Source organism: Oryctolagus cuniculus, chromosome 8 (assembly GCF_964237555.1).
Source record: "Oryctolagus cuniculus chromosome 8, mOryCun1.1, whole genome shotgun sequence".
Classification (NCBI taxonomy): Eukaryota; Metazoa; Chordata; class Mammalia; order Lagomorpha; family Leporidae; genus Oryctolagus; species Oryctolagus cuniculus.
This window is the reverse complement of record NC_091439.1, coordinates 8,508,310-8,652,488: the sequence shown is the minus strand read 5'-3', so window position 1 is coordinate 8,652,488 and position 144,179 is coordinate 8,508,310. Positions and strand designations below refer to the sequence as shown.

Here is a 144,179-nt window from a genome sequence, read left to right as displayed (position 1 = left end):
TTCCAGGCCAACTCTCTGCTGTGGCCAGGGAGTGCAGTGGAGGATGGCCCAAATCCTTGGGCCCTGCACCCCATGGGAGAAGCACCTGGCTCCTGCCATCGGATCAGTGCGGTGTGCCGGCCTCAGCGCACTGGCCGCGGCAGCCATTGGAGGGAGAACCAACGGCAAAAGGAAGACCTTTCTCTCTGTCTCTCTCTCTCACTGTCCACTCTGTCAAAAAAAAAAAAAAAAGAAAAGAAAAAGAAAAAAAAAGAAAAAAAAGAAAGACAGTCACACCCACACACACACACAGAGAGGGAGAGACGGAGAAAAGAGTGATCTCCCATCCACTGGTTCATTCCCCAAATGCCTGCAGCACTCAGGCCTGGACTAGGCAGAAGCTTGGAGCCAAGACCTCCATTCAGGTCTCCCATGTGGGTAACAGGAATTCAAGTACTTGAGTGTCCATTCTCTGCCTCTCAGGCACATTGGCAGGAAGTTCGATTGAAAGCAGAGAAGCTGGAACTCAGATTAACACTCTGATAAGGGATGCAGGCTTTAAAAGTGGTTGCTTAGCACAGTCCATCAAATCATCCACCCTCTTTTTTCTTTTTCTAATGTGGTATCAGCTTACAGGTTTTTAATAGCATCACTTCTCCATTTTTGTTCTCTAAAATTATTCTTGCATAAGCTTTTCTGTTTAAAAGTTAGATGTTTATGCTGGCGCCAATGCTCACTAGGCTAATCATCCGCCTTATGGCGCCGGCGCACCAGGTTCTAGTCCCGGTTGGGGCGCCAGATTCTGTCCCGGTTGCCCCTCTTCCAGGCCAGCTCTCTGCTGTGGCCAGGGAGTGCAGTGGAGGATGGCCCAAGTGCTTGGGCCCTGCACCCCATGGGAGACCAGGAGAAGCACCTGGCTCCTGCCATCGGATCAGCGCGGTGCGCCAGCCGCAGTGCACTGGCCACGGCAGCCATTGGAGGGTGAACAAAACGGCAAAAGGAAGACCTTTCTCTCTGTCTCTCTCTCTCACTGCCCACTCTGCCTGTCAAAAAAAAAAAAAAAGAATAAAAGTTAGATGTTTATGACTTGTTCATATTACTAAATCTGACAGTAAAAGGAGAAAATCAAATGTTTAATAATACGGAAGTAATTGTTATTTACAAAGAAAAAGAGAGTTTCAGTCAGTATCCAAAATTTTAGTCAGTGTGCATTCAAGATCATACAGCATTCAAGATCAACATTTACCTTTGCTTAATAAACCATTTGTTGAACCAAGCTTTCCCATGGGGTGACCAACTTTCCTCAATCTTTGTTTCAGGAACTTCCCCTTTGGGATTTTTCATAAGGAAGTGGTAGAAATAAGTTGGGCATTCCAAGCCCCTAAGAGGTGTCAGTTCCTAATAAACAGTGTACTGGTACATCACCCCCACAGCGGGTGTTAAATGATAGTTCTTAACAATGGCAGGAAGGGAATCAAGTTGGCCCCAACAGAATGTCAAATCTTACATGAGTGAAGAAAATGCGCATTGCTCTGTAATGTGGAAAAGAAGATAATGTTAACAACACACTTTCCAGCTTGGATGGGAAATGAGATGTTGTAGCAAACAGAGATAAGCATTCTTTGCATTTATACTTTCCAATCAGCTTGAGCAAAATAATTACTTAAAAATACTTCTTAAAATCCAGATTGCTCCACTCTCCCTTAGAACCACTGAATCAAAATTCCCAGGGAAGATTTCAGTTTTAAAAAATTCCCCCCCCTCCAGGCAATTCTAATGATACAGAAAATTTGCACAGCACGGAAACACTTTATATGGATTTGCTTCCTCTCTAAAATATTAAATTCCCACAAATAATGTGGTCCTAAAGTTGTATTGAATGAAGTAGTAAACTAGTGATTTAGATATAACATTTGAGAACCTTATTGGATCCTAAGAGCAGTTTTAAGAACATGTTCCGGAAATTGTTGGAAGGATGGATTTTATGTTATGCATCTTTTTTTCTAATAATAATAAATACACATCATGATTCAATTAATTATAATTTAATTATACAAGTTAAGAAATAGAGTGCCTGATTAACAGGTGTTTCTTTCATAGATGTTTCATGTACATTTGCTGTTCAGGTCATTTCAAGATGTTCTAGAGCATTTACACTCAGCTTACGTTGATTAGCAAAACACAATTGTTATCAAACACCATTATCTTCTATAGATTATTTGCAGCAGTTATGTGAGTCGTGTATTTCGCTTCCCCATCTCAGTAAGTAGTGATATTTCTCATAGAATAACTTGTTTCTGTCCTGCCAACCTGGACCAAAACTCACTAAGGGAAAAGGCAGTTTCTCGACCACCTGAGAAAACTCTTCAAGGGCTTTCAATCATCAGATTTACCAAAAGATGAGGTCAATGAGAGATAAATGCAAATAGGATCCACCCATTTATTGAAGAGAAAAGGAACAGAAATACTTGCAGGCAGCAGGGTGAGACAGATGCCTGCACAATTGTAAACAAGCACACATTAAACAAGAACCTGGAGGGAGAAAGTCTCTCTTCTGAGAAACTGGTCTTCCTCTAGGTTCTCAAGTGGTGGCTTGGGAATCCTGTGCACTGGCATCCATAAATCTTGGCCAGCTCGTTGCTATTTGCCTGGTTACTAACAACTCAGGCAAGTGTGGTTATCACAGATTGCAACTCACTACCCTTCCTGTTTGTGTCTTTTTTTTTCAAGGTTTCTTTCTTTCTTTCTTTTTTTTTTTTTTTTTTTTTGCCATGTGATTGCCTTGCCCATTCTTAACATTTTAATCCTTTCTTAAGATTGTTTCCCATTCCAGTCTCTTAAAATAATTAGGTAGGTTAATCTGTGAAATATTAGTAACTAAGTCAACATCTACTAAATTTTACTTGTATTTATCTTTGCGTGCATTTGGCCTCATATTATAAAGAAAGAACACAGCTTGGGAAACTGATTTTTCTTCCAGTAAGGCAGTTGCAGTGTGGAGAAGAGCATCCCTGGGGCATCAGGGCAGAAAGCAGGCTACATAATGCAAAACTGGTTTCCAAATTAGGGGCACATATTTGGAGTATCTACACATTCTACTTCCCTTCCTTTAATCAGTAAATGGACTACAAGCAAACTGTGTATATCTCCCTTGACATAAAGTACGTGCTTTGAAATAGTGCAAAAGAACAAGGGAGAAAAAACATTATCTGTCATTTCTTTCATGAGATCATGCTATTCTCCTCTTTTCATGAATTATAAAATATTCATTCTGTTCTTGGTTTTGGAGACTAAAACAAGAAAAATTTTGTTGCTACTACCCCTGATTCATCTCTGTCCCTCAGCTAGCCATTTCCATCATTTGTTCCTTTTGTGTTGTTGACTCATTAAGCTCAATAGCTTTAATGACATCAGTATCTGTTTTATGTGTGTGCTACATTGGTACACAGTACATTGATGTGTAGCCTGTGTGTCTATACATGGCAATTCTCTCCCATTACTTTGTGGCTAATATTAGCTTATGTTAAAATCTTCAGAGAATTATTATCTCATCAGGCATAAAACTTAAATCCTAATTTAGTATTGTGACAAATATGTTTTCTATGAGGAAAGGATTGGATAGGCAACTAATCCATTATCTCTACAAAACTATTCTGGGATGACATGCATCATAAATCACATCAGTAAGTAACCATCAAGTTCAAATGAAACCACAAAATTGAGCCAACTCGGTCTCTAGTGTGCTTTATGGAAGTGTGACTTATGCCAGAAATGGACCGTGAGTAAGGAGAGAGGGATGGTGACAAGCTCAGATGACAGTGAAATATGGGAGGATTACTAGTTATCAATCCACTTTTGTGAAAGATCACCATGCTCTCATTTACTAAGGAAAAAAATAGGAAGATTTTCATTATTTTCTCGCAGATACATTGCTAAGGCTAGGTGATGTCAAAGGATGGATCAAGTCCTACAAATACTATGAAAGCAGTGTTTGGAACACAAATCTGCTTGCAAATCACTTGCTCATTTTACTAAGTCACCCTCAAGAAATATCTTTTTATCAATGTCACTATTATTAATATATAATATTATATTATCTAATATATTATTAGATATTATCTAATATCTCTTCAGTATACATTCTAAAGCAGTGCTGTTGCCATTCAATGCTTAAGGAAATAATAACTGTTTGAGGAGATAGACATGTTTGTCCTGATTCAGACATCACATGATGTATACATGCATCACATTGGACTCCTTAAATATGTACAATTTCTATGCATTAGTTAACAATAAAAATAAAACCTAAAAATACATTGAATAAATTAATAAAGACTGAATTACTAAGCTTAAAAATCAACATTCATTAATTTACATATTATGAACATCAGTTACAGATTTAAAAGTGGAAGTTGGATTTGGAATCTGCAGAGTAAGTGTCAATGTTGTCTGGCAGTTTTCAAATAAAAAATTAATGATATCGATATATTCATTTCTGTGTACAAAACCTGAATTGTTACTAATGTACCTTTAGATATTCAATGACATGGTAAAATTTAATTATATTTTGAACTTTGTGACTTATCTTGAAGTTTGTTTTGTAATTAATTTTTATTAGGAAACTTTACTCACCAAAAGCATCCTAGTTTAAAAAAAAGGAAACAAAATGGATAGAATAGGGCATAACTATGATTTTCTTTTTTATACAAGATTTTATTTATTTATTTGAGAGGTAGAGTTATAGACAGAAAGAGGGAGAGACGGAGATAGTGGTCTTCTATCCTCTGGTTAACTCCCCAACTATGCCAATCCGAAGCCAGGAGCCAGGAACTTCTTCCAGGTCTCCCATGTGGGTGCAGGGGTCCAAGCACTTGGGCCATCTTCTACTGCTTTCCCAGGCCTCAAGCAGGGAGCTGGATCAAAAGAGGAGCTGTCTGCACATGAACTGGCGTCCATATGGGATACCGCCCCTGCATGCAGAGGCTTAGCCTACTATGCCACAGTGCCGCCCCATGATTTTCTTAAATGAGCTTGCCTTAGATTAAAGATGAGGGTAAACTTGGAATTTAAATCTTTGAAAAATCATTCCAAGCAACATGTATCCTGGTACTATTTCTGGATATGCAGCTTGTGAGCTTTTCCTCTAGATTTAAAGAAGCAATCCCTGCCTTGCCTCACAACACCATGAACTGCTGGAGAAGACTCTCATCCGTAGCCGTCTTGGCCCATTACGACATTGGTTTATAAGAGAAATATTATCCGACCTCCAACCAGTTCTCAACACTCATCTCATACCACTCTCTGCATTGTTTTATACATATCTAGTTGTTCCAGATTTGAGTGTTCACAGATGTTCAAGTTTTCAAGAACCCAGACATGACTCAGTCAATGTTAAGCTGATGAAAGAATGAAGGGTGGAGACCAAGATGTGTGAGAATGTCCCTTCCTTGTGAAAAATCAGTGTTGTTTGTAATCAATGGAATTGCCAGGTCCTGGAAGAAAACGCATTTTCATAAGTATTAATTATGTTTATGTAAATGTGTTATGTGTCATAATCACAAATGAAACAGAATAAATGCACTTGGTACAAATGGGTTTGCAGAATCCTGTCATTCAATGCTTGTCTTGATAAAATAGACTAAGTGACCTGGACTGCATTCTATGTTTTTCCTTGACATCTGTCCTTGTGCTTTTTTTTTCAGTTGGTGGTGAGTAGACCTGTAGCTAATGGATAATTAAAGGGGTTTTGGATGATTAAAGAGGAGCCCCTAGGGCAAAGGTGTCCAGTCCCCAGGTCCTGTCAGAGCAGCGGGACACAGACTCCAGAGAGGACAAGTGGAAAAGGACCCTTTGGCCTCACTCACTGCTAAGTGGAGCTGAGGGATGAGAGCCGTAAACTTGCCATTCTCAAATGCTTATTTCACTACATTTTATGTTAGGAGCTTTTAAACGCATTTATCCTCACAATAACTCTGAGAAGTGGAAAATCCAGGGCTTGAGTCACAAGCCCCAAATCCCACAGCTTAGAAGATCTGACCTAGTGGTGTCTAGCCCTTGCCTTTTCCTCCATCGAATAGTGCCCTTCAAGAAATGGCCATGAATGGGTGTTAAAATCTTTGTGTACTCACTGCCAATTATAACATGGGCTCGATTAAGCAATTATTAGAGGAATGAAGTGAGGGGAGAGAGAATGGGAGGAAAGAAGAAAATAGGGAGGTGGAGACAGAATGTTCAATGAAGAGAATGCAGGAAACAGCAGAAAACCCGTTAGGGCATCCACAACCAAAAGAACCACACAAGTGTCCAAATGGGTTACAGCTGCTTCTCTCTTGATGAGCATCTCTTGTGGCCTAAGTTTCACAGATGACTGTTGTCTGTGCCATTTATTTCATTGTAAGTTGTAAACCTTGATTTTCTGAGAATCTCATCCCTTTCACATTCATTAGAATACCTGGTGAGGGGGGGGGCAGTGTTCTATCATTAACTAGCACTATTCGATTATCCTGAAAAGCTTTCAGAAGTGACAAGTTTAGAATGATCATGCTTTGCAGGTGACTGGGTGTAGAACAGTTGGTGCCTTTCCAGGCCTTATGAATAAATAGACCAGCATGACCGCTATCGTGCCAAGGAAGTGGCCACATCCCAACAGTACTAGGAACTTAGGTCTGACTGTAAAACTTCTCTGTTCTTGGAGCACAAACCACAGAAACTTGGGCATTTCCTAAATTTGTCTTAGGTTTTGAATCCCTGCCAGATATGATAAAATATTTAATGCAATTCATAGAGAGTATGTAATTACGAATTTGGCAAAGGCTCGCAGGAGCGTAAGTGAACATCGAGGACTCACTTCTTGATCATGAGCAGTCTCACATTCTGCAGCAGATTTATCCAGAGGAGCTCCACGCTTTGGTACCTGCTCAGCAGGATTCAGCTACCCATTCAGACATTTTAGCCTTTTTCATTTAAGCTTGAATGCTACAAATTGGTGTAAGTAGTCAGAAGCGATTTCTGCATCTCAGTCCTCCTTTCAGCCCCATGGGACTCTCTGTTCCAGGGAGAGTAACTGGAATATGTTCTGGAGAGGAGAGCCACTGAAGAGGCATTTCTGATTTCTTATCAATGCTGTGTACTCACACGCCTTGTCACACTGTTTCCCTTAATCAGTGCTTCCATTTACAGCAAAAGATCAGTGTCAGTGCATTGCCAACAGAGACATAATTTTGAATTATTTACTAAGGATTGCTTGATTACAGCAGAGTCAGTGTGCCCTATGAAAATATATGTTCTAGAAACCAATTTTGTTGTGGAGATTTAGTCGAGTTGCTGTTTGTGTGTGGTTCTTAGTTTTCTTACTGGAAGACAATCACAATATTTGAAATACCCATGTTAATTCTAAGACAACACTTAAACTTTCAACTTTATGTATATAAGAATTCAGTAGAGTATCCACTTGGACACTTGTATCCACAGTCACATATTTTGTTAATATTTTCTCTTGTACTTACTTCTCATGTGGGATCTGTCCTTAGTGTGTTATCCAATGTGAAGTAATGCTATAACTAGTACTGAAACAGTATTTTATACTTTGTGTTTCTGTGTGGGTGCAAACTGATGAAATCTTTACTTAATATATACTGAATTGATCTTCTGTATATAAAGATAATTGAAAATGAATCTTGATGTGAATGGAATGGGAGAGGGAGCGGGAGATGGGAGGGGTGTGAGTGGGAGGGAATTTATGGGGGGGGGAAGCCATTGTAATCCATTAACTGTCCTTTAAAAATTTATATTTACTAAATAAAAAACATAAAAAAATATTTTCTTTTGAGCATCTGGTAGTGTAAAATATGCCAATTAATCAATAAATTCTGTATGTGTATGCATTAAAATCATTATAATGTATTATTTCAACAGGGACCAAACTAACTTTATTTACATTTTTATTTTCCTGATCTGTTAGGGCATAAATCACTACTTCAATGAGTTAAAATACATGATGTGTGTGGACATTTGTCTTAGCAGATAGGACTCTGATTAAGACACCTGTATCCAACATCCCAGTGCTTACACTCAATACCTTGTTTTGCTCCTCAATCCAGCTTCCTGCTAGTGCAGACCTAAAGGCAACAGGAGGAGGCTGAAATGATTGGATTCCTGCCATGCATGTCAGATACTTAGACTAATTCCTGGCTCCCAGCTGCAGCCTCCATGGATCATCATGGGCCTTTGTGGAGCGAATCAGCAGATAGGAGTGTTTCTCTCGCTCTCTCTCAAATAAAAGTCTTTAAAAAAATACATAATGAGAGATGTTTTGTTTTACAAGTATTAAAACAGAGATATTTACAGGCGTGAAATATCTAGAAGTTTCCTATTAAAGCTATGATATATTCATGGGATAGAATAACATTCAGTCTTAGTAATGGTTGTTCATAAACATAGCCTTTATTATGGACCATATATTGTAACATGTGATTTACATAGTTAATTATTTACTCATCCCTTATCTTTTGAAGTGAGAACACTGAGATATTAACTTTCCTAGAGTCAAAAAATCAATAAATCCCACATTGGAACTTGAGCCTAGATAGTTCAGCTCCAAATTCTAGGTGGTTCAATGCTGTTCCCTGTGACTTTCCATTTGAAATCACGTGCATACAAGTGAGGAGCATTATTAATATATCCATGGTCTATTGTTAAGGGAACAGAGAATTTATAGACCAATATTAGATCAATTATAATGGGCCCAGCGCTGTGGTGCAGTAAGTTAATCCTCCGCCTGTGGCGCTGGCATTCCACATAGGCGCCGGTTCTATTCCCAGCTGCTCCTCTTCTAATCCAGCTCTCTGCTATGCCCTGGAAAAACAGTGGAAGATGGCCCAAGTCCCTGGGATCCTGCACCCATACAGGAGACCTGGAAGAAGCTCCTGGCTCCTGGCTTCGGATCAGTGCAGCTCCAGCCTTTGCGGCCATCTGGGGAGTGAATCAATGGAAGGAAGACCTTTCTCTCTGTCTCTCCCTCTCACTGTCTGTATCTCTTCTTCTCAAATAAATAAATAAAAGCTTTTAAAAAAAATCAAATATAGTAAGTAGATAAATATGTTTGTAAAATGTTATCTGTAGATCTATATATATATATATATAGAAGTATCCTATTAAATATATGACATATATGTCAGTTCTTCTGACATTTATGACAGTTCTTCTAAAAGTTCACAGAAACTGTGTATTAAGAAAAACTATGAAAGAATTTTAAAGTTTTTTTGCACCAAAAATAAATGGTTTTTTAATTCCATTGTCCACAATTTTTTAAAAATAGGCTGGTATGTGTACACACATGCATATATCCAAATAAATACAAACACATAAATATAGACATAAAAAATGGAAGCTCATTCTATACACAAAGACTCTGAAAGAAATTTACTCTTGGTGATGAGATTACCAGTGACTATTTTCTTTTTTTAGGATAGTCTCTATTTTCCAGAACATTTTGAAAACACATGCTACTATTTTTGTTATTTTTAAAAATACTCTTTAAAACCTCCACCAAGGACCTGTATACTGTTTTCTTTTTTGGTATTTTAGATGTTTGACCATGTGTTATTAATATAATAAAATAATATACACATGGTAGCCCCAAAAGTTGTTCATTTCCCTTCCAAACTCCTCTTAACTTGGTAACTAACGGGTAGTAAGCAATGCATGGAGACAATATGGAGTTATTCTTTTCTTCCCAACTTTCATCATGCACCTGGGAGTTGTCATTTCTTCCATCCAGCAGAGTAAGACTATCACCACCTTTTGTTTCACATCCCTTTATCCAGCAGTTAGCAGCACTTCAAACTCATGATACATCAAAGGAGACACCACAGTATCAAAAATTATAGTATTCAATATGTTAGTCCCTAACCATACAAACATCCTTAAATATAAATTACGTAGCATCAAATAAAGATTGACTTCCTCAGTCACATTGCACACACTTCGAATGCTCCATAGTGACAGGTTCCTAGCAGCTGCCATCCCAGACAGAACAGACACAGGACATTTCATCATTACTGGAGAGTCTATGAGTGTTGCTCTAGAGGTACAGAGAGTCATGACTATTCTCTTCCCCCACCATTTATGATGCCAGGTTGGGAAAGTAAATTTTGAAATCCTAGAACTTGCTAGCTTGCTCTTGAAGCCACAGATTGCCTTTTTCCATTTCTGCTTTGCTGAGTCTTGCCAAAGCATCTAGGAATAGCAGAGCTCTTCCACTGCGAAGGTTATTCTGCTGCCAATAGTCTATATTGGTTCTACAAATGAGGTCTACACTCTCGGCAAACATAACTCTTGGCATTTATGTGAAAAACACCATATGTCTCCTCCTCAGTTTCGAATCACACCACAGAGCGTTATTCACTTAAAACTCAAAAGAACCATGCCAATCAGGATAAGAAGTCATGCCCATCTTTCTGACTTAAGCAGCTGTAAAGAGAATGTTTCTGAAAGTGAAGTGTTTTGGAATGTCAAAGATAAGATATCCAGAAATTTACGGTGCATTCTGGAGTTATCATTTGGCACCCATTAGCTTACAGTTGGTAACAGAGGCTGTTATAATGAACATGACCACATCTGCCTCTCATGATTGCTGTAGACAAGAAGAGAGGTGTGTGCTGTGGTGTAGCGGGTTAAGGCACTACTTGGGACATTCATTATCAGAGTGCCAGTTGGAGTCTACTTCAGATCCAACTTTCTGGTGATGTGCCTGGGAGGCAGCAGGTGGTGGGCCAAGTAACTTGACTCTGGCCACCCATGTGAGAGACAAGAGGAAGTTTCTGGCTCTTGGCTTTGGCCTGGCCCAGTCCTGGATGCTGTAACCTTTTTGGGGGTGGGTTATAGATGGATAATCTCTTATTTCTTTCTCTCTCTCTCTCTCTCTCTCTCTCACTCTCTTTCACACACACTCTCTCTCTCCCTTTCAAATATCAAATACCAGGAATGAGAAATGTCTCACCCATGGGCTGTATAAGGCCCCCAAATCATGTGGTAAGGCCCTACCAAGGCAACCACAAGGCAAGACTCAAAATTCGATAAATCTATAGCAGACTAATTTTTAAGCTCATAATTTTGAATGGGCCATGAATCGTGCTATAAATATCCAAAATGCCTTTGACAGAAAAGTTTCCTTACCTATGAATGGATAAAAAGATATTTTTTAAAAAAAGAAATGAGGGGCCGGCGCCGTGGCTCACTTGGTTAATCCTCCATCTTCAGCGCCGGCATCCCATATGGGCACTGGGTTCTAGTCCCAGCTACTCCTCTTCTAGTCCAGCTCTCTGCTGTGGCCCGGGAGGGCAGTGGAGGATGGCCCAAGTGCTTGGACCCCTGCACCCGCATGGGAGACCAGGATAAGTACCTGGCTCCTGGCTTCAGATCGGCGCAGCACGGCCATAGCGGCCATTTGGGGGTTAAACCAATGGAAGGAAGACCTTTTTCTCTGTCTCTCTCTCTCTCTCTCTGTCTATAACTCTACCTTTAAAAAAAAAAAAAAAGAAAGAAATGAGATAATGCATGTAATTTTATGTCAAATGCATATTCTAAAATGTGGCTTAAAAGTTTATTCTCCAAATAAGTAAAGAATTGTGTTCAGTGGCTAATGACAGATTAGAAAGTACAGAGGCTAATGCAAATTAAACATATATTTTCTGTTGTAATAGGAAGGCCAGAAATAGGCGTTCTGAGGTTGGTTCAGCGTGTCTGTGAAATCCCCAGGGACCTACTTTTTGCTCTCCTCATCAAGCATATCATAGTAGTTAGACCTTAAAGCGACACATCATACTTCCTGTGTTCTGGTATTCAACCCTTGTGCAGTGTCCTCCCATTGAATGTTTACAAGACCTGTGACTTGCTCCTAACCACAGTGTATGTCAAGCATTAAGGGATGCCACTGCTGTAATTACTTTACATTGTGAAACACCCTATCTGCTAACAGACTGGCTCTACAGCCTTCCCCCAACTTGAAGAAGCAAGCAGCATGAAGTAAGCAACCCTGTTGGAGAAGCCTATGTGGCAGGGAACTGTGGGTAACTTCCAGGAGCTGCAGGTGGCCTCCTGCAAGAAGCCAAAGCCCTGAGTCCTCAGTTGCAAAGTCCTGAGTCCTACAGCTGAGAGGTCTTGGAAGAAGATCCTTCCTCTAATGGCCTCTAGTGAAACTGCAGTTCCAGCCAGTACTTTGCCCCACGCCTTGACAGTGAGAACCACATATTCTGTGTCTGGACTTCTCACCCACAGTGAAATAACTGGTGTGCCTTGTGTTAAACCAGCAACTTTGTGATAATTTGTTATGCACCCAAAAGAACTAATGTATTCATGTTCCAGAAAGAGAAAATACCAAGGAAATTAGCCATAAGAGGCAAGCACTAGACACCTTCACCAATTTTGAAGAGCTTTTCTGGATGTCCCATTGACCATCATTTTTCTTTTTGTCTCATCGGCCATAATTAATTGCGTATGTATCTATCTATCTGTCTAATCTGTATATATCTATCTCTGTATCATCTAATGCCTATTTATCTATTATTTAATCTGTCATTGGAAGTGATAAACTAAATCTTACTAAGACACCATACCCTGGTGAGTAAATTCAGGATTCTGTCACCAAAGAAGAGAGAGAAATATATGTTGGTGCTCAAATTTTCAATTATGTCATAGTCTCCATTTATTACTTAAATAATCCCTTCCTGCAGCCATTAACTTTGTACTGCGACCCCCCTGTCACCCCTAGCAATCTAGCTCACTAACCCTTAATAACCTGTACTACTTAAATTTCTTTTTTTGTCTATGGTAAACAGTGTTTTCCAAAGATAATTTGTACTTTTGTTTTGCATATGACCTTGACATAATCCAATCTGTTAACAGTCTATTTCTCTACTGTCTCTACTCTCAGTTTGTTTAAGGCGCTTTGCCTGCTTTTTTTAAATTTAATTTTTTTATTATTTTCTTTATAAATTGTATTTAAGCTATATGCGTCATGTATATATATGCAGATTTAAGAACATAGTGATACTTCGCATCCTATCCTCCCTCCCACCTGCATTCCAACCATTCTTCCTCCTTCCTCTCCTATTCCCACTCTTAATTTTTACAATAATCTATTTTCAGTTAACTTTATACTCATAAGGTTAACCTTACACTAAGTAAAGAGTTCAACAAATAATGTGAAGAAAAAAACACTGTTCCAAAACAGTAGAGACAAGGACTGTAAACAATCATCAAATATCAAAATGTCAATTTCACTCCAATACATCACATTTTAGGTACTCTATTAGTTACCCCAGATGAGGGAAAACATGGTATCTGTCTTTTTGGGATTGTCTTATTTCACTTGATTCGATCAAATACGGTAACAGAATCACAGTGCTGTGTCTAGACATGGCCTTTATTAGAGTTGGCACTCTGTTTCCAGCTGATTAGAAGCTAGGCACTATGAACAATGTACTTGGGAAAGTGAAAGCTGAAGCACTTTGGTCACCCAGGATGGAGTTCCTGGCTCCTGTCCTCAGCCTAGCCCAGATCTGGCTATTGTAGCAACACGGGGAATGAACCAGTGGATGAAAGATCTGTCTTTCCTTCTCTCTCTCCCTATCTCTTTCTCTGTTGGTATCTTTTAAATAAATAAATAGAATCAATCTCTTTCAAAATAAAAAGCAGAAACCTGGATATCAATGAGCAGTATATTTGGATATTCTAAAAATATATTCATTATAATATATTGATTCCATGCATCCTGTACTTCTATTAATAAAATTAAATTTAGAAAATTCATTCATCGGGGCAGGCACCATGGCTCACTTGGTTAATCCTCCGCCCGTGGTGCCGGCATCCCATATGGGCGCCAGATTCTAGTCCCGGCTGCTCCTCTTCCAGTCCAGCTCTCTGCTGTGGCCTGGGAGGGCAGTGGAGGATGGCCCAGGTGCTTGGGCCCCTGAACCCACATGGGAGACCAGGAAGAAGCACCTGGCTCCTGGCTTCGGACCCGCACAGCGCTGGCCATGGCGGCCATTTTGGGGGTTGAACCAACAGAAGGAAGACCTTTCTCTCTGTCTCTCCCTCTCACTGTCTGTAACTCTACCTGTCTAATAAAAAAAAAAAAAGAAAGAAAGAAAGAAAGAAAAAGAAAAAAAGAAAATTCATTCATCAAGTTAGAGTAGCATATGCACTCCTGGAGCTGGAATGAAAGTTCAGTGGTTTGATGCAAAGGTCTGGTACACATTAGAATGTACCAGAAATGAGACTTCTCAAAAGATTATACTGGCATACATTTTTTTTATTTAACAGTACATCTGAATTTTATTAATTGTGTGGAAAATTCGAGAACGAATCTAAATTTATGAAAAAATTGCGATTCACAGTTCAAATTATTTAAGGTTTTTAGCTCTCAGTTTCCTCAATTGTACAATGAAAATGAGAATCTAGGAGTGAGCATTTGGCGCAATGGTTGAAACGCCTCTTTGATGCCTCTCATATCAGAATGCTGGTTTGAGTCCTAGCTCCTCTGCTTCCAATCTATTTTCCTAATAATAAATATCCCAGGAAATATAAACTGATCCCTGTCACCCACATGGGAGAACCAGATGGAGTTCCTGGCTCATGGTTTTGGCCTGGTCCAGCCTTGGCTGTTGTGAGAATTTGGGGAAGATGGAAGATCTCTCTCCAGATGGAAGATCTCTCTCCAGATAGAGGATCTCTCTCCATTTATTTCTGTCTTGCTATCATTCAAAGAAAGTGAAAATAAATAAATATTTTTAAATGAGCCTCTATATAATTTTTTAAAACAGTGAGTGTTCAATTAGTCTGATTTTCAGAAAGGATTATCAGAACTTGCCTTTTGCATTTGCTTTTATAACCAAACTTTACTTTTTAATATTTTTTAGATAACATGTTTTTAATTTACATACAGTTAAAAGCTTATTGACTCCACTATATAAAGCAAGACATCAACAAATAAAAGATCACAGTCCAGCAGAAAATCAGCCTCTTGTATTTGGACTTGAATGACTACCACGCAAAGAGATGTCGGATGTCCATGTACAGAGTCACAGGGTCTGTACTCAAGATGAACAGTAAAGACTGAAGGTGGCACAAGCTGACTTCATTAGTTAAACATTTACATTTTACCTTACTTCTCCATGCCTGTGATTTATATGCAGGAGATGGTCTAATTCCAAAAGTCAATTTTAAGTGATGGGGTTGCTTGGAAGGACAGGAAGGCAAATAAAAATTTGTCATCAAATAAAAATTTGAAAGGGAATGATTTTAGGAAGATTTGCAAAGCCAAACAAACATAAAAAAACTTAGCAGACAAAAAATTTATTCTAATCTGAATTATCTATGGGATACAGAAAGTTGCATTTAGGTCGGGTAGAATTCACCGTCTCTGAAATTTTAATGCTAGCACAGGCCAATTTCAACAGCTACTGTCATACACCAGCTCTTACTTTTCTTTCTTCTTTTCAAATATTTGTGTGTTTTTTGTTTAGGAGACAGAGAGACAGACTGGCAGAAAGCTCCAATCTGCTGATTCATTCCCCCAATTGTCTCCCATGAAGTGTTGGGCCAGGCTGAAGCCAGGTACTGGGAATTAAATGCAGATCTCTCACGTAGCTGGCAAGGATTGAATTACTTGAGTCATCACTGTTACTTCCTAGAGTCTACATTAGCAGGAAGCTCAAGTCAGGAACCGATCCAGAAATTGAACCTTGGCACTCCAATGTCAGACACAGACATTTGAATTGGAATCTTCACCACTAGACCAAATGTCCACCCTGCATTTCTTTCTTTTTAAATATAGGAAGGTGCTTCCAATATGGAAGTCAAAGGGAAGTATATTTTGGTGCAATAAATTTTGAAATCTATGCATAGGTTTTTCATATGCATTTCCATGAATTTTTGAAGACACTGCATGTGCATACCCCCATAAATGTTTAAGCTTTTAAGAAGTTACTTGCTTTGTATTTAGTAATTAAAAAATCAGTATGATGACTAAATTTAATGCCATTATTCTCTTTTTCCATAATAAAAAACTAATTAGTGTGAGAAGACATTTGTTAATATTTATCAGTAAATCAGACTAGAACAAAAGGCCACTTTCTTTATGCCAATGCTAAAATTCTTGATCGTAGATAAAGGACAACTGCTGTTTTTATGACAGAGTTTGAAATATTCTGGTTTTTGTTTTGTTTGCTTTGTTTTTGGCTAAGCCTGATTAAGATCAAGCCCTTCGTAAATAATGAAAGAAACTTGCCAATACTGATGACTTGGGTTCTAATTAGAATGTTGTCCTAAATTTTGAGAGACTTTTCATAGACATTGCAATGCCTGTAGCATGCCTCCATAGTGTAGAAAGTATAGACATAAAGAACTGTTTCACATTGTTCACTGGGAGGGTGAATGTTTGACTCAGTGGTTAATCTACTGCTTGCCATGCCCACATGGGTTTGAGTTACAGTTCCACTCCCCAAACCCGCTTCCTGCAAGTGTGCAACCTGGAAGGCAGCAGCTGATAGCTAAAGTCATGGAGTTCCTGTCACTCACATGAGAAGATTGGGTTTGGGATTCTAGCTTTGGCCTGATCTAGTCCTGGCTATTAGGGGCATTTGGGGATTGAACTAGTAGATGAGACATCTCTCTTTCTCTCTCTCTCTCTCTACCTTTCTCCCTGTCTCTTTGCTTTTCAAACCATTATATTTTTAAAGTACAATTTTAAAAAATATTTGTTGATAAGTTATGTAAGGATACTTATAAATAATACTAAGTCACAGTAAAAAAAAAAATCAAAGCTGTGCTAGCTGCCTTTGCTGCCTCTGCTGCTTATTCGCAATTGCCTGCTCTCCACTTCTTTTCAAGATGGGATGCCTGTATGTATTAGGGTGAATCAGAGGGCTCAGAGCTCAGCCATTGGGAGAATTGTGTCTCCACACTGAGCAAGGGCCCTAGCAACTGAACTGTCTTGTTTTTCATAGTGCTGTTCGGTTTAGAAACAAGCTGGTTAGGTAAATTCCTCAACACACAGTACCTAGACACTCAGGAAGCCTGTCCAGTTGCTGGCATGCAGACACAGTGACATGTCTCAGCCCTTCTTGCCCTGTTATAACAGATTACCTGAGACTGCGTAATTTGTAAGGGACAGAAATGTATGTCCTTACAGTTCTGGGAGTTGGGAAGTCCAATAAAAGATGCTGGCATCTTCTTAGGGTTTTCTTGGCTGCTTCATCACATAAAAGGTGTTGCATGGCAAAGGGGAAACAAGAGGGAGATAAATGGGGGCCCAAACTCACCCTTTTATAACAGCATTCATCCCCCCTAGTAGGGCAGAGCACTCACAACCTAGTCAGTTCTTTTTCTTTTTTTTTTTTTCCAAGATTTATTTATTCATTTGGAAGTTAAAGTTACAGAGAGAGAGGGAAAGAAAGAGACAAGAGATCTTACATCCCCTAGTTCACTCCCCAGATGATTGCATTGGCCAGGCTGAAGCCAGGAGCCAGGAGCTTCTTCCAGGACTCCCACATGGGTACAGGGGTGCAAACACTTGGGCCATCTTTTGCTGCTTTTCCCAGGCACATTAGCAGGGAGCTGGATGGGAAGTGGAGCAGCCAAGATATGAATCAGTGCCCATATGGGATGCTGGTGTATCAGGAAGCAGCCTTACTTGTTATGCCAAAATGCCAGGTGCCCTAATCAGATTAGCTCAGAGACCCCCCACCCCCGCACCCTGCTCCAGCCCTTGATGCTGTTACAATGGCTGCTGAATTTTAAGATGAGTCTTGGAGGGGACAGGCATGGAAGCCATAGCAGGCTCTTAAGCTTTCCCCTCTGCTGTCTTTAAGTCACAAACCCTGGCACACACACCTCACGCCCCTGTCCTGGAAAAGGAGTACAGTTTTGGTCTTCAGCAGAAACTTCAACAACAAAAACCAAACACCTGCTGATGATCTTTGCCTCTTTGTCCTTTCTCTTTCTCTTTTCTCTGCTTTCACTTTCTCTTGTTTGCTGCCTTCGTTACTTTTCCCGGTCCTCACTATCACATCTTACTACCCTCACCTTTCTTCTCCTACTCCTCCTGCTCTCCATCTTTTGTTTTTTCTTTTCTACTTCCCACCATCACTCTTACTTTCCTTCTCTTTTCACTTTGGCCACTCCACTAAAGCACGTATCATACAAAAGACTTAAGATCCCATCCTGGCTCGCGTGGCTGGCGCCGCGGCTCACTAGGCTAATCCTTCGCCTTGCGGTGCCGGCACACTGGGTTCTAGTCCCGGTCGCCGGTTGCCCCTCTTCCAGGCCAGCTCTCTGCTGTGGCCAGGGAGTGCAGTGGAGAATAGCCCAAGTGCTTGGGCCCTGCACCCCATGGGAGACCAGGAAAAGCACCTGGCTCCTGCCATCGGATCAGTGCGGTGCGCTAGCCACAGCGCGCCAGCCGCGGCGGCCATTGGAGGGTGAACCAACGGCAAAGGAAGACCTTTCTCTCTGTCTCTCTCTCTCACTGTCCACTCTGCCTGTCAAAAAAAAAAAAAAAAAAGGAAAAAAAAAAAAAAAAAAGATCCCATCCTGCACAGAAATTCCGGACAAATGTGTTCAGAGATAGAGCCGTCTAACTTTATTTTTTCAGTAGTTGTTTCTAATTGAAGTTGTGTCTTCCATTCCTCTTAGCTGAAGCTAACAGTTTTATCTCAGAAACATCTCAATTTATATCAGAGTCAATAAATCAGTCCTGAAAATCCTGACAATGAGTTATTTCAATGAGACTAACACATGTGACAAAAAATGGCTGTTTATCCCTGTCCAGACTGCAGCTAACCAGAACATGTTAAAGGAAGACTTAAGAAATCTTGAGAGGCATTCACATAGAGAGAGAGAGAGAGAGAGAGAGAGAGAGAGAGGGAGAGAGTTAGAGCACAGAGAGAGGGAGAGAGAGAGCGAGCATTTCCATCTGGTGGTTCACTCCCTAAATGGCCACAACAGCCATGACTGGACCAGGCTGAAGCTGTCAGCCAGGAGCTGCATCCAGGCCTCCCACATGGGTGTCAGGGACCTAAGTCTTGAGTCAGCACAGTTATCTTTCAGCATATGCATTAGCAGGAAAACTGGAATCAAAAGCAGATCTGAGACTACCCCAGGTAATAGCTATGTTAATCACACACTCCTGAAGGAAAATTGTTTTAGTAAAGAAATATGTCTGACCTCCTCATACCCATTAAATTGTAGACCTAGAGTCTACTCTTCATTCCACCTTCATAAGCATTTCTGTTTGCCTGCTGTCAGAGGTCAAATAACTTCACTCTCTGCTTAGCCAAGAAAACAATGAAGTCCGATCCTTTCTAGAAACGTTCTAGACTTTCTAATGTGAGATGAATGAGTTATAGGAGGAATTATTAGCTCTTGATCAGAAGAACAATTAATTCAAAACAGATTTAAATCAAGGCAGCCATAGGGCATTAGGATGGGAGAGAAAAAGCAAAGCAAAAAATGGCTTTGTGTTTAAGTAGATAAATTTAGGGAATTTCTTTCAAGCCTAAAAATCACAACCAAAAGACACATAATGCTTAAATGCAAATAATAAAACTATATGATTCTTGGAAAAGATACAGTATCCTTTTTAAATAAGATAATCAGTGCATATAAGGCATCAACTGTAATGCTATAATATTTATGAGATAAATGTAGAATAACATAGGGCAGTGTATCTATATTGGATCAAAGTTGTGCTAAACACAACACAAGGTTGACCTGAGAAGTGAGCATCCATTCATAACAACAAAAATAATGTCATCCAACTGGTCCTTGAATGAAACAGGAGCAATATTTGTTATACGCTGATGTCAGTAATTTACATAATTAAGTGAATCTATTTTTTCAGTCTTGTAATAATATATGAGAATGTCAAGTAAATGTGACTCCATATTTCAACTAAGAAAATAGGTCTTAAGAATCTTCTCTAAACTTCATGGAGCTATGATATTTATACATGTACAAAAATATTTTAGAGGCTAGTTGTTACAATGGACATGTTGCATTTCTTATGTTTTATAAGAAATGTGCTGTCTATAAAGGCATAAAGTCATCTATATCAAAATATATTACAATGCTAACTTTTTATTTACTTTGTAAATGTCTAAATCATTTGTAAGAAACAATAAACTGCTTCCTTTGGGTTTTGATAACAATCTATATCAGAATTCCCAAATTAATGGAACAAAATAAGAGAAAGTACTTGAAACCATAAGTTATATTTAGGTATTTGTCAAGATGCCAGATTCCATTGGTTTTGTATATCTGACCCTTTGGCATCTTCCCACATAATCAACCCTTTAACCCAGACTTGGAGTAAAGGGAATAACAGTATTTTTTCCCTTCTCTGTTTAACTTGGCTTAACTTTCTGTAGAAACTCCTCTTTCCCACAGCCGAACTCCAAACAAATTGTGATGTTAACAATACCCTCATCACAGTTAATTCAGTCATTTTGCCAGTTAACATGATGAAAGGCCAACAATTAGACATCATTTCCTTTTTAGGCGAGAAAGTAATTAGGAATTTCAACCTAATTTTGACTTGTATTCTTGTTAGTGAATTTCCTTCCTTCTCTTCCTCCTCCCCCTTTTCCACTGCACTTGAACAAAAATTCCCAGTCATGGGGAGGTCCCAACAAAAAGCCATGAGGGAAATAATATCAAATGATCTAGAAAAATTCCTTCTTTCTTCCTAAGTCCCCAGTAAGTACTAGAATGTTAAGAAATGGGCTGCAAATCCTTAAAATTGTAATTTTTTCAAGGGAGAAATCAGAAAGTGTTGAATGACTTGTTGCTTCTTCGTAGACCTCAAAAATGAAAACATAAGAGTTTGAGAAATCATTTCATTTCCTACATCTGGAGAGAACCAGTGAAAGACCTTCTCTGAATTTGAATAGCAAAGAGAGGAAAGATGGGAATTGAAGAAGCCAGGCTGGCTAAACCTGCGTAAGGAAAGGAACATGACAGTTTCAGGAGATGAAGTACTTCAGCCTTGTTCTAGGCTTGCTTAGCTCATTTGACAAAACAGCAGTAACCAGCAAATGCCTCACAAGTCATCCGTAATGGAGCATGGGAGGTCTGGGATTGTGGATCTGCTGCAAGCAACCCTGGGCAATGCGGCCAGCCAGCCTCAACGTCAGCATTTTACATGGTGGGTTCAATGGAAGATTAAAGTTCCATAAGATATCTAGGTGGTGTCCACAGCAGCGGAGGTAAGGAGTTGTTATATGATAAATCGTGATTCAGTGTTATGTGATAAAACATGATTTAGGAAAGCTATTGATCTATTAATAGTTTTCAAATGAACTCTTAAGCAAATGCTTTAAATTTTGCTTCATCCAACATTTCTCAAATAAACTTCCCAAGCAAAAGATTTTTCTCTCTTCCCCTGATTATAAACTCACACACTTCCCCCATAAACCTTAAGAATAATGGAACAGAAGTGTCCTGCAAAAAATACATTTTGGTAAATGCCTTTTGTCTGAAAAAATGATTGAGTAGGTTGAAAAGAAAAGAGAAAATACTAAGGAGGGAAGTCCTAGGATTTATTCAGCGACCTAACATTATTGATGAAGATTGAGGAAAATCTAAAATGTTATTTCACTAAGCACCTAACAATGAATCCCATGGGAGCTTAACATTCAATCATTTACAGCACCCTATGCTGCCTGACACAAAAAAATTTCTTCTGTCTTTCTCTGTATCCAAAGCAGATATCTGACATTTTTAGTCAAGCCTCAGTAATCATAAGGATCTATATTTAAAGCCTTTTCTTCCCTTCTTTTTTCTACTTAATTAACTTTCAGATGTCCTCTAGGGCATTAGATATTTTCTATTACTGTGGGTCTTCCTAGTTCCCATAGAAAATTAATTTTCCCAACTTTAGTTGGGAATCCCCAGAGCAAAACATGACCCAGAATTCAGTTAGGAATCTTCTTTGCAAATGTTTTTAATTAAATTGCTTTTATTATTATTATGAGAGAGAGAGAGAAAAAAAAAAAAAAGAAGAGAGAAAGAGCACTTCCATCTGCTGAACTGCATTCCAAAAGCTTGCAAAGGAGACAGGAATTCAACCCAGGTCTCCCGTGTGGGTGTGAGGGACCCAACTACTTGAACCATCAACACTGCTTCCCAGGATGCAAATTCACAGGAAGCTGAAACCAGGAACCAGAGCAGGGACTAGAACCAAGGTAGCCCAATATGGATGTGGACATATTAACCAGTAGGCCAAAAGCCCTACTCCACATATATTCATAAATACAATTAATGAAAATGGAATTCTGTTTAATATAGTATATAAAGTGGAAGACCAGACATTTTTTTTTTTTGATAAACTGTGCATCTTACTGGTCAACTACAGGATGAAATAAATTTCTGGGAAGGGCAGAACTGGGAGGGTATTGTGGAGAAAGGTATAAACATGAAGTCTTTTGAAAGTCTTCTCTGACTCGGAAGTGAAGTATTTTATTCTTCACTTCTGTGTATTCCAATTTAGTAATACAATAGCCCAACTGCAAGCCACTCTTTTTGGTCATTTTATTTTCTATGACAACCCTATAGTCTAAAGATCTACGCTGTGACTGGAAAGTGGGCAACCCTGACACAAGCAATTTGACAGAAATACAGTACCGAAAATACAAAAGTATTCTCTTTATTGCAGCAGGAGATGGCCTGGAAAGCTATCTGTAAATACTGTTATTCTTCACTTAGCATCATACGTGAATAGAGCAGTCATTGCATGCTTCTTATTTTCTGATGTAGTTTTGTGGGACGTTTGTCATCATGAACTGGATTTTGAAAAAAAAAAATAGATTACTTTATTTCTTTGCAATAGTATTACATCATAGTTCTTCCACAGTTTTAGAACCATGCTAAGAGGCATTTTTTTCCTTCTTGTCCTCACCAAATCTCCCTAACTTAGTTTTGTCAAATAATACATAATTTTTTATTATTATTTATTTGACAGATAGAATTAGACAGTGAGAGAGAGAGAGACAGAGAGAAAGGTCTTCCTTCCATTGGTTCACTCCCCAAATGGCCGCTACGGCCAGCACTATGCCGATCCGAAGCTAGGAGCCAGGCACTTCCTCCTGGTCTCCCATGTGGGTGTAGGGGCCCAAGCACTCAGGCCACCCTCCACTGCCTTCCCTGGGCCACATCAGAGAGCTAGACTGGAAGAGGAGCAGCCAGGACTAGAACCTGGTGCCCATATGGGATGCTGGCGCCTCAGTGGAGGACCAACCAAGTGAGCCATGGCACCAGCCCCAAATAATACATAATTTAAAAAAAAATCACTCAATTACCAAAAAATTTTTTTTAATTTATTTTTAAAAGGCATTTATTTATTTGAAAGTTAGAGTTACACAGAGAGAGAAGGAGATGCAGAGAGAGAGAGAGAGAGAGAGAGAGAGGGAAAGGTCATCCATCCATTGGCTCACTCCCCAATTGGATCCAATGGCCAGAGCTGCACCAATCTGAAGCCAGGAGCCAGAAACTTCCTCCGAGTCTCCCACTTGGGTGCAGGGGCCCAAGGACTTGGGCCATTCACCACCTTCCCAGGCTACAACAGAGAGCTGGATAGGAAGCATAACAGCCAGGACTGGAACTGGCACCCACATGGGATGCCGGCTCCACAGGCAGCAGCTTCACCCACTACGCAACAGCACCGCCCCCTCCCCCCCCAAAAAAAGCTTTTTTTAAAGATTTATTTATTTATTTGAAAGTCAGTTGCACAGTGAGAGGAAGAGATGAAGAGATAAACACAGTGATCTTCCATCCACTGGTTCACTCCCCAAATGACCTCAACTGCAGGGGCTGCGCTAGGCCGAAGCCAGGAACCAGTAGCTTCTTCCGAGTCTCCCACAGGGGTACAGCATCCCAACTGCATGGGCCATTCTCTGCTGTTTTCCAAGGCACCTTAGCAGGGAACTGTATCAGAAGTGGGGCAGCTGGAACTCGAACCCATGTCCGTATGGGATACCTTCATTACAGGTGTCAGCTTTTATCTACTACATCACAACACTGGTCCCCCAAAAAAGCTTTTAAATAAAGTAAAGAAATTATTTGTTTAGTCTCAAAGATCTTCAGACTTGTCCCTATATATACAGAGTCCTGAGTAATTAAATGATGACCGCCATATTCCAAAAGCAATTTGCTAATACAGAAGTAAGACTATTCCTTAGCTATCAAAAAATAAATGAAAGACAGATTCATTTTATTAACTTTTTATATCCAGGATACTTACAAGTGCCTTAAATAATGTCTTAAATAAGTTTCTTTATCTTCAAATATATATACCCATACATACATATATACACACATACTCTAATTAAAATCATCCTACATAAAGGTTGGCATTTTGTGCTAGATGCAGAGATTTTCATTGTTAGTCTGTTTGGGAAACTTCAAATTTCACAGTTCTATAGATGCAAAGAGATTTCTACTTATTCCACCTTGGAATTTTTATAAAGTAAGTTGACATGAAATTACTGACATAGAAATAATACAATCAAGGTATTTTCTATAGATAATATTCATCCATTTACTCATTCACTTGCTCTCCAATATTCATTTAGTACCTACAATATGCCAGGCACAATATCAAGAGTTAAGAAGGAAATGGTGACTCTAACAGACTAGGAGCTCTACGAAGCCATGGAGCCTACCCTATGTATACAGCCACTAAGTTCAAGTTTTCTGTCAAGTAATTAACTGATAGCATGTTATATTTTAGTGGTTGTTTTATTTTAGAATTTATAGTTTGATTTTTTGTCATCTTTAGAATTTAGAGTTAAAATTCAAATTAATTCAAAATGTACATGGAACAAAATCAAGCAAGAATCTTATGGAATCAATAAGAGCAACATTTTATGAAATTATTGACAACTGTGAAATAATAATTTGCTAACCATCCCCCATAAGTATGATCAATCCATCTGTAGTAATAGTAAAGGCAAAAAAACACATTAAAACTGTTCTATATTTAGTCAAGCAGCCTCTAAAGGCCTTTATAACAGAAATATGTTTCCTGATGGAAAAATTAATGAGATCTGCTAAAATATGTCAAGTAAACTGATGTATTGCAAATGGCTTTCAGACACTGGCTAGCCATGTTTTCTTAATATTTATAAAGAGTTTTCAAATGCTAAAGTTATTTCCCTGTTCAAGTGTTGGGAAGAATTGAGGGAAATGCCCTCTTAATAATCATCATCTTAGTTTTGCTCATGCTTTTTAAATTTCAAAAAAGTGATGCTAAATATAATCCCTTCAAGCAGGTAATGGCAGTGTTTCGGTTGTTTTTTCCTGGTGTAACAGTTTATCTCAATGTGATAGTGGTACAAATGAAGAGGATGCTAATGAAAACCCATTATACTGTCACGTAATGTGTAGACATCAGTACTACTCATTTCAGAAGCTGTCATGATTTCCTACTCCTTTCCCATCAGTCCACGTTGTTACAGAATTCCCCCCAAGGACGCTATTTTGTTTCCTAAATTTCTCCCCATGATGTTTGTGTCCCATGTCTCATACACGAGCATCCTTTAACCAAGTTTGAAGATCCTTAATACTTTCCAGCTGCTCAAACTTAGCCATATTTGTAGGCCCCTCTACTCCACCAACCTCTCATTTCCAGATCTGCTACGGGGTAACATCTTACTTTTCACAGTCTCCTCTGAGATCACCAAAGATAGCTTCATCGTGACAGAACAGCTCCTCTCCCGCCCTTACTACCCCTAGTACTGAGGCTGCTTGCAGAAACTGACAGCTCTCAAGACTACCAGAAAAAGGATGCCGTCTCACTTTGTATTAGATAAGGTGCTTGGTTGCAAGCAACAGAGACTGGCATTGGCCATTATAATCAAGAAAAATAAAATCTAGCTATAAAAGGGAACTCATTGTCAATGGAAAGTTGAAGACCTGGCCAGCAAAACTGACAAGAACAAAGGGATCCTGGTAGCAACAGCACCGGTGGCCGAATTCCTGTGGCCGAAACAGTCTCATACTCCAGATGCTGTGTTCAACCTCCAAACTTCTCTAGGTAGGAGTCAAGTCCTATTCTTCAGGCAAGAGTCAAAATCCAATGACAGCATATGATTGGAAGCCATCCTACATTGCCACACTCCCTTCCACTTCCAGGCCTGGTTGTTCCAGGCCCAGCACTCCTGGAAACTGTGCCACTGCTATTCGGAGAAAAACAGCTCCAACTGTGCCTTCTCTGCTCCCTTCCTTTGCTAGAAGTGTTAATTGTGCACACAGGCTTCCCTCTCTCACCCAGCTCCATCCTTTCTCTGCAAGGTCGCACTCACTGCTTCAAGGGTTTCTTATCCTGTCTACCCACAGCTTTCATCAGCTCTGAGGAAACTACTTGAGAAATAGTCACTGAATAACAGAAAGAAAGGGAAAGGGAGAGGTAATGAATTGGAGAGGAAGAGACGATGGAGAGAAGGAAGGAAAATAGCATGGTCTAAATAAAAGAGCACACAACAAGAATTTAAGAGACCTGGATTGTACTCCCATACTTCCCACTAACGTATTCTAGGTCTAGGAGACCATTAAAAGCATCTGCTTTAAGCGTCTTCCTCTAAGAAATAAAGCATTAGTCTGTATGGCATAAAAGCAGTTCCAATCTTAACTTTTTATGATTTTATTCAGAAGCCTCTGTTTTCCAGACTGTGACATTTTAACTAAATTATCAGAATCCCTTAGATTCAAGTGAGGTTCTCAACAAGAAGCAACAGCTGTTCATGGTGCGGGAGTGGAGAAGGACATGTGATTCTCCAAGTTTCCTTCCTAATAAATCAGAGCCAGAAATGCTGAGCCAGAATCAGGGCACAGCATCTCAGAGTCTGGGTCACTTATGTGATAGGCCGTCTCTCTCACAAGAAGTACATTGTGTGGCATAGAGAGATAATCAAAGACATCCTTTCAGGAGGAATGGGAATCAAGAGTGAAGTAAACCACCGAGACAAATTGTCAATCGTAAATGGGTTAGGCAAATAGGGAGAAAATGTCTAAGGTGCTCCTGTGTGCTTTTCTGTAAACCAGTGACGAACGTCCACCAGTAGGAGACACAGGGAAGGCCCAAGTGAACAGTTTGTTACCCTCACCTGTGCTAGAGAAGGAGTCACTGCAGGCCCCTGCCACACAGAGTCACAAGGGAAGTATCAAGTTTAGGTCAGGACACAGGAAGTGTGAGCTGGGAGCAAGCACAAGGGCAGAGCCTTGACTGGGATTTCCAACTGGTAAGAAAAGGCAAAGCAGAAGAAGAAGTATGGAATTGGTTGGCTTGAATAATTTCAGCAGTCTCTGGGCCAGAGATGGTCCCTAGTTGTGTGGTTCTGGGACCAGGGATCATGAAGGCAGACAAACAATGCCTGCTGGAGTGCACAGTCTACACGGAGGAGTGTTTGCTCTGGACTGGTTAGCCAGCATGTCAGAGGCGTGCTCCTGGATGAGTCCTCTGTTATCTCCAAGAATGGACCAGCCCCTGGGAAGGCCATCCTCAGGAGGGACATCTTTGGATTCTAAGATATCAAAAGAACATCATAGACAGAGGATCACAAGATATTTGCACAATATAGAGGCAGGTAGTCTAGGAAATTTCCCTCAATAGAATATTGTCAGAGGATTTTCATGACCTCAGCCTGAAATTTTTGTCTTGGCTTTATGTGTGTGTGCGTGGAGTATCAAAGATGAAAACTAAGAAATCTTAGAAAGTGGGAGTTTAAATCTATGTTATTCCTTGAATGTTTTCAAGACATTTAATGGGGGGAAAGCATAAGTACTAGCAAGAAAAAGGTATAGATTGGAAACAAATATATATTAAAAACCTATTGCATAAATGATGCTAGAGTTGGAAACAGATAATACACAGATGGACTTAAATGTATGCTGTGATTTTAATGTAAAACCAAAATTATCACCAGGGTACCTCAAGAAGTTTGTGGAATAATAAAATTAACAATAAGCTAGTTTGGTATAAAATAATTGAAATCTATGCATGTCATAACAGACATTTTGATGAGATTTTAAAGATTCCTCCTAAGCATGGTTTTCAAAATTTTTTTCACCAAAATAAGCTTATCTTTCACTTCATTTCCCAGGTTTTTGAAATATCCACATACTTCCTAGTGTCTCTGATGAAACCACCCGTTAAGAAGAGAACAGGTGAATAAACCAGATTAAGGGAGATTTTTATTTACCAATCTTCCACATAAGCACTTTTGTAGTTCTGCCTTAAACAGAATGTCCTCTTTTTTTAAGGTGTTTATTTAATGAATACAAATTTTCATGTTTACAGCTTTTAGGGACATAGTGTTTCTTCCCCCCATACCTGCCCTCCCACGTGCACTCCCATCCCACCTGCCACTCCCTCTCCCACTCCATTTTTCATTAAGATTCGTTTTTAGGCCTGGAAGAGAGGCAACCGGGACAGAATCCGGCGCCCCCACCAGGACTAGAACCCGGTGTGCCGGCGCTGCAAGGCGGAGGATTAGCCTAGTGAGCCGCCGTGCCGGCAAAAGATTTATTTTTTAATTGACTTTATATGCAGAAGACCAACTCTATACTAAGTAGAGATTTCAACTATTTGCGCCCACACAGACACACTAAGTATAAAGTTGAATGACCTCTTTTTAATGCTTATGAATTTATTTTCATCTACTGGAAAAGCAAAGTGACAGAGAGAGGAAGGAGGGAGAGGGAGAGAGACACACACCCAGAGAGATCTTCCATCTGCTAGTTCACCCCCAACTACCCACAATACTTATAGCTGAACTAGGTTGAAGCCAGGAAACTGGAACTGCATCAAATCTCCCTGTGGTTACAAGGACCCATATATTTGAGTCATTATCTCTTGCTTCCCAGGATGCATTAATAAGAATTTGGATCATAAACAGAGTAGCTGGGACTTGAATCAGTATTTCAGTCTGGGATACATGCACTCTCATATGGGATGCAAGAATCACAGGTGGTAGTTTAGCCTATTGGTCACAATGTCCCCTTTACTTTCTCACATTTTTGTTCCCAGTATAAATTGTGCTTTATGGTTAGTGGATTTGTTACTGGGCATGACCACAAGAATGAAATTGAACACATTCAAGTAACTCATGGAACAAAAATGTAATCTAGGCTACAATTTATGATTAAAACTGTTCCCAGAGCTCTGTGAATGTTTGCAAGTGCGTGATACCGGAAAGTTGGAGGCCAGTGGTAACAAGTTTTTCTTGCAGCGTTCCATCTGTCACCAAAGCAAGGAAAGTTCTCAAAGAGAGCTGTTCTTCACACAGCTCTGAAGCTGAAAATCTTTCCCAGCATTTGGGGATGTGTAAATTGATTTCTATTAATTACTTTCCTTCATTTTAAAACAAATCATTCATACATACAACATAGATATGGCATGACATTTATGTCTTGGTTACTAAAAGAAAGGAGTAAGACCATAAGAAATAAATGGGCTATGTCCTTAAAGAGTTGACCATCTAATAGGAGACACAAGCAGTAACTGAGGAAATACAATGCAGAGCCATCACCATTATTCAGGAATCTACAGAGCACCCAGGCAAGGAGTTAGAGAGACAATTTACAGTGTTAAGAGAATGAAATCTCAGCTGAGACAAGAAGACGTGAGTTAGCTGTGCAAAGAGAGAGAAGAGGATCCTTCTAGGTAAATGTGTCAGTAAAAATAGGCTAAATCATGCTGAGATAACAGAAGATCTCCAAGTCTCAGTGGCCTAGAGTAACATTGATTTTGCATTGATTCCATGTGTCCATCTTGCTTTGGCTCCAGCTGTGTTCCATATCATCTTCTCTCCCAGATACAGGTAGACGAATTTTCTTCCATCTATACCTGCTGTGCCATAGAGTGAAGAAACATGGTGAAGAAGCATGTTCTCAGAGCTGTCATCCAAAAGTGGCACGTGCCATTCCTGCTTACATTTCATGAAGCTCCGTTCAAGAGCAAGGAAACTATTTGAGCTTGGATAGTGAAACAGAAAGTGGTCAGCCTTGAAGTTAGGTAAGCAGCCATCAGCCAGGTCAGATTGCATCTACTGACCACATTAGAGTTAAAACTTTATCATAATGCTTTGGGTAGCGATTGATAACTGACTGTTGTGTGGAAAGGGGGTTCACATAAAAATCAAATTACAGGAAAGGCAACCAGTTAGAAAGCAGTGATCTTAAACTAGGTGAAAATTATGAGGGACTGATAATAAGACAATAAGAATGGAAAAGGCCGATAGAATTTAAGAGGTATTTGGGAAATTGAATTGGCTGAAGTTGGAGAATGCCTGGATATGAGGGATTGACAGGGAAGGGATAAGGATGTGTTTCAAGTTTTGGTTTGTTTGTAAAGTGGGTATTAATCCCAATACAGAAAACAAGAGAAGCCAGTATGGGGACACTATGGACACAATGGTAAACTACATTTGGAACACTTTTAGTTTGAATTCACCCAGTAGAGGTATCCAATAGGCAGATATACTTTCAGGTCTGAAGCTATGATAGAAGGGAAATCTGAGCTAGAGATAGAAATATGCGTGTCATCAGAGTTCAGATTAAAACAATGCTATGGAGATACTGATGTCATCCACAGGGAAGGTACAAAAAGAGGAAAAAGGGAAGAATACAAAGGTAGGTAGTATAATAAAATCTTTCTCATGGAGAGATTATCTGTGGCCTTATTTAAAAGCACATCGCCCTACACCTTCACTACTCTCAGTGGAGGAACGGCATCCATCCTTGAAGAGTCAGAGGTTGCACTCCTGGGGACCTCCCACAGCACTCAAAGTGGTCGGAAGAACAGTTTAGCAGTGAGTCAGACACTTGGGTTTCACTCCCCAGTTTTGCCTCACAGCAACCTGTGTCCTTGGAAAACCCGATAACCAGCTGTGCCTTAATTTTCTCCTTTGTAAAACAAGGATTCTAACACCTCAACTGCATAGTGCAGGAGGTTTTTAGGACTAGCAAAGCTGTGTAATACAGGAGAAAGCTCTTTGGAAATGGAAAAGCACTCTGTGAATCCACATTAGTACTGTGTTTACTCTAGTAGGGGGAGGGGGATTCCTAAATCTATTTTGAGATCTCATAAAGTATGAAGAAAATAGAAAGCCTTTTGCCAAATCTCATAAAATCAAAACTGACAACATTTCTGACATGACTCATTCTTCCTTTGAAAATCAGCTATTAGATACGGTTCAACTCATTTTAAATAGAAGCTTAAGAAAAATAAAACTTTAAAAAGTCTTTGCAAGTGAATCTGGTCTTTATCCTGTTACTCATTTTGGAGTTGTCTATTAGTTATATATGAGTAACCTTAATCTTTGGATTGTTCCCTTCAGGTGAATAATTTATATGGTGGTAAAAATGGTTCAAACTTTCAGTTATGTCACCAAATTGTCCATGATTTTTCTAATGTAGCTGTCAGTAATATCTAAATCTTAGAACATCGTTATACTTACAAAAGAAATTCTCTAAGACTTATCAAGGTATAAGATACTAGGGGTTGGGGTTTACAGTATCAACGGCCCAGTGAATGTGTTTTCTATAAATTACATTTTCAAAGCAGAATCATGATTTTGTTTTCAACAGTTTTTACCAATTTCGGGTTATAGTCAACCTTCTTGTCATTGTTTACAGCTCTAGTAAACTGTAATTTTAAAACTGTCTAATACCCAATCTCTAGGCACTTCATTGTGGTGGAATGAGAAGGCCATGCCAAGATGGCTGCTGGCAAGTGAGTATCAGTTACTCAGGAGTGGCTTTGGAACCCACCTGGCAGAGAAGCCTGCCTGGCAACAGGCTATGATTGGTTAGGGCATAAAATGCCCCTTGACCGGATTGGCTGCCTTGGCTATATAAGCTGCTGTACCAATTGAAATAAACTAATCTGCGAGCTGCTCGCGTCTAGCCTGCTTTCACCCGACTCCCGGGGTCTGTGTGGTGACTCCGCGCCTCTTGCCCCCACCACGCTCCTCCTCTCAGAATGAATCAATAGCAACACTTCATATGATATTTTAGACTCTTGTTTGCATATTAAATATTTTTACATAAACTTTCCTCAGGGTAAGACTTACGCTTCCCGGTAACTATGATTTCTTGGTTTTATTTTCACAATCAAAATGTACCTCAAAAATGAAAACATTAAGATTCCATGTTTCTCAGAAAGTACTAGCTATGGTTTAAAGTGAGAAAAAGAAAGAACACTTCCACAATACACTTAGTAGAATTTATTTAGATGATATTGGGAGATAAAGTGTTTAATATACATTCAGGATGTACCAATAATAGAATTGGTTTTGTATTTTCAGTGAATTTCTAAGCTATGTTAGATTTAGGGGTAGTAAATGTTAAGTATATGGGCCATCACTGATCACCTTCACCCCTAAATGTTTGTATTCTAGTATTATGCACTTTCTTGATGAGCTCCCACAGTACTTTTGAACACCAGACAATGACTTTCAATCAGAGTTATAACAGAAGATGAAACTTTTTTTGCCACCCTGAAGCCAAGTGTATGGATTGGTGATACATACTACAAATCAAAAATATTTCACCTTACTTTATGTATGGTAGATACATCTTTTTGGTATTACTTTATTAAAAAATTCTTTCTGACATGATTTATGCTACAAGTACTTAAGCATATAGGTAACTGGTTTGTTTTAGAAGTATTAACGATTAAGTAAAAGAGATCAGCACTGTGGTGCAGCAGGTTAAAGCCCCAACCTGCAGTGCGAGCATCCCATATGACCACCAGTTTGAGTCCTGGCTGCTCCACTTTCTATTCAGCTCTCTAATATGGCCTGAAAAGCAGCAGTGGATGGTCCAAGTTCTTGGGTCCCTGTACCCATGTGGGAGACCCAGCTGAAGCTCCAGGCTCCTGATTGGCTCAGCTCCAGCCATCATGGCCATTTGGGGGAATGAACCAAAAGATGGAAAACCTTTCTTTCCATCTCTAACTCTCTGTAACTCTGTCTTTCAAATAAATAATAATAAATATTAAAAATAGACTAACTATAAGTTACAAGCTGCAAGTTGCAATAAAGTTACAAAAATCTTATCAGTACTATTTCTGTAACTCTTTTCCACCATCCCCAAATAATGAATTGTTTGCCAATTGTTAATTAGTAAAAACGTATTTAGTGATTTGCACTGCAATAATGTCAAACTGTTCATTTTGGAGGGTGACAATATATTGATCTAAATCTCAAGCAAAGTTTGCTTTATCACTTCCATGATTATGGTTGATTTTTTTCACATTCCTGCTAATCTTTTTCATTATTGTTTGTAAAGCAATAACCAGATGAACATTTATCAAACACTAATGTGGAAAGTTCTCATTATTCTTGAAGAATACATCCATTTGTCTCTTATTGAAAGGCATTTTCCTCTTTTTTTATATTCTTTTGCAACTCTTCAAATGAAATTCCACTAATTGCCTTGTAAAATCACACTGTGCAGACTTTGAGAACGTGCAGATGTGTGTTGACAAAATAGCTATTTCCAACATGGTGAATGGCCTTGAAAAAAGCCTTTTAATGACTAGGAGAGGACATTTGTTAAAGAAAACAAGTTGACAGTAAGCAGCTGTTTCTCTTTTAAACATTCCATCTGTTGGACTACATTTTATACCTGTCCCTTTTGCAAGGCGAACCTTCAACAGATTCATCGTAGTCATTATTCACTTTATACTGAACATCTGGTAGGGTATAATTTGATGGTTGTAACTAGCTGGTTGGTGGGCATCATATATTGTATAATACTCCTGGCTGGGGACCTATGGAAACTTTAATGGAATACACAGTTTTTATCTGATAGCATAAAATGGGTTTTCAGTCACTATGGAAAAATATGATAATATCTCATTTTCTATAGCACTGTGAGACTTCAAATATGCAGTTCCTGTAAACACACAAGGGAAATGTTGGTATCAAAAGTGTTTATTACAACATACAATATGTCTCTTTGTAGAGAGTCCATCTTTCACACTCACTTGGAATTAATACAATGAATTTTGGCTATGGAAAGTTTTCATGGCTACTTAGAAAAAGCCCCTTATATTAGCGATAATGAACATTAATGTTCAGCCTATTAAAACTTATTATAAAAAGGATTCATTAATCTATTTAATTCTTCTGTTGACAAAATTAATTGAACAAATTAACCTGCTGTAAAGCAATTGAATACAGAGAGCCTTATAGGTCCTATGATAGAAAATTTACAGCCAGCCCTAGAAGGGTTCACAATTCCTGGACTGGATCACAGCACTTTTCATTCCTCCTGAGTAACTGTATGTCTCCTATGAGAATTAAAATGACTTATATGCTAGTAGTTTAGCCTAGAGGTAAAGATGTTAGCTAAACTACTCATATCCCATATCAGAGTACCTGGATTCTATCCCTGGCTCCAGTTCCAGACTCTTGCTTGCTGCCAAGGCAGACCCTGACAGACAGTAGTGACACTTCAACTATTTATTTTGGTATCTTCACCCATGTGAAAAACCTGGATGGAGTTTCTAGCTCCTGACTTTGGCTACCCCAACCTTGCTGTTATGGGTATATGGATATGGCAGCATCAAATTTGAGACCTTTCTTTATCTATTGCTCTCTCTCTCTCTCCCCTCCTCTCAAGTAAAAAAAAAAAAAGTTTTAATCATGTGGAGTTGATAGACACCAAAGAGTTTAAGAAGTCCAATTTCCATGGATCTACCATATTGATTGGGAAGAAGTATATTCCTTTTCTCAGAACTTGAAATCATTGACTTGGTATTTTCTAGATAGGACATTTATTTAAGATCTTACTGGATAATAATAAAATTGATAAAATGTCAGCACAGAGCAGCCATTCAAACATGCTCACAGATTACTAAATGGACAATTTGATTTCTCAAATAGTAGTCTCATCAAGAAAACACAGAAAAATGATCTAATTAATGAATTCAGAGTGATCCGGATTCCAATATTGATAAATCAATGATCGATAACTTAATACTGACATATTACATAGCACTCCAGGAAGGCCTTCAGAACACCTATAAACAAGTATAAGATTAAACTCCATACAAGTAAACAGCACATGTTACAGATACTCCTGGTTTTGTGTAGTACATAACCTACACACCAATGTGTGGCAGCTCTGGGAGGCCTGTAAGTGCTGTGAAATTAATGTGTTGGTTAATAGTTTTGATGATAGAAATGCAATAGTATAATCATGAACTAATCCTCACTTTTGTGTCCAGATTTGTCTTAAAATGGAATGTGTCTGTTTGCTGAGAGAAGACTTACTGTTCCTCATGTCATCCCCACTCCACATAACTATAGTAAAAGTTCAAAGTTTTGGTTTGTTAAGATCAGTTGTGAGATCTAATCTAGCAACATGTAACTAATTATAGTGAAACACAGGAGAATGTGCAAGATTTGCTTGACAAATAAATTGGCGTGGATTTAAGGATGTAACTAGAACAGCATCACTCTCATTAGCATTTCAAATTGTTTTATTGAGTGGCAGAGGAGTAATAGCATCATAAAATACCGACAGGACTCCATCTAACCTGCATTCTCATCTTCACTTCACTCTCATTTTCACAGTCCTAAACAGAGGAGGGAACATGGGATTGTGTGGCTTGGTTTACATCTTTTCCTGTGTGCTAGGATAGAGCCATTTCACTTGGAAGAATACACTGAACTCTCAAATGCAGAATACCCAAAGGAAGTTCATATTTTCATATGAGAATGGGAAAGTGAAAAAAAATTAAAATCTTGAGACCCAAGGTCACAAACCACATATGTGGCATAACAGATGTTTTTGGCCTGTTTAAGTCCCCACCCCCTCCCCCCATGGCTACTTTTCAGTGATGCCTGCAAGAGGAGACCATCTGCTAACAGTGCCATTCACTTCAGGTAAAGCCCAAAGGGAATGAACTCAATATCAAAGTTTCAACTCTTGAGTGATGATATGAGCTTTATGTTACTTACCCACTGAAAACATATTTATTCATCACTGATATATAAGACATGGCACTTATCAGCAAAAAGCTCACAGTCAAGTAACACAGATGGATGCAAATAGAATATTGCCATACAGAATCCTTAGTCTTTAAATACTAAAATGCTAAATACTAAAATGAGCAAACCAGAAAAGAAATATTATTCACTTTTGTTCAGGGTTCTGGCATGGAAAGGGATGTCCTTATAACTGAGAGGCAGTTATAGTAGGCAGGGGGTGGGGTGAGATCCATTCTTGGCCTCCCTAATCTCTGTAGTATGAGATGATGTATGTCATCTTCATAGAAGGGTCTGCAAGGTCTGGGGCTTTCACAACATAGCCAATTCTAACTGTCTCCTCAAGGCCACAGTGCCTTCTAGGAAGAAGTATGGACTTGTAAGCAGGGATCCAGAGTGCGTATAGAGATACTGGAATGTGATCTCCTATTCCTCTCTGGACTGCTGTGATTTATTTATTTATTTATTTCCCCAAAGAAACTTTTTATTTAATGAGCACAAATTTCCTAAATACAAGTTTAGGAATATAGTGATTCTTCCCACCATACCTGCCCCCCCCCCACACTTCCTCCTCGCTCTCTCATTCCCAGTCCCATTCTCCATTAAAATCCATTTTCAATTAACTTTATACACAGAAGATCAACTATATACTAAGTAAAGATTTCAACAATTTGTACACACACACAACTGTTTGAGAACAAGTTTTACAGTTAATTCTCATAATACAACTCATTGAGGACAGAAATCCTGCATGGGAAGTAAGTGCACAGTGACTCCTGTTGTTAATTTAACAATTAGAACTCTTATGCATGACATCAGTGATCACCTGAGGCTCTTGACATGAGCTGCCAAGGCTATGGTAGCCTTTTGACTCAACAATCTCTGTCAGTATTTTGACAAGACAATAAGCGAAGCAGAAGTTCTTTCCTCCCTTCAGAGAAAAATACATCCTTCTCTGATGACCACTTCTTTCTACTGGGGTCTCTCTCACAGAAATCCTTCATATAGGGCATCTTTTTTTGCCACAGTGTCTTGGATTTCCATGCCTGAAATGCTCTCATGGGCTTTTCAGCCAGACCAGAATGCCTTAAGGGCTGATTTTGAGGTCAGAGTGCTATGTAAAATCGTTGTCATTCTATGATTCTGCTCTGTGGCCTGCTTCCCATGTTGGAACATTCTCTCCTTTATAATTCTATCTATTATTATTATCAGACACTTGATCTTATTTATATGATACCTTTAACAGTTAATATTATCTATATGATTACTTTAATACTTAAGATGGCATTTTTACCACCCAGTTTTATGTCATTAGGGGTCCAACTACTTGGGCCATCACTGCTGGAATCAGACCCAGGACATAAACCAGGACATAAACCCTGGAACTCTGACATGGGACATGGACTTCCTATCCAGCAGCTTAACTACCAGGCCAAACACTTGTGGTGGGTGTTTTCAATCAGATATTTGCCTATTGTTTCCCTTCGTACTAACTGTTGAGCAGGGCCGGCGCCACGGCTCACTAGGCTAATCCTCCACCTAGCGGTGCCGGCACACCGGGTTCTAGTCCCAGTCAGGGCGCCGGATTCTGTCCCGGTTGCCCCTCTTCCAGGCCAGCCCTCTGCTGTGGCCCGGGAGTGCAGTGGAGGATGGCCCAGGTGCTTGGGCCCTGCACCCCATGGGAGACCAGGAAAAGCACCTGGCTCCTGGCTCCTGCCATCGGATCAGCACGGTGCGCCGGCCGCAGCGCGCTGGCTGCGGCGGCCATTGGAGGGTGAACCAACGGCAAAGGAAGACCTTTCTCTCTGTCTCTCTCTCTCACTGTCCACTCTGCCTGTCAAAAAAATAAAAAAAATTAAAAATAAATAAATAAATAAATAACTGTTGAGCAGTGGCCTAACTGTGAAACTATTTTGCCTACCATTGTATTTCTACAACCTGGTAATGAACTAAGACCGTGGTATATTTTCAAAATGTGTTGTTAAGCAAAACAGTGGTTAAGCCTTCATTCACACTGCAGCGGAAATGAAGAAAAAAGGGAGAAATTATTCTTTAAGATGATTGTTATATTTCCTTAATCCTCTTTCAGCTAATTGTGTACAGTGACTGAAAATTTGATTGATTTTGAATAAACTTTTAAATTTACAAGTCTAAAATTTACAGAAAATTTGCAGACAGTTACAGTTTTCATGTATCCTATACCCAATTTCCTCTTTTATGAACATCTCATATTATCATGATATATTTTTCACAATTAATGAGCCAAAACTGTTATAGCTCTGTTAGCCAGAGTCCATATTTTAGAATGTCCTCAGTTTTTAACTAATGCCTTTGTGCTGTTCCAGAATCCTATCCAGACACCACATTATATTTAGCTGTCATGTCTCCTTAGGCTCCTCTTAACCATGATGGACTTCTCTTGTTCTAGCTGACCTAAACAATTTTGAGACATCTGAGACAGATATTTTATAGACTGACCTACAATTTGCATTTTCTGACGATATTCTCACGGTTAAACAGGAATTACCGGTTTGGGGGTGGAGGGTCTCAAAGGAAAAGTGTCATTCCTCTCACATCAGTCATCTCTGATGCCCTTGATCACCTGCCTGAGCAGTGCTTGTTAGGTTTCTCTACACTTAAGGAGCAGGAAAATATGGGACAGTGTTTACACCAATTATTTAAAATTCTTCTATGTTGGGCATTTGTCTATCCTTGCCCTCTTATTTATTTATTCAGTCAATTACAGAAGTTATTATGGCCTCATGGATATTTATTTAATACTTTGGGTTATAATGCAATAATCCTTTAAAAATTTTCTGCTCAAATTGTCTATATATGACCATCATAAACTCAATCGGATGACTACTTTGTCCCTTTGTAAAGACAAGTTACTGTGTCTTTCATGCTTTCTTTCTTGATTTTATTTATTTATTTATTTATTTTGAGTGCTTTCTTACTTTCTGGCAATCCATGATGCTCCGGTCTTACCTTGCATGTTTCTTGCCCTGGTCCTAGAACCAGCCATGGGCCTCTAATTCATTTTATTGGGTAAGAGAATTAGAAACCTAAATTTGGGCACTGGTGATTTTTTTTATTTTAAAAATAAGTAGCTTTAATTTCAAATTTGTCAAAACTTGTTTATATTGTTCAGTCAACACTGTATAGATGTCTCCCTAATGTTGAAATAACATTGAGATGTTTTGTTAATGCATATTTAGTTCTAAAGATAAAATAATGAAGGAAAAATACATGGTAAACTTGTTTGAAATCTTTGACATACAAATTTCCTGTGTCTACTTCTATAAAATCTTTCATTTTTGAATCTCAAATGCAATATTCCATATCAAATGCGGGAGTTTTTTTCCATTGCACCCTACAGTCTATAATCTCTTAACACCATAAAGCAAATAATCTTTGTTTTTAAAGACAGAATTGAGAGGAAAAAAATCTTCAATATCCAGTTTATCATCTTTGCTGTACTTTTCAATTTATCTAACTTGGCAGTTATTAAAAAAAGTTTCTTCTGAGACATAAAAGCTCTTTGAAATACAGGCTCTCCTGATGTGGGGCATGGGAAATTTCTGTTATAAACAAAGGAAGTCAGATGTTTCCTTTTCACTAACTTCCAAGAAAATTATTATTGCTAACATCTACTCCCACCTAGAAATAAAAGTAATTTAATATAAATCAAAAAATTTCCTCACCACAGAAATTGATTTGCTTTCTCTAGAGAAACATATATTACATAATACTGTCATGAACTTGATGTGGATATTTATTGTTTGTACATAATATAGATAGGTATACCTTCATCAGTGGAGTCCATATTATTTACTTACTTCTTTAGAAAAGGTTTATTTATTTGAATGGCAGAGAGAGAGATAAATCTCCTGTTTGCTGATTCACTGCTCAAACAGGCACAACAGTAGGACTGGATCGGGCTGAAAAGCATGAGCCAGGAACTCCATCTGGGTGGCAGTGGCCCAAATACTTGTCATCTTCTACTGCTTCTCAGGCATGTTAGTAGGAAACCAGATAAAAAGTGAAGCAGTGGGACTCAAACTGGCACTCTAATGTTGGATGTGGTGTCACAAGCAGTGGTTTAACCTGCTACATCATGACACTGGCCCATACACTGTTGACTTCTAATGAGAGAACGAAATTGTACTTTTAGAACATATTTAAATTTTGCTATGTTAACTAGACAGCTTTTGGTCCTTATAAATGGATGAGAATATATTCAAGTCAAATAGTTGCACAGGGCTTTATAACTGTAGGTTCTTGAGTTTTCCCATATAATTTACAGCCAAAATTGAACAATTTTGAGAGAGCAAAGGTCTACTAAATGTAACCTAAATTGTAAAAATTTTGCTGTTTATTTCTTCCTATGATGTTGCTTTATAATATTGTATATAAATATATTTCTATTAAAATGTTTTCAAGAAACATTTTGTGAATTAAAAGTAATATGTAAAAAAAATACAGGAAGGGGCCGGCACTGTGACACAGCTGGTTAAAGGCCTGGTCTGAGCGCAGGCATCCCATATGGATGCTGATTCTAGTCCTGGCTGTTCCTCTTCTGATCCAGCTCTCTGCTAAGGCCTAAGATAGCAGTGGAAGATGGCCCAAGTCCTTGGGCCCCTGCACCCATCTGGGAGACCCGGAAGAAGATTCTGGCTCCTGGCTTCAGATCAGCGCAGCTCTGGCCGTTGCGGCCATCTAGGGAATGAACCAGCAGATGGAAGACCTCTCTCTCTGTCTCTACCTGTCTCTAAATCTGTCTTTCAAATAAATAAAATAAATCTTTAAAAAAATACAGGAAAATAGTATTTTAATCTATTTTGGATTATCTTGAATATAATAAAAGTAGGAATTCTAGTTTCAGCTCCTATTATAAAGGGCTTAGAAATTGTGACTCTTATTGTATAAGAAAACAAGGCTGAGCAAATTGAAAATCAACTACTTCAGGGCCAGCGCTGTGGTGTAGCTGCTAAGGCTGCTGCCTGTAGTGCTGGCATCCCATATGGGCGCCGGTTCAAGTCCTGGCTGCTCCACTTCCAATTCAGCTCTCTGTTGTGGCCTGGGAAAGTAGTAGAAGATGACCCAAGTCCTTGGGCCCCTGCACCCTTTCTGCACCTACGTGGGAGACCTGGAGGAGGCTTCTGGCTCCTGGCTTCAGATCAGTGCAGCCCCATCAACTGGGAAGTGAACCAACGGATGAAAGACCTCTCTCTCTGCCTCTCCTCTCTATCTGTAACTCTGACTTTCAAGTAAATAAGTAAATCTAAAAAAAAAAAAAATCAACTACTTCTTTTTCTTAAGTGTATTTAGTTAGTTCCATTTTATTTGAAAGCAAGAGTAGTATTCCATAACGTATATACAGCACAATTTCTTAATCCGGTCATCAGGTGCTGGACAACTGCATTATTCCATATCATAGCTATTGTGAGTTGAGCTGCTGTAAACATGGGAATATAGGCCAGCGCCCTGGCTCAATAGGCTAATCCTCCACCTGCGGCACCGGCACACCGGGTTCTAGTCCCGGTCGGGGCGCCGGATTCTGTCCTGGTTGCCCCTCTTCCAGGCCAGCTCTCTGCTGTGGCCTGGGAGTGCAGTGGAGGATGGGCCCAGGTGCTTGGGCCCTGCACCCACATGGGAGACCAGGAGAAGCACCTGGCTCCTGGCTTCGGATCAGTGTGGTGTGCCGGCCGCAGCGAGCCAACCACGGCAGCCACTGGAGGGTGAACCAAGGGCAAAAAGGAAGACCTTTCTCTCTGTTTCTCTCTCTCACTGTCCACTCTGCCTGTCAAAAAAAAAAAAAAAAAAAAAAAAAAAAACAAACCATGGGAGTCTAGACAACCCTTTCAAATGCTGATTTCACTACCTTTGGATAAATTCCCAGGAGTGGAATGGCTGGGTCATATGGTAGATATATTTTCAGATTCCTGAGGAAGCTCCATACTGTCTTCCACAATGGCTGTACTCACTTACATTCCCATCAACAGTGTATTAGGGCACTTTTTCCCATGTCTTCACTGGTATTTGTTGTTTTTTGATTTTCGGGTGATAGTCATCCTAACTGGGGTGAGGTGAAACCTTGTGGTGGTTTTCATTTGCATTTCCCTGATGGCTAGTGATCCTGAGCATTTTTATGTGTCTGTTGGCCATTTGTATTTATCCTTTGAAAAATGCCTGCTTATATCCCTAGCCCATTTCTTAACTGTATTACTTCTTTTGTTGCTTTTCAATTTTTTCAGCTTTTTATATATATCTTGGATATTAATCTTTTATCAGTTGCATAGTTGACAAATATTTTTTCCCATTCTGTTGGTTGATTCTTTAGTTTGTTGTGTGTTTCTTTTGTTGTGCAGACATTTTTTGCTTGATGTAAGCCCATCTATCTGTTTTTGCCTATGCTACGCCCATGTCTTGAAGTGTTTCCCCTATGTCTTCCTATAGTAATTTGATGGCTCCAGGTCTTAGATTTAGATACTTGTTTCATTGTGAGTTGCTTTTTGTATAGGGTGCAAAGTAGGGGTCTGGCTTCCTGCTTTCACTTGGTTTCCTTTTTTCTCTATTTTTTTAAAAGAGTTATTTATTTATTTGAAAGTCAGAGTTACACAGAGAGAGGAGAGGCAGAGAGAGAGAGAGAGAGAGAGAGAGAGAGAGAGAGAGAGGTCTTCCATCCACTGTTTCATTCCCCAGTTGGCTGCAATGGCCAGAGCTGCCTGAGCCAAAGCCAAGAGCCAGGAGCCAGGAGTAATGTCTTCTGTGAGGGTGCAGGGGCCCAAGGACTTGGGCCACCTTGTACTGCTTTCCCATGCCATAGCAGAGAGCTGGATCGCAAGTGGAGCAGCCGGGTATTGAACTGGCGCCCATATGGGATGCTGGCACTTCAGGCCAGGGCGTTAACCTGCTGCGTCACAGCGCCAGCCCCTCACTTGGTTTTCATTGTGAAGATCCAAGAAAAAGAAAATTCCCTCCTGACTCTAGTAAGCAAAGAGGGAAATCATTGTGACACAATCACCATTCTCCAGGAAAAATGATCCCCAGGACTTTCTCCTATTTGGAAAAAGGACATTCTTCCCATACCAACTGTCCTGCTGCCCCTCAGGGAGGAACAGAGGCCCTGCCACAGGGCAGACACTTGAGGAAAGCATGGCCTGCAGCCACAGGCATAGGACAAAGGCAATGATGCAGGGCAGAATCTTGCATTTATGAAAGTAAAGGGCAAGTTGGAGGAAAAACAAGTAAAGGCATTTTTTGTCTTTTTCTTTCTTGATTTTAATTGATCTGAAAGATAAGAATGAGATAGAGGAATTGGCAACATTGCATTATAAGTTATACTCCATGTTCAGTGATATATTATTATGTGAAAGCAAAGTCATATTAGTTTAAAATGTATATTGGAAACTCTAGAGCAACTACTATAAAAATTTTCAAACCAGTGTAGGCAGAAAACAAGAGTAGAATGAATATGATGAATAGCAAACAGTTGAGAACATGGTAGATATGAATCCAACTACATCAATAAGCAGCTTGATTACAAATTGTATGAACACATTAATTAAAGACAAATATTGTTGAAGTGGGTTTAAAAATAAAAACCTAATTATGCTGTCAACAAGAAATCCACTTTGAACATAAAGACAATGGTAGGTTCAAGGTGGGGAGGAGGAAGGGGGAGGGAAGGAGGAAAGGAGTATCATTATATCCTTAGAATTGCATCTATAATCTACTGAATCTGTTAAAAACCAAGTAAAAATTAAAATAAAGAAATGAAGCAAAGCACTGGAGAATGATATACTGTGTTAACACTAGTAAAAGAAAGGTGTGATACTGTGTTAATCTCATACCAAGCAGACTTCAACACAAAGAAAATGATCAAGGATATAAAATGGCTTTACCTAATGATAACAGATTCAATTCTTCATAAAAATGTTACATTTCTAAAGGTGACTGAATAAACAATAGAGCATCAAAATAGATAAGGCAAAAAAAAAGGAACTAAAAGATTAACTGGACAAGTCCACTAGTGTTGAAAATTTAAACATCTCTATTTTAGTAATTAATCTATTAAGCAGACAGAAAATCAATCAGGATTGGGTAGCCTGAATAGCACTATTAATACTTCAATCTTATTGGCATTTATATAATAATCTCTCCAACAATAAGTATGCATTCTTTTTAAGCCCATGTGGACTTTACACCAAGATAAAACACATTCTTGGCCACAAAACATATGTCCTAACATATTTTTTAAAGAGTTTATTTATTTATTTGAAAGGCAGAGTTAGAGAGAGGGAGAGACAATGGCTGGGGCTGCTGGGCCAGGCTGAAGCCAGGAGCCCAGAGCTTCTTCCAGGTATCTCAGATGGGTACAGGGCCCAAGCAATTGAGTCATCCTCCACTGCTTTCTCAGGCATATTAGCAGGGAGCTGGATTGGAAGTGGAGCAGCCGGGACATGAACCCATATGGGATGCCAGCACTGCAGACGGAGATTTAACCTACTACTCTACCCTAACACAATTTAAAGAACATAAGTCATACATCTTAAATCACTGAACAAAAATAAAATTTAACTAAACATCCAAAACAGGAAGATAGCTAGAAATTCCCCTAAATACTTGGAAATTAAACAGCTTGTCATCTAAATATGATGAGTGAATGTTTATCAATAGACGGAAATGAGTTATCAAATAAAAGAAAGAATGACCCTTAAGTGTTGGCACAATCTTACAACATGAGGTTCTAGCATATTTTATTAAACAAAATAAGAAAGTACTCAAAAAAACAAGATTGTGAGTTGCAAAAAAAAAAATCAGGTAACATTGGATTATAACCCCAAGTATAAAATAAATACCCATGAGGCTATGTTTATTGAAACAATTGAATAAATGAAAAGATAAATGGGAGTGACAAGACAAATATCTGTTACAGAATTTGAATTGTTGTAGATACTCCATCCAGCCTCATGGAGGTGCAGTGTGGTTCCATCCCATTCCTTAGCTGTGGGCTGAACGTTGGGATGCTCTTCCAGATTAAACAGTATGGAAAAAGAGGGAGAAGAGCAACATCTCAATGGAGGAACCCAGCAGACACTATCTTAGCCAGGTGGTTATGGTTAACATCCTCAGGGCTAAGACATGTAGACAACATGTGCCCTTGTAAGAATGTCATGCAAACATCAGTCCCTTCTGTCATGTCCTTCCAGAGACATATAATTCTGCATTTAATCATAAATAGCACATCAGACAAGTCCCAGTGGAGGAACATTGTACAAAATACATGGCAAGTATTTTGCAAAACTGTCAAAGTCATTTAAAAAAAAGGAAATTTTGAACAATCATAACAACCAAAAGAAAACTAGGGGGAAATGACTGATAACGTAACCTTGCATCCTGGAACAGAAAAAAAGACAATTAAACAGCTCAGAAAATCCTAGTAATGTATAAGCCTTAGTTAATAAAAATGTATTAGTATTATCTCATTAGTTATACCTAATATTTCACATTTATGTAAGATATAAATTACAGGAGAAATTTGGTGTGAAATATAGCAGAACTCTATACTTCCTTTGCTAATTTTCTGTGAATCTATAATTGTTCTGAAATTAAAGTTTTCTAACAATTGCATAAACAATATTACCTGTATACTTTTATAGGCTTTGGTCAACTTCTTAGCTATTTAGATACTTCTGAAGCATTCACTTTTATAGTATACTATTAGTTTGGTTTTTTTTTAAAAGGTTTATTTATCTGAAAGAGTTATAGCAGAGAGGGAGAGGGAGAGAGAACGTTCCATCTGCTGATTCACTCCCCAAATGGCCACAACAGCCTGAGCTGGGCCAGGCCAAACCAGGAGTTTGGAACTCCATCCAGTTCTACTGTTATGGGCTAGGTTTGGGCCTAAATTAAGTTTCCAGGTTTTTGCCTTTACTTAGAGAAGAATTCTAAATACAGGCCCAGACATGGCATGCAGTGTGGTAAATTTTGTTTACAAAGTCAAAAATACACAGGCTCATTAGGGCTTTATTAAGGGAGAATGGGGCCAAAGAAAGGGAATTATCAAACCTTGCTCTGCTTGTCCTGCGTCCACGTGCAGAAGTGCACTTCCGTTTTTCCTAGCTTTTTATGCACTTGGAAAAGTGAAAGTGTTTATGTGGTACCACCCCCACACCCCAGGTAATTGGATGTACTTCCTGGGGAGGGGTCCCCTGATTGACAGATAGATGAGCATGACAACACAAAGTGAAGGAGGTGGGCTTCCAGCTCATGAGCTTAAGATTATCTCTCTGATCTTAACACATCACTACCACAAAGGTGCAGGAGCCCAGGCACTTACTTGGTCCATCTGCTGCTGCCTTCCCAGGTACATTAGCAAGAAACTGGATGGGAAGTTCACTAGCCAGGGTTTGTATGGTATGGCGGCCTCAAGGACAGTGGCTGAACCTGCTGCACCACAATGCAGGCCCCAGTGTGCTATTATATTTAATTCTTTATCAAATGTCCTACAATCTACTTCAAAATGACAATTTAGCAGGACAGCTGTTGGGTGCAGTGGTGAAGCTGCCACTTAAGAGGCCCACAGCCCAGATCAAGCTGTCTGGATTGGAGTCCCAGATGCACTTTCAATTGCAGCTTCCTGCTAAAGCACACTCTGAGAGGCGAAGGTGATGGCTCAAATAGTTGAGTCCTTGCCACTCACATGGGAGACCCAGGTTGAGTTCGGGGCTCCTGCTTTCAGCCTGGCCCTGTCCCAGCTACCTCAGGCATTTGGAGAGTGAACCAGGCGATGGGAGCCCGGATTCTGGAACTCCATCCACGCCTATGGGATAGGTGGCAGGAATTCAAGTACTTGGGCCATTTCCACTGCCTACAAACAGATTAGCAGGAAGCTGAATGGAAAGAGAACCAGCTCAGACTGGCACTCCAATACGAGATGCAGGTGGCCCTAGAGAAGGTTTAACCACTGTACCACAACGGCAGCCCCATAATCTGCATTTTTAAAAGTGAGAAGTCTAGGCTAATGCTAATCCAGGTATCACAATGGATAGCAGGTATAAATAAGAACTGGCACAGGTAAAATGGGACATTCCTGGATGCACCTGTACTTGTCATCCCCCTACTTTTTTTTTTAACTAGCATAATGAGTGCTAGAAATGTGTTCTCACTGGCAAAGACAATAATATTCAGGGTGTGTAAACTGGCTCAAATATTAAAGGGACACTCTCTACCTTTGCCTGTGTGAACCTTACACTCTCCAAAGTGAGAAAAACTTAACCACTAAATGACTTGCTCCCCAGTGTTGAATAGGAGGATTCTACTTGCCTGATGCTGACTAAAAGGTAATAAGAAATCTCTCTTTCCAGACTATTTTTTACATCTGCCTCTACTGAAACTCTTATGCAAGGTGCAGTTACGTTTTCTGGAGCGGAAAGGAGTTTTAACTTTATCCAGTTTACATAGCAATTTATGAGAACTGGTTTTTGTGCTTGTTTGCTAGTAAACATGTGATAATAAACTTATGCTATGTGACAGAATTTGGATTAGATTTCATTTCATTGTAACCTGTGTTACAGTTGTGGGAAAACGGCTAGCCCCCAGCATCTCAAAGGAAAAGAGAGCCTGGAGCAGGGTGGACTAGATCACCCAGCAGCTTAAGTTGCTGCTTCTGATGCCCATGTCACATATCAGAGTATCTGGATCAAGTCCCCACAGCTCTGCTTCTGACACAGCTTCCTGCTACTGGGACTGGGAGACAGCAGATGATGACTTAAGCACTTGAGACTTTGCCACTCACATGGGCTGCAAGGATGGAGTTTTTATCTCTTTACTTTGGCCTGCCCCAGCCCCAGCTCTTGTGAAAATTTAAGCAGGAAACCAGCAGATGGAAGATCTCTTTCTTTCTCTCCTTTCTTTCTGTCACTCTTTTGAATAAATAAATAAGTAAATAAATAAATACTTTTTTAAAAGAACCAGTAAGATATGTAGAACTAAAAAGAAGTATTGCAACTAATGACTTTAATAACTAAATACTATATTAGTATATCTAATTATGAGATTTGTAAAGATCATACTGTTAAAATATTCAGCTATCTCCAACAGGTGAAATAAGAGCATCATTTGATACAATATTATTTAGTTATAATGTAGTACCTCAAATTTTATGCATATCTAAGCCCAGTGAAGCATCCATGATCTAATTTCAATATTATGTAGTTCATTTTTTGTGTTAACTGTAGTGGGATATATTTGGATATTCTTATATCTTTGTCTAGAGTTGTTATGGAGCAGTTTTCAGATATATATCCCATATCTAGACAGGAAAATGTTTTGCTCAAAAGGATATAGAATTTCAAATGCTTAAAATTTCAATTTTTCCTTGCTTTAAGAATCTTTTATTGCACTTTCAACAATGTTTCTTCTTATTCTTATTCTTATTCTTATTCTTATTCTTATTCTTACTCTTATTATTTTATTTATTTGAAAGACAGAGTTACAGAGCAAAGTAGAGCCAGATAGAGAAAAAGTCTTCCATCTGCTGGTTCACTCCCCAAATGACTGCAATGGCCAGAATTGAGCTGATCCAAAGCCAGGAGCTGTTGCTGCTGCTGCTGCTGCTGCTTCTTCTTCTTCTTCTTCTTCTTCTTTAAAAAAAGACAGGCAGAGTGGACAGTGAGAGAGACAGGGAGAAAGGTCTTCCTTTACCGTTGGTTTACCCTCCAATGGCCGCTGCAGCCAGCCCACCGCACTGATCCGAAGCCAGGAGCCAGGTGCTTCTCCTGGTCTCCCATGCGAGTGCAGGGCCCAAGCACTTGGGCCATCCTCCACTGCACTCCCGGGCCATAGCAGAAGCTTGGACTGGAAGAGGGGCAACCGAGACAGAATCCGGCACCCTGACTGGGACTAGAACCCGGTGTGCCGGCGCCACAGACAGAGGATTAGCTTGTTGAGCTGCAGCGCCGGCCAAAAGCCAGGAGCTTCTTCTGGGTCTCCCATGTGGGTACAGGGGCCCAACGACTTGGGCCATCTTCTACTGCTTTCCCAGGCAATAGGAGAGAGCTGTATTGGAAATGGAACAGCCAAGACTCGAACTGGCACCCATATGGGATGCTGGTGCTGTGGGCAGGGGCTTTAACCCACTGCATCACAGCGCCGCCGGCTCAACAGTGTCTCTTGAAACAGAGGTCTTTTGTCAAATAAAAGAGAGGTAGAAGATCTCTTTGAAGCAACTAATTAATAAATGACCCATCATGTTCAAGTTCAAAAATATGAAAGTGTTCACAAAAGATCAACAGATGGGGCCAGTGCCGTGGTACACTAGGTTAATCCTCTGCAGGCAGCACCAACATCCCATATGGATGCCGGTTCTAGTCCCGATTGCTCCTCTTCTAGTCCAGCTCTCTGCTGTGGCCTGGGAAAGCAGTGGAGGATGACCCAAGTGCTTGGGCCCCAGCACCTGCATGAGAGACCGGGAGGAAGCACCTGGCTCCTGGCTTCGTTTGGCGCAGCTCCGGCCATTGTGGCCACTTGGGGAGTGAACCGACGGAGGGAAGACCTTTCTCTCTGTCTCTCTCTCTCACTGTCTGTAACTCTGCCTGTCAAATAAATGAAAATAAATCTTTAAAAAAAATAAAGATCAACAGATAGCCAAACCAGTACAAATGAGATAATGTTGGTAAGCATAGAGGCCTCTTTGTACACAAGTTCAATCAGCATGAAATGTATGTGATGAAGGCATTCATTACTCTGAAAACCAAATTATTTATGTAGACATGTTTTGGATATAATGATATTTATATATCTGAAGATAGGTCATTGGCATAGTGATGTTTCTTTGATATTCAGAATGCTAGTTTTCATGTACGAATATGTCTACCAGTTCTTCGATTTATCATAGATCTATGAACAATTCTTCCAGTAAACTGGATTGTTTAAACCATCTGAAGGCAACTGTGTGGAGCAATGTTTATTTTAGGGAAAATAAGTACTTTATTCATCCTCTTTGTTTCTATTCAAAATGAACGGTTTTGAGTCTCCTAGGAAGTACTATATTTTAATGGTAAAGATTATTTATACTCAGTTATACAATGACAGTTTAGCAAATCAGTGAGGAAATGTGGGCTGATGTTTAGCCAGACAACAAAAAGTTAACTCATTCTCATTTCATAAAGAGGTCCCCCCATGGGGCTATTTTCTTTTATATCCTTTATTATAGTTTCAAAGTTCATAGAACTGATGCTACAAACATCTGTTTGCTTTTACCCCTATCACGGTCTCCATGATATGTATGGGTAAACAAAAGCTCCAGTGATGATGGGGAAACCCTTTCAGCCCATTGCCCTCTGCACCACATTCACCAAGTTCCAATGGCTAATCTACATTGTACGGTGGCTTCTTAGATCTGGGACAAACGAGACATCTTCCCAGACCCTCTGCAATCCATGTCTCCTGGGCTGGGGAAGGGACAGTTGTAGGCACAAGCCATTGTTCAAGCAGGAACAACCACAGTTCCCTCTACCTCAGCAGGCCACGCCGTTGGAGTTGGCTCATGCCTGCACCCTGACACCTGCAGTGTAGCTCATAGAGCAACCAATCTCTAGTAGGTGGCCATCCCTTTTCCATAGCTGATTCCTGTGTGCTAGACCTGGAGGCAGCAGAGACTTTCTCTATCAATGCTTCCTGAGAGATTTAAGCCTTATAAATTATTATTTGAGTAACTATTTTCTCAAGTTCTGTTTCCAAAGTCCCCTCTTGCAAAGCTCAGCATCCTTGACAGAGGGTGGGCCAGCATTGGTAGTTGCTGCTGGTGTTAAACTCTGCAAGCTCTATGATCTTAGATAATGATCCTGAATTATGAATTACTGTATAAGACATTTATTACTACAGTAGGAATCACTTCATATAAGGAGGATCTTGAAAATTAATTATCCCAATAAAATGTACATAACATTTTTTGAAATGCTTTCATATAGGCCAAAAGATGTTAAATTAATCAGAATCAGATTTAGTTGCCTACTGTTGGATTTTTCATGAATTTTAATTACTCTGTTTGCTTCATTGGCCTACAGACTGCTTTATATTGAAAAGAGTTGATATAGCTTCTTAAAAGTTGGATAGTGGAGAGTTCAAAAATTCACTTTAATAGAAATGATCAATTTCTATAACTCTGACTACAAAATCCACCGTTTGGTCATGATTGCTACTTAAAATGCAGAAGAAATGCTGCTAGACCAAAAGAAAACTAGGTAAAGAAGTAAAGCATTGATGTGCTGCCTTGTAATGCATTGAGAGAATATGCTATGTTACAGAGAGAGAGAAACAGAAAGAGAGAGAAACAGAGAGAGAGAGATATCTTCTATCCGCTGGTTTACTCCCTAACTGCAGCAATGGCTGGGCCTAGGTTAAGCCAAACCAGGAGCCTGGCACTCCACCAGAGTCTCTCACACTTGATCTTAGCCAAAAGGCTGAGAAGCGATCACCAGAGTCTCTCATATGGGGGCAGGGGCCCAAGCAGTTGGACCACCTTTTGCTGCCTTCCCAGACACACTCTGAGGGAGCTGAATAGGAAGGGGAGCTGCAGAGACTTCAACTGAAGCTCATATGGCATCCCAGGCCCCTAGAAACATGCTTTAAAATGTAGTTGACTGAAGACCAAACAGAGCTTTGGTCAACTTAATATTTTATGTGAGGATGTGCTAATTAAACAGACACACATAAGCACATACATATATAGCTACATACATACATATAATATAGAAAGGATTGTATATTTCTATGTATTGAATTATCTCTATTATGTAATATGGTATGTATATATGAATGTATGTGTATGTAATTTATATATTTGTTTATTTGAAGAGAGGAATTGAGGCCAGCGCAATGGCCTAGTGGGTAAAGCCTGCAGTCTGGCACCCCATATGGGCACCAGTTTGAGTCCCGGCTACTCCACTTCCGATCCAGGTCTCTACTATGGCCTGGGAAAGCAGTAGAAGATGGCCCAAGACCTTGGGACCTTACACCCTCGTGGGAACCCAGAAGAAGTTCCTGGCTCCTGGCTCCTGGCTTCAGATCGGCCCAGCTCTGCTGTTGCGGCCATTTGGGGTGTGAACCATCGGATGGAAGACATCTCTATTTCTATATCTCTGCCTCTACCTCTCTGTAACTCTGCCTTTCAAATAAATAAATCTGTAAAAAAAAAAAAAAAAGAAATTATGTGGGTCAAGCAAGGTTTTATTTTATTTTATTTATTTATTTATTTATTTTATTTTTTGACAGGCAGAGTGGACAGTGTGAGAGAGAGAGAGACAGAGAGAAAGATCTTACTTTTGCTGTTGGTTCACCCTCCAATGGCCGCCGCGGCCGGAGTGCTGCAGCCGGCACACCTCACTGATCCGATGGCAGGAGCCAGGTGCTTCTCCTGGTCTCCCATGGGGTGCAGGGCCCAAGCACTTGGGCCATCCTCCACTGCACTCCCTGGCCACAGCAGAGAGCTGGCCTGGAAGAGGGGCAACCGGGACAGAATCTGGCGCCCCAACCGGGACTAGAACCTGGTGTGCCGGCGCCGCAAGGCGGAGGATTAGCCTAGTGAGCCGCAGCGCTGGCCTCAAGCAAGGTTTTATAATACAAGCTTTGTACACCAAATATTGATTAGACTGTACAAAACCTTGTACCGTTAATAAATTCATCTATAGCCTAATTATCAGCAAATATAAGTGCAGGTACACACACAAATGCATAAGAAGGTACTTCAAAAGTTCATAGAAAGTGGAGTTGTGGTTTTTTTGGCACAAAAAATTTTGAAACACATGTAGTTTTTTTTTCATGGACAATGCATATTATGAAGAAACTATGCATGAATTTTCAATATTTTGTGCAAAATAAACTCACTTTTCATTGCTGTGAATGTTTTGAACTGCCCTCATACATATCTATCTCAAAGTGTGGAGGAAAATACCAGTGGGAGTATAGGAATAAATCAAACTTTGCAATAGGTAAATATTTTTACCAAGATTCCCTTTCTTCATTTTCACTAATTAGAATTTCAGATATTCTGAAAATTAGATCATTTCACCTAAAAGACAAAAATAAGGAAGTTATTTATTTTTAAAGAACACAAAAACCAAGAAAAGTAGAAAAATAAAGCTCAGAGCCAAGTTTGACATCATCATGAATTTTATTAAAACCACTTTAAAAAGTTATTATCCATTTACACTTTGAATATTTACTTTTTACGAGAAATATATTTTTGTATCATTTTTTCAATATATTCAGTGGTTTTTTCTATAATGCTTTGTATTAATCAGATCAAGTGGGATTTTTTAGATATAGGTAAGAGGAGACTTATTGAAGGAATTGGCTAACATAGTTTTGAAGGCCAAGAAATCCTATAAGCTCACATCTGCAAGCTGCGGAACCAGGAAAACAAGTGGTGTAACTGAGACCAAGTCCTATATCCTTAGAATGGACAAGGTTGTAGGAAAAGGCAGCATGTAAGCCCCAATGAGAGTCTGAAGGCCTGAGAACCGGGAGTTTTTGTTTGTTTTTTAAGATTTATTTATTTATTTGAAAGGCAGAGTTACAGAGAGGCAGGGGCAGAGAGAAAGAGAAAGGGGGAGAGAGAGAGAACGAGAGAATTAGAAAGAGAGAAAGAGAGGTAGAGGTCTTCCACCCACTGGCTCATTCCCCAGTGGTTGCAACAGCTGGAGCTGCGCTGATCCAAAGCCAGGAGCCTGAAGCTTCTTCCAGGTCTCCGACAGAGGTGCAAGGGCCCAAAGACTTAGACCATCTTCTACTGCTTTCCCAGGCCATAGCAGGGAGCTGGATGGAAAGAGGAGCAGCTGGGACTTGAACTGGTGACCCCATGGAATGCCAGCACTGTGGACGGTGGCTTTACACACTACACCACAGCGCCAGGAGCTTTGATGACTCAGGGCGAGAGAATATGGATGTCCCAGCTCAAGCAGACAAGGACAGAACCCACCCTTCCTTTACCTGTTCATTTTTTACAAACCCTAACCAATTGAATAATGTCCAGCCACACAGGTGAGCGAGATTTACTCATGCTGCAAATAAAAGGCTCATCTTTTCTGGAAACACAAATATATCTGGAAATAATGTTTTCCCAGCTATACAGGTTAGGCCAGTCAAGTTTACACAATAACCATCACATTCTTATGAAGCCAATGAATTTCTTTAAGTTTGTGATATTGTGTGAGACTCGACTTCCTGGGAAGAAATTGACCTTTTCAATAAAAAGGCAAACAAAGTTCATAGGAAAGGAAAAGATAAAAGAATAGTTTATTTTTCCCATTTTTTCTATATAGCATATGATGAAGGGATAATTTTACAAGACCACAAATATTGTAAATGACATAATGGCTAAGAATTTTATGACAAGAGAGTCCTAAAAACCTTCCCCAAAATTTCTTACAAAAGAGAATTTACACATATATTATTTATTAGTTGATAACTATGGTGTAGTGTGTTGAATTGTGGCTACCCCAAATTCTATCCATCAGGAATCTCAGAATATGACATTATCTGGAGTAAGGATATTTTCAGATATAACTTTTTAAAAGATTTGTTTATTTATTTGAAAGAGTTAGAGAGCTATAGTCCATCAGCTGGTTTGCTCCCCAAATGGCCACAATGTCTGGGACTGGGCCAGATCAAAGCCAGGAGCCAGAGCCAGAAGCCAGGAGCTTCTTCCAGGTCTCCCACATGAGTGCAGGAACCCAAGGACTTGGGGCATCTTCCTGTGCTTTCCCAGGAACAATAGGAGAGATCTAGATTGGAATTGGAGCAGCTGGGACTTGAGCTGGTGCCCATATGGGGAGCCAGCACCACAGACAGTGGCTTAACTCACTGCACTGCAGCGCTGGCCTCCTTCAGATGTAATTAAGTAAGGATCTGGAGATGAATCATCTTGGATTCCTGTGGTCCCTAAATCCAGTGATGATTATTATTAAAAAAAAAAAAAAACAAAAGGAGAGTATATGGAGACATATAAGGGAAGACCATGAGGAGACGGAAGCAGAACTACCAGTGAAGCCAAGGAAAAGCCAAGGGACACCAAGCATTGCCTACAGCTACCAGAGCTATAAGAGAAGCATGAAGGGCTTCTCCCTCAGAGACTCCTGAAGGGAGACAGACACCTTGGTTTTAGGCTTGTAGCAATTTGTCGTGAAAGCTGTAGGAAATGAATTTATGTGAGTATGATCCTTCTCATTAGATGGGTGAACAGATTGCCTGTACATTTAAAATTCACTAGCACCTATCTTTAATTAGCACAGGACATGAGTGAAGTCAAATACTCATTGTCTAAGAAAAGGCTCATGGACATTAATCTTGTTTTCTTATTAAATGTTTGAAACAAGAGGCTGTTCTAAGGGAGATTTCCAGTTATCTCGAGGCTAATGCTTGTTTGATTAAATTTAGTTGACAAAGATGAATGTTGGGTATCCAGTTGAGTCAGTTTTGCTATCTGTACAGTCTAAACATTGGACATCTCCCATTTTATGTTGCGATGAGTAAACTTTGCCTTGTGTGCTGAGACTTGTGTCTTATAACTTAAAATGTCACAATATTATAATTGTTTTATCACCACTAAAATATGCATAGTACATTTAGGAAAAAGTCTCATAGTACTCATGGGCATTAGTAAAGTTTCCTGCATATCTTCACCATGAATTTATGACTACGGTAGGGAAAGCATGCAGCAAATCTGAAATCAGGAAGATAAGACTCCAGAAGATAATTAGGGCCCTCTCAAAATTAGCAGCAGGCTTTCTATCTTTCTTATGGTATAGAAAACATTAAGTAGAATACGACTTTTAAGAGTCTGTAGGACTATTCAATTTACTTGAAAATTTAAATAATCCTTAAAAGAAACTTACCACAAGAAGATTTAAGGATTTAGAAGGGTTGATTCCACTTAGTCATGAAATGAAATTAGGGTTAAATTAAGCTACCTCTAAAAAATAAAATTTACAGTGACAATAAAAATAAAATTTAGTCTAAAGTAGAAACATTATTTTTATTTAATCTTTTACCAATTCAAGCTAATATGTGCCCCTCTTCTTTTATTGAAGTATTGTATTTTTATAGGAAATGCAAAAGTAGATTTAAAACATGTTTCTTCTTTATGTATATGATTTATTTATTTGAAAGTCAGAGTTACAGAAAGGGAGGGAGAGACAGAGAGAGATTTTCCATCTGCTGGTTTACTCACCAGTTGGCCACAATAGCCAGGACTGGGCCAGGCTGAAGCCAGGAGCTTCTTCCAGGTCTCCACATGGGTAGCAAGAGCTCTGGCACTTGGGCTATCTTCTGCTGCTTTCCCCACGCAATTAGTAGGGAACTGGATCTGAAGAGGAGCAGCCAGGACATGAACCAGCACCCATATGGGATGCCAGCATTGCAGATGGTGGCTCTACCCACTATGCCACAGTGCCAGCCCCAAAATACGTTTTTTCTTGAATTAGTTACTGTTCATAAAAACCACTGTTATTTAAACTTTTCTTTGTACTCTGAAAGAGATAGTCTAAAGAAAACGGACAAAGTCTTACGCATAGTTTGAATATCTGTTGAAAAAACTACCCAAGAGAAGATTGAATTGTGTTATTGGTAATTTTTGAAATATTTATTTTATTTATTTCTTTTTTTTAAAACTTTTATTTAATGAATATAAATTTCCAAAGCACAGCTTATGGATTACAATGGCTTCACCCCCATAACGTCCCTCCCACCCGCAACCCTCCCCTTTCCCACTCCCTCTCCCCTTCCATTCACATCAAGATTCATTTTCATTTCTCTTTATATACAGAAGATCAGTTTAGCATACATTAAGTAAAGATTTCAGCAGTAAGATATTCAAATAAGATAAGAGTCGGTGAACTCAAAAGGCTTCCATAGCCTTGGCAGCTCATGACAAGAGCCTAGGGTGATTACTGAGGCCATAAACAAGAGTGTCAATTTGTTAAGTCAACAACAGGAGTCACTGTGCACTTACTCCTCATGTAGGATCTTTGTCCTTAGTGTGCTGTACATTGAGATTTAATGCTATAACTAGTACTCAAACAGTATTTTTCACTTTATGTTTCTGTGTGGGAGCAAACTGTATTTTATTTATTTCAAAGAGTCACAGATAAAGGGAGAGAGAGAGAAAGACAGAGAGCGCTCTTCTATCTGGTAGTTCACTCCTCAAATGGCTGCAATCTGAAGCCAAGAGCCAGAAACTTCTTCTGGGCCTCCCACATGGGTGCAGGGGCCCAAGACTTGGGCCATCTTCTGCTTTGAGATAGCTGTATCAGAAATGGAGCAGCTAGGATCTGAAATGGTGCCCATATGGGATCCCAGCACCGTAGGCTGGGACTTTAACTGGCTCCTCCACCCCAATTGGTATTTTTTTTTTACTTCGTTAATCTTTCACCATCCCCAAGTCATGCTTCCAAATTGCCACAAAATTTGACATTCTCCACTTTCTTGTAATGTTCATCCAACAGAATCTCTTATTAAACTTCCACTGGAATTATGAAAGTTATCTATGTCCCTCTATTTACAGCAGCTCAATTCACAGTTGGCAAGATATGGAATCAATCCAGATGTCCATGACTGGATAAAGAAAATGTGATATAAATTTATACCCAGTAGAATACCACTAAATCGTAAAAAAATGAAATCTTTTATTTCACAACTGGAAACCATTAGTATCTAGTGCCTAGTCACTTTAGTGAAATAAACTAGACCCAAAAAGACAAATAGCATGTTTTCTCTGATTTGTAGTAAGTAATATATAGAGCACAATAAAAATGTATATGAGTAAAATTGGCATCTTGAGATTTGATTATTTTTAGAGCTTTTGTTTATACTCCTGTGGAATAGTGGTCTTTCTACTTCCTACTTATTGAATCCTTTATTTAGTGGAGGATTGTGCCTGTGATTTTAAAGTAAATTGAAAGCATGTTATAGTTAAATTTAAAAGAATTAAAAAAGGAAGAAAGGAGGAGAGAGAGTAAGATGTATGATTATGTGCTTAAAATTGTATATATGAAATACTTGAAATCTGTTTGCTTTATATAAATTAATAAATAAATATTGCATTTTAAAAATATTTCCCTAATATTTAAGACTCTTTTGGCTGAGTTCATTAAAATGAGATCAATTAACTGATTGATATGTTAATTATCAGAAAGTTGTTAAGTAAAATTTACTTCTAATTACAAATATGGTTTACATCTCTAAGTTAAAAACTAAAATTTTCTACAAAAAGTTCATATTCTCACCAAAAAAACAATACAAAAGATCAACAAAACCAGAAGCTGGTTCTTTGAAAAAATAAACCAAATTGACACACCTTTGGCCCAACTAACCAAAAAAAGGAGAGAAGACCCAAATCTGTAAAATCAAAGATAGTAATGGAAATGTAACAGCAGACACAACAGAAATAAAAAGAATCATCAGAAACCACTACAAAGAGATGTATGCTAACAAATTGGGGAACCTAGAAGAAATGGATAGATTCCTGGACACATACAACCTTCCTAAACTGAGCCGTGAAGATATATAAAATCTAAACAGACCCATAACCATGGAAGAAATTGAATCAGTAATAAATGCACTACCAAAAAAGAAGAGCCCAGGACTGGATGGCTTCACCGCTGAATTTTACCAGACATTTAAAGAACAACTAACCCCAGTTCTTCTCAAATTATTCAAAAAAATGGAAAGGGAGGGAATCCTCCCAAATTCTTTCTAAGAAGCCAATATCACCTTAATTCCTAAGTCTGGAAAAGACACAACAGAGAAAGAAAACTACAGACCAGTCTCCCTGATGAACATAGATGCAAAAATATTCAACAAAATTCTGGCAAACCAAATCCAACTGCACATCAGAAAGATCATTTACCCGGACCAAGTGGGATTTATCCCTGGTATGCAGGGATAGTTCAATATTCGAAAGTCAATCAATGTAATACATCACATTAACAAATTGAGAAACAAAAATCATATGATTATCTCAATAGATGCAGAGAAAGCATTTGACAAAATACAACACCCCTTCATGATGAAAACCCTAAGCAAATTGGGGTTAGAAGGAACATTCCTCAACACAATTAAGGCAATTTATGATAAACCAATGGCCAGCATCATATCAAATGGGGAAGAGTTGGAGGCATTTCCATTGAAAATGGGCACCAGACAGGGATGCCCACTCTCACCATTGCTATTCAATATAGTCCTAGAAGTGTTAGCCAGGGCCATCAGGCATGAAGAAGAAATTAAAGGGATACAAATGGGAAAGGAGGAAGTATCCCTATTTACAGATGACATGATACTATATATAGGGGACCCAATAAATTCATATAAGAGACTATTGGAACTCATGTAAGAGTTTGGTAAAGTAGCAGGATACAAAGTCAATGCTCAGAAATCAACAGCCTTTGTATACACAGACAATGCCGTGGCCGAGGAAGAACTTCTAAGATCAATACCATTCACAATAGCCACACTGTGATACGGCCTTGACTAAACAAGTTCAGAGTTGGTGAACTCAAGGAGCTTCCATAGCCTAGACAGCTCATGGCAAGAGCCTCAGGTGATTGCTGATGTCATGAATAAGAGTGCCAATTGTTAAATCAACAACAGGAATCACTGGGTACATGCTCCCCATGTAGGATCTCTGTCCTTAATGTGTTTTACTATGAAACTTAAAAACAACACTACTAGTTGAATAATACCCTATACGTTGTGCGGTTGGGTGAGGGCAGCCTGTTGAAATCCCTGCTTAGTATATACTAAGTTGATCTCCTGTATATGAAGGTAATTGAAAGTGAAACTCGATGAAGGGCAGGATGGGAGAGGGAGTGGGAGAGGGGAGGGCCGTGGGAGGGAGGGAGGTTGGGGGGGGAAGCCACAACAATACAAAAGTTGCACTTTGTAAATTCACATTTATTAAATAAAAAAATTAAAAAGTTCATATTCTCACTTACTACTCAATATCCTTGGAAAATATTGAAATAAATATATGATAAGAAAATTATTTCCTTCTTAGGAAATACAATTAAAATGAAATAACATCTAATATAAAATATAGCAGAAATATATTTATTATATTTATTCATGCATATAAATCTATTCTAAGCTAGACAATGCTACTGCTTATCCAGTCTTAGTAGTTCTCCAAAACCTAGTATCAATAATTCTGGTTTTCATCAACTATTAAAGGTATCTGTGTTTTGAATTTTCATCCTCTCTTCTTACTTGAATTTTAGTGAAGGTTAAAACATCAGTAGAAAACTGATTTTATATGATTGTCCAATACAAAAATTAAGCCAGCTATCTAAAGACACACAGCAAGTGACCTCAGAACCTAGTTTTTCCAACTGTCTTGAACATTTGTATGCATGCCTTTCACTTCATGAATAATGTAGCCAAAAATTTTTATCTACTAACCATAATTGCTTAGTTTTAATACTTTGCCATTCACAAATAAAAGGACTTACTACAAAATATCTCCAAGTATTTTCTCAATTCAAATTATGTCCACATTTCAGCTCATAGTTTTAAAGATACTTAATTAAAATTCTAGTCAGTGGCACAATCCCAAATTAATTGAATTAACTTAAGTTAATATTTAACCATTTTACTACTATTATTGTGTTTTGCTTGCCACCAATAGTTGTTCTTTCACAGATCAAATCTTGCTACTTTAATTTTCCCTTCTTTTCTCTCCAAATAAAACAAACATAACTTACAGAAGGAACATAGATAGATAATAAGATGAAAATGTTCTTATCACTCTATTATAATTGAAACAGATAATATCATGAGTGAGCTCATTAAAAATCTCTGGACATTGGTACTTTCTATGGACTGTAGACTAAAATGATTCCTCCATAAAATGGACAGAAATAATTTAGAATCTCAGGTAGTTCTTATACCTTTGATCTCTAATTTATATTTCAAGCATTTAGGAATGCAAAATAACATGTTTAAGAAAACGTAAGCATATGTGTTGAATTATTAAAGATCATGTATGAACAATAGTAAAGTTTTAATATAGTTGTGTGTTTCTCATAAGCTTTTGGTATGTCCTCTTGTTGCCTTTGCTCTGATCCCTTAACTTGTGTGTGGCAATTCAAGTCGTGTTTGGTTTTTGTTTGTTTACATTGTTGGTTTTTGACAGGTTATTATCACAGTAAGAATTTCACTTTTTTCCTCTTAACACACATCTTGAGCCCTTAAACTGAACCTGAACTGAATCTGAACCCAGCACAAAGTACTTCTTTCCTGGAATGTGAAGATGTAAGCCTAAGAAAACTTCAGTAAATACAACAGCACTCTCATATCCTCTTCTGTAGACATCCAGTCACCCCTGACCCTGCCATCCTCTCAGCAAATACTGCTGTTAGGAACCCGGACTCTGTCAGGCACCATGATCAAGACCGCACAGCTTCAAAAAATTACCCTCTTTGAGCTTCGACCTGTCTGATCTGTACAACGGGGCTATTCTCATTTCTATTTAGGAAATTACTAGACAGCCCTGACTTCAAGGTGAAGTCATCAGCTTTTCTGTGGAAGGACCATCTGTGGTCCTTCATGGATTTCCTATGGATTCCCCAAGCACCCTATGAGTATTTCTATTGTATCACATCTGTCACTGTGTTCTTTTCCGATTGCTCTTTTAACCTATATACTGTGAACTCCTGCAGAACCATGACTACATCAGGTGTCTAAACATTGAATCAAGTGAAGATGGAATAAACAGACTGAAGGGCATCATTAACACCATTAGCACATCTCATGAAAAAGTAGAATAAATGAGAGACTAATGAATAAATAGGAACAAAATAAACAAGATTAACATCTATACCACTCTTGATGTTTAAACTTATTTAATCTATCTAACAGCTTATACAAGGAGTTGGCAGTAGATCTTTCTTTCTCCTGGACAACTGCACATTATTTATTATTCAACCTATTATTTTCCTAACACTACCTTACTATGCTCCAAAACTCTAGAGTTTATTAACAAATTCAAAATCCTTAATAAATAAATTGAATGCACTAGTTGGATAAAAACAGCAGACATTATTTTCAATAATAATTTTTCAGGCTTTGTTGCTGTATTTGATTGTTCATTGTTACTCATCATCATTCCTGCCCCATTTCATATTTGCTTTTGCAATGCAAGCATGGGACGTGGAAACACCAGGTCCTAGCATCCACTGCCAATGGGACTTGATTTGAATTTTGAATTCATGTGAGATACAGATGGCAGAGAAAAAGAGAAGCTTTATTCTCTGGCAGCAGTAAACACCTGCAGAGGCAAAGTAGTTATGAGAATTGTATCACACACCTACATGTTGTAGGAAGCTGATATCACTAGTTGTATTTTCCTTTGATCCCTAATTTCTTTACCCAGGTCTTTGAATATTTTTGTTAGCATTCCTTATGCTTGAAATTCTCAAAGTAGTTTCTGTTTTCCTAAAAAAAAAAATGAATGTGATATGCTGATTATAATAGAAGTATTTTTCTAATTTGAGAGATTAAAAAAAAAAACAACGAATGATATTAGTCACCATAACATAACTCATTCTCCGAAACCCAAATTCCTGGGACTATATCAAAGGAAATAATAAGGCATGTGAACAATATTTTTCATCTGTTTTTAATTACATGTTGCAACTAACTTTAGTTAATTTGTCACTTGTCAATTTACCATCTTTGATAAAAGGAAGTTCTCAATTTAGAAACAGTCAGAGTTTATCAATCTATTCCTCTGTTTATGTTTAATGTAAAATGTTATATATCCACTGTAACAATTTAACATTTTCTTCTATCACTAATTGTTTGGGGTCTCACATCTTCTGAAATGATATCCTGTCTGAAGTACATCCTTAGAAATTCTTTATTTGAAGGGATGTTGGGTTTATAATCTCTGAATTTACCTTCTCCCCTCCCTCATGCAAACATTTTTGAAAGTCAGTTTGGGTGAAAATAAAGTTACAGAATTACAGCTGTATTTCTACTAGCACTTTGAAGATAATTATCTGTTTTCTTCCAATTTCATTTTGTTCTTGTTTTTACGAAGTTAACAAAGTTGGCTGTCAGTATAAAATGTTCCATGTTGAATGATTGATTATTTTCTGGTTGCGTTTAAGATCTCTTTATCTTGGCCAGTGCCGTGGCTCAATAGACTAATCCTCCGCCTTGTGGAGGATTAAAATAAATTTTAAATGCATTTATAAATTCAATTGGTAAAATGACTAAATCAAAGATAAAGAGTTTTTTTTTCATTTTTTTTAAAATTTTTGACAGGCAGAGTGGACAGTGAGAAAGAGAGAGACAGAGAGAAAGGTCTTCCTTTTGCCGTTGGTTTACCCTCCAATGGCCACCACGGGCACGCTGCGGCCGGCGCACCGTGCTGATCTGATGGCAGGAGCCAGGTACTTATCCTGGTCTCTCATGGGGTGCAGGACCCAAGGACTTGGGCCATCCTCCACTGCACTCCCTGGCCACAGCAGAGAGCTGGACTGGAAGAGGGGCAACCAGGACAGAATCCGGCGCCCCAACCGGGACTAGAACCTGGTGTGCCGGCGCCGCAAGGCGGAGGATTAGCCGGAAGATGTCAAGTTTTTAAAGTGTAGCATTAGAAGTAAGTCTGTAGAAGGGTATGCAGAACTATACAGATTTACAGTTACAAACTGCATATACTTCATAATTACTACTTAATGAACATGGTGATTCTTCCAGCCGTGCCCACCCTCCCACCCATACTCCCTACCCCTCTTCCTCCTCCTTTTCTCATTCTCACTCTTATTTTTTATCGAGATCTATTTTCAATTGACTTTATACATATGCATTTAACTCTACATTAAGTAAAGAGTTCAACAAACAGTATACTAAAAAAAATGTTTCTCAGAAGTGAAGACAAGGGCCGTTCAAGTCATTGCTTCTCAAAGTGTCAATTTCACCTCTACAGATTGCCTTTCAGGCACTCTGTTAGTTATCACAGATCAGAGAGAACATGTGGTACTTTTTGCCAATTTGGGATCGGCTAATTTCCCTAAGTATGATGTTTTCCAGATTCATCTATTTTGTTGCAAATTACCAGATTTCATTCTTTACCACTGTATAATACTCCATAGTGTACATATCCCATAATTTCTTTATCCAGTCTTCTGCTGACAGGCATTTGGGTTGATTCCGTATCTTAGCTAGTGTGAATTGAGCTGCAATAAAAATGGGGGGTGCAGATAACTCTTTCATATGCTGATTTCATTTCCTTTGGGTAAATTCTCAGGAGCGGGATTGCTGGGTCATCTGATAGGTCTGTGTTCAGATTTTTGAGGTATCTCCATAATGTCTTCTCATAGTGACTATACCAGTTTACATTCCCACCAACAATGTATTAGAATACCTTTCCCCACATTCAGCATTTGTTGTTGGAGATTTCTTAAGAAAGCCATTCTAACTCAGTTGAGGTGAAATATTGTGGTTTTGATTTGCATTTCCCTGGCAGCTAATGATCCTGAGCATTTTTTCACATTTCTGTTGGCCATTTGGATTTCCTCTTTTGAAAAATGTGTGTTTAAGTCCTTTGTCCATTGCTTCACTGGGTTGTTTGTTTTGTGGTTGTTGAGTATCTTGATCTCTCTGGTTATTAATCCTTTATCATTTTCATAGTTTGCAAATGATTTCTCCCATTCTTTTGGTTGCCTATTCACTTTACTGAGAGTCTCTTTTGCAGTACAGAAGCTTCTCAATTTGATGCAATCCCGTTTGTGAATTTTGGCTTTGATTGCCTGTGCCTCCAGGGTCTTTTCCAGGAAGTGTTTGCCTGTGCCAATATCTTGCAGGTTTTCTCTGATGTTCTCTAATAATCTGATAGTGTCGGGTCATAGATTTAGATCTTTAATCCATTTTGAGTGGACTTTTGTGTAATGCTTAAGGTAAGGGTCTTACTTCATACTTCTACATGTGGAAATCCAGTTTTCCCAGCACCATTTGTTCAATAGACTGTCCTTGCTCCAGGAATTGGTTTTAGCTCCTTGATCAAATATAAGTTGGTTGTAGATGTTTGGATCAATTTCTAGTGTTTCTGTTCTGTTCCATTGGTTTATCCATCTGTTTCTGTACCAGTACCACGCTGTTTTGATTATAACTGCCCTGTAGTATGTCTTGAAGTCTGGAATTGTGATGCCTCTGGCTTTGTTTTTGTTCTATAAATTGCTTTAGCAATTCAAGGTCTCTTGTGCCTCCATATGAATTTCAGCATCATTTTTTCTTGATCTGAGAAGAATGTCTTTGGTTTTTTTTTTGATTGATATCACATTGAATCTGTAATTTACTTTTGGAAGAATGGATATTTTGATGAACATGGATATTTCCATGAACATGGAAGATTTGCCCATTTTTAAAAATAGCTTCTTCTATTTATTTGATGTTTTTTTAATTTTCTTCATAGAGATCTTTGACATCCTTGGTTAAGTTTATTCCAAGGTATTTTAGTTTTAGTAGCTATTGTGAATGTGATTGATCTTAGAAGTTCTTTTTCAACTATGGCATTGTCTGTGTTTACAAAGGCTGTTGATTTTTTTATGTTGATTTTATATCCTATGACTTTACCAAACTCTTCTATGAGTTCCAGTAGTCTCTTAGTAGAATCTTTTGGATCCCCTATATATAGAATCATGTCATCTGCAAATATGGTTAGTTTGACTTCCTCCTTCCCAATTTGTATCCCTTTGATTTTTTTTTTCTTGCCTAATGGCTCTGGCTAAAACTTCCAGGACTACATTGAATAACAGTAGTGACAGTGAGCATCCTTGTATGGTTCCAAATATCAGTAAGAATACTTCTAACTTTTCCCATTCAATAGGATGCTGGCTATGGGTTTGTCATAAATTGCCTTGATCATGTTGAGGAGTATCACATTGATTGATTTGGGAATGTTGAACCATCCCTGCATACCAGGGATAAACCCCATGTGGTCTGGATGAATGATATTTCTGATGTGTTGTTGGATTCAATTGCCTAGAATTTTGTTGAAGATTTTTGTGTCTATGTTCATTAGAGAAATTGGTCTGTAGTTCTTTCTCAGTTGCATCTTTTTCAGGTTTAGGAATTAAGGTGATGCTGGATTCATAGAAAGAATTTGAGAGAATTCTCTCCCTTTCAATTGTTTTGAATAGCTTGAGAAAAAATTGAAGTTAGTTCTTTAAATGTCTGGTGAAATTCAGAAGTGAAGCCATCCAGTCCTGGGCTTTTCTATGTTGGGAGGGTCTATATTACTGATTCAATTTCCATCTTGGTTATGGGTCTGTTTAGGTTTTTTATGTCTTCCTGGCTCAAATTAGGTATATTGTATGTGTCCAGGAATCTAACCATTTCTTCTAGGTTTCCCAGTTTGTTGGCATACAATTCTTTGTAGTAATTTCTGATGATTCTTTGTATTTCATTGGTGTCGGTTGTTACATTTCCTTTTTCATCTCTAATTTTATTAATTTTGGACTTCTCTCCCCTTGGTTTGGTAAGTTGGGCCAGTAGTGTTTCAATTTTATTTATTTTTTCAAAAAAAAAAAAAAAACCAGCTCTTCATTTTGCTGATCTTTTGTATTTTTATTGGATTTGATTTTGTTTATTTCTTCTCTAATTTTAATTATGTCTTTTCTCCTACTGATTTTGAGTTTGATTTGCTGTTGTTCTTCTAGATCCTTGAGATGCATTGATAGAACATATTTGGTGCCTTTCCAATTTCTTAAATAGGCACAGTTGCTATAAACTTTCTTCTTAACACTGCTTTTGCTGTATCCCATAATTTTTGATATGTGTGCTGTCATTTTTATTTATTTCCAGATATTTTTAGATTTCTCTTTTGATTTCTTCAATGAGAACTTTAGGAGCATGTTGTTCAGTCTCCATGTGTTTGTACATGCTCTAGAGATTCCTGAGTTGCTCATTTCCAGCTTCACTACATTGTGGTCAGAGAAGATGCATGGTATGATTTTGATTTTTTTTAAATTTACTGAGCCTTGCTTTATGGCCTAGCATGTGGTCAATCCTAGAGAAAGTTCCATGCACTGGCGAGAAGAATGTATATTCTTCAACTGTCAGATGGAAAGTTCTGTAGATATCTCTTAGGTCCAAACAACTATGTTGTTTCCTTGCTGATTTTCTGTCTGATTGATCTGTCCATTGCTGAAAGTAACGTATTGAAGTTGCCTGTTACTATTGTAATGGAGTCTAAGTCCCCCTTCAGATCCTTTAATATTTCTTTTAAACAGCCAAGTGCCCTGTGATTAGGTGCATATATGTTTATAATAGTTACACCTTCCTGTTGAATTAATCTCTTAATCATTACATAGTACCCTTCTTTGTCTCTTTTAAGAGTTTTGTGTTAAAATCTATTTTGTCTGATATTAGGATGGCTACACCAGTTCTTTTTTGGTTTCTGTTGGCATGTAATATCTTATTTTATCCTTTCACTTTCACTGTGTATATCTTTGTTGGTGAGATGTGTTTCTTGTAGGCAGCAAATAGATGGGTTTTATTTTTTAGTCCTTTCGGCTAGTCTGTGTCTTTTAACTGGAGAGTTGAGGCCATTTACCTTCAAAGTGTCTCTCGATAAGTCACGACTTTGCCCTGCCATTTTTCCATAAATATTCCTGTTTTTTACTTTGGATTTCCTTGTACTTTTACTGGGATATTTTCTTCCTTTACCTTCTTTCATAGTGATGTGTCTGTGTGCAGCAAGTCCTTAAGCATCTTTTGCAAGGCTGGACATGTGGTGACAAATTCTGAAGCTGATCCCACCACTGCTGCTGCGGTCATCCTGCTTGCCTCTCCCCTCCCTGGACAGCTGCAAGAGGAGAGGAGCCCTGGCGACAGCCCAGCCCCTGAGCCCATTACTTTGGCCACCCCCTCCAGCCCTTGCCCCAGGAACAATGGGGACCCAGTGGTGCCAGAGCTCCCAGCAGCTGAGCCTGAGGAGGCTGGGACCTCAGCAGCTGCCTCTGTCCTGAGCAAGGTCGGCAGGGGCTCAGCAGGAGGACTGGCAGGAGGATCCTCAGGTTCCTCCTGCAGGTCTGCTGCATCCTGCCAGCCCCAGCCCCTGCAGCTGAAATGTGCCCCCCCCAGTAGCCTACCTCAGGGCACGTGAAGAACAGGGGTCTGCCTGCTGAGCTGTCTGAGGATTTTCATTTACTTGAGACTTTTGTGTGCTCATAAATAAAAATCATAACTGTATGCAAAAATAAATTAAAAAGTTAAAAATTTTAAAAAGAAATTAATATATTTTGTTTTGAATATCTACATCTGTTGCCCTTGTAATTCTGACTTTTAGTGTATTTAATGCTTCTTTCTACCACTTAGGTGGCTTTTTATCCCTCATGTGTTTCCTGGTGTCCTTATTATGGGCTTGTGTTCCTATGTATCTGTAGAGATTAGGATATTATCATTGTAATGGTTTCCCTGTGAGGATTTGTTTGTTTCTTCCAAGTTCCTGGGGGCATTCTCAACAGATGACTACTTTAAAATACAGATTCTTTAAAATACAGATTCAAACCACAGAATTACGCATTTCTGGTGCAAAACTGTGGAAGTACAGGATTTTGATCTAGAATTCTCAAGAGACTGGGTTTCTCCCCTGCTCCATTCTGAGCCAGCACCTAAGCAGACAAGGCACACAGTGTGAAAATACAGTATGTTGTCATTTCCTGTTTGTGTAACCAGCACTGCCTTCGAGAGAGAGCATGTGTACACTTCCATCCGCTGGTTCACTCACCAAATAGCCCCAACAGCCTGGACAGGGGTGGGGCGGAAGCCAGGAGCCTGCACTGCCATCCCGTTCTCCCACTTGGGTGGCAGGATCCCAAGCACTGGGGCCATCTGTTGCTGCTTCCCCAGGAACATTAGCAGGGAGCTGGATCGGACGTGGAGCAGCTGGGACTGAAACCTGCACTCATACAGCTTAACCCATTGAACCACAATGCTGTGTCTTTTTTTTTTAAGAACTATTTTATTTATTTGAAAGATAGAGTCACAGAGAGAGGTAGAGCCAGAGAGAGAGAGGTCTTCCATTCCGGTGGTTCACTCCCCAAATGACCACAATGACCAGAGCTGAGCTGATCCGAAGTCAGGAACCAGGAGCTTCTTCCAGGTCTCACAAGCGGATGCAGGGGCCCAAGGAGTTGGCTCATCTTCTACTGCTTTCCCAGGCCATAGCAGAGAGCTGGATTGAAAGAGGAGCAGCCGGGACACGAACCGGCGCCCTTATGGAATGCTGGCACTGCAGGCTGGGGCTTTAACCCACTGCACCACAGCACCGGCCCCAATGCTGTGTCTTTAGTGTTGTCTTCTCAGTCCCCTGGGCAGATAGAGAAAATGACTTTGGGGCAGTGGATAACTGGAGTGCTTACTTTCCACTGACATTCTCTTTTCATTTTGTTTCTAGTGCCTTTTCCTAGACAATGAGCCTGAGTGAGCCTGGATAAGCCTTAAAAGCATAGTTTTTATCCAGCGTTGTAGGTGTTTGTACTTGGAAGGATTTTTCTGCTCATCTTGCGTGGTGGTGGAAAGGAAAGTCTTTACATTAATTTTATAATTCAACAAAAAATAGAATACTCTAAAAAGAAATAAGAAAGGGATCTGCTAAGACATTCTCTCTCTTGGGTAATATTTTCAACTGTTAAATAAAGTATTTTCTCAATATGATGGTAGGCGCCAGAACTGTCATTTTCATAAAATGAGATTTCAACATTTTCCTTTGCATATTTTGCCTTTTCTTTATGAAAATCGTGCTCTCTTTACAAGGCAACTTGAATCAGATTCTTTTTTTTTTAAACCAGGGCTCAGGATGTGCTTTTTGGCTCTGTCCTAGTAGCCTCTCTAATTCCTGGGCTGCCTTTTCCAGTTTCAAGACCTATGTGCTTCATTTTTCCCCAGGAGAAGAATGCATGAAACATTTTTATGAGCAAGGTTCAAATACAACACATAGATTTCTGAAATGAACTGAAAATCAAAACAAAATTGATACTTTCAATATTTCTGATAAAGTCGCAATAGTTCATTAAGACAAAATATCAGGAGGCCAGTGTTGTGGCATAGTGGGTAAAGCCTGCAGTGCCAGCATCCCATATGGGTGCCAGTTCTAGTCCAGGCTGCTCCTCTTCCAATCCAGCTCTCTGCTGTGGCCTGGGAAAGCAGTAGGAGATGGCCCATGTCCTTGTGCTCTTGCACCCGTGTGGGAGACCCGGAAGAAGCTCCTGGCTCCTCGCTTTGGGTCGGCCGAGCTTCAGTCACTGCAGCCAATTGGGGAGTGAACCAGCAGATGGAAGACCTTTCTCATTGTCTCTCCCTCTTTCTGTCTGTAACCCTACCTCTCAAAATAAAAAAGACAAAATACTTTCCACCTCCTACATTAGTGAGTGTTATGTGGGAGAATAATGAAAATCATTAAGCCTTATCCCAACTCTGCAGCTTAATTAGAGGCATATTATTTTCTTCTTTTGTGCTTTGCATCTTTAAATGATGAAAGTAAAATATGGAAACAAAATAAACTACTACCTATTACAATGTGCTAAACAAAAGACAGCACTGCACTAATGTATAATTTTAATTTGTTTTTGCACTTCTTTGAAAAATTATAAACTTATCTTTCTACACAGATGACTCTCTTTGTCATAGGTGAGAAGATTATGTTACTTTGGCATATTTCTTATACTTTAAAGGCTCATAGAAGTTCACTTTCAAAACTTTTCTAAATTTTGAGTAAATATGGATTTCTGAATGTGATGGTCATTAAGGCTATGATTTTTTTGTTGTTGTTGACAGGCAGAGTGGACAGTGAGAGAGAGAGACAGAGAGAAAGGTCTTCCTTTTGCCGTTGGTTCACCCTCCAATGGCCGCCGCGCCGCGCTGATCCGATGGCAGGAGCCAGGAGCCAGGTGCTTTTCCTGGTCTCCCATGGGGTGCAGGGCCCAAGCACCTGGGCCATCCTCCACTGCACTCCCTGGCCACAGCAGAGGGCTGGCCTGGAAGAGGGGCAACCGGGACAGAATCCGGCGCCCCGACCGGGACTAGAACCCGGTGTGCCGGCGCCGCTAGGCAGAGGATTAGCCTAGTGAGCCGCGGCGCCGGCCAAGGCTATGATGTTTTTGCTTTATTTCAATTTCTGTATGCAAGAATTCCCTGGAGCAGCAGACAGCCATGCTGTTGAGAAAGATGCTTGGGAGATCCAGTTTCTGGAAGTTTGGGGTTGTTCATATGTCCAGGGTCTAGGTAGAGGCAACGTTAAGGAATGTATGCATCTCTGTAAAAGGCATTCATTTAATCAATCACTACTTTTGTATTGGCTTTGCCATGAAAGGAAGCAGGAATAAGACAACTTTTATGATATTTGAAGAACTGGGAAGACGTTCCCTAAGTATATGTTCCATTGTATTTTCTTCCAGGCTTAGCTTTATTAGACTTCTGACCATTTGCCTACCTACTTCAGTGAGCTGATTTTCTTTCCCTCCCTCCCTCCTTTTCCTCCATTCCTTCCAGCAAATGCATACTTAAATGGAAACATACTACCCTCATTCCATTAGGAGTTCAATCTATCAAGACTCATATTTTCAACCACTCAGTAGCTTGAAATAATATCAAATCAAGAAACTTAGAGAATAGCAAACAAGTGTTAGCATTGGGAACCTGAACCTGTTCTGTAATAGCATCACCAATGTCACCTGTCCAAGGATTTCTTCAGGATGATAGCTTTACTACCTTGAAATTTTAATGTATTTGAGTGTGATTGTCAACCATCAGAATGATCTACATATACTTATTAATATGTAAGTTCCTGGAGCTTATTTGTATTGAAAGGATGTGATTTGATAAGTTTGGACTGGGAATTCTATTTTGATAACTCAAAATTCTTTTCAGAATACCCAGTGTGATTAATACACTAGAGTTATGAGCTAGAGTCCCAATTTGCCATTCTCTACCTCTATGATTTTGGGAAAGATACTAGTCTCCTTATACTCCCATTTTCTCATCTGTAAAGCTGACATAACAATAGTGCTAACCTCAGATAGTGTTATCTTTAGGGGGAGGGACTAAAGTGCCTAGAACTATACCTTGAACATAAGTAACATCCCATAATGTTAACTATTATGATTTTCCTCTTTACAATATGTTAATCGCATAGCAAAAAACTCACTGGTCCTTCCTCTGATAATGTCTTTGTTGGCAGCTGGTGTTAGTTTTCTATTTTAAAAATGATAGAGTCAAAGACTCCTAAATTATAGAATGTGTGTTCACATAGCGAAATATTTTGTAAAGCCCAGAAATCTTGCAAAAAAGTGGAGTTAGAGGGGAGGAACTAAGCTGGAGAAGAGAAAACAGTATTACAAAAAGAGTTTTGAACCATTAGAATGAGCGTATAATTGTAGCTTCCTTTATATGGACTTTCATATTTTTATTCTTTTTTTAATTTTTATTTATTTGTTTATTTGACAGATAGAGTTAGACAGTGAGAGAGAGAGACAGAGAGAAAAGTCTTCCTTCCATTGGTTCACCCCCCAAATGGCCGCCACGGCCGGAGCTATGCCAATCCGAAGCCAGGAGCCAGGTGCTTCCTCCTGGTCTCCCATGCGGGTGCAGGCACCCAAGCACTTGGGCCATCCTCCACTGCTTTCCCGGGCCACAGCAGAGAGCTGGACTGGAAGAGGAGCAACCAGGACTAGAACCCGGCGCCCATATGGGATGCTGGTGCTGCAGGCGGAGGATTAACCAAGTGAGCCATGGTGCCATCCCGCTTTTATTCTTTTTTAAAAGCTATCATATCTTTGATTGGCTGAACCGTTCTGTTAAAATTGGTCACCTTTTACTTGTGTACTATATCCTATGCAGAAATACCTTAAGTTATGTACACTCAGTAAATACCTTTGAACAAGTTTTACAAATTTGTGTTTGTAGTAGCCATTAACGTATTCTTACTCTTTTATATGTCACTGCATCTACATTGTGGGCTTTTTTTTTTTTTTCAATATATCAAAGTTAGTGAAATTGTAAGCTATCCCTATGAGAGAGTATTTTAAAACAGAATGAAATATATGATGGCTGGTCACAGAGACATGGTACAGAGGATTAAGGTGCTACTTGCAACACCAGCAACGCACATCCAGAGTAATGGCTCCAGTCCTTTCTGCTCTGCTTCTGATTCAGCTTCTGTTCTAGCTTCCTGCTAATAAGCCTGGGAAGTCAGGGGGTGATGGCCCAAGTGCTTGCACCCGTGCTACCCACATAGGAGACCCAGATGGAGTTCATGGTTCTGGACTTCAGCCTGACTCAGCTGGGGAGAAAACTAGCAGATTGAAAGTAGATCTCTCTCTCTCTCTCTCTCTCTCTCTCTCTCTCTCTCTCTCTCTTTCTCTCTCTCTCTCTCTCTCTCATACCCAGTGTGATTTCAGATTTCTAGAGAGAAAGAGAGAGAGAGATCTACTTTCAATCTGATATATATATGTATACATACATATATATATATATATATCCCTTCTCGCCCCCTTTCTCTCCATTGCTCTTTTAAATAAACAAATAAATACACAAGACACAAATAACCCTTTATGAAAGCATATGGAAGGGCTGGTGCCGTGGCTCACATGGTTAATCCTCCACCTTGTGGCACCGGCATCCCATATGGATGCCAGGTTCTAGTCCCGCGTGCTCCTCTTCCAGTCCAGCTCTCACCTGTGGCCCAGGAGGGCAGCGGAGGATGGCCCAAGTGCTTGGGCCCCTGCACCCACATGGGAGACCAGGAGGAAGCACCTGGCTCCTGGCTTTGGATCGGCCCAGTGCCAGCCATAGTGTCCATTAGGGGAGTGAACCAATGTCTTTGTCTCTCTCTCTCACTGTCTATAACTCTGCCTGTCAAATAAATAAAAACTAAAAAAAAAAAAAAAGTATATGGAGACTTACAAGTCACCACTTTTGTTTCCAAAGTATGTATGTTTAATGGAATACCAGCACTTGAATAATGATGTTAGAATTAAATATTTGCAACTAAAATGGTCAATAAAACTTATTTTAATACAAATGAAAAACATGGATATCCCTTATGATAATACATTTAATGGGTTTACCAAATATGAGAGTTGATAAAATCTTATAGTTTTGCCAAAGCACAGAGACATTATGCTTACCAGGGCAAAGGATAACAGAGTTTATTTTGAACTCTGGATAAGGAGATGATTTCTCTAACAATAAAGATGTAGGTGTTTTTTGCTTCTCAGTTCTTCCCTCAATCTATGTGTATCTCTTTCTTACAAATTTTACCAAAAGTAGCAAGAAGAAACCAGGCCACGCTTTCACAACTTTGCTTAGAAATTGCCTTAGCTAAATATCCAAGATTATTATTCCAGCCTATCTGCAGGGCATAATTAAGGTTAGGTTTTCTGCTACTGTTTACCAGAAATACCCTAGCTTCCAATTTCCAACAGCACTTTCCTCGTTTCTGAGTCCTCACCAGCCGCACTTTGAATGTCTTCAGTAGAAGTTTGTTCGTTCATGTATTAAGATGATAAGGTAAAAAAAAAAAATAAGGTGTTCTCTCCTGTGTGTCTTCTTCCTTCTGAAGGGTCACTAGCAGAGGTAGCATTCATATTCCTACAAGCAATGTGCTCAAGGAAATCTTGGCTTTTCAAAAGTTGTCTCCACAAAATTTGTGCAGCCTCTGCCACTGCTGGGTTCCCAAGATGCTTTCACATTTTTAGGTATTTGTTACAGCATTATCTATTTCCAAGAATCAAACTTTCCAAGAGATTCCTATTGTTGTTTACCAAATTACCCCAAGTTTAATGTTTAAACAACAACAACAAAAATTATCTTTAATTTGTAGGAGTAGGAGTCTGAAAGGAGTCTCACTAGACCAAAGCCAAGATGACAGCAAGGCTGTTTTATTTTCTGGTAATTCTAAAGGAGAGAATTTTCTGGCCTTACCCTGCTTGCATAGGCTGCATACATTTCAACAATTTTCAAAGCCCCAAATTGCTGGTCAAGTCATTTCTGACCATAGCATCACTCCAACTCTCTCTCTTAATCTGCCACTGGCTCCCTTGCCTTCATCTTTCTCTAATAATTACATTATTCCCATCCTGATAATCTGGAATAATCCCCCATCTCAAAATTAGCTAATTAGCAGCCCTAATTTCACCTGCATCCCAAATTCCTCCTTGCCATGCAACAAGCATAGTTTCTGAGGACTAATGTGTGGATTTCCCTGGAAAGCCATTAATTTGCCTACCTCTCTTTTTACTGCTAAAAAAAAAATCTCTTTTGCAAAAAAATAGAAGACAACATGTCTGCCACCATTAGTATCTCCTCAAATGCAGATTGTTTCATGAATGTTTATACGAGGACTAGAAATTTATAAACTCCAAATTTTTATGGTGTTCTTTTTCCAGCTAAGCTTTCAAATTTTAAAAGAAACAATTTATGTGCTAGCATATTCCTACTACAACTTTCAGTGTAGAATATCTAACTAACTGTGTTAAAACTATCAGAAATAGGGGCAGGCATTACGGCACAGTGGGTTAAAAGCTGTTACCTTGGATGCCCACACTGCTTCTCAGAGTGCTGGTTTGAGTCATAACTACTCTGCTTCTGATCCCGCTTCCTGTTAATGTGCCTGGAAAGCAGTAGAGGTTGGTTCAAGTACTTGTGTTCCTGCCACTCACATTAGAGATCTTAAAGGAATTCTTGACCCTTGACTTCAGTCCATCCAAGCCCCAAGCATTGCAGCCATTTGGGGAGTAAACTAATGGATGGAAGATTTCTCTTTCTCTCTCAAAAAAATTTTTTTAAAACAAAAGCCTAATTAGAAATCAGTAATAATTAAGAAGAGGAGAGAAAAGCGTCATGACGAGTTAGAAATTTATCATTTCTTTCTTGTGTTTGACAGGTTATCTTGATTTGGTAAAGAATAAAGCATAGTTATGCCCCTGAAACACACACATATGTCATTCATATGTGAGTGTGACATATATGTAGATATGTTTGTTGTCTTATATATGTATGTCAGAGGGAAAACTAGATCTTATTTTCACTTCCACTCTCTTACTATTCTCGTTCTCTGTCTTTCAATTTTCTTTGGTCTATGAACTTACTATGGTCTGTGAAGTCTGTAGAGATGGATCCATTACTTTCATTATTTGAACAGACATGACAATAATAATCCATAAGAATGAAGATGCTAGCTCTAAAAACCCCTTGATTTAGAAAGATGCACAGAACTCATTTTGAGATTTAGTATACTTAATGTCTTGATTTTAGATCAGTGATCCTCAAACTTTAATACGTCCAGAATCACTTGAGGATTTTGTTAAGTACACATCTGACTTCATTGGTTTGAGCCAAAGCTTGAGGTTTTGTATTTCTAACAGGATCCCAGGTCATGCTGTTGCTACTAATATATAAACTTGGCCATGAGTAGCTATGACTCAGATTGTATCTCTGGTTGTCATTGTCACTGCATTTTCAAGTGTGAAAATAATATGCATTCAAATGCTTTTGTGCTATTGTCAATGGTGGGTATAGGAAAATCAAAGCTTCTTGAGAAGAAACAAGTATCTTGAGTTTTTCTGCCTGAGTTCAATAAAGCTTTAAGGGCGCTACTTTCCACTGAATAACTGCCCTTGTTAACATTTTTATCAAGTTGTCATGACAACAGTCATACTCTCAATAAAGGAAAGTTTTTTTTTTTTAATTTGACAGATGGAGTTAGACAGTGAGAGAGAGAGAGACAGAAAGAAAGGTCTTCCTTCCATTGGTTCACCCCGCAAATGGCTGCTACGGCCGGAGCTATGCCGATCCGAAGCCAGGAGCCAGGTGCATCCTCCTGGTCTCCCATGCGGGTACAAGCACCCAAGCACTTGGGCCATCTTCCGCTGCCTTCCCGGGCCACAGCAGAGAGCTGGACTGGAAGAGGAGCAACCGGGACTAGAACCTGGCACCCATATGGGATGCCGGTGCCACAGGCGGAGGATTAATCAAGTGAGCCATGGCACTGGCCCTGGAAAGTTGGTTTTAATCTACCTGTCAACTACAATTCAAGAGACTGAAGATCTCTATCCACTCAACAGTCCTATTATGAACCACGGTCATTGCTAGGCATTGAGGCTTTGAAGATTCCTTCCCTAACATCGAGGAACTCTTAGTTTTTAGTATTTGGGACTTAAACACAAGGAGTTTGGTGTGCAATAAAATTTGATGATGGTAAAGGCAGAAATGAATGAGCTAAGCAAGTCATATCTGAGAATGAAAGAGTTATCAATATGAGTAGCATCTGTAGGGGAAGATTAAATCAACTAGAAAAAATCTTTATGCTAGCTAACAACTCATGACAACCAGAGGACAGGCGAACCAGGGCCTGTAGACCCAACCTGTCTTCCCACCACATCTCCCTGTACTTTACCTATTTTTTATTTTGCTAAATGGCATCCCTCCCCATTTCATGAATATCAGTGCCATGCCTTCTCTCACCCATACCTTTGTTTACATTTTCCTTCCCAGAACAAAAAAAAATGAACCTCCCTCTCTTTCACCTGTTTCCAAACAGATCATAATCCTCCAACACTGGCGTCTCATGCTGGTCCATTTCGATGTATTTTCCCTGTGAGCAGATATTTCTTCTTCCTGTGAGCACTCATAGCACTTAATTTACTTTAAAACACAGTATGATCACTACCTTTTAATTATGGGATACTGGGCATTCCTTTTCGTTTTTGCTGGCAGGCTTAGGGACTCTGAGTACAAGCACACTACTGATTTTAGAGGGTATCACAAGTCAGAAACAAAGGCAGAGAAGCTACTGAGATGGCAGAAATATTTTAAAAATGCATCCCAACAGCTCTGCACATTTGCTGTACACTAAGGCAAACGTTTCTATAGCTACCCACTTGCTTTTTTTTTTTTTTCTGCGTTGTTGGCTCTACTAATTTTGTTCCTGATTTATTTAAATGCCACCCCTCCTCTCTTTTTTTCTGATTCCACTGATGTTTCCTGTGAGGCAAACTAGTAGGCAAGGCTGGGAGCAAACTTTGACAAAATAATAAGACTTCAATGAGATCAGCTTAGATGGTAGGTTTCGAAATATGTATAGGATACAACCAGGAACAATTTATCTCAAGAATTCCTGGGATCGGAGACTGATCACAGAAGGATTATGATCAATTATGGCATAGCATGATGGGATTTTTGCAAGTCGGAAGGGCTAATCAAAAAATACTGAGACTCACACGTGCGCGCGCACACACAAACACAAAGCAACTCAAAGTAAATATGAACACAGCAGATACAGCACAGTCTCTCAGCACAGAATTCCATTTGCAAAGGAGTCCGTTAGCTTCAACCCTGAAAAACAGGATTTTTAAAAAAGGAAATCACCCTTGGAGATAAGCGTAGATTTAAACTTCTCAGCAGAAACGTTGGAGTTTTTGGCTATGGAAAACTAGAGTTTTTCCATCCAAGTGTACACAGTGGAAAAAATACTCTCTTATTTTTGTTTTCAAGCGGGCCAAACTTTCCCGGAGCCCCTCCCTCTGTTCTCCCTTTCCCTTTCTGACTCCTGGTCCCCCCGGCGTTTCCACACGGTAATTTCTGGGATGGCGATTGGGCGGCTGCAGACGCCAAGACTCAGTTCCCCTGCGCGGGTGTGAGTGCAGGGGGGTGGGACCGGGAGCAGAGGCCGTGTCCACCGGCAGGTTCCTACGCAGTTCTCCTCCACTGTGCCTGCGCCAGACCCGAGACGAAAAGCCAGGCAGCCGGGGGAGCAGCCAGCAGGCGCAGGACACCTGCGGGAGAGGGGAGCGTGGCGAGCGCCGAGGGACCCGGGCCGCGCGTGACCGCGTCATGGTGGGTTTGGGCCGCTCCTTTCTGTTTTCAGCCTTGTGCACGGGCAGGGAGGAGGCGAGGAGAGGTCTGGCAAGAAGTCGGGAGCTGTGGGCTAGGAGAGCCTTGGGGGTCACTACGGAGAGCGACGCCGAGAGGCGGAGGTCGAAACAAAGGCAAGAACTGACTGAGCGCCAGCCCCGCGGGCAGTCGGCTCTCCGCCGCGCGTCGCGCCCACCCAGCCTGTTGAGCACAGGTAGACACGAGGGCGCCCGAGCGCCCGCGCAGGGACCGACAGGTGCCCCCGCGGGGCCCCTCGCCCGCCCACCGCCCCGCGCGCTCACGCCCAGCTCTCTTTTGCATTCACAGTGCGGCTTCGCCAGGCGTGCCCCGCAGCTGCTGCGGATCCCGCAACGCAGCCCCGAGGTCTGGGCAGTGCACCGAGTAAGTGGTCGCGGCGTGCCCAAGCGGGTCGGAGCTCCGCACAGACGCAGCCCCTCGCCCCAGGTTCGCGGCCTGAGCTCGTCCAAGTCCTCCGTGCGCTCGCGGCGCGCCCCAACCCTGGGAAGCCGGGGCCGGTTCCCACGCTGGGGAGGACGTCCGGGGGGACCCGCTGCGCCCGAGGGAGGAGCGGGGAGGGGGTGGGCGCTCGGCCGCTCCACGCGGGCGGCTGTGCTCGCAGGGCCGGGCCGTGAGAACGTGCGGGGCGCGCCGGGGCCGCGGCTCTCCCACGGCCGGGGCGCCCGGGCCACGCCAGCCCCGGGCAGCGCCGTGGCCTTGCGAGCGGCAGCGGGCGAGTGCGAGCTGCGGAGAGACCCAGAGAACTGAGAGCCGGCGAGGGCTGGTGGCCGCGCCCCGGCTCTGTGGCGTGGGTGAGGATCGCAGCGCTCGCCGGCTTGCGTGGACAAAGCAGCCGGCAAACTTGAGCGCGCGAGTGTGTGCGTGTGCACGCGCGTGAGGCTGCTTTGCACGCTCATTTCTGTTTTCCTTGTGACCGCGGTGCTTCGGGAGACGGTGAGCAGGGTGCTGGTGCCCTGTGGGCTGAGAGCTGTCTTAGGGTGACCCTTAAGTCGGGGCCTCCTGGCCACGTGACCGCGACTGTGGCTTTTTGTAGGGCTTCTTTTTGCTCAGTGGTTTTCACAGGGCTCTTCCTTCAGTTTGTGCCTGATAAACCTGGTCATCTTGTAAAGTAAACCCAGGGGCTTCTGTGACTCAGGGTGACTGGTGCAAGGCAGCTTGGGGTCCACCCGGGAAACCCTCCCTCCTAGCATCTGAATGGGGCAGGGTTTGTTTGTTTGTTTGTTTTTCATTTAAACTTCATATCAGTAGTGATTTAACATTTTGGTACTTATCTTTTTGGGATCAGCCCTCCAGTCTTGGTAAGGAACATTTTTAGGCCTGGCATTGTGAACCTGTTGGCCCCTTCTTAAACAGGGTAGATTTTTACATCTTGGTTCATGTTGTGCGAGTCATCTGTTGCTTTTCCTAAATGGCTGTGTATTTTTTTTTTTTTTTGAGAGTGAGCATTTCCGGTGCTCTCCTAGGATGAGATGTCAAAATCAGTGACAGTGACAATGGAAGAGAAGGATTCTCTAGAATTCCAAAGCAAAACTTGCTCTTCCTCCTGCAACGGCGATGGTCTGTATTCTCTGTGCTTTGTTTAGTTATTGAACAGCTGCATCTGTGGGTCTGTTTCAACGGGTTATGCGGTACCTGGAACTGTATTCAAATAGATGAGTTGCTGAGTGTTCAGCGAGAGTCTGGAGTTCTCAGATACCCGGCAGGACAGCAGCCCAACAGAAAACTAAGAATCACGGAGTTAAAACATGTAAGCCACACTTTGCTTAACCAACAGGCCCTCTACATAAAATCTGCATAGACCAGCAGGAAAAATTCTAGAATAATGAGTTGGTATTACAATAGTGTAGCAGTTCTTAAAAATACGCCCATTTGTGTGGTTTTAAATGTGTCAGGAAACAAGTCTGTGTAGTTGGAAGTTGAAGTTTGTAATGAATAGGTGGGCACCTTGTGTTTCTTCTTATACTGTAGGATCTGGTAGAAAATAAAATTTACAAAACTGAAATAGAAAGTACTTAGGCTAGGTATGCGTTCCTTAGGATCTAAATTAGAAATAATCCCTTAAAGACTCTTTTCTAAATGATTTTAGGGTGTGAAATAATACACTTAAGATAGTTTTTTTTTTCATTCAGAGAATGAGGAAGGAAATATAAAGTTATTTCACTTGTATCTGACAACTCTACAAAAAATGAAGCCTCGGAAACTTTACAATGTTCACTTTTATGTCTTGTCATTATTGCCTATCAGATCATCTTGTTTTAAGACATTTTGAAAAACTGTTTTAATAAATGTTACACTTCATTTCAAACTTTACTGAGAACATTGAAATTAAATTGTATTTACAGTGAATACATCAACCAAGTACTTTGTGGCCAAATGCTAATAATTATTTCACAGATATTTTACACAGAAAATTTTAAAAAGTGAAATCTTAAGCTAACATCCATTTGTTGATATATTTATAGATTGTATAACCTTGAATTCATCAGAAGCCATAACATAGAAATTAAATCTTCCATTACATTTACTAACAAGTGATGAGTGTGTATGAAGGAGAATTTTTAAAAGACTAGTTGGTAATTCCCAACTTACATTTTTATAAAAAAGGATAAATGTCATATTAGACTTATGAATGAATTTCAACAAGGAAGGGGAAATGGAAAGATAAAGCAGTATTTGGATAAACCAAGATAAAGATATATTACTAATGGGGAGAAATTTTGGAAGTGATAATTCAGAATGACTTTCTATATATCAGATTTACTGCAAAGTTGCTTTTTTTGTTGTTGGATACTCAATTTTGATGGCACTGTTTAGAAATCCACAAGCAATGTTAGTCAACATTCTTGTTTATTGTTTTTCTGTATATTTGTAAAAATATTTATTTTTCTTTCTAAAGTATCAGTCATTATAACATATTTTGCTTCTAGGCCATCTAGATGGTTTCTGCAAGTTTAAGTGCCTGTGCAGTAATTTGTTTTGGATGTCTCCAATGTAATTTAATACAAGAAGAGCTTCTGGCAAGTTTTAGGTCTTTTGTAGAACCAATTAAGTTGCACATGAACCAGTTGATTTACTTGGGGTTAGGGCAGTTTCTTGATCGTCTTGACTCATAGCTGCTGCTTTTGTTTTCTTTCTGGACTAGTTTGAGATGTCTACCTATTTCACATATTTTTTTTTTTTTCTTTCTCCGGTGAGTGCAGGCCAGCCGCTTTCATCTCCTAAAGCCTGGGGGATGTGTAGAGTATGAACACATATAGGCGGATGAAGGGCTCCAGGGCAAGCTTCCCACTCAGCCCACAGAGGGAGAGAAATTCTACTTTATCAAACTTGAAAGACTCTTAGGCATGGTCTCCTTGACGACAAAAATGTGACTGTCACTGCTTTAGTCCCTAACTTCTCCTGCCTGGCACGCTTCCTGGTCATTAATAATCTGTTATTTAAACAAATCCTCCCTTTCATACATGGAAGCCAACTGAAATTAACTCACCTGCCAGCTCCTCTCGTCAGAGTAAGAATTAACAGTAAGTCAGCACAAAACAATGGCAGTGGGAATGCATACCCTGAGAAAAGGAAGAAGTGAAGCCGACCCACATTTTAGGTCTGAAAATTTTTTTCTAGATCCATCCTATCCTCATCTCCTATTTCACTTTGCCACATTACATTGGAATATACTTGTTTGAATGTCTGTATCTCCTACCAAACTCAAATCTCCCTTAGGACATCCTTGTTAGTTTCATCTTATTTGAATACCTATGTAGTACTGAGAAATTTGTGTAAAAATAGAATTAAAATATGAGTTTCTACTGTCCCAAAAAATTTTGAAATCATGCATAATTTCTCATAATATGCACTTTCCATGAACCTTTTTAAGAAACTCTTATGCGTGGATTTCAAAATTTTTTGACAACGAAATACTTATCTTTTAATTCCATTTCTCACAAACTTTTCAAAGTACCAGTGAGCTTAATGCTGTTGTCTTTGTTACTATTCAGTTCATGATTCTTGTTCATTGATGCTATAGGTAATTTTTTTTTGATAATACAATGCAGAGTATTACAGCCTTGGTCACACAGAGACCCCTCCATGCTCTTCTGTCATGTAGTTTGCAACCTGTTGGGAACCACAGATTTACTGTTCTTTGTGTCCCTTTCTCCTTATAAGTTTCCATCCTTTCCTTATTGAATTTGTGAACATTTCACCTTCCTTGAGAGTCTGGAACAACAAAGCCCTTTGTTTCTAAGCGTAGTCTTTCATCATTGGTCAGGTTTTCACTCAGCATCCACACACTTGACTTGTAACTTCCTTTTTGGGCGCCTCTTGATACTCACCAACACCTGGGCCTTCTTAGAACTGCCCCACCTGAAAAACCTGAGAATCTCATTCTCTTTCTGACCACAGTGTCCTATCCTTCCAGTAACTCCATTCACTTAATCACTGAACACTTTCCTCTCCCACCTTTGTTTCTTGGCTACCCTCTTTTCCTAATGTGTTCTTGTCTTTATCACATACATCTTATACAGAAATTTCAACTCTTCAACACTCAGATCTGTTGCTGCATCCCCCTCTCAGCTTTCTTAACATCTGCATCATTTTCATTGTGGATTTTAATGAATGAAGTAATACAGCTCTGTCTTTTGGTCAACTACAAACGGATTCCCTTCAGCTTTATTTTAAGGGGTGACCAGCGGTGCTACCAAATTATTTTATCTTTTCATGGTTAATTCCATAACAAATTCCCCATAGTACATGCTCTGAATTTTTACAGGTGTTGTAGCACAACCCGATTACCCTCCCTCTTTATTCTTAGCAGATGATCATGCTTTTTCATTCACAGAGGCTATTAAGGTCAATTTTAGCAAATTATTTTTCAGTACTCATCTTGATTATAGTAAACCTTTCTTTATGTGACCAGTTCTGAGTGTAGGGACTCTTTTCTTATACTGAACAAAATTACTTGTTTTTATAACATTCATATCCCTATTTTTACCTTGTAGGGAACTTACACAATATACTTATGCATGTAACAACTCTTCGAGTCTCCAAGATAATGTTCAGTTCTTTTAGTTCATCCTGGTTTGGCCTAGATTGAGAGTCTTATTCTCATTAGAGGTTTTCTCCTTTGGATGCACTTTTGTTTTGGTTTTTAAATGTAGTCCCAAGAGCTGGACATGCAGAACTGTCTTTATATAATGGGATATACAGTACTGTGTTATTTCCTCTGGATTTCTGTAGTCAATCAACCTGATACCTAATCTGTTTTGATCTTTCTGGTTTGTGTTTGAATGCATACTTTAGTGTTTAATTACATGTATTTTGCCATTATTCTATAGGTATATTTGTGTTCCCTAATTTTATGTTTGACCACATATATTTAGTTGTTATATTAAATTAACCCATTGTCCCAGAAGCTCAGTGTCTTTTTGGATTCTGATTCCATAATCCAGATTAGCCATTTTCTCCAATGTGGAGGCATTAACAGTTCTGATCAGGATCAGTTAATGTCTTCATCCAAATAACTGTGTAAATGCTGCACGAGAGGGACCTTTGGCATGATCCTACTTATTTTGCTCCTGATTTACATTGGTCCATAAGTTAGATGGCTAGTCAACCAGTTATATAGTCAAATAATTCTCTTTTGAGTTTACAATCCATGGTGTGACCCAAAAGTATATCATGATGGACTGGGTAGAGTCCTTGCTGAAATGCATTTCTACTTTCTGCAGAACAGATATCAATCAATTAATCTTGTTAAAACAAAAGAAAGCAACCCTATAATCATATATTCCTCTGATGTGTCTCTGGCTGATAGATAACAGCAGTTCATAGTCAGAATGCTCACATACCATGATCTTAAGGATATCATGATTGTTGGAGTAGTGCCTAGAGTCAATGTAAAGCTCTCTAGGCTGGAATTGGCGGAACCCACATTCTCTGTTTTGAGAATTAAGGCAATGTCTGGATTCTTTATTTGTCAACCTTCTCTTCATCATAAGTTTAAAAATAATTTAATGATTTTACATACACACCCTTTCAGTACTTTGTGGTATAATTTTTCCAGATTAATGAGCTTAGACTCATTTTGAATATTTGACATCATTCTATATCACAAGCCTTACATTTGTTATTTTAAATGTAATCCTACTTTTATGAGTATGAATACTATACTCTTGAGGAATGGAGATGAAACAAGGGGAGAATGGTTCTGCTTGGCTGATCTCTTTTTTCCATTTGAATTTCTTCATCATAACAAGAAGTAAATGCATATTTCTTTTTGTTTTTGTAATTTTTGAAAACGTGTTTGTTTTCTGCTTTATGCTCTATAACACTCTTCCTAGAGAATCAGTCAGTATTTTGAGCTTTCCCCAATAAAGTCTGTTATAGATTACACTTGTGGAGGAACTATAAGCAATGTTTAGAACACAGTTCTTGACATAAAGGAATTGAAAGTCTGCAAGAAATAGTCTCAAAATTATACATGCCAGCACTTGACAGTGATCCTATTGTTTGTGAAACAGTTTTTTATAACTTTTTTATTTTTTTAAACTTTTATTTAATAAATATAACTTTCAAAAGTACAATTTTTGGATTATAGAATTTACCAAAAAAAGAGAGAGGTCTGAATGATGTAAATATTGAGGAAGGCTTTCCAGAGAAAATCTAGCACTTAGCAGAGATTCTAAAACAAAACTAGGGTGGTGAACTTCACAAGATGGTAGGAATGAAATATAGAGAACAGAGGGAAGAATGTTCTAGGCAGAGCAATAGGAAAGCGGCACTGTAGGGATCAGAGGTGTGTGTGTGTGTGTGTGTGTGTGTGTGTAAAACCAAGATGTAGAGGCACAAAGGGCAACCTGGAGCCTGGAGCAAGCCACAGATTTGATGCCTGTCAGCATGCAGAACACCACTGCTCCGTCCTTGGGTTCTCAAACGCAGCTCTACTTCCCAGGAACTTTCCCTGTGCTGAGGAAGTTGAGTGTTTTGTTGCATCTTCTAGCAATACCCTGCATTTTTCTTATCATATTATATATTATATATTCTTTTTTGTTTGTTTGTTTTACCAGGCAGAGTTAGACAGTGAGAGAGAGAGAGACAGAGAGAGAGTTACAGACAGTGAGAGAGAGACAGAGAGAAAGGTCTTCCTTCCATTGGTTCACTCCCCTAATGGCCGCTATGCCAGGCGCTGCACCAATCCGAAGCCAGGAGCTGGGTGTTTCCTCCTGGTCTCTCATGCGGGTGCAGGACCCTAGCACCTGCGCCATCCTCCTCTGACTTGCCGGGCCACAGCAGAGAGCTGGACTGGAAGAGGACAAGCGGGATTAGTACCTAGCGCCCCAACCTGGACTAGAACCCGGGGTGCCAGAGCCGCAGGCGGACTATTAGCCAAGTGAGCCACGGCACCGGCCCTATAGTACTGTATTCTAATTGGATGCAGATGAGACGAATCCTCTGCAGTTGCAGAAACCATTTCTGTTTAGCTCTCCATTCTTTTTGAGAGTCCTTTGTGGCTCTCAAGCACTCAGTAAAAATGTGTGTACTGACAGTTTGGAGCCATGACATTATGATGGACGATGTTTGTAAAAATGATTGAAGATTAAGGGGACTTGGATTACAATGAGACTAGAATTTCAGGCTGAGTCTTTGCTTTATTAGGTAATGTGGAACCATATTATGAATTTTTGAGTATCATTTTTAATTAGATCTTCGTAAATCAAATAGTTGCAAGCCTGATTCGCATTTCTAGGCTTAACTAGGAAGTTATTTGGCATCCTTTCTTTGTGTCTTTGTCCACTTGGGCTGCTACAGCAAAGCACTGTAGGCTGGTGGATTTATTGATAACAGAGATTTATTTCTCACTCTGCTGAAGGCTGGGAAATCCGAAACAAAGGCACCAGAAGATTCAGTGTCTGTTAAAGGCCTGCATCTTCATAGATGGACAGAAGGTCATCTTCTCACTAGTTCCTCGCATGGCAGAAGGAACCAAGGGTTTCTCTGTGGTCTCATTTATAAAGACACTGATCTAGGCTGGCGCCGCGGCTCACTTGGCTAATCCTCTGCCTGCGGAGCCGGCACCCCAGGTTCTAGTCCAGGTTGGGGTGCCAGGTTCTGTCCCAGTGGCTCCTCTTCCAGTCCAGCTCTCTGCTGTGGCCCAGGAGGGCAGTGGAGGATGGCCCAAGTGCTTGGGCCCTGCACCCACATGGGAGACCAGGAGGAAGCACCTGGCTCCTGGCTTCGGATCGGCGCAGTGTGCCGGCCGCAGCAACCATTTGGGGGGTGAATCAACAGAAGGAAGACCTCTCTGTCTCTCTCAGTAACTCTGCGTGTCAAAAAAAAAAAAAAAAAAAAAAAAAGACACTGATCTACCCATGAGGGCTCCACCCTCCTGACCCATGCACTCTCCACAGGCCCCATCTCCTTATGCGATCACATTTAGGATTAGGGCTAGACATACCAATTTAGAGAGTACACAATCATTCAGTCAAGAGAATGGGATTCGGTGTTTACCTCCCTGAGAGGGAGACTTTAATTTTGTGTGTCTTTACTTGAGGTGTTTTTATTAATAGTTCGATTTCCTATACTATTTCCACTTCAGTTTTTAGGGGCCTGCTGTTCGCAATTGCCAATCCTTTTGTAACCTTAGATAGACTCTATCAGACATGGTTAAGTGACATGTGGTTAATGTTACATGAGTTCCTCTTTATCCATTATTTTGTTTTCCAGGGTTTCACTTCCACATAGTTGTGTTTTGAAAATATTATATGGGAAATTCCAGAAATAGATGTTAATAACTTCTGTAAAAGCACATCATTATAATTGTCTTATTTTATTTGTAGTTATTGTTAATTTCTTACTCGGTCTAATTTCTAAATTAAACTTTATCATAGGTATGTATGTATTAGGAAAAAAACACAGTATGTATAGGGTTTGGTGCTAAGTGTGGTTTTAAGAGTCTGTGGAGTGTCTTGGAATGTGTCTGCATGGATAAAAGAAGATGACTATATTAAGTTAATGAAAGTTAGGACAAGAATTTTCAGCATTCTGTTTGTTTAATAAGACTTTTTAGATTACATAGTTTTGAATATAGTGATTTAAAAGATAGTATTGTGTCTAAAGTATTTAGTGTTATAAATGTGGTATGGAAGGGGATTTGGATAAGCACAATAAAATCTACAGTACTTGAGATGTCAAGATTTAAACAAGATATTCTTACACTGCATTCATGCTGTTTGTAAAGGTGATTAGCAGAACACGGGCTTCCCAATGAAAACTGGGCAGAATCTAGCTTTTCATGTCTTACAATATTTTAAGTAACTGATTGTAAATAACATTCCTTTTTGTCCACTGCTACCCTAAGTAACAGTTTAATATGCCACAGCATTTACGTCTGAGTCTTTCTCTGGAGACTGGTTCAGAGTAATTATTTCTTTTAGAAAGCTTTTATTTAATAAATATAAATTTCATAGATACAGCTTTAGGAATATAGCAGTTCTTCCCCCCGACACCCACTCTCCCACCCCCACTACTATCCTACCTCCTACTCCCTCTCCCATTCAGTTCTTCATTAAAATTCATTTTTAATTATCTTTATATACAGAAGACCAACTTTATACTAAGTAAAGATTTCAACAGTTTACAACCACATAGACACACAAAGTATTAAGTACTGTTTGAATACTAGTTTACCATTAATTCTCGTAGTACAACACATTAAGGATAAAGGTCCTACATGGGGAATAAGTGCGCAGTGACTCCCGTTGTTGATTTAACAATTGACACTCTTATTTATGACGTCAGTGATCATCCAAGGCTCTTGTCATGAGCTTCCAGGGCTATGGAAGCCTTTTGAGTCCACAGACTCCGTCAGTATTTAGACAAGGCTGTAAGCAAAGTGGAAGTTCTCTCCTCCTTCAGAAAAAATACTTCCTTCTTTGATAGCCCCTTATTTTCACTGGATTTCACTCACAGAGATCCTTCATGTAGGTCATTTTTTGCCACAGTGTCTTGGCTTTCCATGCCTGAAATGCTCTCATGGGCTTTTCAGCCAGATCCAAATGCCTTAAGGGCTGATCTGAGGCCATAGTGCTGTATAGTGTGTTTGTCATTCTGAGTCTGCTGTGTGGCCTGTTTCCCATGTTGGAACATTGTCTTCTTTTTAATTCTATCTATTGTCATTAGCAGACACTTGGTCTTATTTATGTGATCTCTTTGAAGCTTATTCCTATCTATATGATCAGTTACACACTTATTATGATCACTTAAACACGTAAGATGGCATTAGTACCACCCAACTTAATGGGATTTGGAGTCTCATGGCAAGTTTTTAGCTTTACCCTTAGGGGTAAGTCCATGGAATCACATGCTGAACTGAACTGTGTAACTCCTCCCTCTCTTATTTCCATTCAGAGTAATTCTTAAGCTCTTATTGTGTCATCTTACACTAAAAAAACATCATGATAGTTTTTGATAAGAGTTTGTACTTTGGTTGGACAACAAATTATTCTTTTTTTAAAAAAGATTTATGTATTTATTTGAAAGGCAGAGTTAAACTGAGAGAAGGAGAGGCAGAGAGAAAGGTCTTCCATTCGCTGGTTCACTCTCCAATTGGCTGCAATGGTCAGAGCTGCGCCGATCCAAAGCCAGGCGCTTCCTCTGGGCCTCCCAGGCAGGTGCAGGGGCCCAAGCACTTGGGCCATCTTCTACTACTTTCCCAGGCCACAGCAGAGAGCTGAATCAGAAATGGAGTAGCCTGCACTCAAACTGGCATCCATATTGGGATGCTAGCACTGCAGCCGGTGGCTTTACCCGATAGGCCACAGCACCGGCCACAACAAATTATTCTAACTGAAGTCTTTGCCTTTCTCCTCTATTTTCTCCCCTTGCTTTGAAGCTAGGAGCTTTTCATGACTTTTGCTGGTTACTACCTATAGCTTATCTGCAGGCTTGGCAACAAGGGAAAAGGTCATATATATGAGAGGTATCACAAGGCCAGCGTCACAGCACAGTTTTACTCTTGCTTGCCCTGCTCTGCGATCCAGCACTTCTTTGGGATGATACACTCTTGGATCATGCCTCTAAGAGTCCTTTGGGTGACTGTTTTACCCAGAGGAGCAGCACAACCTTGCTTTGGCCAAAGGCAAATGTTACATGTATTATGCTGTCTTCTGCTTTCAATCCAGAAAATGAGATTTGGACCTAGACTTTATTTTACTTATTTTTTAAAAAATTTGTTTATGTATTTGGGAGGCAGAGTCACAGACAAACTGAGGGAGAGACAGAGAGAGAGGTTTTTCATCTGCTGGCTTACTCTCCAAATGGACTCAATGGCTGGACATCCAAAGCCAATCCAAAGCCAGGAGCCCAATAGCTCTTGAGCCATCTTCCATTGCTTTCCCAGGCCATAGCAAAGAGCTGGATCGGAAGTGGAGTAGCTGGGACTCCAATTGGTGCCCTTATGGGATGCTGGTGCTGCAGGTGGAGGCTTAGCCCACTATGCCACAGTGCCAGCTCCTGGACATAGACTTTTAAAGTTAAGAGAAAAAAGAAACTCAAAGGCCCAGCGTGTGGAGCACAGATAAGAGACGGAGACCCATGTAGGTTACTTCGGGCTGCAACATGGTGCTCAAAAAGGAGGAAACCCAAAGGAAGCAGGAGAGCTGTTTCTTCACACTTTTGTTGTCACTTCATTACTGGGATGGCTGGCACATTTTCCTCATCAGTGTGTTATGCCCGTGGTCATTTATGTATATTGAACCGGAGTAAAATCAGCTTGATGTAATTATCGTAACATGGGTTCTGTTTCAGTGCATAGTGGAAAGCAGTAGCCGGCTGTTGTCATAGTCTATTTAATACACAGTACGATTGTCTTTTGTTTTGATTTTTTACACTATCAGTGTAAATAATTGCTCAGTAAAAAAATAAATAAATAAAATTGCTCTGGAGTCCAGAGAATAATATAAGCTTTAAAAAGGAAAGAATCAGCCTTGTTCAATATTAGAAGGATGCTCTAGTAGTTGACATTTATATGAAAGAGCTAGATAACATTACTTAAATGATTAGTGAGATAAATTTAGAGCCTAATCAATTTGTAGGAAGTAACTATGCATTTGGTAAAAGGACGCACAATCATTATGTGGTTGTTTGAAATAAAAAGCAATTTATGTTTTAAATATTGAACAGATTCAACCTGTTTTGTTGGATGTATGTGAAAAAAATTCAAGCTTGAACTGATCCACAGTTGAAAGGGAGGAGTGATATTATAGTGTATATGATCAAATAATTATAGATCTTCTTTGATGTAACACCAAAATTGAGAAGACATAGCGTCTTTTTTTTTAAATGACATGCTTTTTTTTTTTTTTTAATTTTTTGACGGGCAGAGTGGACAGTTAGAGAGAAAGGTCTTCCTTTTGCCTTTGGTTCACCCTCCAATGGCCGCCGCGGCTGGCACGCTGCGGCCGGCACACCGCGCTGATCCGATGGCAGGAGCCAGGTACTTCTCCTGGTCTCCCATGGGGTGCAGGGCCCAAGCACTTGGGCCATCCTCCACTGCACTCCCTGGCCACAGCAGAGAGCTGGCCTGATAGAGGGGCAACCGGGACAGAATCTGGCGCCCCGACCGGGACTAGAACCCGGTGTGCTGGTGCCGCAAGGCGGAGGATTAGCCTAGAGAGCTTCTGCGCCGGCCGAGATAGCGTCTTAAAGGTTAAATTGGAATATGGGATGTACCTACTGATATTGTTGTTCTCTGTGCTTGGTGTGTGTGTGTGTTTTAAGATTTAGTTGTTTATTTGAAAGACAGTGTTACAGAGACAGAGGGAGAGAGAGGAGAGAGTGAGAGAAAGCGAGGGAAAGAGGGAGAGAGAGAGAGTTCTTCCACTTGTTTGTTCATCCCCCAAATGGCTGCAGTGGCCAAGTCTGGGCGAGGCCTTAGAACTGGAAGCCAGGAACCAGGAACTCCATCTAGGTCTCTCACCTGAGTGGTAGGACCCTAAGCACTTGGACCACCCTCTGTTGTTTTCCCAGGTGCATTAGGGTGCTAGATTGGAAGTAGAGCAGCTGGGACTTGAATCGGTGTTCATATGGAATGCTGGTATTGCAAGTAGTGGCCTCACCCGCCATGCTACAATATTGGTCCCAGATCCATTGTTCTGTCATGTTCTTTGAATTGACTCTTTCTTTATCCATGCATGATTTGCTACAACACGATCAAGTCAATCACAGCTATGTGGAAAATATCTGTCCACTAAATGTACAGATGTTCCAGATGGTGACACACTTTATTACATGGTGTCAGAAATTCACATTCATTACTATCTCTGCTGATTTCATCAGGACATTGTAAGTATTGTGAAAATATTTTGATGGGACAACTATGGGTTCAGAAAATACTCTAAAATTTTATTTTTGAGCCAAAAATCTATCCTTAAATGTAAGAAAAGTAGAAATAGATTTTCCAATGAATTAGAATAGATGTTAATTTGTAAAATAATAAGTCAACTAAAATTTTTAAATTTAGAAAAGTTAAAATAATTTCATAGGACTGCAAAGCAAAATAACAAAGTGTAATTACTGCTTGTATTTACGTGTAAGCACAGGAAAAAGTTCAGGATTTTAAAATACTTATTTGTTAGGTAACAATAAGATTGCAGAGATTATAGTAAGTGTGGTGATAGTTGGAAAGAACAAAATAGAAGCCCTGATAAATTGCATTAACCTCTGGAAACCTGCATTTATGGCCTCAACATAACAAAGATAAATTCCATTAGAATGATTACATCACCGTATGTCATGTAGCCTCTGGCAGACTTCACTGTGCTCCATGAAATAATGAAAGTGAAAAAGGCACATATTATCAGAATCTTCTCATGAAAATAGTTTTGACCTTGCAGATCACCTGAAAGGGTCTCAGGTCAAGTCTAAGTAATAATTGTTAAGATTTATTAAGCATATACTGTGTCCCAAGCACTCATGGAACTCTATGACCCTGGTCAAAACCCTTGAGAATTGTTATATCTTTATCTCAGTTTTACAGATGGGGAATGGAAGGCTTAGAGTGGATAAGTAACTTGTATCAAATGTCCTACATTGAATTAGTGGTGGAACCAGTTCCTGGGGGCCAGGCAGGGTCCATTTGATATATATATATATATATATAGTTTATTTATTTATATATATATGGTTTATTTTTTAAGGATTTATTTATTTATTTGAAAGGCAGAGTTACAGAGAAGCAGAGAAAGAGAGAGAGAGAGAATTTTCCATCCGCTGGTTCACTCCCCAATTGGCCGCAATAGCTGGAGCTGTGCTGATCTGAAGCTAAGAGCCAGGAGCTTCTTCTGGGTCTCACACATGGGTGCAGGAGCCCAAGGACTTGGGACATCTTCTACTGCTTTCCCAGGCCACAGCAGAGAGCTGGGTCAGAAGTGAAGCAGCCTGGTCTTGAACCAGCACCCATATGGGATGCTGGCACTGCAGGCGGCAGCTTTACTGACTATGCCACATTTCCGGACCCTATTTTGTTTATTTTGAAAATCAGAGTTACCGAGAGAGGGAGAGACATGGAGAAGGAGAAAGATCTTGCATCTGCTGGTTTATTCCCCATATGGCCACAATAGTCAGGGCTAGGCCAGGCTAAAGCCAGGAGCCAGGAGCTTCTTCCACATCTCCCATGTGCATGGCAGGGGCCCAAGCACTGAGACCATCATCAACTGCTTTTCCTAGGTCATTAGCAGGGACTGGTTAGGAAGTGGAGGGGCCGGGATGGGAACCAGAGCCTACATGGGATGTCGGCATAGCCTTACCTACTATGCCACACTACTGGCCATGTAAGTGTTTTTTTTTTTTAATTAATAATTTTCCAATGTTAACTGTTAGTTTAGGTATTATAGAGGGCTTTTGTATATTAGCCTTGCATCCTGAAGCCTTGCTAAGTTTACCTTCTTACGTCTAATTGTTATTTTGCAAGTCTCTTGGGAATCCTACAGGAATAATTATATGTGTACATAACAGATAGTCAATGTTTTTATTACTTGTTTCTTTTTCTTAACTTATTCCCACTTCTAGGACCTAACTTCAGTAGAACATTGATTGGAAGTGGTGAGCGCTGGCACCCTTGCTTTACTTCTGATAATGGAAGGAAAGTGTTCAATCTTTCCCATTGTCACTTTCATTGTAGCTTTTCATAGCACACTTTCTGATGGATTTTTTAAAAACTATGATTTATGTTGCTTATTGTCATTATTAGAGTTGTGATAAAGGTCTCTTGGGATTTTCTTCAACTTAACTGGACATAAAGGATACACATTGACTTTGAGTTAACTTTGTAATTGTCTAGTATTTTAATTGGCAGAAAACTCTAATATAGATGATGGAAAGATATTCCTGTCTTTCAGACATGCTGCTTGTTAATTTTTGGCTTTTACTCTTAAGTAAAAAGTTTCATTATTTATTTATTTTTATTTATGTGAAAAGGAAAGTCAGAGACAGACAGGCAAAGAGCTGCATTCCGCGGGCTTACTCCTCAGAGGCCTTCAACAGGCAGGGTTGGAGCAGGCCAAAGCTAGAAACCCAGAACTCCTTCCATGTTTCCTGTGTGGGTGGTAGGGACTCAAGTAATTGAGCTGTACTACTGTACCACAGGGTGCACACTGGCAAGATGTTGGATTGAGAAGCAGTGCCAGAAGTCAAACCTAGGCACTCTGATACTGGATGCAAGCATTCTGAGTGTCTTAACCACTGTGCCAAAAACCTGTCCTAATTATTGATCTTCCTGTAATCTGTACTCAATTATATAGAGCGTTTCCTCATGGCGACTTACTCCTTTTCACTTTTGTTTCACTACTACTATTGAAATCTCTTAAAAGTTGTAAATATCTTTCTCATGTATAATCGAATGATCTATCTTCTTTGCCCTCTTGCAATTTACACCTCTTCTTGAACATTTACCCACTTTTGAGTTATCCTCACCATTCTGTGCCAATTGCTGCTTCTCTGTTTTAACCATAGCATCCTTCTCCCATCTTTAAATATGAGTACTAAATTTGGCCATCTTTATTCTCTGCATGTAGTCTTTTGATCTTGAAGAACTGGAATTAACTCCTGACCCTAATGGCTTCCTCTGCGTGTGAGTAGGGGAGGTAGGGATACAAATTCACATTTCTAGCCTGTTATCTGCTCCTACATTAAAGACTACAGTTTTCAACTCTATCTCTACTTAGAGGCCCTGTTATCAGTTAAATACCCATGTATAAAAAAATAAAATTCAGCATTATTTCAGGTCCACTGTTCTACTTCTGTTTCCTCTTTCTATTAGCAACACCGCTATCATTCTAAGTAAAACCTCGGTTATTGTCATCGTGTTGCTCAGCTCTAGTGAGTTGCCACATCATGCCAACTTAATTTCATAGTATCTCTAGCAAACACCATTTCCTGTCTCTGCCACAGCTTCCCATGCTTCTCATATTCACTCAGGCTGTCTCCATGACCAGCCATTTTGCCATAGCCATGATGTTCATTCTCAAAATTAAGCTCAACTTCTTTACATTCCAAGGCTTTCCGGATCATCCATTAGTTGCCACTGCCTGAAAGTGATATTTCTTATGAATATTGTTAATACCCCATCTCTACCACTTTTACTATGATTATTTAAGAAAATTCAGTGTGGATGTGGGTATAAATTCCTCATTAGGCTCCTAAGAATAGTAACATGATAGTTTTATCCTTTTTAGAAGCTCAATAAATTTTAGTTGAATTCTAACTGAATTTAGTAACAACTCATTTTAAAACCTGTTTCCAAGGAATACAATTTTTGTAGACTTCAATTTATCTTCACTTTTATTGGATTTTATAGTTTCCCTTGCCTATATTTTTTCTATATATTACTATAATTAATAACCTAATATTAGTATATCTTATTGATGTTTGTTGCTTTCATTGAATGCCCAGTCATGCATGATATTGTGCTAAATAATTCTTATAAGGTGAGGAGCTCTAGGATGAATGTATGGATTTTCAGTTATATGACCTCACAGTGAATTGAACAATAAGGATAAAGAATTACACAAGCATTGTTGATCTTTCTGGTAAATCAGACCTTAGTGAAATTCATAAACCTGTTTGTATGTTGAGACTGCACCATGTCAAAGAGTAAAAAATTGAAACTACTAATAATATTTAAGCAGAAAAGGAAAACTTGAAAAATTCAGCTCAAGTTTTATGTTACATATTTATATATATAAATATATATATACATATATATATTTGTGTCTTCACTTGTAAAGATCTAGGGACAATAAAAGGAAGAGATTGTTCAATTTGATAATAATTTAGGGCTACCTGACCCCTTCCATGTTCATACCAGACTACTTGTAGCCTGTCTTTTAATTTAGCAGACAGTAACTTGCTGGCAGTCCAGCATTGGATAAAGTATGATCTACATTTTACTGGTCAGTTTGAAGCTGGAAACATATCTAATTTTCCATAAATGGAAAAGTGAGGATAATGAGTACGGTTATTTAGAAAATGTGTTTAACGAATTGAAAAGTTTCTAAAGATAACTTTTGGAGAAGGTGCAAAGTGTGATGAGAAATTGTGAAAGAGTCTAGGGAGAGGCTTTAGGATCTATAGACAACCAAAGCAAAGTTTGTAGTGTGTGCTAATATTAGCGTGGTGTGCAGATGAAATGCCCTGGAATGCATTTATAACACTCAGAAGATTGCTGAGTATGGAACCGAAATTAAACGCACTAAGTGCTGAGTTTTTCTCAAAATGGGGCCGTGGCTAAGAGTCCACAAAAGGAGGAGAGAGCTTCTCCGTATTTCAGTTGAGAAGGTGATCATGACTTCCTGGGCTGAGCCTTGGGCTGGTAGTCACACTTCCCAGATTTCCTTCTCATTTCTACACCTCATGAACTTTGAGATTTGGGCCAAGTCACTAAAATCTGGATTTTTGTCCTGTCATCTGCAAGTGGAAGGAATTGCAGTAAATAATCACTAACATCCATCCCAGTTCTAAAGTTTTGTTACGTAAATGCCTGTTTTTTTAATGTGGACTTTTATGTAAGAGATAGTGAAATAAGAATAAGAATTGCTTGAGGTTTACTGTGAACAAGAAGATATCTTAGCTCTCTTTGTTTTGAATCAATTAGAGGGCAGAAAGCATTAAAAGATTAGGCTGTGGTTTCCACTTAGTGGGAAAAGATTTATACTCTTTCAACATGTTCTTTGCAAGTATCCAAATATATACCTGTGAAGTACATTAGAAGCCAAAAGTCGTTTCTGGAAATGATTTCTTATAAACTAGTCATTATGGAAAAATAAACAGTGAACTAGTGTTGAAATTTGCTTAGTTTGGTTTTAACAAGCATCAAGGATCGGTGTCCCAGTGTTTTGACAAAAGATCATTTTTTTTCCTTATGTCTGAAGAATCAGAGATTCTGATGGCCTGTCCCATGTTGTTACCTGAACAGTTGGAAAGGACCATGACTGCTTACTGTCCTCTCACTAGGCAATGGCCTGCGGCCCCAGGAAAGCTCAGGACAAACATCTCACCCTGCATTTTCAGGACTCTACTCTGACTCCTCCAGTGCTCCTCCACCATGGAAGAATTCCTGCACTTCTTGATTAATTTGTTCTGAAATCAGCTAGGGTTCTATTTCCAATCATGCATAGGGGTCTTAAGCTTGCATGTCTGTCTTAGTTCTTGGGTCATTCCTCTTGAGGACCTTGGGCGAATTTCCAAGAGCTGTATTGGGGAAACAATGAAGATCGCTGATGTCTATTACTCCAGATTTTTTTTAATGGTCAGGTTAAATGGCAAATCATTAAGCTTTCCTCTATATCTGGGTAAGTTTCATGACTCTAAGGTCACCTCCTCCTTCCTGTCAAGGCTGAGATGGCCTTGATTTCTCCCTGTTGTTCAGAATGTTAGTTCAGGTGCTCCACATGTTACTCTAAGTCCCAGAACTTTCTTCACTTTTGCAGAAACCTGTGCACCTCCTATTTAATTGGACTTTGGTTGACTTACCTCATTTTAATTAGATTCTGAGTGATTTCACAAATATCCTACAGTGAACATGCCAATTAGTATCTTATCTCTCCCCATTGATCACATAAACCTTTCTGCAAAATAAGTGAACATCGAGAAAATATGTAGATAAAAGTGTTAGCACTGAACTGATATTAAGAACAGCTCATAAAAGCAGTTTCGAGACAAGATTATTTCTATAACAAATGCCAATTATTTTTCAGTGTAACATTTTAGAAACAGAAAATCAGACACCATAGAATTTCCACTTAAGTTTGATTGTTATGAGATTTTTAAAAAATTCCACTTTTAGGATTTGTAGAAAATTGCATATGCTCCAGAAACATAATGTCTTTAATTATGCAACAATTTTGGTTTAATAAACAGCAAAGAACTTTAAAATCCCAGCATAGCACCCCAACTTTTATATAACATGTTTTATTAAACACATTGGACATATGCTTTTAAATTAACAGACTTATTTAAGATAAAACAAAAATAGAATCTTCTTGCTCTGGACTGAGCTGTGAAGTCTATTACTTTGTCATTCGTTAGAAGGAACCCTACTCTTGACTTAGATAAGACTTTAGTGGTATTTATTTTCTTCAAATGGAAATTGGCGTCTGTGTTTGTTGCGTACTGCACTTGATAGTGTATCAGAATTCCCATAAATAGGCTTAAGTGCATGATTTTTAAAAGGAAGGTTTCTCTGGATCTTTCTGAGAAAATAGAACAAGTTTGGTCCTTTATTTGTAACTTCTGGTACCATGATTTTCTTGTAGAGTGCCACAGACATTTATACTTGGCTGTGTGTATCAAAAGTGCTGGGCTGTGTCTGGGCTGATAATTTCATCCCTGTTTTAAGAAGTTGTCTAGATATCTAGTAGAAGACAAATCAGATATTTTGTGAAGTCAGTGACTGAAGACTTGAATATAAGAATATAAGACTGTTTATCTTTGAAAGGAAGAGAGGGGGAAACACACATACCCCTGTCTGTCTATTGGTTCACTCTCTAAATGCCCCAAGCAGCCGTGGTTGGGACAGGCTGAAACCAGGACACTGAGAACCTGGGAATCCTATGTAGGTGGCAGCAACCCAGCTGCTTGGGCCATTAGCAGGATACTGAAATAGGAGGGGCAGTCAGGGCTCGAATCCAGGCACTCCAGTTTGGGAAGCTGGAATACAGAACAACACCTTAACCACTGCAGCAGACGCTCGCGCCTTTATTTTTTAGATATTATATTATATGGATGGAGTTTATTTTATTTGAAAGGGAGAGAGAGAATCTTCCATCTGCTGGTTCATTCCCTAAATGAGGTGAACCAGGCTGGGCCAGGCTGAAGCCAGGAGCTGGGAACTCCCCTGGTCTCCTACAGGGGAGGAAGACGTTCAAATGCTTGGGCCATCTTCTGATGCCTTCCCAGCTGCATCAGCAGGGGGCCGGTTCAGACGTGGAGCAGCTGGGACATGAACGGGTACCCACTTGGGATGCCACATCACAGGTGGTGGCTTTACCTGCTATGCCACTATGCTGGCCCTTTGTCTAAACTCTTAACTACTGTAGTAGCACCATTGCCTCAAGACACAGCTGGTTCTAGTACCTACATTTATGTGAATTGATCCCTCCAAATCGTGAGTCTCTCTCATGGTAATCATATTCAGAAGTGGAACACTCACAGTCACTCACACATATTTTGCAGACACTTAAAATATCACTCTTGCAGAGACTGGCACTGTGGCAAAGTGGGTAAAGCCGCCTCCTGCAGTGCCGGCATCCCATGTGGGTGCCGGTTTCAAGTCCCGGCCATTCCACTTCCAATCCAGCTCTCTGCTATGGTCTGGGAAAGCAGTAGAAGATGGCCCAAGACCTTGGGCCCCTGCATTCATGTGGGAAACCCTGAATAAACTCCTGGTTCCTGGCTTCAGATCGGCGCAAGCTCCAGCTGCTGCAACCAATTGGGGAGTGAACCAGTGAATGGAAGACTTCTCTCTCTCTCTCTCTCTCTCTCTCTCTCTGCCTCTCCTTCTCTCTGTGTTACTCTTTCAAATATATAAATTATTTTTTTAAAAAAAATCACCATTTCAGAAGGGATAAAACAGGTATATGTATGCAAGTATGTTTGTGTGTCTGTGTTTATGAATATGATGCCCAGGCTGTAGAAGGTTAATTCCTGAACAAAATTCAGAAGAAGAGAAAAAGCTGTGATGTTATGCAATGATTAGTTATGCCACATAAATGAAATCTACCAATCAAACCAACTGTTTAGTAATCAAGAATTTATTTCCTTCTTAAATGTTTCAACAGATTGTATTCATAAGTCAAAGTTGAATCTGTAGAGAATGTGACCTTATTGATTATTCTTCCAGGTAAAGTCTGCCTCCTGGCATCCTTGCAGATTTAAATCGAAGCTTTTTGAGAGTGGAAGCATTTGTAGTATACTATGCTATATGTGTTCCTTACATACTTTGTGTGCTACAAAACTGTGAGTTAAAAATAAAAGTTTATTGGCATGAAACCATTGAACACTTCAGAGCACTAGCACAAACAATAACAACCCTAAAAAGCATGCAAGCTTAGTAAGACAGGCAGAATTCTATGGTTATAGCCTTTGACTTCAGGGGAAAATGGTGAAAAGTAGCTAATGGGAAAGGCCTATAAGAAAGTGAAAAGCCTACTGAATTTTGAAGACAAGGGGAATATAAAGGGAATGGCAGTTAATGTTTCCAAGATGGGTCAGAGCCAGTGAGAGGAGGCAGGTGGGCTAAGGGTATCAAGCATGATTGACACTTGATGCTGACATCACTCCCCTATTTATAGGTGTGCCTGAGCCAATTCACATTACAGAAATGCACAGTATTTGCTCAAAAATAGATGCAAACAAAACGTGTTTTTGTAGGCTGAAAAGGAATTAACATTTCCTCTTTAACTCCTTTCAAATAATTAGAATACTTCCAATAAATTCATTTTTAAATGACTAAGTATCCATAAGAAACTATTTTAGCAATATAACTGTAATAGAAATCATAGGAGCTGCAGGAAATCTAAAAAGTATATTTCATTTTCTCATAGGCTGCCTGATCCACTCCAAGTGGTAACGATATTAATTTGAAGGAGCATGTATGGAAATTTCAGTGATTCTCACACTAGAGAGTTTTAAGTATGTGTGTTTAGGATTTATAGTGCCAAAGTTTTGCCCTCTAATTAGTTACAAAACATTCTGTAAACTTATTGCAGTAAGGACTGAGAAACACAGAATGCTAATTCTGAGAGTTTAGAATTTCCCTACTGTGAACCAAATTCAGAGATGTCACAGAAAGCCTCCCAAATTCATTGTGAAAGGTTGTTGATCAAACTCACTTTGTTTTTTCTTTTTTAGATTTTTAAATTTATTTGAGAGGCCGAGAGAGTTCCCAACAGCTGGTTCACTCCCCAGGTGCCTGCAACAGTAGGGACTGGGCCTGGGCCAAAGCTGGAAGCAGGGAACCTCAATCCAGATCTCTCATGTTGGGAACCAGTGCCCCAGTCACTTGAACCATCACTGCCTCCTAGGGTATTCAGTCAGGAGCCAAAGCTAGGTACCAAACCCAGTATTTCAAACATCATCTTAACAGGCCTAATGCCCACCACTCTCCACCTCAGTTTTAATGTGGAATGAATGTGGCTTATGAACTATAATCAGTGCTCAGCACTGTACCTGGATGAGGCCATCTGTTGTTGGGGTGGGGGTATCCTCAGTCTATTTGATTATTGGAAGCAAAGTTGCCATTGACTTTAGAGTTGGTCTGTTAGTTTTGGGAGCGTTACCAATGTGGTTCTTTAGTCACACAAATGTTAAGATAGGTGCTGTTCAATCTCCAAACTATGTGTAGACACTCACACTTTTACATGAAGATGTAGACTGTTAGGAAAGCAGATGTTCTGTTTGTGATATAAATTGTAGTCAACATTCAATGTCTGGACTTTGGAAGAAGACGAAACATGACTTTCCAGAAGATTTATCAGGAAAGTTGGAGCGCGCTGGTTCCCACAAGGTGTTATATAACCCCAAATCTGGGTGTTATTAGGACGAAATGGCCAAAGGCATGGGAAATGTATTTTGCTCTATTTTGATTGCTCCGTGTGGTCTCCAGAGTTTTTCCTTGGCTGCGGATTTGAGAAGCCAAATCAGAGGAATGTGTCCTCCCTCATTTTCATCCCCCATATTCTGTCAATAGCCAAGGCCTGTGGATTCTCTCTTGGAAATGATTCTGCAATTGGGCCATCTCCACATCCCAAGATCTGTTGTCTGTCCAACTTTGACATGGTTTGCATTCTATGTCTCAGTCTTTTAACAGTGCATTCAATTTATATGAATCAATGAAGCTCTTGCTTTCCAGACATCGAGTAGATTGTTTTTAGAACAGAATTGTAGCCTTCCCACTGGAGTATTCAGAACCCTGCAAGATCCTGAACCCTGCCTGTTGTATCTCTTGTCACTATCACCTTGCTGTCCCACACCCCGTGCTCCAAACTACACTGAAGTTATCTCAGTGACTAGAACTTGACCGGTCTGTCCTGGCCTCCGAGCATACTGTTCTTTGTGGATCTCTCTTCATCTGGCTCAGCTCAGGTGTTTTTCATGGGGCCAGATTTGGAACCTGATTTGTACTCAAACAGGACCGTGTGTCTCCCCTTTTGGTAGCACATGAAACACTTCCTGGAACTGATTTCCCACTGGATGGGAAACTCCACAAGAGCAGGGTAATGTCCTTCATACATTGCCCTGCTCTTGTGTTTAACAAAATGCCTAGTGTTTAACATACAGCCATAAATACTTGTTGAATAGGATGAAAAATGAACAAGTAAATGAAACAGAAGGCAATCCAATGATAACAAAGAATCTGTGCAAGTGAAGATTATGAAAAAGGAAGCGCAAGTGAATGGAGATTCAGGAATGTTAAAACCAAAAGATTCTTGAACTTTGACTTTAGGCATAGTTGTATTTAACAATATTTCAGTAACATTCTAGAAGGAAAAGCCAGATTAGTTATAGACTTAGGAATATACATGATTTAAGGAAATGAATGTAGCCCATCAGACCTGTTCTATCAAGAAGCATGAAAGTAAAGAGATCATGATAATGTTAGAGAGAAATGATGGGATGGAGTCTGAAATTTGTTTGCCTTTTTTATTTACTTAGTACTGGAGAGACTTGGATATGCTCATCCATTTTTCTAATACTTTGTCCTCTTTTCTTTGTAAGTCATAGGGAAAGTTCTATAAACATTTCCTCCTGCAAAATGAAAAGATACACATTTTTAAAGGATGATTTATATGAATTGATTTAATATTTTTTCAATTTCTGAGGAAGGAGAACTCTCCAGGTTTTCAATCTAAGCTGGAAATTAAGCTGCTTTCCTTACCTTTGTTTATGAAATTGGGTCACTGTTAGGATTTGTACTAAAGCATGCAAACTTTATCATCACCAAGACAATTTGCTTTTTAAGTTCTCTCTCTTAGTTTTAAAAATCTGGACTTTCAAGTATGATCTTAAAACATGTCAATCTGTATCATCACAGTCATTGGTGTGCCTGGGTCCCAAGTCTGATATTGGCATCCAATGTAGCTTCTTCCTTTTACCCTGGAGACCTCATGCTTAGGCTTGCCACTGCACCCCTCATTTCTAACTTTGGTTCTTCTTTTTTTTATTATTTATTTATTTGAAAGGCAGAGAGACAGAAATAGACACAGACACAGAGAAAGATCTTTCATCCTCCAATTCACTCCCTCAAATGCTCACGACAGCCAAGGCTGGGCCCAGCAAAGTCATGGGCTGAGATCTCAGCCTGATGCTTCCACATGGGTGGTAGAGACTCAACTACTTGAGTCATCTTCTGCTGCCTCCTACTGTGTGCATTAGCAGGAAGTTGGAATCAGAAGCAGGAGCCAGGACTGAAACCTAGGCACTCCAGTATGGGGTGCAGACATCCCAGTGGTGTTTTACCCCTGCACCAAACATCTGATTTGAAATCTGCTATGACAAAAGAGGCACTCTGTGTCAAGAGTACCTGAGGAGTGTTCTCCCCAGGTCTGCACACCCTTGTTGTGTGTAGTAAACAAGGTGTTCATAGTAAATGGAGAGTTTCCCTACCTGAACAATAATATGTCCCAGTTATGAATAGAAGGCCAGAAGTTGGGTCATTTTTCTTACCATGGCAAAGTTAATCACTCACCAATGAAAGGGAGAGAGCATTAAATATATTTGGAGGCTGTTTAATCATCAACTTTTGGGATGGCAAGTACCTCTGCAAGTTTCTGAGAACATATTGTCAAACTGCTTGCCAAGACCTTCTCACTTAAATTTATTATTTTAATTTGTCTGTTTTTCCTTCATTGTATTACTGCCCTTTCCACAACCAGCCATGTACTGAATTTGTCAAATAACCACGCCGTTGTTGCACTTGAAAGTCATAGCACGTTTAGTTGAAGAGCATATTCTGTATTCCTGGCAGCAAACACAAGACAAGCATAAGTTTCCAAGGTATCGGCCCTGTGTACATCTTTGTCACAGTGTAAATTCATCAGCTGAATGGGGGAAGAATGCTAATTAGTTTGTTTATACATATGTGATTTCATGAGACTAAACACTTAACTGATTTTGAAGTAAGCACAACTTGTTTCCTGTTGCTGTTTCTACATTAATAAAAAAGTATTAAACATATTTTCTGGAAATTATAGTACTGTGCAATACAGAAAAAGAAAGCATTGCAAGGAAGATTGACTGTTTAGTTGTCTCTTAGTACAGCCAGATTGAGCAGGTGGGTTAGAATTAAAATACTGGGTTGGGGCAGGGAGGTGTTGGCAGGAAGGGCAGGTGTTTGGCCTGGTTGTTGGTATTGGTTAAGACATGCACATCCAATACCAGGTTACCCTGGCTCCCATTCCTAACTGAGGCTTCTTGCTGATACACATCCTGGGAAGCAGAGGTGACAGCTCAAGTAATTGTGCTGCTGCAACCCAAATGGGTGACCTGGATTGATTTCCTGACTCTTAACTTGAGCCCCAGCCCAAAGCTGTTGAGGGCACTGCGGAATGAACCAATGGATGTGATATAACTCTCTCTCTGTCTCTCTCTCTTTCTCTTCCTGCCTCTCAAAGGAATAAAGAAAACGTTGTAAATTAAATTAAATTTAAAATAATCTTGGATTTGGATGCTAGAGTTGAAATCGACCATGATTGAAAGAAATTAAATTTAATAGAAGCATTAATCATAAACTGTATTATATCAAACTTCTAAGTCCAATATCAAAGTTATAATGTGTTCCAGAATCACTCATCATAGGAAGCAGTGTATACCTTTGTCAGAGTCAGTATCCAACCTTCATTTCTCAATGCCTTCCTTCTTTTTCCTTCCATATTCTCTTCTGTTAGTTGAAGTTAAATTTTGATATAACTGAGATTCTAGCATTGTTAATAAATTCCTCCTTCTGAAAATTAATATAAAATAATGATGTTATTTTTATAGTTATTTACTATTATCTACTGTATTCTCCTTGATTCATTCAACATGTACGAAGCTGGATTCACATAGGCTGCTACTTTTGGAGAGAGGCATGTGTAGGGAAGGTGAGAAAAGAACTCTGGCCTTAGAGTCAAAATTGGATTAAAATGCTAACTTACTTAAATTTTTAAAATTAGGAGTCAGCAAATGACCGGTGGGCCAAATTCATGCTGTTTTGGCTGAGGTTTTATTTGGTTATACATACTATTAATGTTCTTGTTCTAAACATCTTATTTGAAATACAGTATACATGCCCAGAAATGCATATAAATGTACAGATAATGAGATTTTTGTCATCTGAGCCCACTCATAACCTACACCCAAATTAAGAATAAAACATTATAAGGACCCTGAGAATCCTCATTATTCCGCCCTCTCCATCTCTTTTTTTCAATGTGGGAAAAGAAGAGCATATTGTCATTTACATGGTATGATTCAGTGAAGCAATATTTATAGCTAAATACCAAATGATATGACATTTATCTGATTTTTATTCTCTATATTAACTCCCACAAATAGGAGAAAAAATGGGATATGGCTTTTCTAGGTCTTGCTTTCTCAGGCTATTTCTTTTTCAGTCATACATATTATTTAGTTTCTAAAAAATCTAACAGATACACAAAAGTTGTACATATTATGGGTTACCATGTGATGTTTTGATGTAGTTTTACAATGTGTAATTTCCATTCAGGGTAAATATATCTGTCTCTTCCTCAACATTTAGTGTTTCTTGGTGGTGAAAAACTCAAAATGCTGTATTCTGGTTTTTTAAGTAGAGAAACACACAGCACATTAACATTATCAATAGTTATCCTACTGTGCAATAGAACCCCATTAACATTAACATTATCAATAGTCATCCTACTGTGCATTAGAACCCCATTAACATTATCAATAGTCATCCTACTGTGCAATAGAACCCCAGAGCTTCTTATTTGTAAATAATTATAACTTAATGCCCATCAATCAGCCTCTCCCTCTCTGCTGCCCACCTCAGCCTGTGGTAACCACTATTATAATTTACAAATAAAGTTTTATTGGCACACATCCAGGCCCATTCGTTTGTATATTGCCTTTGGCGGCTTTTGTGCTGCAACAGCAGAGCTGAGTAGAGAGCACGCACCTGCAAAGCCTAGAGTATCTACGTTCTGCCTTTTGCAAAAAAGTTTTGCTGATCACAAATTCAAACCGTAACAAGTTAGTAAACAACAAGCCATATTGAGATGCAGTAAAGACTGAGAACAGATATTTATTGAGTCTTTTTGAAAAATTCATTTATATATTTGAAAGACAGACTGACAAAGAGACAGAAAGATCTGCTGTGTTCTGGTTCACTCCTCAAATGACCACGACAGCTGGGGCTGGGCCAGGCTAACGTCAGCAGCCAGGAATTCCATCTTGGGTGCCAGGGACCCAAGTACGAGGCCATCCTGTGCGGCAGCTGAGACTCGTCAGCAGAGAGTTAGAGCTGAAGAGGAGCAGCTGAGACTCAAACCTACACTGCGGTATGGGATGCAGACATCCCAAGCAGCGGCTTCATCCGCTGTGTCACAATACCCATCCTTAAATTGAGTCTTAAGAGAAGCATGTGAAGACCTTAGATTTTTATGTCTTGCAGCATCCACGCGACCTTCCCCCATCACCATATTACATTTGGGTCAGCTTTGTAGGCTGCTGAGGCAGACAGCTCCTATTAGCTGGCAGAATAACATTTCCCTTTGTGCCTTCTTGAAGACTTGAAAATTATATACTATCACAGAGTTTTGAGTACTATTTTAAGTAACCAAGGTACTGACAACTTCTTCCAGCCTGTCAGCATTCATATCTCCCCCGGTATATAATATTCCATGACACCCCAAGGGCTGCCAGATGTTGAATTTAACCTTCTGATTTGCCCCAGCTCAGAAAGTGAATTGTCCATGGTTCTAAACTAATCAGATAATCTATTTCTGACAATTTATAGACCGTGGCTTATATATTGGTAGCCTATTAAGGGCATTGCAAAGCATAGAGAAGAAAACACCTGTGTCTAATGGTTGCCACGGGGAGCATCGAGTTACGGCACCATGTCCAGCATGGAGAACTAGTAATTGTGGGTTATGTTCCATTCTTTATGTGGCATATTTGTTTTCTGTGAATAGGAAATGGTTGATGGATCCAGTTCATCAAAATTATTTCCTGACTTTGTTTTATGTATTAATTTGTTCTAAAGTTGGAGACACAGATCTTCCATCTACTGTTTCACTCCCTACATGCCCTCACCAGCTTGAACTGGGCTAGGCCCACACCAGGGGCTGGAAACCCAGTCAGGAGCTTCCCTGTGGCTCTCAGGGTCTCAGTCTCTGTAGGCAACGCCAGACGTCTTCCAGAGTGCACACCAACAAGGAAGCTGGAATGGGGACTGGAGCCGGAACTCCAACCCAGACACTCTGATGTGGAATTCTGGGTGTCCCAAGTTGTGTCTTAACCGCGGTGCCAAATGCTTGCCCCTATTAGTATGGTTGATGAGCTAAATCCATAACTAGGCAGTTCCAATGACGAACAATAAATTAGTTGTAAATTGAAGGATTTACGACGTCATTAAAAGCGAAAGTACCAGGGAAAATCTGCAGGAATGGCAATGTCTGTGGTTCAGTGACCTCTGGCAAGAGCAGCTTTGTTGGTTTAGTACAGGGTCATCTGGATTCAGATCCAGAGATTCTTTTAAATCCCGTGTGATATATTCTTAGGGATCAAGAGTTCTTTGAAAAAAAAATACTTTTTTTATATTGATGATAACATTTAAAAATTATTTTATTCTTTATAGAATTAAATATTTTCTTTTGCAATAATAATTTTTATTGAAGTTTTTTTCCACCTAGGACTTTTTCAACTCTGAAAACAGCTGCTTAGACACCATTATAGACATTTATTCCTTTAGGCATTTTGGGGACACATTTGTTTATATGATTCTGAAGTTTTAGAAAGGATAGCATTATATAGTAGTACTCGCACTAATAAAACATGATGTTAGACTTGACTTCACCATAAAACCATGGTTTTCTACTTTCTTGGAATCAAACTAAATCAAATGTGTTTAAAAATGAAAAGCCATAGATCATCTAAGGATACTTCAGAGAAAATTGCATTTCATTTGAAAAGTGTTAAAATATTAAAAGCAAGTGTTTTACTAGAATGCTGAAATGCACAGATGGTAAAGACGTAAAGTTCTGTTCATTTTATAATCGGCATTTCCATCAGAACTTTTTTTGTTTTACTGGAAAATGGTGCCTCGACTTTGCTTTTTCTGCCTGTCTTTTTCTGGTTTTGTTAGTGGATAAAATCACCCTTCTTTCTGATCCTTTGCTGCCCATAGGCACCCCAGTTGTGAGTGTCCTTGAATTGGAAGTGCCTCTGCACACAAGAAGAGCAGCTCATCGGGGAGGTCAGAGCAGGGTGAGAGCCACCGGCAGCATGTTCTGCACAAAGCTCAAGGACCTCAAGATCACAGCGGAGTGCCCGTTCTCCCTCCTGGCGCCAGGCCAGGCTCCCAGGGAGCCGGCCGAGGAGGCGGCAGGGAGCTCAGAGAGCTGCGAAGCGACTCTGCCCGTCTGCCAGGACGTTCCCGAGAAGAACGCACAAGCAGGGCTGCCTCAGAGAAAGACCAGTCGGAGCCGAGTCTACCTTCACACTTTGGCCGAGAGCATTTGTAAACTGATTTTCCCAGAGGTGAGTGCTTACCCACAGAGCTCTTAATGGTATTTTGAAATTGTGAAAAACAAAAAACAGTTTTCCAAGCAAAAGCTTAGAAATTGTTACCTTTCCTCTTTTGAGGCTATAGTAAGTGTAGTCTTTCCTTGAAACTTGAAAAAACATTCTTTTATGACAGCCATGTTCTTAAATCGAGTTTAATCTTAAGATGCTTAATATCTGGCATTGTTTTTGAAAGGATCTTCTACTCCTACAGCTGCTTAACCCCTCACAGCTATAACATGGAAATGGTAACAGTGCCATTTCCTGGAGCTTTAATGACTGTTAAGCAAAGTCACCCATGGCTCTTGCCATGCTCAGTAGTTGATGGCTATTATTTTAAAATTAAATTCCTGAGGCCAGTATTGTGCCACAGTGGGTTAGTGATACTAACATCTCATATCAGGGCACTGGTTCAGTACTGGCTGCTTTGCTTCCAGACTGGCTCCCTGCTAAAGTGCCTGGGAAGACAATGGAAAATGACCCAACTGTTTGGGCCCCTGCCATCCAGGTGGGAGACTAGGATGGAGTTCCAGGCTCCTGACTTCAGTCTGGCCCAGCCCTGGCTGTTGCAACAGTTTTGGGGATAGGCCAGCAGAAGATCTCTTCTCTCCACTTCCTCCCAGCCACCCCATGTTTGTGTGTGTGTGTTTGTGTTTGTATTTCCCTCTCTCTCTTGCTCTGCAACAGAATAATTTATTGAAGAATAATTTATTTGCTGCTGAGTTTTCCTCTTTTGGTTTCAAAGACCATCATAATGTTGTCTGCCAATTTGCGGAGGACAAAATCTCCACTTTGCTGGTGACTCTGAGTCTCAAATTCTGTGCTGTCTTGACCTGCTACCATGGGTCTGAGTCATGAGCCTTTGTCAAGTGGGATGGTGATAGTGGAAGAGTTGGGCAGCTTCCATGTTTTTCCAAAATCCTATCATTACCATTTTAACTTTATTATTATGTTCTATAAATTTTGAATTCCTACAGAAGGAGTCGTGGGCATGTCGGAATCTCTTTTGAAACTCTTCTGGTTCATTTGGTGATGTTCCAAAAGGCCCATTCTCTGGTAAAAATATTTATAACATTCGGATTCACTTGATGATGTCCCAACAGGCTTCTCTCTTTTTCATTCTTTTTCCTTTGTACTCTTCTGACTTGATAATTTCAAACTCAAACCTGTCTTTTGAGTTCGCTGATTTTTCTGTCTGCTCAAGTATTTCTCTAATTGTTTAATAATTTTTTCATTTCAGTGACTATATTCTTGCACTATAAAATTTGACTGGTTCCTTTTCTGTGCCTTCCATTCCATTGATGATATTCTCATTTTGTTCATGTATCGTTTTCCTGACTTTCTTAAATTGTCTGTTGTGTAGTCTTGTAGCTCACTAAGTTTCCTTAAGATTATTATTTTGAATTACTTGCTGGTCAGTTCTTAGCTCTCTATTTCTTTAGGAAATCTGTTTGGTTCCTTTGGTTGTGTCACATTTCCCTGATTTTCATGTGTCTCATAGCTTTGGTGTCTACACAGCTGAAGAAATGGCCATTCCTCCAGTGTTTATGGACTGGCTTTGACAAGGAAATCCCTCACCACTTAGCCCAGCTAAAGATTCTTGGAACCACTCAAACCTTTTCTGTTTCTATGCATGTTCCATCCCTCTTGCTTGCTCTTTGCTAGGGGAGAAGTTATAGAATTATGTGACTTCTCTCAATCTGGAAGAGATATTCAGGCCACTGTAAACTTCCGCTTTTTAGTCCCTAAAGAAATATAATGAAGGGCCACAAGGGATACCTTTTTCCTCATTTAGTGTAACTTGGTTGTTTGTTCATGGGTTCATAAGAATAATCTATGGGGGCCAGCTTGAGTCCTGCTGCTCCACTTCTGATCCAGCTCCCTTTTAATGTGCCTGGGAAAGAAGTGGAGGATGGTCCAAATCCTTGAGCCCCTGCACCCACGTGGGAGAAACTCCTGGCTCTTGTCTTCAGACTAGCCCAGCTCTGGCCATTGCAGCCATTTGGGGGTGAACTGGTGGATGGAAGATCTTACTCTCTCTGTCTCTTCCTCTGTCTCTCTGTAAGAATGCCTTCCAAATATATAACAAATAAATATATAAAAAATAATCTTTAAGATTTGCCACATTGTCATGTAGCAGGGAAAGAAAGACTATGGAAATTCTTGAAGGTGAAAACATACATTTGACGTTAACTACTGGGACTCCTCTCCAACTGAGACCATCTCTGCTCTGATAACAAATGTCTCAGTGTTGAATATATTTGAACCATATAATAGTTGATCTACATGAATTCATCCATTGTTAAACATATGCCTATCTTTGAAAAATACCTTTCTTTACACAGATTCTTTTTTTGTGTTGACAGATTCAATTCTTAGCCTACTGATTACTTTCAGTGTTTTCAATAATTCAAAGAAAGAGACTCAAAATAGTATTTGACAGAATCATAAGTCTTATTTTAGATAATCAGATTTAATTGTACAATTAGGTATTTGTAAGGTCATGGCAAGTATCCGAGTTCCTCATCTGTAGCAAATTAGAATGGAAGATATCATTCTGAGTCAGTTGAATATTTGAGTTTTAAAAGGTCTTACTGATCATCTAATAGAAACTTTCTATTTCTGTGTGAAGAAATTGAGGTACATGAAGTTATTTCATTTGTTTGAGTAAAAGGCATAACTGAAGTGATGGAAAACTGCATATTATTCATTGTTCATTTTTTCAATGATATTTGCTCATTTATGTGGATATTTCTATTTCTTAAAGACACCATGATTGAAGCTTGTAATGAAGTATAAGCAACTCCATTGGCAGATAAGAACATGCTATTGAAATGAACCAATTAAATTGGATCTGCATATGTAAATGGCACTCCCACAAACAAAAGACCTCCTGAGACTAAGTGGATCTGAAGAGAATCATGAGATTACAGATGTGTTCCAGAATATTGAGTTGAAGAGAGGAAAAAAGGAAATAATATTGTAATTTGTCCTTTTGAATTAATATTTCACTGGTCTAAAAATATTAAAAACTATATAAAAGTTAAGAATCAGCTGAAATAATTACTTATCCATATACCATACCAATGAAATTTTGCCCATCAAAATCCATAGTGTACACAGCAGTGCTGCTTCAAGTAGCAGTTAATCCTCAAGTATTCTCATGTGTATGTATATAAAGCAAGTACATTTTAGAACAGTAAATACATAGCTGGCCTTCATTGAGCTGAAAGACCATTGTTCAGTAAACAAATTTGAAAGTAACAGCTTATTTTAGGGACAGGTATCTTCACTGTGACTCATTTAACCTATTGAGATCTAAGGATTGTACATATAAATGAACCTCATTCCTCCAAACTATAAAGGGAAGCTTTTCCAAAGATAAAGAAGTCTGAGTGCTGGACAACTAAAACCCATGCTAAATACTGCTACACAATATTCATGAGTGTAGAATTGCAGTGAGTGAATGAATTTTGAAGATATCATCCTAATCTGACATAGTAAACTCAAATCCAGTATGTAGTATTGCTAGGCTATGTTACAAGGCCCTCACATTGGCTCTGTGTGACAGCTGTCACTTAGAGTTGAGTCCTGCCCATGATGTTATTACAGACTCCTGTATTTCAGGGTCTGGACTCTGGTATGTCACAGGAAATTCAGCCATGGAGGAAGCAACTATATATGCCATGAACCTTTACCAATAAATGTTTTACCTGGAAAAGTTACATATTTTGCCCTTCATGGGTTTTGTTTTGAATTTGTGATGATTGTCCAGATGAGAAATGCTATAAGATGAAGGTAGATTGCCACAAAGTTTAAATTTAAATTTAAGTTTAAACTTTAAATTGCCATTTAAAATTTATTTAATCACCAAAGTATGCTACTAAATGCTTGTATAGAACTTTTTATATAACATTTCTTTGGCACGTTTTTGTTATTCAAAGTGGAAAACTAGGAATACATGTGTTCCACTAACGTCAGCAATGGGCAGAGGGACTGTTTCTTCCACTTTCTAACATTGATAGCACATGTGTTAGGAGGAAAGGACCAGCAAAAGGCGTTATTAGAGACAGTGTGGTCATGACAGATCAGGAAGGATCTTTACTGAAACGGATTTAAAAATGTGCCTTGATGCATAGAAGCTCACATACATATATGCAAGTTTGCAAAACAGCAATCTAAAATTATGAAACTAATAAAAGTAAAATATAAATGTTTGGTGAGGATTACTAGTTAAAATACAAGTTAAGGTAAACAGAAGACTCATTTCAGGGGCCAGCCTCCACCTGCAGTGCCAACATCCCATATGGATGCCAGTTCAAGTTCCAGCTGCTCCATTTTCTGATCCAGCTCCCTGCTTATGTGCCTGGGAAAGCAGTGGAAGATGGTCCAAGTCCTTGGGCCCCTGCACCTACATGGGAGACCCAGAAGAAGCTTCTGGTTTCTGGCTTTGGCCTAGTCCAGCCCAAGCTGTTGTGACCATTTGAGAAGTGAACCAGTGGATGGAAGATTCTCTCTCTCTCTCTCTCCCCACTTCTCTTTCTGTATTTCTGCTTTTCAAATAAATGAATAAATTTCTTTTTTGACAGGCAGAGTGGACAGTTAGAGAGAGAGAGACAGAGAGAAAGGTCTTGCTTTTGCCGTTGGTTCACTCTCCAATGGCCGCCGCGGCCGGCATGCTGCGGCCAGCGCACCGCGCTGATCTGATGGCAGGAGCCAGGTACTTCTCCTGGTCTCCCATGGGGTGCAGGGCCCAAGGACCTGGGCCATCCTCCACTGCACTCCCTGGCCACAGCAGAGAGCTGGCCTGGAAGAGGGGCAACCGGGACAGAATCCGGCGCCCCGACCGGGACTAGAACCCGGTGTGCCGGCGCTGCAAGGCAGAGGATTAGCCTAGTGAGCCGCGGCGCCAGCCCAATAAATATTTTTAAAAGGTTCATTTCAAATAAAATGACCAACAGACTTTGATGACGGATTGGATTTAAGGGATTTTACAAAAAGGTAGAGAGAGATGATTCTGGAGTTTTCTAGACTAGAAGTGTGAACCATAATTGTGAATGTGTAGTTGAGGGCAGAGAACCAGCCGTGTGGCTGGGTGTAGAGTTCGTGAAAGGAATGGCCTTGAGCTGTCCTGAGATGGGGACATTTGGAGGGCATCCAGAAAGGTCTCCTGACCTGCAGAAGTGATGGCTGCAGCTTTCTGTGTCACGGAATACCTGGGAAAGCAGCCTGCAGTCTTCTGTCTGGAATCAGACTCTGACAGTTTTGTGGCTGTCGGCAAGAGGCTCCCAGAGGCAAGGTCTGCAGGCTACAACACGAATCCAAACAGACTCCTCGGGCCACATTGCTGCTTCCCAAGTTTGAAAACACCCAGTCTGTTCCAGGCTCAGAGTGTAAATTCATTGCCCTTGTTGTTCAAGTAATTGACCATGTTCTCAGAAAGAACCTGCAGGAAAACTTCTTAAAATGCCTTTCTTCTGGTAAATCATTATTTAGGGGATGTTTAAAGCATGTCTTTTCCATTTTCAGTTTGAACGACTGAACCTTGCACTCCAGAGAACATTGGCAAAGCATAAAATCAAAGAAAACAGGTAAGTCAAACCATTTGGTATGAACTTCCCATTATAATTACCAGTACTGTTCCTGGCAGCCAACCTGCACTGAGCATGTCAACCTTAATGGATTGACTGTGGAACACCAAAAACCAGGCTAGGGAGTTTAATGCTATTAATCTGAAAGTAAGTGCATTTAGTTTTCACATTTTGATGGATGAAACTTCAGCTTATGTCAAATTTTTAGGGTTTTATAGCTATACAGAAAAAGGCAGAGCTGGGATTCGAGCCCATGATTTTAACCATGCTACCATATATGCCTACCTTTAACAAGGACTCATAAGGCCTACGCTTCCATCCTAAGGGATAATTTCTAAAATGTTTACCAACAGATAAGGCATGGATACCAAATAATCAAAAGAGACTCCTTGTCTGGAGGATACTGTCAGAGGTCCAGCAGGGTCTCAGTGGACATGCTTCCCTGCCCCCAGCGCGTGTGTGCACACACATACACACACAGACACACACATACACCTCACATGCTAAACCTGTAGCGTCAGGAGCATGTGGAAGTTTGATGGGAAGGGGGCTTTGGGGCTAGGGACAGCAGCTTGTCATTCATCCTTAGGGAAGTGTTTCGTTATTCTCATAACTAGTTTTGTTGTATTGGTGAATATCAGCCCTATTTATTCTTGTTTTTTCTTGTATCCTGCCTGCAATTTTTCTTAAAAAGATTCTGAAGAGACAATGCAAGGTGACATTTTAAAATATCTGATTAAAAGTTAATTTTTTTCAAATATAATGTGACACATTCACTGCTGGTAGATAACGTAATTTGCTCTGTTAGTTGTTTTGAAAAATTTATTCTGGCCAGCATTGTAGATTCAGCTGCTGCTTGCAACTCTGATATCCCACATCTGAGAGCCAGCACCAGTCCTGGCTGCTCCACTTCTGTTCCAGCTTCCTTCTAATGCACCCGGAAAAACAACAAACCCAAATTTTTGTGTTCCTCACTGCTGGCTAAGGTCCCAGACCAGCCTTGGCTATCATCTCTCTCTCTCTCTCTCTCTCTCTCTCTCTCTCCCCCTCCCTCTCTCCCCCTCTCTCTGTAATTCTGTCACTGTGCCTTTCAAACAAACAAATCTTTCAAAAAAATTTTACTGGAGAGTCAGAGAGACAAAAAGAGTGACAGAAAGAGATCCCACTTAATGCAACATTCCCTGAATATCTGCAGTGGCTGGAGCTGGGCCAAGCCAAAGCCAGGAGGTGGGAAGTCAATCCATAGGGGTGTCAGGAACTCAACTACTTCAACCATCACCTACTCTGTCCTTGGGTCTGTATTGGCCAAAAGCTTAAACCTGGAACCAGTGCTAGCAATTGAACCCAGGCACTCTACTATAGTAATATGAAATATTTTTTCTTTATTAAATGTATTTACCTCTTCGAAAGGCAGAGTGACACAGAGAGAGGGAGATACACACACACACAGAGCTATCTTGCATCTACTGGTTTGCTCCGAGAATAATCACAACAGCCTAGGCTGGGCCAAGTTGAAGCTAGGAGCCCTGAATTCCATCCAGGCCTCCCGCATGGATGGTAGGGGCCCAAATGCCTGGGCCATCCTTCCATACTTTCCCAGGTGCATTAGCAGGGAACTAAAGGAAGTGGAGCATCTGGGACTTGAGCTGTTGCCTATATGAGATGCTGGCCTGCAAGGTAGCAGCTTAACCCACTCAGCCACAGTGCTGGCCCCAGGATAGAATCCTTAATAAAGTCTTACCCACCAGGCCAAATGCTCACCACTAGCCCTGTTTTTCAGTCCCTGAAATATCAAAAAGTATTTAATTTGTAAATCATATATAAGAAGTCTTCAAAAAGTTCATGAAATTGCATATCATGAAAAAACCAATCATGTTTCATTTTCTTGTACCAGAATAAATTTATCACTTAATGCTATTTTCCTGCAAACTTCAAATTTGTAGAACTGAATGTTAAAGTTTGATTGAATACCATTGTGAGAGATATTTCATAACTTCATTCATCCATCTCCTACCCATGAGTGGATAATCTGTTCTGTGGATTATGTGTGATTAGTTCTCCCTGCTGACTAACTGTTCTCAGACTGCAGGCAGCAGGACCAAGCCAAGACAGGGGTCACGGACTATCCAGAAGAAGAGAGTGTGAATCTGTGTGTCTGACAGAAGCGCTGTTTACATGAGTGATGTGAAACGCATTCCAGAAGCCTCTGACCTTAATTTTCAGTCAAGCTGATAAGATAGCCACAGCTCATCCTCGCTGTGCTACTGCGTCTGTCTCCTCAAGTCCTTGGCTGCCAGTTGACTCAAAATTAATTCTCAGGGTTTTGTGTTCTAAAATGTTCCTGCGGTTACATGCAGATATTCAGAATATGTTCCCAGCAGTGTAGCTCCTTTAAAACATCTCCAAACTTAAACAGCAGTCATTTTATTTGTAAATCTCAAAAATATTTATACCATTTTTGATTTATTAAAGTTAATGATATTTTTAAGTTGTCCTGGTGATAATGTTCGGTTGTTGAAATAAGCTTCTTGCTCATCAGACCACCTGGTGCTCTGTTCACTGGCTCCCCTCCGCGCTGCTCTCTTTAGTTCTTGGGCATCTTCTGTCTGTTTTTGCCCCCACTTCCTTGTTGATGAGTCAGCTGCCATTTCTTCTGTTCCGCTTTTGCCAACCACTGAACACACCTTCACTCCTGCCTCTGCAGCCTAACATCTTCTGTGACTTGACAAACAAAATACCAATAATTTGAGCAGGGACTAAGCTAAGCTTAGGACTAGGGTGGCTTCTCTCCCCTTTCATTACGTGAATGAATTTTGCCGTACTCCTGACGATATCACTGAGTCAGTTGCCCAGAGAGCGTCTGGTTACATCCTGCACTTGAATGCTTAGCTGTTGAGAGAGAGAGAGACAGAGAGAAAGGACAAGCATACACAAGTGCTTTATGCTGCCTGTATTTTTTGAAGATGAGAGAAGAGAGAACCCAGTCTGAATTATGCTGTATAATGTGTGGACCTGCTAAGCATGGCTCACGTCTCATTTCACAAGTTCTGGGCAGTGGCAGCATTAGAAAGAGTTCTCTGAAGAGATTTGCTCTCACTCTTTAAAAGAAACAGATTTAGTTTAAATAAGAAAAAGAAGCAAATCAGAAGATTGTCTAGTATAGAAAAACACATCCAGGGACTTTTTGATCTCTAAATCAAAGCTGACTAGTATATCATATAGTGATGCTCAACTAACTGAGGTAAGAAAATATTTCTTCCTAATACTTTGTTCAAGCAGGATACCTCTGTGTGATGAAAGTAGTGAACTGAGAAATTTCCCTTCCTGAAAATGTTTCCTTCTAACACCTCTCAACATATATCGTGCTTTATTGAAATCCGTTTAAAATTTCAGTTGTGTGAGTGTTTATAAACTTGGCTTCTCTGAGGCCAGATTGAACCACAAATAGAACTTGGGTGTCCTTTAATATCCTTGCATGGCTTGGCAAATTTGATCTTAATCAGTCACCGCTATCAGAAATCATCAAAACAACAACTAGATAAATATGAATCAACAAGTTGTCCAGTTTAAAATCCTGAACTTTCTATCAACTAAAATAATGGATGCTATTATGTTATCAACTTCTAAACAAACACAGCAGTTGATTAAAGGATAGATTTCTTTTCTTTGTTTTTTAATACAAAAGATAAATATTTAATGTAATTATGCCTGAGCAATAATTATGTAAGAGAGTATTTCTAACAGTTTACGAAAAAAATGAAATTGAAATGTAATATTTTCCTGGTGCAAAAATTCTTGAAATCCATGCATTGTGGTTTAATAATACTCATTTTCACAAGCTTTTTGAAAACTTAGTAAATTTAATTTTTTCACCAAAATAAACTTAGCTTTTAATTCTGCTTTCCATGAAATATTTGAAGTTCCCTCATAGAGATTTAAACTCAAAAGCAAATACTTATATTTTCTTTAAGGGACAAAATGGTGATATTTAAAAGGCACACCCATCTGTTTGTAGATTTTCCTTGTTTCTTGGGTTATCAGAAAACCCCTGGGCTAATTTATTTACAGCTTTGTCTTGATCACTGCAATTCTTCCTAGTTCCTTGCCTGTATGGGTACTCTTTGGCTTTAGTCTACATAAAGATAACTCAAAGACAAATATGCATCATTAATAACAATGAAACACTCCATATTATGTGTGTTTTGGGGTTTTCCAACATTGCCTTGGGTTGTACATGTCATTGCTCCTTTCCCTTAAAATTTATAGTCAACATTTACCTCTTCAGAAAAAGTAATTCAAATTATTTTCAGTTATCATTTCTGCATGTTATAACTTGAAACTTTATCACTCATCTGTCCATTTTAATTAAAGATGTCCAAATAATTCCAGGAAGTCTTTGGAAAGAGACGACTTTGAAAAAATAATTGCTGACCAAGCAACTGTAGCAGGTAATAGAATTGTTTAAGGATATGTGTATGCAATTAGGAAGTACATCCTATTCTTATAGAACCAGTGTTTTCTCCAAGAATGTTCTCTATATTTGTTGGTCATGGTAATGTGAAGAGTAACTGTTTCATACTATACATTTTTGTTTGTTGTAAAATATTTCCTCTTTTTATGTTAATGTTGAGATATAGAGAAGATTGGGAAGGAAGCTGACTCACCAGCTTTTATCTTGAACCTAACTAAATACGCTTCATTTATGCATGAAAAACTCTACTTTGCAAAATAAAATAATGTTCTCTTAAAAGTTGATAGCAGTCATGGGAAAAGAGGTTGACAGTGTTCTCACATTAACAATTAGTTTAGGGGAGAGGCCAGCGCTGTGGTGCAGTGAGTTAATCCTCTGCCTGCGGCCCTGGCATCCCATATGGTCGCCAATTCTGGGCCCAGCTGCCCTCTTTTGATCCATGGCTGGCTTGGGAAAGCAGTAGATGATGGCCCATGTCCTTGGGTCCTTGCACCTGCATGGGAGACCCGGAGGAAGCTCCTGGCTCCTGGCTTCAGATCAGTGCAGCTCCCACCATTGCAGCCATTTCGGGAGTGAACCAGCAGATGGAAGACCTTTCTCTCTGTTTCTCACTCTCATTGTCTATAAATCTACCTCTCAAATAAATAATAATAATAATTAGTTTAGGGGCCAAAATAATCAATGAGTGACTTTGTTCGAAGTTGTAATGCTTAGACTGTGAAGACAAAGTTCTAAAAGAAGCTGTAAATAATATATTCCAAGCAAATATCCATTAAAGTGTCATTGAACAATAAGAATACTGTTCTTATCAGAAAAAAAAATTGAAAATCTCTCTAGCAATCAATGATTTTGAATTAATTCCCAGATACGGTGCTGATGTTACTGGAGGCCTTGTGAGGTAGAGAGTCTGGCTATTTGTGAAGTTGGACTGTTTTCTGTTGTTAACAGAAATATAGCAGAACTTTTTCTAAAATCGACTTAAACTTGGAATAATAGTTCTGTTATAGTCAAGTGTAAGGTCATTTTAAAAAATTGCCGATTTGGGACTTTCACTCATATTTAGCAGAATTTTATAAGCTAACTATGTAAATAGCTTGAATGCAGGTGTTTCATTTGGGACTCTTATCAGATATAAAGGAAACTAAATCAACAGCTGAAACAATGCAGAAAGTAAGACTAACAGTATAGTGCTCTCAAGTTTCATGTTGGATATCATATCAAAATGCTTTATATGCTTAGCAAAATGTGTGTGTGCTTTCAGGAGTGCCGGTGGAGGTCATCAAAGAATCCGTCGGTGAAGAGCATTTCAAGATATGCTACGAGGAAGACGAACACATCCTCGGCGTGGTTGGCGGCACCCTGAAAGATTTTCTCAACAGCTTCAGTACCCTGCTGAAGCAGAGCAGCCACTGCCAAGAAGCGGAGAAGAGGGGAAGGCTGGAGGACGCCTCCATCCTGTGCCTGGATAAGGACCCAGACTTCCTGAACGTTTATTATTTCTTCCCAAAGAGAACCACGTCCCTGATTCTGCCTGGCATCATCAAGGCAGCTGCTCACATATTGTACGAAAGCGAAGTGGAGGTGTCCTTACTGCCTCCCTGCTTCCGAAATGATTGCACCGAGTTTGTCAATCAGCCCTACTTGCTATACTCCGTCCATGTGAAAAGTGCCAGGCCATCCCTGTCCCCAGGCAAGCCCCAGTCCTCGCTGGTCATCCCTGCGTCGCTCTTCTGCAAGACGTTTCCGTTCCATTTCATGTTTGACAAAGATATGACCATTCTACAGTTTGGCAACGGCATCAGAAGGCTGATGAGCAGGAGAGACTTTCAAGGAAAGCCTCGTTTTGAAGAATATTTCGAAGTTCTCTCTCCAAAAATCAACCAGTCATTCAGCGGGATCATGACTATGTTGAATATGCAATTCGTTGTACGAGTGAGGCGATGGGACAATTCGGTAAAGAAGTCCTCAAGGGTAAGGAAAACAGGATACCATCTGAGTATGAAGTAAACTCCCACCTATGTGAGGATTAGAAACCAGAAAGTGAAAAAAATGGAAGAGAAGTCTTCACAGAGTTCATGGAAAATGTGTACTCTGAAAACAACTGTGCATAGATTTCAGAACTTTTTGCACCAACATAAGCAACTTCTAATTCCATTTTCCATGAACTTTTTGAAGCATCACTTCAAAAGCTTCGATAAAAACATTTGTGCTTTGAAATCACTCCAGACCAACTTGAAAGCTGAAAGAAGCTTTAAAAAGTTCCTTTCACATTCAATTGTTTGCTAACTTGATCTGTCACTTCACAAGTGTTTGCCGAATGCAGTCTGACTTTTTAAAAACTAATTTTAAGGCTGGCAGAATCTAAAACAAAATCTGTTCTGCATTCGTTTGCTTACTTCTGTGATTCATTTTGATATAAGTATTTCTTGAAAATATTTCACCTTCTAAAACCCATTGATGTATTTTGTAATTAAATGAGATAAATGTTTATGTAAAATGCATTCTCAAATATCAGATAGCTGGCTTAATTTTTTTTATTTTTTAGCTGGCTTAATTTGAATAATAATAGCATTGTTTCATAATGAGCAAACAAAAGCTACTGGCTTCTTATAGGAGGCAGCTAAATGGGTTTTTAGTCAGTATTCATGGGCTTAGAAATTATGTAATTTGTATGATTAATTCTTACAGAATGTGGAGGAAGACTTGTGTTTTCATCTCAGTGAACTTTAGTGATTATTTAGTCTCAGGAAGGAAAGTTGGTTAACTCCTAGTTGGTAGTGCAAGCAAAGCTGAGAGGCTTCAGACGCGTGTCACCCTAGCAGAAGTACTGTTTGTTACCCCAGAGGAAAACAACTTCATTATTGTATTGTAAAAATAATATTATCTCTATTTTTTAAAAAAATGGATACTACTTAAAGATGTCATTGTAGCAAAAAGTCAAAAATATTATATATGTCTTTGTTTAAAACAAAATAATACTATTCACAGCTTCTTTTTTTATAACCTGTTGCAATCTTATTTTGAAGATTTGCTTTTAATTGTTTATTTGAAAGGCAGATTATCTGAGAGAGGGAGAGAGAGAAGAGAGAGATACGGTGACCTTCTGCCCACTGATTTACAATAACTGGGGCTGGGCAAGGCAGAAGCCAGGAGCAAGGACTCCACCCGGGTCTCCCACACGGGTGACAGGGGCCCAGATACTTGGGCCATCTTCCACTGCCTTAGGCATATTAGCAGGAAGCTGGACTAGAAGTAGAGCAGTCGGGATGCATACCTGTGTTCTGATATGGGATGCCAGCATTATAAACAGCAGTTTAACCTGCCATGCCACAACGCTGACCCCTCACAGCTTCTTTTATCTCTAAATAATATATTTCGGGCATCCTTTCACATCATTTGATAGAGATTTATTTCACTTTTTTGGGGAATGGTGATATTCCGTTGTATAGTTGTGCCCTACTTGATTTAACCAGTTCCCTATTCCCAGACATTTGATAGCTGTTGACTTGCTGCTACAATGAACATCCATGGCTGTGTTTGCCCATACACATACAGATAAATCTTGTTGTGGTCCAGGATGATTACTTTAGCCCCACTTTCCCCAAGAGCTCCTGGATACAATTCTTTCTGCTGGTTTATTCTTTTGTTTGTATTGTGGAAGGCAGAGTTAGGTGCAAAGTTGAAACAGGAAGGTAGCTGCTTCTATGAGATCCAGTTACCTCCTCTGCAGTCTGGAAAAATTACTTCCAAATCAATAGCTTGGGGGTGGGGGCTACTCCCGACAGAAAAAAGCAGTGTTAGAACAAATATCATACCTTTGGAGGCTCGTTAACCCCCATACCTGCCAAATGCAATAAGTAGCTCATGGGAGAAGAGAAGAGAAGCCTTCTAAAACAGGACATCAGAAAAAAAAAAAAAACAAAGAAAGAAAAAAAGGAGGAAGGAAACAAAGAAGGGAGAAAGGGAGGGAGGGAGAGGGAAGAGGAAGGAAGACGGGCCGGCGCCGCGGCTCACTAGGCTAATCCTCCGCCTAGCGGCGCCGGCACACCGGGTTCTAGTCCCGGTCGGGGCGCCGGATTCTGTCCCGGTTGCCCCTCTTCCAGGCCAGCCCTCTGCTGTGGCCCGGGAGTGCAGTGGAGGATAGCCCAGGTGCTTGGGCCCTGCACCCCATGGGAGACCAGGAAAAGCACCTGGCTCCTGGTTCCTGCCATCGGATCAGCGTGGTGCGCCGGCCGCAGCGCGCCGGCCGCGGCGGCCATTGGAGGGTGAACCAACGGCAAAAGGAAGACCTTTCTCTCTGTCTCTCTCTCTCACTGTCCACTCTGCCTGTCAAAAAAAAAAAAAAAAGAGGAAGGAAGACTATACTTCATAAATACCAAATTATACACAAAATATAACTCCAGATTGAGCAGAAGAGAATATCCAAAGACTACAGTAGCAAAGGCATAGGCATGGCCACTTAGTTGCCTGAAGTAAGAATTTTTTGCATTGTTCACTGTGGATCATGAGGTCTACATAGAGTATACTCCAAGATGGTCTTTAGATGTCTGCTCGCGTTTTAGAACTTAGAGCAAACTGGATCTAGAATGTGTTCTTCTTTAGCATCTTTGAATAAAAAAATAGAGCGTAGATGCAAAGGGATGATCGCTGTTATCAACGTCCTCTCCTTTTGTCTCAGAAAGGTGTTGGAAACTTGAATAAACCACAACAATTGGTTCACCTTTGCTTCACAGATTATGGACCTCAAAGGCCAAATGATCTACATTGTTGAATCCAGTGCCATCTTGTTCTTGGGGTCACCCTGTGTGGACAGACTGGAAGACTTCACAGGACGAGGGCTCTACCTGTCAGACATCCCAATTCACAACGCGCTGAGGGATGTGGTCTTGATCGGGGAGCAAGCCCGAGCTCAGGATGGCCTAAAGAAGAGGCTGGGGAAGCTGAAGGCCACCCTGGAGCAAGCCCACCAAGCTCTGGAGGAGGAAAAGAAGAAGACGGTCGATCTCCTGTGCTCTATCTTTCCCTGCGAGGTTGCTCAGCAGCTCTGGCAAGGGCAAGTTGTGCAGGCCAAGAAGTTCAGCAACGTCACCATGCTGTTCTCAGATATTGTTGGGTTCACTGCCATCTGCTCCCAGTGCTCGCCGCTGCAAGTCATCACCATGCTCAACGCACTCTACACTCGCTTCGACCAGCAGTGCGGGGAGCTGGATGTCTACAAGGTAGGCGTAGAGCAGGATAGTGACGGCTTCACAGGCGAAAATCACTAGGGGAAAAGCACCCAGCCTAGAACCTGAATTATAATGCAAGTGAAAGGGCCGGCACTGGGGCTCACTAGGCTAATCCTCCGCCTGCGGCGCTGGCACCCCGGGTTCTAGTCCTGGTTGGGGCGCAGGATTCTGTCCCGGTTGCTCCTTTTCCAGTCCAGCTCTCTGCTGTGGCCCAGGAAGGCAGTGGAGGATGACCCAAGTGCTTGGGCCCAGCACCCACATGGGAGACCAGGAGGAAGCACCTGGCTCCTGGCTTCGGATCGGAACAGCGCAGGCCGTGGCAGCCATTAGGGGAGTGAACCAACAGAAGGAAGACCTTTCTCTCTGTCTCTCTCTCTCACTGTCTAACTCTGCCTGTCAAAAAAAAAAAAAAAAAAAAAAAAAAAAAAAAAGATAATGCAAGTGAAAAGCCTTTGCTGCAGGGTCATGCAAGCCACATCCTGGGAGCAGGCATTGTGTATTAATTACGTGGGTGTTCTCCAGCTAGAAATAGCTCTGACTCTGCTCAGGAACAGAGATAATTGTTCCAGGAAAGGGCTGCCACATTGTCCTCTCAAAGAATGAGCCCAGAATGGAAGGAAGAGCAGAACAGAGGCTGGGGTGGAGAGTCTGTGAAGAGATAAGAGAGGACAGTTAGTGGACCTGCCATGCCATGCCACTTCACTGTGTTGACTGATTAAGCATGACTTGCACAGGGAGACTTTATCCTTTGTATCTCTAAAAATAAACATGAAGATTATAAAAATTATCCTTAAATGGAGTAATTCAATGCAGAATTAATATGATACTTTCCATGTCCAGTTAACAGAAATCAAAATCACATCTTTGCACCTTGCCCAAGGGTAGAGGCATTTAAATAAGCTTAATCTTCAAATTGTGCCCTCTATCTTACTTTCTTCATGAACGGAACAAATGAAATAGCCTTTCTCATTTTTAAAACAAGAAAATAATAGCCACAGAGTTTATATACATGAATAATACACAGTGAGTCCCCTAATTTTTTTTTAAAGATTTATTTATTTATTTGAAAGGCAGGGTTACAGAGAGGCAAAGGGGGAGAGAGAGAGATAGAGAGAGAGGTGCTCCCCTCCACTGGTTCACTCCCCAAATGGCTGTAATTGCCAGAGCTGCACCGATCGGAAGCCAAGAGCTGGGAGCTTCTTCCAGGTCTCCCACGTGGGTGCAGGGGCCCAAGGACGTGGACCATCTTCTACTGCTTTCCCAGGCCATAGCAGAGAGCTGGATCGGAAGTGGAGCGGCCGAGACTGGAACCAGCGCCCATATGTGATGTCGGCACTGCAAGTGTCCGCTTTACCCATCACGCTACAATGCCAACCCTGAGTCCCCTAATCTTGTGCACAGGAGTGTTATGAAGGTTGTGGTAGATAACATGTGCTACTGTGCAGGCATCCGGGATTTATTAAGTGCCTGCAGCCAATGACAGGCCCCCTTCTAGGGAGTGACTGTCCCTGACATGTAACTATTATTACTAAGAGAATGAAGACATTTCAGATTCAGCCTGCTTCTTTAGAATTAAAAAATCATTTTGGGCAGATTCAAATTATTTTGCTTTGTTTTCAATATTGGCATTAAAAATAAAGTATGTTTCTCATTTGTATGGTTTGAATCATCTGCTTGATTTGCCACAGAACAATCTGGCATTCCAGAGCTTAACTCAACATGAAATAAATAAAATATTAAGGAGGAAACAAGTATTATTTATGGGAATACATAAACCCTTGCCTTCTTTCATTCTAGATGCTAGAAGTAAACCCTTCCTTTAAAAAAATTCTAACAGGAAATTCCAGACAGAGCCAGGATTCTCTTGGGAAAATAAGAGATCCATGTATAATTACAGATAAAAATAATTGGCTTCGGTTAGATTAAGTTTGATGGCCTCTTATGGAATTTACTGTATTTATTTGTAGATGTTTTTCTACCTCAAGAATATCCCCTCTTTCAGAATTGTGAAAAGGAAGTCTTTTCTTTCTTCCCCTTCGGCAAATTGCAGAAATCGTTAGCAGAAGTGGCGCACTCTTCCTTTTGGTAATTCCTCTCAAGGGTGCACGGTGGAGTTTCCACCTACACTATCAACTGTTTGGAAACTGTGATGCTTCCTATAAGGGCAGCAGCCACAGAGTTCTCGGATTAATCCAAGAGGAGCTGGTCTTGAATCACCTTCTCCCAATCCTCATTTCCACCTTCGCTCCACTTCTGATTTTGTATGAAAATATCTGGATATGGCTGAACTACCTAGCGAAGGACCTGAACCATGGGCTACATTTCACATATGTGAAAGGTCTAATCAGAGGCTGACCGGGGAGAGACGGCTTCCAGGAATAGTCATTGCTATTTATCCCAGGACCTAAGTGTGCCCGGGCTTCCTTTCATTGCATTTTCTTTCTGTCCTCCAATGTTTTGGTCATGCTTCTGTGTATTTCTGTTTTCTTTATCTGTTGTTTTGGCAAATACTTATGGCTCAGCAGTTGCAAGCATAGTTAGGCAATGGCTGCAAAGGAGGAGGTCCAGTCTCCAGAAGAGAACGGGTGGGCATGAGAGGACAAAGGATGAGGGTAGAAATGACAGTGTCAGATTTCTGTAGGACAGGAGACATGTTGCTTCCACCCAAAGAGGTGTTAATTGTTAAACAATTAGTAGCTTTCTGTGGCTCATGTCTTGGAAAGATAAAAATTTCCTGTATCAACAATAATGTTGATAATTATAGCAATACTGGTAATTTATATAGTAGTTTGCTTTCCAGTAGACTTCCAGCACTATTGTTTTTACCTCCTGGTTTGACATCTTAGGGTCTATACTCTGATACATATCCATCTAGACGATAATTGCTATGAGAACAAGAGAAGTCCTTTAGGAAAGTTGTATTTCTTTTACTTATGACTATTAATGCCTTAGTTTTACATGACACATTTTTACTACATTCCTGTGACACTTACTGAATAGTGACTTCATGTAAAGCACCATTTTGGGATTAGGTGAATATAAAATGAGTAAATGATCTCAATATTTTTAAGCAATTTATTTTAACATACAAATAAATTTCTACACAATGAGTTTCTAGAAAATACATTTCTACAAAAGCTTTTTATACAGTGACATTTAAAAAATGTAGTTAGATAATGAATCAGCAGCAAGTCTGAGAGTGGAAGCCGCTAACACGGTGTTCGCAGGATGGCCCAGACTCTGTGTGGAGTGTCCCGATGTAAGAGCTCTAATTCTAGTGAATTTTCTGAGAGGGAAAAGGAAAGGCGTTTCCAAGAGGATCTGATTTGGGCTTTTTCTCCCTAGAGCCTAAGCACTGACATTTCTGCTACATGATTCTTGAGTTCTGCTGTGATTCTTCCCGAATTTTCACTTATAATACAGATAATATATCCCGTGTAGGTGGAGACCATTGGCGACGCCTATTGTGTAGCTGGGGGTTTACACAGAGAGAGTGATACCCATGCTGTGCAGATAGCGCTGATGGCCTTGAAGATGATGGAGCTCTCTGATGAAGTCATGTCTCCTCATGGAGAACCCATCAAGGTAAGGCTGGGGACAGTCTCTCCAAGAGACATCGGGAGAGTAAGTGCTTACTGCATAGTTATCGCAAGAGTGGTGTGTTCACTGGGGTTTAGTTGCAGAGTGAGATCTTCTCTAACTTGTTTCAACAGGAAAAAAGTTACTCTGGGGCATTAGCTGGCTTTCAGAATCATTGAAAAGACTGAAGAAACCATTTCCATGATCCACAAACTGACTCCAGAACTGTACCACCACAGCCATGGTCAGGGAATTCTTATGTTCAGAAAGCTGCTGCCTCCATGGCTCATTGCAGAACAAAATTTCACCTACTATAATTAGAATTGGCAAGGTGGAAATCCTGCATCATGACCATCACGAGATGGAAAATGGACTCTGCTTAACATGCCGTAGAAAACCCAAAGGCTTCCACAGTCACGCAAATGTATCTGACTCAGCAAGCCTAAATGCACCTCGAGTTTGGGAAATACAGTTTTTAGTTTGTCATCCTCCGCAGGAGAGGATGTTACTCTAGAATGAATATTAACTGCTAACGCACCAGTACTTTCCAAGGCACGTAACATATCAGAATTTCTACATGAGTCAGATCTAAGAATATCTTGCCACATATGAGATAATGAAATTAACATGCCAGATATTGATTACCAAAAAATAAAAAGCAGAGCATGAGTGAATTACCCTTCTTTGTGCTACTTGCAGTGATTCTGTCCCTTAACTTGTAGAACAGTCCTCAACTGGTGATCTTCAGAAATGAGCTTTTAAAGTCTTGTTGAATCCTATCTGGCATGTATGAAATGTAGAAAGAAGAAAGAAAATAAGTTTTTAATATTAACTTATTGGTTTGAAAGGCAGAGTTACAGAGAGGGAGGGAGGGAGGGAGGGAGAGAGAGAGAGAATCTTCCATCTGCTGATTCATTCCCTAAGTGTCTGCAATGGCTGGGGCTGGGCCAGGCCAAAGCCAGGAGCCAGGAACTGCATCCAGATCTCCCATGTGAGTCACAGGGGTACAAGCACTTCTTTCCACTGCTTTCCCAGGCACATTAACAGGGAGCTGGATCAGAAATGGAGCAGCCTGGGCTCAAACTGGCACTCATGTGGGATGCCAGCATTGCAGGCAGAGTCTTAACCCGGGGAACCTTAATTCTGGTCCCAGGAAAATATTTAAAAACAAAGTATTTAGAGGCTTAACCTTGGCTGTCTCTAACAGAAGCCATCTAAGTCTTCATAACTGTTTCTAATACTTTATTCAATTCACTGGTGTAAAACTACAGAGTTTTTATTATTCATTGATTTCTCTGCATCAATAATTTGGTCCAGGCATACAGGGATACTATGTTTTTTGCCTCACACTCTCTGGGATTTCAGCTGCGGGTACTCAAATACCTGAGGGGAGCTGGAATGGTGGGATTGCATCACCGGGAGCTGAGTAATTCTTTCAGAGACAGCTGCCTCCCCGCAATGCCCATTTCTTCCCTGAGGATGGCTGCATGGGCAGGCTCTACTGTTACCCGGATGCTGCCTGTGGCGCTGCATGTGGCAGTCTCCACATCATCACATTCATGGGGGCTTTTATCCCAGTGAACAAGATGGGTGGAAGCCATGTGGCCTTTTAGGTCCTAGCTTTGGAAGGTACACGGTGACGCTTTGATGCTGTTGATCAGAGCAATCAAATCTGCCCAGAGGAGAGAGGCTTAGATACGGGTGTCACCATAGGCGGGGTGTGAAATAATTTGCAACTGTGTTTTGAAAGCACTACATGTAACTTTTCCAGACTAGATTTTGATAATTGTGTTTTTTTTTTTTTTTTTTTGTGAGGGAATGGAACCCATCAGAGAACGAAAAATACTCAGATAATGAACAGAAAGACCAGTGATTTCCACATAAATGGTTTTGGTAAATAAGATATCTATGTTTGGGGCAGGAGGATTAGTAGCATGATTTTTTTTATTTGTGGAAATGCATTTTTAGATTTTTGCAGCTGGAAGAATTATTTATAACTAACTTCAAAGGTACTTATCTAGGTAATAATAGGTTAGCTTTAATGACTTGTGAAGTGAGACACGGAACAAACCTTTTTGAGGATGCTGATGGTTCTGGAAAGTATCTGGGGCCTTTGGAGCTACCTGCAGAACCTCACGTCGACAGAGTGGAGAGTATTGTGGGTGGACAAGGAGTCATTCGTGCGTATCAAAAGGAAGCATATTGCGACTTAACCAGTGTGTCACTTCCTCCTTTTAGCAACATGATAAAGAGCCATCTACAGCTCACTCCTAGAACAGAGCAGTTATGTGTCTCATGGGTTAGGGTCTGGCTGCATTTCTTACCCTGCTACCTCATGCAACGGAGTTGAAGTGAAAGGATAGAAAATGGCTCCCTTTTGTCCCCCTTTACAAATGGTGCTCTTCTCCATTCGGCACATACACAGCTCATGCATCCATTCGCTTGTTCCTACTGACTTCCATCTGCCAAGGCTTAGAACACGGCAGGTCGACTAATCTTGCTCAAGACCAGAGAGCTGAACGTAGCAGTGAGTGTCAGCAGGTGCTGAGTGAGTGCAAGGACTTCTGACACCCTCCCTTGCCTACTCTCAGAAGCCCATCATGAGAAATGGGCTATGACAAAAGAGATCTCCAAGTAGAGGGCTCTCCAAGGAAGTTCCTGTTCAGACTTTTCTTAGGAGGCAGAATTCTCTTTGCTTCTCATTATTTCATGGAGCAGCCTGCTTCCAGTGAAAAGAGGTACATTCAGGTCGTCCTGTGCACCTTAAGCTTTGGAACATTTTCTTCTTAAACTAAATGGGCTAAAGTCATGCAGAAGATTTTTCTCATCTTTTCAAAATATGCAATTGTTGGATTAGTAAAACTATATTCTTCTAAAAAAGAAATAACCAAAAACAATCCAACATGGGAAGCAGGATACACAGTAGACTCATAGAATGGCAGATGTCCTAAACAACATTCTGACCTCAGAATCAGCCCTTAAGGCATTCGGGTCTGGCTAAAAAGCCCATGAGAGTATTTCAGGTATGGAAAGCCAAGACACTGTGGCAAAAAAAAAAAAAAAAAAAAAAAAAAAAAAAAAACCTAAATGAAAGATCTCTGTGAGTGAGATCCCAGCAGAAAGAACAGGCCATCAAAGAAGGAGGTACCTTTCTCTGAAGGGAAAAAAGAACTTCCACTTTGACTATGGTCTTGTCTAAATAAGATCGGAGGTGGCGAACTCAAGAGGCTTCCATAGCCTTGGCAGCTCATGACAAGAGCCTCGGGTGATTACTGATGTCATTAATAAGAGTGTCAATTGTTAAATCAACAACAGGAGTCACTGTGCACTTACTCCCCATGTAGGATCTCTTGTCCTTAATGTATTGTACTAAGTCAATGAATGGTGTACTCAAACAGTACTTTATATTTTGTGTTTCTGTGTGGATGCAAACTGTTGAAATCTTTACTTAGTATATACTAAATTGATCTTCTGTATATATAGATAATTGAAAATGAATCTTGATGTGAATGGGATGGGAGAGAGAGTGGGAGATAGGATGGTTGTGGGTGGGAGGGAGGTTATGGGGGGAAAAGCCACTATAATCCAAAAGTTGTACTTTGGAAATTCATATTTATTAAATAAAAGTTAAAAAAATAAGAAATAACCAAATATAGCAGCCCTCTAAGTTTTGTTTCTTAAAGTAAAACTATAACTTTAAAATAGGCCATCCCTGTATTTTATACATGAAGAAATAAATAATAAGAGGAAAATAGACACAGAAAGTCATATCATCATTTTCTAGTGAAGCTTGTTTTATAATGCAAATCTCCTAATTCATAATGTAGTGCTTTTTGTTTGAAAATTCTGCAGAATTCATGGCATGACATCTTAAGAGCAAATAATTCTGGGAAAGTTTTTGTCAGCTCCCTGAAACTAAGCAGAGTTGGAGTCTCCTGACTTCTAATTACATCTGTGTTACCGAGGATGTGGCCATATTAAAATGCATATATCTAATAAAAAGTGTTCCAGTGATCAACTGAACACAGATCTTGAAAGCAGTGAACATGGTGGCTGAGTGCCATTTAAAATATACCCACTTTAACTTGCTTTGTTGTATCCGTAATTTAAGAATAGATGAGTACTCTCAAATCATGGAGAAATTACTTCTTTTTTTAAGCACTTTAGTTCAGGATAGTGTGAAATTTACAAAACAGAAGTCATGAGGCAGTAATGCACATATCCCATAGTCCAGTTCCCCTATCAATATGTCATGTTCATATCTTTCTCACAATTAATGAACCACACCCAGCTTCCCTTTTTTTTTAATACAAATTCTTTTTAGCTCTCTCACCCATCCAAGATTCTAGTAATCAACATTTTGCGTTCAGATTGGTTTTTTTAAAGTAATGAGCCCTTGAAGATCAATTTTGTTCCTTTTTTTTTAAGACTTATTTATTTGAAAGTCAGAGTTACACAGAGAGAAGGAGAGACAGAGAGAGAGAGAGGTCTTCATCTGCTGATTCACTCCCCAGATGGCTGCAACAGCCAGAGCTGCGCCGATCCAAAGCCAGGAGCCAGGAGCTTATTCCAGGTCTCTCATGCCATCTTCCACTGCTTTCCCAGGCCATAGCAGAGAGCTGGATCAGAATTGGGGCAGCCAGGACTGGAACCAGCACCCTATGGGATGCCGGCACTATGGGAGGTGGCTTTACCCACTATGCCACAGTGCCGGCCCCAAGGATCAACTTTAAAACATTCTGTTTCATGACTCTCCAGGTCATTGATCACATTTGGAATTCCTGAACCCTCACCCAGCACATCCCAAACCGCCTCGTACATCTGCAGTTGGCACAGCTGTGGTTCTGCGTGGCTCTAGATTATAGGATGTGAACAGCCACAGTGATTGAGGCCTTAGCAGGTCCAGCTTTCTGCCTCCTCCATCATTTTCCACTTAAATATCACAATTTTCTTTCCCCAATTGTTAGTCATTTGAGGAGTGGGATAATGTTTGGCTCAAAGTTATTTTAAGGCAAAATGTCTTTTAAAACCATTTTCTATCCTTTGAACTACATAAATTTGGCCCTTTGCTGTTGGCGTTTTGGATACCAGCTCCCGGAGTCCAGAAATTATGCCTGGTTCATTAGGATGGGCAGGGCAGGTTTGCATAAACAGCCCGTGGATTCTTTACATTGCTGTGGTGACTGTGAGAGGTGTGTATGCAGACTGCTTCAGGTATCGGAGACAGGTGGAATCGGGGTCTGTGCATGGTGAGGAGGGTGGCTGCCGACTGTGCCCTGGCCGTCAGTTGCACCTGAGAAGCGGAGGGAAGTTGGCTGGAGTTTTGAGGAAGGGAGTGGTGTGCTGAGGGTTGCTGGGGAAATAGCTTAGCAGAGCATTTGGTCAGCACTGACAGTGACTGGGGACTTGTGCTGCGTTTCCCTTCAGATGCGCATCGGCCTGCACTCTGGATCTGTCTTCGCCGGAGTCGTCGGCGTGAAGATGCCCCGTTACTGTCTTTTTGGAAACAATGTCACTCTGGCTAACAAATTTGAGTCCTGCAGTGTGCCACGGAAAATCAATGTCAGTCCAACAACTTACAGGTACAAATGACGTGAAGCACCTGAAATGTGTTGTTTTTATTGATAAACAATTGATACACAATCGATTTTCCTCATTGATTTGATGAATTCTGCATTATCTTGGGTTTAGATAATCATAAAGGAAAGGGAAAAGCAATAACTTTTCTTTTTTTTTTTGGTCTTTAAACACAGACATTAATGGTAACAATTCCTTTAAGCTCAATTAACTTTAGTTGTTACAAGTCTTAGGCAGATGTCACTATTAGACAATATTTAGTGACTTGCACTGTGTTCCTCATAAAATAGAAGACAAATTCACTTTAAAGTGTAATCAACAATCACTTAACAGTTTTGTTAGGTCAACACAAAACATGGCTGAGTCATCCCCCCACCCCAAAATCACTAACACATCATGGTCAGTATCTTATACTTCAACTAAGCCATTAAAAAAAAAAAAAGTGAGTGTTTCACTACCCCTGAGACCACTAGTTAACTGTGGTTCATACTTTAAAATGTGAGTACACCCACACAAGAAAGCAAACTAATCTTCTTTTCTTCATTTTATGTTTTTAAAAGTCCCTTCATTAGCTTCATAGCTATTAGTAGCCGAGTGGTAAGTCTTAACAGACATCACTTATTCTTCCATCGGTCTTCTTTAAACGCATATGTAATGCTCACGGTATGTGGGTAGCTGCTGTGTCATCAATTGATGCCCTAGTTCTGGCACTAGCTACCCAGGGTCAACACAATCATAACCATGACATACAGGGCAACCATAAAAAAATAACCCTGCCTTTATTCAACCACACTCCGGGGATGCTTAGGCCACTAACAATTCTGACTAGCTCGGTGCAGATATTCAGAAGTTTCTGTGGTCCCCTCAAGTTAGATGATTACCTAGAATAACCCATGGTATTCATGGTATTATAAGTGTTGTGCCTACCATTACAGTTTTATTATAGAGCATGCAGGTCAGAGCCAAATAAAGAGAAAGATAGGGAGAAGTCGAGACAGGAGGCAGGGAGTCCTAGAGAACTTCCGTGCCTCTGGCCATGACATTGGATGCATCACCTTCACACACATCAGGTAGTTCACCAATCAGGAAGCTGTGCTGAGCTGAACTTTGAGCTGTGGTGTGCTGGCATATCGGTTGCATTTTGCAGGTATTATTGATGGACCCTTCAGTCTTGTGCTGAACTCAATCTCCCACTCCCCACCCCAGGGGTCAGGCTGGCTCAAGGCCCCAGCTTTCTAATCACAGGGTTGATTTTTCTGGTGCCCTGCCCTGCTTCTGAGTCATCTCTTCAGCAGGAACTCAGGTGTGATGCTAGGGACTCCTGGAAAACAAAGACATTCCTGTAACTCAGGAAATTCCAAAGATTTTGAAACTCCCTCCCTGCAATCAGTGGCAAGGGCCAGTTGAATTCCCTGTTGTATAACAACAGATAAGAATTTAGCAGAGAAAACTAGCAGGTCATTGTGATTTCCCAAGGGTTGCAGATTCTTACAGACTGGCATCAAATGTTCCTTAACACGGTAAAAGAGGAGCAGTGGGTCATCCAGCATCCAAAAAAACCCGGGTTTGACTTGTCTCCATGACAACATGCAGTGGGCAACTTGAATCAACACACTCTGCCATTTTGGTATCACTTAATCATCTTTAATACAAACTAGACCCCTCTCTGGTAGGTAAAAATATTTCTGCTGTATACATTTTGTCAGGTTAAAACAAATCATATTTCCTGTCTGCAGAGGTAACTCTTTAATTTCAAAGAGAGACAGACAGAGCTGCCATCCCCTCATTAATTCCCAAACACCTGCAATGGCTGGGGTTGAACCAGACCAGAAGGCAGGAGCCTTCCAAGTCAATCCATGTCTTCCATGTGGGTGACAGCGACCCAGTCGCTTGTGCTGTCACCTGCTGCATCCCAGAGTCTGCCTTCGCAGGAAACTGGAGTCAGGGGCCAATGTGGAACTGGCATCTTAACCTCTGAAGGGTGGGGAACCTCCAGCCTGTAGATCATATAAGTCTCATGAAGTCATTTAGTATGGTCCTGCCAAGGTAACCGCAGGTGGGACTCAAACTCCGATGAATCTATAGCAGCCTATTTTTAAGCTGATGATTGTGGGTAGCCCATGAATGATGTTATAAATATCACATGGCTCTTGGCAAGGAAAATGTTCCCCACCCCTGCTTGACCGAACAAGCCTTACACTCCCAGGTAACTCTCTTTAAAGCTCTAATAACCTTCACATTCCAGCCCAGGCTCTTAGTTGATAACTTTGCCTCATAATTTACAGCAAGAATAGGGCAGTCAGATGAGACCCACTCCATCTTCATGCTGTGGATTCCACTGGCACATCTACCCAGTCTGTGTCTTCAGCCTTTCTGTTACACAGAACCAGCTGCCTGCTCCATCTAAACAGTTTTGTTCCACATGCCATTTCCTGAGACTTTCTCAAGAACATTTATGCTGAAAATAACTGCTTTCATTTTATGATCAGTTTCCCTTTGATGAAATGATTATTCCCAACAGAATACAAACATATCCTACCACTATGTCTCCCTTGGAAAAAAAAAATTGTAAGTCTTTGGTTCTAAGTGCATCTCACTGGACATTCGAAGTTGTCCATCTTTATCATTTCTGTTTCTCTTTACCCCTTACTGACTCTTCAACTCACTCAAGTCAGTGGTTGTCCCCTGTGCTGCAGCGGTCCCTTTCAGGGTCATTGATGTACCTGGTTACCATCATGGTCAGTTCTCTCTCCTTGTCTCCCTCAGCGTCTCTGTTGCAATCAAACAGGCCGAGTAATCCCTCCATCAACATTTTTCTTCTTTATTTTTGGGAGCCCATGCTCCCCTGTTTGCTCATCATCCATTGGCTACACCTGCTCAGTCCTTCCTACCACACTTTGCAATATTGTAGAATCCCCATCACTATTCTGCATCTAAATTTTAATGACTCATTTTTTTTACATCTCCAGCCCATTTCATAAATCTCCATGGAGCTATAGACATCTGCTCCATTTTTCCTTTTGAATGGCTGTTCAACATATTAAAATTAATTTGATCAGATTAAGCTGATTACCCACATACTTCCCACGTATCTGAGCTTTATACTTACTCTGCTTAAAGGGGCACCACCATCTACCTGGTTATTGGGACCGTAGCCATACACTAAGCATTCTCTTCTCCCCTCGGCCCATCACGTACTTCCACAAATCACAAGGATCACAGCTTTCTTAGCTCCCACAGTGCTACAGCCCCGGCAAGTCACCATTATCTCTCCCAACAACAACCAGTAGCCTAACCAGTAACATCCTTACTGCTCTTCCCATTTACATTTTATAGACAAATGTGCCGTTTCCCAGTTTTTATTGTTTTGAGTGATGATTTTCATTTATTCTCAGTTGGAAACATTTATGCCATATTTAAAGGCAAGCAATGGTTTACATGCTTTTTTTGGCAATATATAAATACTTAATGTGAAATAACTTTTACAGCAATTGAAAATCCTTTCTTACAGAGGTGCTTCATCTTTTTCATGTGATATGAAAATTTAAAGGGAATAGATAATTAAAATTTCATTCAAACATTCATTCTTTGTGAAATTTAATTAATAATAAGTATGTAATTTTAATTTTTTTCAAAGTTCAGGACAAGTAGTGGACATTACTAGAAAGTATAATATATAAAAGGTGATTATTTCTGTGGAGAGAATTGCTGTTAATACAATGAATTCTGGAATGACATATTCCAGATAATAAAATAATCTGTTAAATATCAAATATAGTTTCCTTGATATACTTGAAATACATGTAAATTTAGAGCATCGAATACATAACAAAAAAATCCTCATCTTCAAACTTCCACTTCCAATTCTAATCAGTGATTCACAGTGTAGCACTGTTATGAGGATTATACATCCCTTTTAAACATCATTTAGAGTGTTGCTTTTATTTTAGGTGGCATATTCTGCATTTCTCTTTGCTCCTGTTGAAGTCAGGACAGCTTACAGCGACTGCACTAGATCTTTCTGAAGTGTCGGGTCAGTGGTTTATGAATAGAGGCTTAGATGGCAACCAGGGCTCACTAAGGCTAAAAGTGCAGGTGTAACTGGATGAGGCCCAGTGTGGGTGGGTAAATAGACTCGAGACTCTGGGTCTTTTGCAGGGGCAAAAACAAAGTGAATAATGGGACTTACGAGATATAAAAAGAATAAGAGTGTGATGTGATAATCTCGAAGAAACAGTTGCTAGTCAGGAGGAAGCAGAGAAGCAGCTGCTAAGTGGGGACATCTGACTGTGTCACTGTCATCCAGTTTTCATCTGCACACATACTTTTATGCCTCCATGCTGCTTTTCTTATAAATTCTGATTTTAAAGAAAGATGATTTAGTAGACACTTCCAGCTCCATGATACCCTGTAAAAAGTGTAGGATTGAGGGGTGGGCATTTGTGGCAGTGGTTAAGAACAGAGCTTGTGGATGCCTGCATCCTGTGTCTCAGTGCCTGGTTCAAGTCTTGGCTCCACTTCCAATTCCAGTTTCCTGCCAGTGCATGCCCTGGGAGGCAGCAAGTGATGGCTCAAGTTCTTGGGGCCCTGCCACTTATGTGGGAAACCCAGACTGAGTTCTAGGTTCCTAGCTTCAGCCTCGTCCAGCTCCAGTGTTGGGGCAAGATGGATGATCTCTCTCTCTGTCTCTCTCTCTCTTTCTCTCTCTCCCCTTCCTACCTTTCAAATGGATAAAATAAAATAAAAGCATAGGATTTGTAGTCAGAAGACATACCTTAGAGTCCCAAACAGTGTTTGCCTGATGTGTGATAACAAGGCACTCAACAAATTCAGATGATATTATTTTCCTTTTAACAAGGATCTGTTTCTTTATATATTTACTTGCAAGGCAGAGCAACAGAAGGTGAGACACACACACACATGTACAGAGAGAGAGAGAGAGAGAACCTTCCATCTTCTGATTCAGTCTCCAAATGCCTGCAATACAGAGGGCTGGACCAAGCCAAAGCTCTGAGTCGGGATTTCCATCCAGGTCTTCCTCATGGGCAGCACAGGCCCAAGTACTTGAGCCAACATCTGTCTGCTGCCTCCCAGGATGCATTATCAGGAACCTGGATTGAAAGAGGTTTAGGCTGGCGCCGCGGCTCACTAGGCTAATCCTCCACCTTGCGGCGCTGGCACACCGGGTTCTAGTCCCGGTCGGGGCGCCGGATTCTGTCCTGGTTGCCCCTCTTTCAGGCCAGCTCTCTGCTGTGGCCCAGGAGTGCAGTGGAGGATGGCCCAAGTCCTTGGGCCCTGCACCCCATGGGAGACCAGGATAAGTACCTGACTCCTGCCATCGGATCAGCGTGATGCACCGGCGGCCATTGGAGGGTGAACCAACGGCAAAGGAAGACCTTTCTCTCTGTCTCTCTTTCTCACTGTCCACTCTGCCTGTCAAAAAAAAAAAAAAAAAAAAGAGGTTTAGTTTATGATCCAAGCAGCACTCCAGTATGGGATGTGGGAGTCACAAATGGCAGCTTAACTCCCTGTGCTATGCCTGCCTGCATAATTTTCACCATTTTTTTTCTTTAACAACTTCTTGTTTGTGATTACTTTCTAGTTATTATTTAGAAAAGTAATGAATAAGTAGTTTTTTACCTTTTTTGACCTAGAAGCTTTATTTAATAACATAATTATGTATTTTTCATATTAAACTTGTTATGAATTTTTGCATTATTTTGAATTATACTATTATATATCTTTACAAAAATGTTTCATAATTATTTATTTTGTCAATATAGGTTAAGTACTTTAATGGGTGCACTTTTCCTGTTATTTTTTAAAAGATTTATTTATTTATTTGAAAGAGTTACAGGGAGGGAGCGAGGGAGAAAGAGAGAAAGAAAGAGAGATCCTCCAGCCACTGGTTCACTCCCCAAATGGCTTCAATGGCCGGGTCTTGGCCAGGCTGAATCCAAGAGCCTGGAACTCCATCTGACTATGTGATGTGGATGGCGGGGGCCCAAGCACTTGGACCATCTTCTGCTTGGTGTGTTAGTAGGGAGCTGGAGCAGCCAGGATTTGAATCGATGCTCATATGGAATGAGGGCATTGTAGGTGGTGGCTTAACGCGCTATAGCCCCAGATTTTCCAATTATTTTGAAGTAATTCATCATTGTTCTTCTGTGCAGGTGTTTGTTGATGTCATCAGAATCTCTGATAATCATACCTTAATCAGCTGATTTATGAATATTCTCAGTAATATTGACTGAGTTATGCAAGCATTGATGTCGGCATGAAATTTTAATATCTTTATTTTAATCTTTGCAGATTGCTCAAAGACTGCCCTGGCTTTGTGTTTACTCCTCGATCAAGAGAGGAGCTTCCACCCAACTTCCCCAGTGACATTCCTGGAATCTGTCATTTTCTGGATGCCTATCAGCAAGGATCAAATTCACAACTCTGTTTCCAAAAGAAAGATATTGAGGATGGCAATGCCAACTTCTTAGGCAAAGCATCAGGCATAGATTAGTGCACTGTACTCTTGTGTATTTGTCTTTGAGGTGTGATTCCGTGAAGGATGTGTAGCACCTTGGAATGCACTTTAGGATTACAGGAGGCTAAAAAGCAGTATTAGAATTCCAGGAGCTAAGTCACAATCTGATCTTTCTACAGTTTAACTTGATGAAAAGCATAACTTCCGTCCTTCAACTCTTCTGTTTATTTCTTTTTAAAGAAACCTCAAAAATTGACTTTTGGAGGAATCTTTTGGTTTTATAGCATTCACTACCTGTACTCAGAAATCAGCACATTGTACATAGACCAGATAATTGTAGTTGACTGTACACAAAGTGATGAAGTCACCCGCAGTCTTGTGTCCTGGTGGATTGCCATGGCTATTACAGTGTATTTGTGATAGTGTTGCTTAAAAAAGCTTTTTCAATAGAAATTAGTCATTGATACCATAGGTTCTTTCAACTTTTCAATTTTGCATTTTATTACATTTTCTCATTTAACTGTTAACATATATAACAAAATAGACTGACTTACTTTTTCTCTTTTGCACTTTTTTTTAAGGAAATAAGCAGTTAGGGGTTAGACACAATATAAATATAAAATAATTCTGTAAATGTATAAAATTTTATATTTAACTCTTAAAGTTAAAAATATTCTGCATAACACAATTTGTCATATAATAAATTGACCTTTTGTTTGACATATATTATTTTTTATCCTATACATACATGGTAAAGGTTATTTTATTTCATATTATTAATGTAGTTCCAACTAATTCAATTATCATAATAGCAAAATATTCAGGATAAAAAAGACATATAACCTATAATAAAATGCAATAATATCATTCTAATTTACCTTAGTAAGAGACAGCATGAGGGTACAGTATGCATCCAGGGAGTCTACAGTCGTCAAATATTTGTGCACAAACATGTGCACACACACTTGGAATAATTGGGGCCTACTTTAGTATACATCTTCCACTGCCATGCTGAGCCACAGAAAATGCCAAGTTTAGAGTGGAAAATAAGACTGTTTTCTTCCTCCTTGTTTCCCTCCCTCCCTCATTTCCTTTCTCTCCTCTCCCCCCTTTCTTTCCTTCCTTTTGTTGCTAGACAATTTTTCTGAAGTATTCATGCTGAGTATTTTTAGTGTGTGTATATGTAAGAAGGACCAATTTAGTCTCAATAAGTATGTATCTGTGATGTGATTTTTTTATTCTAGTTAAAGTATCTTGGTGATATTTATTAAAAGACCATGAGTAGTGTTGCAGAAAATGATGCAGTGATTTATTATGGAATTTTATAAACATTTTTCTAGAACTTGAACTTTTGACAGATGTCGGCTTCAGTTCTCTAGTGAACTCAAAAATAACAACAACAACAACAACAAAAAACTACAGAGTTTGATTTGGGAAGAGGATATCCTTTTAAAAAGACCTTACCTTCAAAGCAAAAGCAAGATGAACATCATGGTTTTAAAATCAGTATTGACAGAATCACAAATACACTGAAGGCATACTTGGGGTTCTGAGAAATAACTTAGTTTACAACTTCTTTTTCCATCCCAGCCTGGCCCTTAGTGATATCAAGAATAAAAGCCCATTACTGACTGGCTTCTAGTATCCCAAAGGAACTATGATAGGTATTATAGTGATTTCTTTTACCAGGATGTACTTCATTATCTTAAAAGACTGAATATTTCTTACTGAATACCCACACTGTTGTGAGAGAATACCACATGCTTTGAGAAAATATGTCTATAGTTTCCCAATTATATGAAGTTAAATTAGTATTTGCAAGGAAATTTAAGGTATAAATGCATTTTTCTTTCAAAAACTTAACCTTTATTATAGGGAAATAACAGAGATTCAAGAAAATTAAAAAGCATAAAATATGATGTCATCTTCATCAAATGTTTGGTGATATTTTATTCTCTGTAAATCAATCAGAATTCAGATGTACCTTCCACACGCCTGTGACATACATAAAAACACACACAGAGCAAAAGAGGGCATGTACATAATCTGGGTACAACCTGCATGGGTGTTTTTCCTGGTACTATTGCTGCAACATTTCTATAGATCTGAAACTTTATCTAAATAAAAATTATCTAAAAAATATTTTCCAGAGAGATTAAGTCATCTAGGATAGCTTCCCCAGACCAGAGAACAAAGATCCATTAATTATGGAAAAAGAAGCAGCAAAAAAGAAGAAGAGCAGACTCATTGCCTTCTGCCTGTTTTCCCAACAATTGTTGGGACAAGAGAGATGGTAAATCTTAAAGGAAGAAGAGGGCAGATCAGGTACACAGGGTGGAAAGGTAATGTCAGCAGCAGTATGGATCAGGTTGGACGTTTATCTGCAGTGACTTTAAGAACATCTGTCTCAAACCCAAAGGAAAATGATTCATGCTGTGTGCTGGGGGAACCTAAAAGCTGGGTGTCTGACACTGGAATTTCGTATGATGTTCAAGACCACTAGTCCTTCAGATCCTTGGGTAGAGAAAAAAGAAGAGTTGTTGCCAAATGGCTTCTCCTTGATGTTTCCGTGCACAGCACAGCAGATCTGCCTTGGCCTCCCCTTGTTTACATTAGGAGGAGGCAGAGGATAATGGAATATGGTATTCTGCAGTTGGCTTGGCAATGAAAGATGTGAATGGACACAAGTGCCCCTGACAAGTACCAGCCAGGAAACTGTCCAAATGGAGCTTCACCTGCAAAGCCCTGACAAAGCCCAGAGCTACACAATGCTTTTTAAAGTTTTATTCTGCTTTTAATTGACAGTTACCTTCAAGTCCCTGTTGAAGCAACTGCTGAAGTGCCACGGAGCATCACTGCTGTAGTTTTAAGTGCATTTGTTTAATCTGCAAAACTTGCTACTGATAAACAGGAATGTCTTTGACACAGACTTTCTGGGGATGGTTTGATAGATCACCATCCTCCTAGCATAGGACAATCGAATTAACTTCAACCAACTGTGCACTCTGGTGCCTTTTCACTCTATAGCTAGTGGTTCTTGGGCAGTTACGTAGAGGTAGATGTACAGCTTACAAGGAGGGCGACATGACCCCTGTGAAGCAGGCAGGCTTTCTTTAGAAGAGACTTAACCTCAGACCTTAGAATTCCTATAAAGAGACTTATTAGCACCTCCAAAACAATCTCAACTCTTCCGTCTTGTCTACACTCTGGCTAAGCACAAGGGCGTCTCATCTTATGATGAGGAGAATATCTGCATCTCATTTGCAAACCAAGTTTAGTGTTAGGAGGGATTTGCTGTGATACTTCGCACATCCTTGGGAATCCGTGTGTTCTTCCGTGTGAAGCAGAAGGAACATACCAGCTATGAAAGCCAAGAGCTTACAGTAAGAGAAGGGTTTAGTGCTTTGTGAGGCTCAGTTTCCTTCTGTTCATCAAATCTGGATTTGGTGAAATATTGCTCCTTTATAAATGCTTCTTTTGTTTTATTGATCACGTGTACTCACTTGATAGGCATATTTTAAGGCACTTCAAATGTTGTGCATTTTGTTGTCCTTTATACTTCCCATGGGGCAGCTTTGCCCAGAACCACCCATGCATCTATTTTGACTAGACCACAGAAGTCATGTGTTTTCTTTTTTGTTCAAAACTACTCCTTTTTAGATTATGCCCAATTTCTCCATGTTAGTTGCCTTCAAAAATTAGCAAGGTCTTCATAAATGCATAAATTTCAATTTTTAAAAACTAAATGAAAGTGACTAAAAGCTACCCTTCTGTTTTAATTATGCAGGTTCATTTCCATCACAATAAATTTAGTATCATGAACATTTCAGTCTGTTAGGTTTAAACATTGGGGTAAAAAGACAAAATTTAAATGACCTATTCAGGATCTAATCTCAGATATTAAGGTAAGATTTATGTAAGTTTGTGACTGATTTTCAGGCCATTCAGTTTTTCAAAGTGTGTCATATCAGG

General features: G+C 39.9%; 1 protein-coding gene across 15 annotated transcripts; it reads left to right on the top strand.

The window, feature by feature from the left end:
* Nucleotides 1–78,791: 78,791 nt before the first annotated feature.
* On the top strand, nt 78,792–141,504 carry GUCY1A1 (guanylate cyclase 1 soluble subunit alpha 1). 15 transcript variants are annotated; one of them, XM_070047360.1, is made up of 10 exons: nt 78,792–78,932; nt 79,278–79,352; nt 108,907–109,259; nt 114,813–114,874; nt 119,264–119,322; nt 120,607–121,316; nt 124,079–124,564; nt 128,015–128,158; nt 133,580–133,734; nt 140,042–141,504. In XM_070047360.1, exons 3-10 carry the CDS (start codon nt 109,005–109,007, stop codon nt 140,241–140,243), a joined length of 2,073 nt encoding a protein of 690 aa, XP_069903461.1. In that variant the 5' UTR covers nt 78,792–78,932; nt 79,278–79,352; nt 108,907–109,004; the 3' UTR covers nt 140,244–141,504. The 15 variants fall into 15 exon arrangements, with proteins under 15 accessions (XP_069903461.1, XP_051675878.1, XP_069903463.1 ...); XM_051819918.2 differs by having other exon boundaries at nt 119,246–119,322; XM_070047362.1 differs by having other exon boundaries at nt 79,278–79,415.
* Nucleotides 141,505–144,179: the final 2,675 nt, after the last annotated feature.

Bases quoted from the DNA above. Each gene is read 5' to 3' on its own strand.
- GUCY1A1 (XM_051819918.2), top strand. From the start codon at position 109,005: ATGTTCTGCACAAAGCTCAAGGACCTCAAGATCACAGCGGAGTGCCCG. The intron at 109,260-114,812 runs GTGAGTGCTTAC...TTCCATTTTCAG, and splicing joins GTAAACTGATTTTCCCAGAG to TTTGAACGACTGAACCTTGC. The intron at 133,735-140,041 runs GTACAAATGACG...TAATCTTTGCAG, and splicing joins GTCAGTCCAACAACTTACAG to ATTGCTCAAAGACTGCCCTG.